This window comes from Rhinoderma darwinii, chromosome 1 (assembly GCF_050947455.1).
Source record: "Rhinoderma darwinii isolate aRhiDar2 chromosome 1, aRhiDar2.hap1, whole genome shotgun sequence".
In the NCBI taxonomy this organism is placed as follows: domain Eukaryota; kingdom Metazoa; phylum Chordata; class Amphibia; order Anura; family Rhinodermatidae; genus Rhinoderma; species Rhinoderma darwinii.
In genome coordinates, this window is record NC_134687.1 from 34,698,206 (window position 1) to 34,842,384 (window position 144,179).

At 41.4% G+C, this 144,179-nt stretch overlaps 1 protein-coding gene across 2 annotated transcripts; it reads left to right on the forward strand.

Annotated features, from left to right (window-relative positions):
* The first annotated feature begins 23,679 nt into the window (after positions 1-23,679).
* On the forward strand, positions 23,680-106,954 carry DOK7 (docking protein 7). Of its 2 annotated transcripts, XM_075848971.1 has the most exons (11): positions 23,680-23,854; positions 23,978-24,023; positions 31,696-31,926; positions 36,085-36,285; positions 68,366-68,485; positions 71,622-71,720; positions 75,976-76,799; positions 86,903-86,948; positions 88,023-88,094; positions 95,268-95,420; positions 106,490-106,954. In XM_075848971.1, the coding sequence occupies exons 1-11, from the start codon at positions 23,801-23,803 to the stop codon at positions 106,624-106,626; spliced, it is 1,983 nt and encodes a 660-aa protein (XP_075705086.1). In that variant the 5' UTR covers positions 23,680-23,800; the 3' UTR covers positions 106,627-106,954. The 2 variants fall into 2 exon arrangements, with proteins under 2 accessions (XP_075705086.1, XP_075705087.1); XM_075848972.1 differs by lacking the exon at positions 95,268-95,420.
* The last annotated feature ends 37,225 nt before the right edge of the window (positions 106,955-144,179 follow it).

A 144,179-nucleotide genomic window follows, 5' to 3' on the forward strand; every position in this document is an offset into this window, starting at 1 on the left:
CAGACATTGATTGCACTCATTAGATTACTTTATGAATATCTCTGTAATTTGGTTGCTGTATATTGGTTTTATTTCAGCACTGTATGGCAGTATTAACTATTTTTTTGCCCATTTGGCAGCACTGTATGGCATTATTATTTAGGTAACTATATGGAAAAGTTATTTGGACAATGTATTGCATACATTTTTGGGCACCACACTGTATGGTGCTTATAATTAGGCACTATATGGTATGGTCACTGGTGAACCATATGACAGTACACCATATGAGGGAAAGGGGCACCAACAGAAGGTACCACACAGGGCAGAATCTAACATAAGACCGGCCCTGATTGCCTAGTGGCTGCACCAGCACTTACTAAAAGGCCCCTTAAAGTATTGGCTGTGGGACCAAAAGGAACTGCTTGCTGTATCTCGCACATAGAGAGCTCACGTGAAGGCTGTCTACTGTCCATAGACTTCTTCAAAGTAAGCAGTGCTTTGATTCAAACTAAGTGGCGTTCTGCCAGCCCTCTCTGGGTGAGAGGTGGAGCAGGTTAGGCTTCGTTCACATCTGCGTTGGGGCTCCGTTCATGGATTCCATCAGCGCTTTCCGTCAGGGGAACCCATGAACGGAATCCAAACTGAAACAAACGGAAACCATAGGTTTCCGATTACAATGGTGACGAATGCGGTGCAAATGGTTTCTATTTGTCACAGTTGTTTAAAAGGAATGTGTTGCGAATGTGTTTTTTTAAAGTAAGCTACTTATTTCTATTATATTTTTTAAGGTTTTTGCTGAATTTTTTTTTTCTTCCACATGGTGGAAAGTATTAAAAATGTAATAATAATTTGACATGTTTTCCTATGTCGGCCACCAGAGGGAGCACTTCCCAGAATTACAGCAAGGTGAATAAGGCAAAGCAACCTGACTCACAGTTGCCGTAAATGTTGGAGGGAATCTCACCACCCCCCTCCTACAAGCCAGAAAAGGTGTCTTCAAATTGCTAAGCAGTGTCCGGCTGCCATTTTGGGAGTGATTGTACAAATGGCAGCTGGCAGAAGCTATAGGACACACCAAAAGGCTAAGGGTATGTTCACACGCTTACTAAAAAAACTTCTGAAAATACAGAGCTGTTTAATCAAACTCGCGTTTTTCGCAGCGTTTTATTAGGCCGTTTTTGGAGCTGTTTTTCTATAGAGTGAATAAAAAACGGCTCCAAAAACGTCCCAAGAAGTGGCATGCAGTTCTTTGTCACGGGCGTTTTTTTCTGTGCCGTTTTTTGAAAATGAGGCGTAAAAAAACGCCCCGTCGGAACAGAACGCCGTATTTCCCATTGAAATCAATGGCCAGATGTTTGTAGGCGTTCTGCTTCCCATTTTTCAGCCGTTTGCAGGGACGTTTACGGTCCGAAAGACAGCTGAAAACACTACGTGTGCACATACTCTAACGGTATGTTCACACGGCTTATTTTCGGCCGTTTTTCGGACCGTAAAAATTGGAAGCAGAACGCCTCCAAACATCTGCCCATTGATTTCAATGGGAAATACGGCGTTCTGTTCCGACGTCCGTTGAAAACAGCTCCATATTTTCAGACGTTTTTGATTTTGTGTGTGCACATGCCCTTAGGGTATGTGCACACACAAACGCAAAAATGGCTGAAAATACAGAGCTGTGTTTAAGGGAACACAGCTCCTGATTTTCAGGCATTTTTTAACAAGCGTTTTTCGCGGCGTTTTCTACATCTGTTTTTGGAGCTGTTTTTCTATAGAGTCAATGAAAAACGGCTCCAAAAACGTCCCAAGGAGTGACATGCACATCTTTACCGCGGTCGTCTTTTTACGTGCCGTTTTTGGAAAATGGCCACTTAAAAAACGCTCCGATTTTTCAGTTGACAGGTTCACACGGCGTGTATTTGACACGTTTTTTTTGTGCATTTTACGTACCAAAAACTGCATTAAAAAATGCTTGATTACGCTTTTTATTTACATAATTTGTAAAGTGCGCTGTTAGTACATACAAAGCGCTTTTTTACACACGTGTTTTTAAAAAACACGTTGTGTAAATAAAGAAATGTCGAGTCAATTTCTTTGCTCGTAAAACACGCCAAATGTTCCCCTAGTCAATGAATAGATAAGCAAAAGGCACGGCGCCACATGGTGCAGGTCAATGAGATAGCGGGAGAGTCATAAACATGGTCAGTTATGCTCACCTGGTGAGTTTATGATAAAGGCAAGGAATAATCGGTCCACTTCGTGCTGCTGCCAGGATCCAAAGCCGGAAAACCAGACCGGTTACCGCTGATAAAACATGTGGACAAAAGAAGGCAAAAGGGAGGATCCTATAGGGCGCTGCTGTGTGGTTGTTTTTAAAGGTGGTCAAGGATGATAGATACGAATGTAAGTAGATATTTATTAAATCATACAGGCTACGCGTTTCGACACTGTACAAGCGTCTTCATGAGGCCATAAAATATACATACAGGGAGGTTATTTATATACTAACAAGGGTCGGACAAACAGGAAGGGAATGGAGGTCATACAGGGAAAAGGTCAAAAGGTGAAAATGACGTCATAGGTAGTATAGGTATCGTGGAATTGGTTAAAAAGTTGTTTAGCAAAAAAATAATGACTAATTTTACCTAAGGGAAAGAAGATTAAGATGATATAGATGTTAGTACCCTGAACAAATTCAGAAAAATCGGCATTCATAATTTGACATACATATAATTACGATTGCAATTGATTACAGTCCATATAGAGTGTCTTAAAAATACCATTCAAAGAATTATTTGGAGATTCATTAGAATAAATTCATTTGTAAATACGTTTAGAAATACATAACTTATGGGAACAGAAGCAGTAATGGTTGATAAAAACTATATAATTAAATGCATAAAACAACATAGATGAATGAAGATAACATAAAACGCATAAAACATTTGGCAATCTTTTTATACATTCATCTATGTTGTTTTATGCATTTAATTATATAGTTTTTATCAACCATTACTGCTTCTGTTCCCATAAGTTATGTATTTCTAAACGTATTTACAAATGAATTTATTCTAATGAATCTCCAAATAATTCTTTGGTATTTTTAAGACGCTCTATATGGACTGTAATCAATTGCAATCGTAATTATATGTATGTCAAATTATGAATGCCGATTTTTCTGAATTTGTTCAGGGTACTAACATCTATATCATCTTAATCTTCTTTCCCTTAGGTAAAATTAGTCATTATTTTTTCGCTAAACAACTTTTTAACCAATTCCACGATACCTATACTACCTATGACGTCATTTTCACCTTTTGACCTTTTCTCTGTATGACCACCATTCCCTTCCTGTTTGTCCGACCCTTGTTAGTATATAAATAACCTCCCTGTATGTATATTTTATGGCCTGATGAAGACGCTGGTACAGTGTCGAAACGCGTAGCCTGTATGATTTAATAAATATCTACTTACATTCGTATCTATCATCCTTGACCACCTTTAAAAACAACCACGCAGCAGCGCCCTATAGGATCCTCCCTTTTGCCTTCTTTTGTCCCCTAGTCAATGGGAGTCCTAATTATGCATCAAAAAGCGCACACAAAATGGGTAAAAAAACACACGCAAAACACTTGATTAAGCTTCCCATTTACATCAATGGGAAAGCGAGCCGTTAGTTTTTTACGCAAGCGTTTTTAAAAAATGTGTTGCATAAAAAAGCACAGTGGGGTGGGGTTGTGTGTGGCGGAGTTGTATGTTTGGGGGGATTTGTGTGTGTGTGTGGGGGGGGGGTGTGCTCGCCGCTGATTCTTCAAAACAGCTGATAAGCGGCTATGAAGGATCAGCGGTGGCAGTCTTACTCTGCTGCACAAAAATAGGACACAGCTCTGCTGCGCAAACTACACACACACACACAGCTCTGCTGTGCGAGCACACCCACACACAGCTCTGCTGCGCGAGCACACACACCGCTCTACTGCGCGATCACACACACATAAAGCTCTGCTGCGCGAGCACACACACACACACACACACACACACACACACACACACACAGCTTTGCTACACACAGACACACACACACATCTCTGCTACACACACACACACAGCTCTGCTACACACAGACACACACACACATCTCTGCTACACACACACACACACACACACACAGCTCTGCTACAAACAGACACACACTCACAGCTCTGCTACACACAGACACACACACAGCTCTGCTACACACAGACACACACACACAGCTCTGTTACACAGACAAACATAGCTCTGCTACAGACACACACAGCTCTGCTACACACAGACACACAGCCCTGCTACACAAAGACACACACAGCTCTGCTACACACAGACACACACACACACACACACACACAGCGCTGCTACACACAGACACACACACAATTACAGCAGTCGTGCGGGCGTCACGAGGGGTGGGTCGTGAGGGGGGGTGGGGTCGTGAGGGGGGCATCTCAAGGGGGGGTCACGAGGGGGGACAGTGGGGGGGGTCGCGAGAGTGGGGGTCTGTGAGAGAGAGAGAGAGAGAGAGAGAGAGACAGACAGAGACACACACACACACACCTTACCTGCAGTAAAAGAAGTAAAAACGCCCCGATGTACACACATAATACACGCCCAGTTGTACTTTTACTGTAAACACGCCCAGTTGTACTTTACCAAGCCTCATTTGCATAAATACAAAAATGGTCATAACTTGGCCAAAAATGCTTGTTTTTTAAAAATAAAAACGTTACTGTAATCTACATTGCAGCGCCGATCTGCTGCAATAGCAGATAGGGGTTGCAAAATCTGGTGACAGAACCTCTTTAACTACCAGAGAAGAAAGCCCAGCAGCACTGTGGCCTATCTTCATTGTGAATGGGGCATTAGAGTTGAGGGACGATTAGAGATGACTACATTATTACTGATGAAAAAGTGGGAAGTACTGGGAGGCCAAAAGAGGGTGGAAAAAATGAGAAGTTCCCAAGTTTACATATGGATGAAGCCTCTAATCTTGGGAGTTGCTCTTATCTGAATTTTTTTAATTTTTGGCTGCAATTTGTCTAATAAATTAACTGTATTTATCACAAGATTGGCAGCTGAGATCTATGAGATCGATCTATCTATTGTGTACTGATGGCAAGGAGTTAGGTCTTTATTCTTCCCCTTTGCTCCCAGTCACTGTCTAAATAACAAAAAACGGGTTTATAGGAGAAAAAAAATGATCTTATAAGACTCTTTTAAAACTGACAAATTAGTAATTTCTGGAATCTACAGGATCTGTAATATGGTTGTGTGCATGGGGCCTCCCTCCATAATTATTTTAACATATACATGGATCTAGATCAGGGGTCTCAAACTCAGCCGGGTAAGTGGGCCATATATAGAAAAAATGTGAAGTTGACGGGCCGCATTACTTTCAAATTTGATACAATACAAAATTATTGTTAATCAATTAGTTATTTGAACTACTATAACAATACTACATTACTATAACAAAGCTACATTACTGTAACAATACTTCATTAACTGGTTCCCGACCGCTGGCTGTATTTTTACAGCCAGCGGTCCGGGTCCTTAAAACCCGCGCCATAGACTATTTACGGCGCAGATTTTAACTTGCTGCCCGCGCGATCGGGCAGCTGAATGTTGGGTCTCCGGCTGTCAGTGACTGCCAGGGACCCTGAGGAGAGGATAGAAGAGGCTGGACGGCAGCACGGAGGGCTTAACGGGAGCCTCCATGACTGCCATAGGAGGGACAGCCAATAGGGGAAGAGAGGGTTAGTTGAGGCAGGGAGAGGGAGGAGATGGAGTGGGGAGGAGCCGGGGGTGTTTCTTTTCTTCCCGCTGTTTTCGGCATTGAGCCGGAAGCAGCGGGAGGAGCAGCAAGTAAAATAATCAGCTCCCCTGCTCCGGCTTACCTGATCGCTGGCCCGGATCTTTCAGGCGGGCCCGTCTTCGCGCCGAGCCCGGCACTCTGTGTCCCGCAGGGATGCGCTCCCCTCCCCCGCCCCTGTCTCAGACGCTGGTCACAGGGCGGTGGGGGGAGAGGTGAGGATCACTGCCCCTGCTCCGATAAAGCAGGGGGTGTCAGGGGAGCGGCGGTAGCTCAGGCTACGTCACCCCGCCGCTCCCGGAGGTCCCGCCACCTGATCGGGGGAGTCCGGATGTGGCCCCCGCGGGCCCGCGTCGCAATGGGAGCCCTTAGGGACGCTGCAGGCCAGGCTGCTGGGACGGGCGCCTCCTCCCAGGGCCTGCGTCCTGGCAGGAATCCCCAGCCGCGACGGAGCTCGGCGGTTAACAGGGAGTCGCAGGCCGGGCTCCCTGTCACACTTCCACAATCAGAGGCAGTTTTTCGGCATGCAGTCCACGGCCGCCCCGCATGGTGATGTTCCGGCCAGGGGGCAGGCTTCCTCAAGAGCATCGGTGAGGACGTCAAGATCGGCGACGACGACGCGGCAACAGGTTCGGTCGGGACTCTGGGTCCCTGAGGTCGGGCGGCAGGTTGTCGGCTCATCTGCTAGCGTGCCTGGATCCCTGTGCGGAGATGTCAGTGCGAGTACCAATCGGCAGCAAGAGATGATCTAGGAGATGGGGGAGCTGGATGAGTCGCAACGCGGTCAGAATTTTCCGGCTGGCGGGAACACAGCGCCTGGGCAGCCTGGTGAGTGTATAACTCTTACTCTACCGTATTCAGCAATTTTCATGTCGGGTGTTGGGGGTGGGGGCAGCGAGCGCGGAAGTATCGGCGCGCAATGCATAACAGTTTTAGTGGGGTGTTTGCGCGAGTTGGTCGGGCGATTGGATAGGGCAGCGGCGCCTGTAGTTCCAGCGGGGTCCCCGGGGGGAGGTCCGTGACCGGATTTGGCGGACAATGTACGTGGTAATTTTATTTTCTGCCGCTTGCTAAAGTCATTTTGGAATGGCAAGCGGGATGAGAGTAAGAAGGGGGAAGAGGAACGTCGGCGGTATAGGCTTATCCCGCAGACGTTCGTCAATTGGTCCCAAGTTTTGCTATTTGGCAAGCGTGATCGGAGGAAAGGTGCCAAAAAATTGCTCGGCGTTGTTTTATTATTGGTATGCCATCGGGTTGGCCTATCGGGCGTACGGGGGGAAAATAGATTGTTCAGGGGCATTGTACGGTGTACGTCGCTACCAAAAAACATGGCAGTCTCCACTTCTCGGTGTTGTCTTTTTGTCCTAGAGGTTGACTGGCCTCTATCCTCTTTTGTTAGGCTTGATTGCGGTCCGGTCGGCGATCAGGGGATCAAAAAGGATATTGCGCGGTGGTTACGAGTTGCGGCCCGGTTAAGCAGTCCTTTCCCGGGAGCGTGGGCAAGGTGGTCAGTCTAGTCAGTCCGGACAGGGCTTTGGGTCAAAGTTGGGGTTCTGATGGCAATTTCACGATGGCCGATGTAAGTTTGGTGCCACGTGTAGCTTTGAGCGTGTCTGGACGGAGCGCAACGGGTCCTTGCAGTGGGCCGGAAAAGGCATGTGAAAGGTAGGCGGCCGGGCCCTCAGTCTTCTGCCGTTGGTCCAGGGGCGGCGCCGGTGAGAGTGAAAAGGATTGCCCGGTATCTAAGTGAGTGTCCGAATAGGGGTGCAGCTAGGATAATTTACGAAGGGTTTTGTGTGGTTTTTGTTATCCCTCCTCCTCCACACGGGGTTCCGGTTACCCGTTACAACCTTGAATCGGCTTATTTGCACTCGGCGGTCGGCTCGGGTAAACTTTGGAAGGAAGTGTCGTTGGGTCGCGGTCCGGGCCGGTTGCCGATAGAGAATCTAGTGGTATTCCCCTTTGGGTTTTGGGCAAAAGCGGGGCCTCATAGATTCCGGCTGATTCAGCATTCGCTTTCCCAGGGGATAGTACGTGAATGAGGGGATAGATAACGACTTATGCTCGGTTGTTTACGGGTCATTCGACACGGCGGTGCATTAGTGCGGTAGGCGGGGCCTGGGTCGGTGGCAAAAACTGACCGTTAGGCAGCGTTCCGGTTGCTGCCTGTACATCCAGAGAGCCAACGGTCGTTGGGTTGGCTTCCGGAACGGGGGGTTTTATGTCGATAGGTGGCTTCCAATGGGATGCTCTCGGTCTGCGCATGCTTTGAAGCAGTTAGTAGTTTCGTGGAATGGGTGACGAAGGGCGTAGCTGGGGTGGATTTATTAATACATTAGCTTGATGAGTTCGTGCGTCGGCCCTAGCGGTTCTCCTGTTTGCGGTAACGCATTGTATTCATTGCAGAAGGTTGCGACGGATTTTGGAATCCCTCTGGCGCCTGGTACAACCGGGGGCCCGGTTTCTACCATTTGTTTTAAGGGATCGAAATGCATTCAGTCGCAATTTAGGGCAGGCTTCCTGAAGGAAAGAAATTACTGCCATGGCGGCAGGAGGTGAGGCGGGCTTGACGATTGAAGAAGATCATTTTGCGCGATCTCCAGTAGCTGCTGGGGAGGTTGAGATTTGCCTGTCAGATTATGCCAAGGGGTAGAATTTTAGTAGGCGATTGGCGGCAGCAACGGCGGGTATCCTGGCATCCCGCTAATTTTTGGGAGGATGGGTTTGGATCACAAGGCTGATCTGCAGGATGCGTTCCTAGGACAATATAATGATAGATCGCTGTGGATGTCACCGGTAAATGATATGGGCAAGTTGGAGCTGTTGACTGATGCGGCGGGGCCGGTGGCTTTGGCGCATAGGCAGGAGGTCAATGGTGTGCGGGGAACTGGCCGGATAGCTGGGTGACCGGGGTCTTACGCGGAATATGGCCCGTCTTGAGCTCTCCCCAGGGTGGTTGTGGTGACCATTTGGGGGGGGGACAGGCCCAGGGATAAAAGGTTCGGTCCCACTGCAATGATATGGTGGTGGGTTAGCAATTAACAACTTATCAGCTTCGTCTCCACCTGTGGTTTCAGTTTTGTGTCATCTAGTTTTGGTGGCTTGTCTTAAACACGCGGGTTGTTGCCGCTGCAGGTACCAGGGGTTTCCAATTGTATTGCTGATGCTCTTTCTCGCTCGCAGGGGGATCGATTTCGCTAATTGGCACCGGCAGTGGAGCTGTTCGGTTTGGTTTGCCCAGAGCATGTCTGGGATCGGGTTTTCGATACCGGGGAACGGTTGATGGGGCGGTCGCTGGCTAGGGTGACTTGTAGCACTTGTTCGGCTTGCTGGCAGCAGCGGGAGGAGCGGGCAAGAGTTGGGGTAACATCAGTACGGAAAAGGACCGGTTGGTATCATGGTTGTACTGGGGGATGTTGGGGAGGTGGTGGGGGGGTCGCATCGGGGGTATGCGTCCCCCAAAAAAGGTACATGGTTTGAAGACTTCATAGGGGTTATCCCTTTGAAGTGGTCTTCTGGTGGTTGTAGCCATCTGTGGAGGTGAGCGGGGCCTCCGAGCTGGTTCACGGCTGGAGGTAAGGTGTTGGTGGTGGTTGCAGATGGCTAACTCGAGGTAAAGCGTATCTAAAAAGTTTTTCCCTGGCAAAAGGGAGTAGTTTGTTGCGGGTGGGGCGTTTTGATTTAAATCACGGGGTTTCCAGGATGTTTCCAGGAGGTGTCCAAGATGTGACCCAGATGTGGGTCTGTGGGGGGATAGACTAGATTTGTTTGCGGCGGTCCAAGACTGATCAAGTGGGTCGGTAGGGTTCTGCCCTTCCGGGGTCGGCGATGTGTCCGGTTGCTTTTATGGTTGGTTTCAGCCATGCGGTGGGGTGCCGGAGGCGCCATTACTCCGTCATGAGAATGGCTCGATTTTGTCCGAGTATCAAGTTGGTGCTAGATGTTAAAAATGCTTACGTGCGCCCTCATTTGTTGGGTGTGGGTAATGGTGTTTTGATTGTTTTCAGATGAGGTGCTTGTTTTCTTTTCAGATCATCGCCCTTGTTTAGGGGGGGGGCTTTTGGGATAATCTTTGGGCACTGGGGGATGGCTGGGGGTGCGCCCGTTTCGGGAGTTGGTGCGGGAAATTAAGTGCAATTTATTGTGTTATGGGCATCTTATCCTCACCTAGTGATTGTGTGGTCGGACATAGTTCCATGGAAGATTTGGCGTTTAGCGAGATCAGCCGAGAAGGTGAACAAAGCCCGCGGTTAGGTAAACCGGGCGGTGTCACGTTTTTGTTGCCAAGAACAGGGGCATTTGTGTTTGTCACATGGACCTGGAGTCAGGAGTCGGGAATTATTGGAGGGGTGAGGGGGTACATTTGACCGAGGTTGGAATTGATCCTGGCTTTAGCAGACGGAATTGAGAGGGCGGTGGTGGTTGGAGGGACTCACAGGCTTAAGGTGGTCAAGGCCTGTTTCGCTGTGGCGGGGGGAGTCCTTGAGGTTGGTCAGTACAAAATGGTGGGGGGGTCGCATCGGGGGTATGCGTCCCCCAAAACGGTAGATCATTTGAAGACTTCATGGGGTGTTATCCCTTTGAAGTGGTCTTCTGGTGGAAGGTATATCACTTGAAGGCTTCATCGGGTGTTATCCCTTTGAAGTGGTCTTCTGGTGGAAGGTATATCATTTGAAGACTTCATCGGGTGTTATCCCTTTGAAGTGGTCTTCTGGTGGTTGGAGCCATCTGCAGAGGTGAGCGGTGCCTCCGAGCTGGTTTACGGCTGGAGGTAAAGAGTTGGTGGTGGTTTGCAGATGGCTAATTTAAAGGAAATCCCGTGTTAAAAGGGCTTCAAGGACTTCCCCTGCTCTGTTAAGTGTTAATAATGTTGATTGTTATTTATGATTCTGACCCATGTTGGGTCATGGAATTATAGGAGGAATTCTCTGGTCGAATTCCTAAGGGAGTTATCCGAATGTTTCGGATTAAATTGCATTAAAAATAATGACTATTAATAAACGGCTGCTGTGGCCATTTCACATCCAACCTCGGTTGTCACGTGTCTTTATGGGAAGGGAAAGGGGAATAAAAGGTTAACAGGATCAATCAGCACAGGACTCTACTTAGGCCAGTCAAGAAGAGGCTGGACGGCAGCACGGAGGGCTTAACGGGAAGCCTCCATGACTGCCATAGGAGGGACAGCCAATAGGGGAAGAGAGGGTTAGTTGAGGCAGGGAGAGGGAGGAGATGGAGTGGGGAGGAGCCGGGGGTGTTTCTGTTCTTCCCGCTGTTTTCGGCATTGAGCCGGAAGCAGCGGGAGGAGCAGCAAGTAAAATAATCAGCTCCCACCCTCCCACCCTGAATTAGGTGGTAATTTTGGGGATCTGGATTGGTTGGTGGGTTTGTCTATTTTATCGTGCTTTTGAGGTATGCTTATGTAACTTGTGTTTTCTTTTATTTCTTTTGAGCAGGTCCGGGTGTCATGGCAGCTGGCGGGGGGAGTCCTTGAGGTTGGTCAGTACAAAATGGTGGGGGGGGTCGCATCGGGGGTATGCGTCCCCCAAAACGGTAGATCATTTGAAGACTTCATGGGGTGTTATCCCTTTGAAGTGGTCTTCTGGTGGAAGGTATATCACTTGAAGGCTTCATCGGGTGTTATCCCTTTGAAGTGGTCTTCTGGTGGAAGGTATATCATTTGAAGACTTCATCGGGTGTTATCCCTTTGAAGTGGTCTTCTGGTGGTTGGAGCCATCTGCAGAGGTGAGCGGTGCCTCCGAGCTGGTTTACGGCTTGAGGTAAAGAGTTGGTGGTGGTTTGCAGATGGCTAATTTAAAGGAAATCCGGTGTTAAAAGGGCTTCAAGGACTTCCCCTGCTCTGTTAAGTGTTAATAATGTTGATTGTTATTTATGATTCTGACCCATGTTGGGTCATGGAATTATAGGAGGAATTCTCTGGTCGAATTCCTAAGGGAGTTATCCGAATGTTTCGGATTAAATTGCATTAAAAATAATGACAATTAATAAACGGCTGCTGTGGCCATTTCACATCCAACCTCGGTTGTCACGTGTCTTTATGGGAAGGGAAAGGGGAATAAAAGGTTAACAGGATCAATCAGCACAGGACTCTACTTAGGCCAGTCAAGAAGCAGCTTTCGCTGCTTCTGTCTTCTCTGATCACTTATACACAGCGCTCAATGAACGCTGTGTATAGGAATAGAGACAGCAGCAGCTGCGCTGTCTCTATTCCTCCTGGTGATCATGTGACTGGTCACATGATCGCCGGGTGCCGTTACTGACAGACTGCTGCTGGGTCTTACAAGACCCAGCATAGCCCAGTTAGTGACAATCGTCACTATGAGAGGGCTGGTTTCCCCTGTAACTGGGGCTGCTATGCAGCCCCAGTTACAGTGGGAAAACATGGTGTAAAAGAAAGAAAAAATATATATAAAGTTCCCCAAAGGTCTTTTTTGACCTTTGAGGGACAGACCATAGTAATAAAAAAATAGTAAAGTAAAGTGCAAAAAAAAAAGTAATAATAAATACACATATAAATACACATATAAATACCCACCCCAAAAAAAAACCGTCCCCCCCGCCAATCATTGTTGTAACGCTAGCGCTGACCCAATTACCCTAATATAGACATGTAATATATTACAATTTACGGTAGACAATGACGATCACAAATAAAAGGTCTATTTTAGGGTAAAACTATTTTATTACCAAAAAACAATAGCTGAAACGTAAAAAAGCTTATTTTTTTTACTATTCTTTTCAAATTTTATGAATAAAAATTCTAAAATAGCAAAAAATGTGTGTATGAAAATGATAAAAAAAGAAACCTGCATGGTCTACGGAAAAAACATCGCAAAAATCACGTAGTTAGCCCAACAAATAAAAAAGTTATAGCCATTTAACTAACACGTGCTAAAAATGGCTAAACGGTGTCTGGTCCTGAAGGCTAAAAATAGCCCGATCCTGAACTGGTTAATATAACAAATCTATATTACTATAATAATTAATACTACATTACTATAATATTACTACAATAATACTACATTACTATAATATTACTACAATAATACTACATTACTATAATAATACTACATTACTATAATTCTACATTACTATAACAATACTACATTACTATAACAAAGCTACATTACTATAATATTACTACAATAATACTACATTGCTATAATAATATTATATTACTATAATTCTACTACATTTCTATAACAATATTACATTACTATAACACTACATTACTATAATAATACTATATTACTATAATACTACATTACTATAATAATACTACCTTACCATAACAATACTACATTACTATAAGGGCATGACCACACGTAGCGTACACGTTTCTCCATTGCCTTCCACAGCTTTTTAGTTGTGTTCGTTTACACGTTGCGGACAATTCCGCTGCATAGCATAGGCTGCGGCGTGGAATTTGGTGTCCGCAGCATACAATGGTTGTTGCGGACGTGTAGCGGACTTGTTGCGGACTCATTGCGGAATTGCGCAGATGTTATGTAGATGTTATGTGTGCTGCGGAGCCTATTGGTTTTACTAACATGACATTTCTTAATTCTGGCTGGACCTATGTATTTCTAGGTCTACAGCCAGACTGAGGAAGTGAATGGGGCTCCCGTAATTACGGGTGACTACGTGTTTGCACCCATAATTACGGGTGACTACGTGTGTGCACCCGTAATTACGGGAGCGTTGCTAGGCGACGTCAGTAAATAGTCACTGTTCAGGGTGCTGAAAGAGTTAAACGATCGGCAGTAAATGTTTCTGCACCCTGGACAGTGACTTCCGATCACAAGATACATCAACCGGTAAAAAAAATAGAAGTTCCTACTTACCGAGAACTCCCTGCTTCTTCCTCCAGTCCGGCCTCCCAGGATGACGTTTCAGTCCAAGTGACGGCTGCAGCCAATCACAGGCTGCAGCGGTCACATGGACTGCCGCGTCATCCAGGGAGGTCGGGCTGGAAGGTGAAAGGGGGACGCGTCACCAAGACAACGGCCGGTAAGTATGAAATTCTTTTTACTTTTACTAGGGAAAGGGCTGTCCCTTCTCTCTATCCTGCACTGATAGAGAGAAGGGAAGCCCTCTTCCCCTCAATTTGCAACGGCTAGTCCGCATCAATTTAATGCCCATTTTAGGCAAAGCCGCAACAGAATCTGCAACGCAGATTTTGTGCGGCATTGATGCGGACAGTGGCGGAAGAAATATGCCACGTCTGGTCATGCCCTAATAATACTACATTAGTATAATTCTACATTACTAGAAAAATACTACCCTTTGCCACTACACATCGTGTGCCGACACGAGGATTCGTGCGATGTCAGCGACACAAAACTTACGTGTCAGGTGAGCTGGAGGATTCCTCCCCCCATTTCTTTTTGTAGAAAAATACTACATTACTATAACAAAGCTACATTACTATAACAATGCTACATTACTATAATAATACTACATTACTATGACAATACTACATTACTATAATAATACTACATTACTATAACAATACTACATTACTATAATAATACTACTTTACTATAATACTACATTACTATAACAATACATTACTATAATACTACAGTACATTACTATAACAGTACTACATTACTATAATAATACTACATTACTATAACAAGACTACATTACTATAACGAAGCTACATTACTATAATAATTGTACATTACTATAACAATAATACATTACTATAATAATACTACATTACTATAATAATTGTACATTACTATAACAATACTACATTACTATAACAGTACTACATTACTATAATAATACTACATTACTATAACAATACTACATTACTAAAATAATACTACATTATTATATTATAATACTACATTACTATAACAATACTACAATACTACATTACTATAACAATACTACATTACTTTAAGGGCATGACCCGATGTGGCGGAATTGCTCTGCAATTCCACTGCGGACAGTCCTCTGCGGAAATCCGCAGCGTACACGTTTCTCCATTGCTTTCCACAGCTTTTTAGTTAGGTTCGTTTACACGTTGCGGACACATTGTGTCCGCAGCATACACTGGTTGTTGAGGACGTGTAGCGGACTTGTTGCGGACTCATTGCGGAATTTCTCCATTGACTTCAATGGAGAGTCAAAATTCCGCAATGAAGTCCGCAGATGTTATGTGTGTTGCGTAGCATATTTGTTTTACGAACATGACATTTCTTCAATCTGGCTGGACCTGTGTATTTCTAGATCTACAGCCAGACTGAGGCCCCATGCACACTAACGTAAAAACACCCGTAATCACGGGCCGTTATTACGGCACGGGCAGGCCCATAGAAGTCAATGGGGCTCCCGTAATTACAGGTGACTACGTGTGTGCACCCGTAATTACGGGAGCGTTGCTAGGCGACGTCAGTAAATAGTCACTGTCCAGGGTGCTGAAAGAGTTAAATGATCAGCAGTAACTCTTTCAGCACCCTGGACAGTGACTTCCGATCACAATATACATCAACCTGTAAAAAAATAGACGTTCCTACTTACCGAGAACTCCCTTCTTCTTCCTCCAGTCCGGCCTCCCGGGATGACGTTTCAGTCCAAGTGACGGTTGCAGCCAATCACAGGCTGCAGCGGTCACATGGACTGTCGCGTCATCCAGGGAGGTCGGGCAGGATGTCAAAAGAGGGACGCGTCACCAAGACAACGGCCGGGTAAGTATGAATTTCTTTTACTTTTACTAGTGAAAGGGCTGTCCCTTCTCTCTATCCTGCACTGATAGAGAGAAGGGAAGTACTTTCACCTCAATACGCAACGGCTAGTCTGCATCAATTTAATGCCCATTTTAGGCAGAGCCGCAACAGAATCTGCAACGCAGATTATGTGGGGCATTGATGCGCACAGTGGCGGAAGAAATACGCCACGTCTGGTCATGCCCTAATAACAATACTACATTACTATAATAATACTACATTACTATACTATAATAATACTACATTACTATAACAATACTACATTACTATAATACTACATTACTATAATAATACATTACTATAACAATACATTACTATAATAATACTACAATACCATAAGAATACTACATTACTATAACAATACTATATTACTATAATAATACTACATTACTATAACAATACTACATTACTATAATAATACTACATTACTATAATACTATAACAATACTATAATAATGCTACATTACTATAACAATACTACATTACTATAATAATACTACTTTACTATACTATAACAATACTACATTACTATAATAATACTACATTACTAACAATACTACATTACTATAATACTACATTACTATAACAATAATACTACAATACCATAAGAATACTACATTACTATAATAATCCTACACTACTATAATAATACTATATTACCATAACAATACTACATTACTACAGTAACAATACTACATTACTAAAATAATACTACATTACTAAAACAATACTACATTCCTATAATAATACTACATTACTATAATAATACTACACTACTATAATACTACATTACTATAACAAAGCTACATTACTATAATAATACTATATTACTATAATAATACTACAGTACTATAATATTACTACAATAATACTACATTACTATAACAATACTATATTACTATAATTCTACATTACTATAACACTACATTACTATAACAATACTACATTACTATAATTCTACATTATTATAACAATACTACATTAATAAAATAATACTACACTAATAACAAAGCTACATTACTATAACAATACTACATTACTATAACAAAGCTACATTACTATAATAATACTACAGTACTGTAATATTACTACAATAATACTACATTACTATAATAATACTATATTACTATAACAATACTACATTACTATAATAATGCTACATTACTATAACAATACTACTTTACTATACTATAATAATACTACATTACTATAACAATACTACATTACTATAATACTACATTACTATAACAATAATACTACAATACTATAATAATACTACATTACTATAATAATCCTACACTACTATAATAATACTATATTACCATAACAATACTACATTACTACAGTAACAATACTACATTACTATAACAATACTACATTACTATAACAATACTACATTACTATAATAATACTACATTACTATAATAATACTACATTAATATAATAATACTACATTGCTATAACAATACAACATTACTATAATACTACATTACTATAATACTACATTACTATAATACTACATTACTACAGTAACAATACTACATTACTAAAATAATACTACATTACTAAAACAATACTACATTCCTATAATAATACTACATTACTATAATAATACTACACTACTATAATACTACATTACTATAACAAAGCTACATTACTATAATAATACTATATTACTATAATAATACTACAGTACTATAATATTACTACAATAATACTACATTACTATAACAATACTATATTACTATAATTCTACATTACTATAACACTACATTACTATAACAATACTACATTACTATAATTCTACATTATTATAACAATACTACATTAATAAAATAATACTACACTAATAACAAAGCTACATTACTATAACAATACTACATTACTATAATAATACTACATTGCTATAATAATACTACACTACTATAATACTACATTACTATAACAAAGCTACATTACTATAATAATACTACAGTACTGTAATATTACTACAATAATACTACATTACTATAATAATACTACATTACTATAACAATACTACATCACTATAATACTATAACAATACTACATTACTATAATAATGCTACATTACTATAACAATACTACATCACTATAATACTATAACAATACTACATTACTATAATAATACTACTTTACTATACTATAATAATACTACATTACTATAACAATACTACATTACTATAATACTACATTACTATAACAATAATACTACAATACTATAATAATACTACATTACTATAAAAATCCTACACTACTATAATAATACTACATTACCATAACAATACTACATTACTACAGTAACAATACTACATTACTAAAATAATACTACATTACTAAAACAATACTACATTACTATAATAATACTACACTACTATAATGCTACATTACTATAATAATACTATATTACTATAATAATACTACAGTACTATAATATTACTACAATAATACTACATTACTATAACAATACTATATTACTATAATTCTACATTACTATAACACTACATTACTATAACAATACTACATTACTATAATTCTACATTATTATAACAATACTACATTAATAAAATAATACTACACTAATATAACAAAGCTACATAACTATAACAATACTACATTACTATAATAATACTATATTACTATAATACTACAGTACTGTAATATTACTAAAATAATACTACATTACTATAATAATACTATATTACTATAATTCTATATTACTATAACAATACTACATTACTATAATAATACTACATTACTATAATTCTACATTACTATAACAAGACTAGATTACTATAATAATACTACATTACTATAATAATAATACATTACTATAATACTACATTACTATAACAATAATACTACAATACTATAATAATACTACATTACTATAATAATACTACACAACTATAATAATACTACATTACTATAACAATACTACATTACTATAACAATACTACATTACTATAATAATACTACATTACTATATTACTATTAAATAGTACATTACTATAATAATACTACATTACTGTGATAATACTACATTACTATAACACTACATTACTATAATAATACTACACTACTATAATAATACTACATTACTATAATACTACATTACTATAATAATACTACAATATTATAACAATACTACATTACTATAACAACACTACATTATTATAATAGTACAGTATTATAATAATACTACATTACTATAACAATACTACGTTACTACAATAACAATACTACATTACTATAATAATACTACATTACTATAACAATACTACATTACTTTAATAATACTACATTACTATAATAATACTACATTACTTTAACAATACTACATTACTATAACTATACTACATTACTATAATAATACCACATTACTATAACAATACTGCACTACTATAACAATACTACATTACTATAATAATACTACATTACTATAACAATACGACATTACTATAATAATACTACACTACTATAACAATACTACATTACTTTAATAATACTACATTACTATAACAGTACTACATTACTATAATAATACTACATTACTTTAACAATACTACATTACTATAACTATACTACATTACTATAATAATACCACATTACTAACAATACTACATTACTATAATAATACTACATTGCTATAACAATAATACATTACTATAATAATACTACATTACTATAATAATATACTACATTGCTATAACAATAATACATTACTATAATAATACTACATTACTATAACAATAATACATTACTATAATAATACTACATTACTATACTATAATAATATTACATTACTATAATACTACATTACTATAACAATAATACTACAATACTATAATAATACTACATTACTATAATAATACTACACTACTATAATAATACTACATTACCATAACAGTACTACATTACTATAACAATACTACAATACTATAATAGTACATTACTATAACAATACTACATTACTACAATAACAATAATACATTACTATAACAATACTACATTACTATAATAGTACATTACTATAATAATACTACGCTACTCCCATAGAAGTAAATAAAAATTACGGAAAAACTGAAGCACTGCGAACTACGCTGTCTCCAGAACTTTTGGAGGGCTACCCTCGCTCTTGAGATAGGTGCAGGTCCCAAAGCTGGGAACCCCATCTATCAGATATTTATGGCGTATCTTGTGAATATGCTATGAATGTCTAAAATGGAAATACTCAATATTAAGGGCCTCTCTTCAGTATAGGCAACAAATATTTAATTGAAAGTGGTCCGACTCCCAGCACACCGCCGATTAGCTGAATGGTGACATGGCGCTTCCTCATTTGCGATTGTGGTTGAGTCTGGTTCTGCAGATCAGTTCCATTTGCTTAGACACAGCCACAACTATATGTAAGGTGGTACAATTTCTGCTAATATGTTCTGCCATAGGAACAGAATAACGAAAATAATGGAAGTGCCGAATCCGTCAAATGATGGACACAACTACACCTGATGGTACCCATTGACTTTCGGGTTTTTAGATTCCGGTCGATGTGCTATTTTGTTCAGCAAATATGACGGAACCTGTGATGGAGGTTCCTAACGGAGTCTCGGTCGTAGATCTGGACACAGTCTAAGGCGCTGTTCTTGGGTAAACACACAATGAAGGATAGGCCATTAATAATAAAGTACTTGAAATCCCCTTTAAACATTAACTAACATTAAAATGAGGGGAGAGAGATCACTGTACATTACAGCTCACAATCTAAAGGATATCTGTAAGTCCAAATATTGTCAAATGCATTCAATTATATAATGGATTAAGTTAGTCTTTGGTGAGCTGGTGAATTATATCCTTATATTAGTGACCGGCATAGAAAATGAATTCTTAAAAGATAATATTGAAATCACTTGCTTTATGATAATAGCTTGAAGGCGCTGTTTAAAATTACAAACATTGCCACTCTTTCCATAGACTGTCAGACTGTCAGCTCAGCCCTATTCACTTCACTGGTGCAGAGTTGCAATACCAGAGACAGCCTATGGACAGGAGGGGTGCTGTTTCTGGGGAAAAAAAGCAGACCCTTTTTCTAATCTCAGATACCTTTAAAGGGAAATACAATTTTAAGTACAGACTGCTGTTTACAGTCCATAAAAAGCCTCTGCATGTTGATCGACTGATGGAAAGGCTGCAAGGAATTAAAATATCTTCGGACTTCCCTGCTCCATTAAAAAGAGGTTCTTCAGCAGCTGCAGTGTGCATTATACAGTTTTGTGTCCTATCTCCACATGATCATATTATACGTCTAAGCGGCCGCAGCACATCATTTCACACACCTCAGATGCTGCAGACCTTCTTTTTTAAAAGGATTAGGGTGTTTAAAGGCTATGTAAAACTTCGAAAGTGATTTTTTTTTTTAATAAGGTCAACTTTATAATTAGTTTTTATTAAAAATTATTTTTTCTTTTTGAGATACAGCTGCTTTGTATCCTATGTACAGATCAGCTGTATTTTAAGCTGAATCCCGTATCATTCAGATCAGCTTGACTGACGGGTTCAGTGTCAGCGGGTCTTGCGTGTCTCTAACACGCAGGATCGAGCTGTTAGGGTATGTGCACACGACCTCTTTTCAGACGTAATGGAGGCGTTTTACGCCTCGAATTAAGCCTGAAATGACGGCTCCAATACTTCGGCAAACATCTGCCCATTACTTGCAATGGGTCTTACGATGTTCTGTGCAGACGGGCTGTCATTTTACGCGTCGCTGTCAAAAGACGTAGCGTAAAATTACGCCCGCGTCAAAGAAGTGCAGGACACTTCTTGGGACGTAATTGGAGCCGTTTTTCATTGACTCCAATGAAAACCAGCTCCAATTACGTCTGTAAAAGACGTCGCGAAAAACGCGTGCACTTGTAAAAACGTCTGAAATTCAGGAGCTGTTTTCTCCTGAAAACAGCTCCGTAATTTCAGACGTATTTGGCGTTGTCGTGTGTACATACCCTTACCGATCACATCTAAGTTCATAACATTATGTACCCCCTACTATAAATGATAAAGACTATTAGGCCCTGTTCACACTGAGTTTTTTTGCAGGCATTTTGAGGCAGATTTTGACCTGCCTGCACTCTCTTTGCCGCATTTTTTGCAGCGTTTTTCGGTTGCAGTCATTGAGCGCCGCAGGCAAAAAATGCAGCGTAAACTGCTTTCTCTACCTCCCATTGATTTCAATGGGAGGTCAGAGTTGGAACCGCCTAAGAAAGGGCACGACGCTTCGTTTTCTTCTACTCGCGTTTTTGTCACGGTTTCCACATCATAAACCACACCACAAAACTCTGTGTGTACTGAGCCTTAGAAGTCACCTCGGAATTATGCGTGCTGTATAAATGTACGCTGTTTGCGCCCTCATACAGTATTTTATATGGTCATGGAACTCTTTGCCGACTTCTGAAAGTATGTTCACACGGCCTATTTTCGGCCGTTTTTCGGGACATAAACGCCCGAAAAATTGCCGAAAAATCGGAAGAAGAACGCCTCCAAACATCTGCCCATTGATTTAAATTGAAAAAACGGCGTCCTGTTCCGATGGGCCATTTTTTTTACGCGGCCGTTTTTAAAAACGGCCGCGTAAAAAAACCGGCCCGAAAAACAAGTACAGGACGTTTTTGGAGCTGTTTTTCATGTTCACACAGAGTGTTTTTGGACGTTTTTCGAGCTGTAAACACCCGAAAAACGGCCTAAAAAATCGGAAGCAGAAGCCTCCAAACGTCTGCCCATTGAAATCAATGGGAAAAATGGCCTTCTGTTCCGATGGGCCATTTTTTTATGTAGCCGTTGAAAAGCAGCCGCTTAAAAAAACGGCCGCGTAAAAGATGTGCAGGTCACTTCTTGGAACGTTTTTGGAGCTGTTTTTCATAGACTCTATTGAAAAAAACTCCAAAAACGGCCGTAAAAAACGCAGCGAAAATCGCGAGTGGCTTAAAAAATGTCTGAAAATCAGGAGCTGTTTTCCCTTGAAAACAGCTCCGTATTTTAAGACGTTTTTGAGTTTGTGTGTGAACATACCCTTATACTGTTGGAATTTACAGTGGGGGGGGGGAGCATTATCCCATATATTGCAGAATTTTTGTTTATGTCTATCCTTATTATGTAGAGTAAATATAAATCCTAGAACCTGCTTAGGTAGTCTATAAACTGCTTAATTTCCAGTAATGGAACCTAGACTACAATCTTTAAAGAGGACCCGTTACCTCTCCTGACATGGCTATTAAAAAAAATAAAAAATACTTGCTAAATTACAATGCTGGAACATATTTTCTTATAATTCTTATAATTCTGCATTGTGCTGTTCCTCTGTTATTCCACCTAGAAATGTATGAATAAATTAACAACAGGGTGTTAGCTTTCCTTTGTGAAAGGGGTGTGACTCTACCTCTCAGCACTGATTGGACATTGTCAGTGTGTGTAGGGACACATTCCTAAGTGGTAACACCCAGTTGTCAATATATACAAACATTTCTAGGAAGAATAATAGAGGACAGAACAGAACAACGTAGAGTTTTAAGAAGCGATGCTCCAGAACTTTTTTGTGGGGAATATAATTATTTACTAAAACAGACATGTCCGGAGAGGTGACCGGTCCTGTTTTATTCCAATGATCCATATTTTACAGGCAGTACACTATCCATGTCTTGGATTATGTAACTGATTCCTTGTTAGGCATGGGTTTTGGGGAATTCTAGAGCCCACATCTCCTCCTCCATTCATAAGCCTCCAGATGAAGAGATAATAAGAAGGATTACTGTTTGCATGTCCAAACAGCCATTCACTCCCACTAATATGTTGTACAGAATACATTTTTCTATTCTGAACACAAACTTCGAAGCATGGAATTCTTGCATAATTTCACGTCCTTAAGGAGACGTGAAAAAAAAAAAAAAAGATTTGGACAGCTGTTGAAACCCTGTGCCCACTGGTGTGGGTGAGAGACTTGGTAAGAGCCGGTGGGAGGCGGCTGGAGAAGTTAGTGGCCATTTGCTCAGCAGTAGGCTGCGTGTGTCACAAAATGCAACTTTCCCTGTCTCTCTGTCTCCTGCCAGGCAGAGCTATTAAAGCTATTTTGAAAGTGACCCTTCAGCTTAAGTACATTCAGAAAGAGAGAGGGGAGAGAGGAGGTAGCAGCTGTTTGGAACCATGACTGAAGATGACGGATTCGATTGTGGTGGAGGGTCAAGTCAGATTGAGAGATGGAAAAAAGGTCAGCGAAATGGACATTTTTTTCCACCGTCGTCTTTGATTTCCAAGAAACTTTTTGTTTTGGAATATTAAATGGACCTTCGTACAATTTCCCTAATCCTTTCCTGTTGTTTTCTGATTTCAGTGGAAGAATAGGTGGGTGCTGCTCCGAAAACCTTCCCCTGTGGCAGGTACGGTACTCATTTTTTTTGTTACCTCTTTTTTTTTTTACTTTTAAGCAAAATTAGTCGATAAGGGAACTTGTATATATCTGTATATTCCAGTATACACACAAAGCTTAGAATCAAGCCAGGCACGAGTCTTAAAAGGATTCTTTATGGAGGCACCAGGCAGGGGTCCATGCTTTTTAAAACACACTGTATGTCCCGGTGGCTCAGTCATTGAAAAAATCTTCTTTGATACAAATAACTAAAAAATAATTACGTACATGCTGCTAGAATTTTTGAATCCAAATAATTTTTACGATTCTGCGTTTCTGTAAGTTCACAGTCTTCTAGATTGTATTCATACAGCTTTGTGTCCTTAAATTGGCTTTTTTCTTTTTTTTATTAAAGAACCCAAAAGATATAGTAAAATGCAAATTTTTGTTTGAATTACTTTTTTTTTTCAAGCTGTTTTAAGTTTCAATGATTGAGAGTAATAATTCAGATTAACATTTAAAAGCCTGTCCTTTCAGATATCTCAATGGGGACAGAGAGGGGTTTGTTACTTCAAAGCACATTGCATTTACAAAAATAGAAAGAGGATACAGAATTCTGCCTAGCGTGTGAGCGAGCTGTAGGAAAGGAGTGAGATGACATTAAACTCCTAAGCAGGTTTTATGTTTCCCAGCAGGCAGAAAAGTTGTCGCAGAGTAGGACTTCCTATGTTTCTTCATATTGAAATATTAAAACGAAAAAGCAAAAAAATAAAATAAAATAAAAAAGAATAAAAAAATACAATAAAATGCTTCAAATATTGGTAAACATTAAAAATGTACTAGAAAAAACTTTTTTTATGAATTATTGTCTTGCTATAGAACACACATTGTTGTAAAGGCAGTATGTGTTTTTTATGTATATCTGAGGGCCACAAAGCTCCCTACCATGACATGCAGTTAATGGGGCCTAGTATTAGACTGCTGTGCTTTGGCCCCACCAGGGGAAAGGAGTCTGAGGGCCTAGCTTATAACCCTACAGAATATGTACATGTCCACTTTTAATTACATCCTTAAGTATGCTGTTATAAATTTGCACATAGGTCATATCATTAATAAAACCAAATAACTCATATGAATTGTCCATAGCAGCAAGCAATGGGCTTAAAGTCAGCTTCAAATGGGGTTGTCTTCTGCAGAACTATTGGGGCCCATTATAGTGTCATAACCTGGGCCTACCATAGAATGCTCTAGTGGCAGTGGACTACATAGAAGAGAAGAAGCCCTGTAGCACACAAAAAAATGAGGCCCCTCATAATGATGTAGGGCTTTGCCAACCAGGACAAAAGAGCCTGGTGTTTGTGTCCCCCTCCACCCCTTTCCATTACCCATGGACCATTCCCCACCCTCTTATTTGCTAACAATGAAGTTCCTCATGAGAGGGGAGGCCTTCATAGGTTAATGTTACCAAATAGCAAAGGGGATGGCGCCAACTAGGACTGGCCACCATCTCTCCAAGGACCCCATAGCAGTTTCACTGTCTGCCTATATGGTACATATGTCCTTGCCAGGTGGGCCAGTGCGACCCTGGGCCACCACTTAAAGTTGCCAGTGGATATCAGTACTTAAATTAGCTATTGAAACGAGGGTCACTTTAAGTGCTAGCTGGATAATATTGTTTGTCCCTGGGTTTTGGTTTGAAGGGCGTATCATTCTTTTGGATGTGAAGCATGGCATTTCCTGTTTATTACCAGTTCACCACAGAGATACTGGGGTGGAAAGGATATAGTAATATCATAGTTACCACCTAAGCCCACATGTATATAAGGGCTTATTCAGACGAACGAGTGTAGGCTAGAGACTTGAGACATGTCCTATTTTTTCACGGGCCTCTCACACGGTCCGTTAAAACAACAGCCATGTGAACAGCTCCTTAGAATAGGGCACCAACAGACTACTATGCGCCCTACTGTACTTCCGTAAGCCTCCGATTTTCTACACAGTATTACTTGTAAGTGAGAATACGGTGCCTCACAGAGACATCATACAGAAGGACACGGAGTGCCTACAGCTCAGTAAGATGCGATACAGGGTCCATGCATACAGTTTTGCCATATATATGAGGCCTTGGTCTGGTTGTTTTTATTTTTACAGTAGTTCAGGTCCTTATTCATTATACTGTATAGTCAAAAAGTTTTTAGGCTTTGGTCATACTGCTTAGGGGAAAATACAAAAACAACATTATTTTAGTTAAATTAATATTTAGCTTTTAAGAACTATTGTATGGTATTATTTATTCTTAGTAACAAATAAATTTTCCCTATGATTGGGTTAATGAAGCATAACATGTTGGGGCACTGCACTTGCCCGGCCTATAATATCACCACTTGTATAAACAGTTCTTTGTTAGGAACCACTAACCCTGGCCGTCAAATCAATAGAAACCTCGACGGGAACCCTATCAGACCCCATTACAAGTTTAAAGGGTCCATCAGAAGTCATTTGGATTCATCCTACGATGGATCCAGCACAACGTCATGGCTTCTGTTATAAATGGAAGCCATGATGCCAGTGTGATCATAGCCTTAGCTATTTTGGTTAACTTTGGGTTAGGTACAAGGAAATGATGTGCCAATTGATAAATAACCCTATAAATTGATAAATCCACACCCATCGATTTTAGTGAAAAATGAGCCTAATTCCGTATCATTCAGAATACAAAATGTCACAGGACCTGTCAGATATATTCCATGTGAATTGTTTATATGGTACTTAAGTTTAAAAATTATAATTTTTTGAATAATGAGTTTTGATGAAGAGGAAAATGTATGTTAATCAGTTTCTCATCAGTTTCTTATCTGTTTTCCTGTAACAATCTATTGTTTAAACAAAGGTGTTCATTATTCATCTGCTTTTTGCTCCATTTTTTTACAAATTGCCCACAATTTCCCTGCCTATTTTGTGAGTCTGGGAGGTTAAAAGGGTTTCCCAATTTTTTATTCATTTTTAAATCTAGTATTCTAATTAATGAAGAATTATGTGTTTTAAAAAAGATGCCCTCCCTCCCTCGGGTGTACCCGCATTGGCCGTGTCACATACTGACAACATGTGACATGGCCGCGTCGGGAATAGACACTTGTGCTTGGGTTTCCCCTACATTGCACAGAGAGTAAATAGCGGGGTTGTGTAAGGAGCTGAACGCAACTGCAATGGTCAGCAGGCAACATAGGGAGGGATGGAGGGCATATTGTTTAAAACATTTAAAGGGTAACTAAACATTCAACATACTTCTGACATGTCATAGTGGCATGTCAGAAGTTTTGATCGCTGGGGGTCTGTAGACTGAGACCCCCACCGATCGCTAAAATTAAGTGGCAGAAGCGCTCGTGTGAGCGCTGAGCCGCTTAGTTTCTGTTTGGCTTTTCTCGGGAAGCCGGTGTAGCGGTATACGGGCCCATAGACTTTCTATTGAGTCCATACACAAACTGCTCGGCTTCCCGAGAAAAGCCAAGCAGAATCAAAGCGGCTCTTCTGGAGGGAGAGATCTTCTTTGTAGCTGTTCTCTGGCTAATAGGTTAGTGTTCTGAATAAGCGAATTCCCTGTGTTACCTGTACCCTAATAGGGTATTTAAAAATGGGTTTTCCAAAATTGAGAACCCCTTTAATGTCCATATGTTTACACCGATAATTACCTTGGCAGAAAGTCAGAGAGCATTGTTATAGGAACAGTGGAGGAGAGGAGTTGGACCCATAACTTTAGTAACTGGTAACAATTATATTTAAGTTACTTAAAAACTAGAGAATATATCTATGGGGTTCAGTATCAGCAGCCAGAACCCCTATATAAGCGTCTGGGACTAAGTAGAGGTGTAGGATTCCCCACAGTTCTGCAGCGATGCAGTGACCTCCTAGATTCTAATGATGTCATCAACCAATGTGAGGAATGGTGGAGGAGTATTATTCTGAGAGGCAATGGAGGATTTAATGTATAAACTAGATATAATGCATATAAAAGTATATATATATATACACACAAATTTATACAGTATATATATATATATATATATATGTATATGTACACACACAAACATTCCAACCTCGGCAGAGCTCTATTAATCATATTTGCCTCTCGTTTGCTCTTTTACTATTTCTTCTACTTTGTGAATACATTGGAGGTGAATATAAATTCCATGTGTCAATCTCTCATAATGACAGTGACAAGTCTTACCGCTAAACCTCTGTAGTAAGAAGCCGCTTTCCTTAACTTTCCTTAATTAAACCCTCTTGACAACAGTTCAAGAAATCGACCTGAAAACCCGACTTCATTTATTTCTCGGGATTTGATGCTCATCTGTAATAATTATTAGAAATCCTTGCTGCTCGTATCATATTCTTGAGGTCTGAACATGATGTAAATACGGTTCCCGGTATTTAATCATTTTCCTGAAATAAAAGGCTGACAGATTTAACGACTTTACTACAGAGGTTTCCATTAGAAATAAGACTTAGTACTGTATTTAGGAAGAATGTGAGGGTCTGATGTCAGTAGCTGCATAGGCTAATAAGACACTTATGAAAACTATAGCTAGAATAGAGCTTGTAAGTATTTATTGCGAATAAAACATGAAGTCATTGTGGTAGGAATAAAAACACAGTAACTGCATGTAGATAGTTTACTTATTATCATTTGCTTTGGCATTTGGTACTTTCGGACGCCTAGCAACAGTGACTTCCTGTTTGCGTGACTACCATTTGAGTACATGTAACTACGTGTATGTCAGTGGTCACAGGAAGTTCTATCCGCTATAAAATAGACTTTCCATCCTGCATAGGCGGTTTTCATATTTTTTCCATAATCACACAAGAAATCATGATACTTCAGGATAAAATCATTGTCAACTATGTTCAGTCTTGAAGGAAACAATATGTAGCAAATGTAGATAGCAAGTAAAGCGTTAATTTTATTCTAAACGCTAGAACTACGAAACATCCTCAATTTTTAGATTGAGTTATTTTTGCATGATACATTTACCTGTTTACATGTACAGAGAAATTCGTTTATACCGACAAAACGTCTGATAATGCAGCACTTGTTTGTAGCACAGAGACAATCAATGTAACTAAAAAAATTATCTTCTTAAAAAAAAAGTATTAAAAACACTTATGGTCACAAATTATTTTGTTATTTAGAGATGAGCGAATCGATTCTATACGAAAAGCAATTTCAGGCCAAATTTCCCAAAAGTTTTGGATTCAGCCTTCGAATCTTTTGGGCTGTACAGTGCACAAAGTGCGGCTAAGTGACGGTTGCTATTTTACAGATTCGAAAAAGGATCACATGACCCCAGATGGGCTTCCCCATAATGGCTTTCAGGCAGTCTTCCTATAATGCACTGCAGTTATCCCTCCCTTTACCTTTATATGTTGCTGTCACTTTGACACTACTAATGCTGGATTGTCATAAAAGACCTTGGAAGGGGTTGAATACAGTCCTAGAAGAAAGACATCAGAGTGTCAGACTCAAGTTTTCAGGGCAATCGGGGCACTTTCAATCAATGGCAAATTTATTCGGCTTGAATCAGGCAATTAAATTGGACCAATTTGACTGAATCAGACCCGAAACGAATGTCGGGGAATTTGCTCATCTCTAGTGTTAACATTTTACTTCCATGTTACATATTTCTTCCTTAGAATATGTTCACACGTGTCGAATTTGCATATTGCAAATCCGACACAAATTCCTATCCATGAATGTCTGTAGAGTCCTGTAGTTAAGGTTGTTATTTTTAGGGACATTAATTTGGAGTGGAGTTGGTGGGGTCCGTTGACCAGGTAATAGAATGAACCACACCATTTTTAGCTGGAAAATATTTTCTTTATTGATAGAGTCCATATTGTGTAGGGAATGTCCACCTTTAAACATCTTCTGACGTGTCACTGAGACATCAGAGAAGATGTCATTAGTGAAGGGAAGTGGGTCTCTGTCCAGTGGTCCCCAACAGTCGCTAGAGCAAAGGGGCCATGGTGAAAGTGTCCCTCCATCTTCTTCTTAATTCTCTCAAAGGACTCTACAATTCACTGCAATGGAACTGTAATTCTTAGCTAGTAACACTGCAGTGAATAAGAAAATATAATGATAAACTCGGTGATCCGATATAAATGGTGAAATTAATTAAAGACAAGAAAAAAACATGACCTATGAAATAGTGACATACATATTTACATTTTCAGAGAAAGTCCACCAGGAACAAAAAACCCTCACCCTCCTTCATTAGCTTTACTTGTCCTAACAGGGTACAAGAACATGTAATCCCTTTTGGACCATATTATTCCTCACTGTTGCTAATAATAAGAGCTTGGTCATGCAACCTCTCATTTTCAGGACACATGAACCTATAGGTCATCAACCTATACAGGTAATGATAGGGAATAGACCTTACAAGCGTCAGGTCGTCTTTAAATTGGTCAACCTACCATCCCCTGGTGCGAATTCACAAGTTAAGAGTCATAGACTGTGTCACCTTCTGGCTGAACTATCTAGAGAGGATAATGTTACTTAATAAATCATTCAAGCAAAGGAGACACCAGAGTGGACAATCATGCTTTATTCTGCCGTGATCTTCTCATAGCCTTCTCCTATAGAGTAGTTTATGACAGTGACGTTTGCTCATAGATAGGAGTGCTTCTTGGAAATTGAATGTAGAGAACAGATATGGGACCCTTGAAATCAGATATGAAGGAATGTATGCTTGGCTTGCTTTGCATGGGAAGGAATACTGTAGCACATCGCATAAATACAAGAAACAGCAAGCAGTTAATCTAGCCTCCAGATCTTTACAAAATCCCTCTGAAGGCCTATGCCGGTGGAAGGGTGGACCATAGACAAATAGGTACAATGTCTAAAGGTCTGACCAGACATTTATAGAATATCTGCATGGTACATCTTAAGATGGGAGATCCTTGACAACATTAGGAAAGCCAACGAAACCATCAGCGGCCACATGTAAGAGGAGAAAAGTGGAGATGTAGCCGCGTGGCCCTCTCCATTGAAGTCTGTAGGTGTTACGGAAACAGCACTGTATGGCCACCTCTCCACTTTGTCTCTTCCTACATGCGACCGCCTTGGTTTGCTGACCAGGGGTCAGTGGACCTCCGCTCTACCGATAGGTGAAGCTCCAAGGGGGGATGCTGAGGATATACCATTAATGTGTGATAGGTGCGGAACTGACCACTGAGACTCTCGCAAATTGCAAAGGCGAAGACATCTTGGAGCTCCATGAAGCCCTACGGCTCCATTGAGTTTTACCAATTCATGCCCTGTGTCTGGTATTGCAGCGGAGCCCCATCCACTACCGTGGGGCTGGGGTGCAATATAAGACACAGTGCACGGGCTTGAATTATATGACTGTACTACAGATTAGAAATAGAGACGTGTCCATGCCAGATGTTTACATTGAATACGTTGGCTGTGAAAGTGGCAATTTGATTTAGATAAGGGATGGACAAAAATAATGAAGATAACGTGATATTGTTTCATGAGATTATTAATGTGCCACATAATGTGAGAAGAGAATTGCCTTTACATAGCTGCATGGACATAAAGACATGATGGAGGAAGTAACACTTCATTATAAGGCTCAACATTTTTCATGTCAGGGCAGATAATGAACGTTCTATACTGATGACTTATGTCTTTTATATTTCAGATTGCTTGCTGATGTTGGTGTATAAAGACAAGTCAGACAGGACAAAAGGGCATAAAGAGAAGAGCAGTGTCACGTTGGAGGACATTTGTGGCTTGGATGCAGGGATCTCGTATGAGGGCATGAACCACTCTTTGGCCATCATCTGTTTCTCCCAAGCTGTTATGTTGGGGTTTGATAATAAAGAAATTATGAATGCCTGGGATGTGCGGATACGTTACAGTTTAGGAGAAGGTAAACATTGTCTTCTTATCATATGAATATTTCCAGAAGCATAGGCTGCAGTTCTAAGACCCCGGTGTAAAAAGTTTACCTGTGCCACTCGTCCCATGGTGACAGCAATTATGGAATATAGGTGCTATATACATATAGAGTAATCATATGTATAGTGTATAGGCTCTGCCTCTCTTGAGAACATCATAAGTGTCATGTAGTCCTCAACAACTTCCCGATCAGTGGATCTATGCTGGGATAGCAGTAATGATCTGCAGGGATATTTAGAATGTGGTCCCTGGTGGTCAATGGTAAATTCAGCATTTAGTGGTCTTTTCTGTGGCTTGATACATGTCGGTCCTTGAATGGGGGGATTTTGGAATCCCTAGCAGTAGCATAATCCTAAATCTTGTAGTCATTTGTGTCTGTGTCATGTTTTGGCATACAGTGGGTTGGGACGGGGAGGCAAATTATATTTCCTGGTGTCCAAAGGCTGATGGAAGGTTGAGGTAAGCTATATTCTTTGGTATCCAGTGTACGGTGGTAGGTTGTGTTCCCTGGCGCCCAGTGGTAAAGGAATACATTGAGTACGTTGAGTAGGGGTTGGTAACATTCCCCGGTGTTCACAATTTTCTTTCTAAGAAACCAGCAGCTTAAATGATTTGAGACATTTTCTTAACATACTCGATAAGACGGTCGTGCTTCACATTTCCCCTGTCCGCCCCCCATACTGGAAAAACTATTTTCTGCCTGTACCCACCACTAGAGGGCAAATCTGCATGAGGTTTCTGTTTAAGTCAATAGCATTTGTATACAACTGTATATAGATCACCCCCTAGTGGTGGCAACAAGCAGCCTAGACCCTTCCAAGTAGGTGTGTGGAGAAAGTATTTTTGGGAGCTGCACCCAAAGATTTATGCTGCTTGTAATGCAATAGTATCACACAGGTCTGTTTTGAACATTTAGGCGTCATGCACACGACTGTAGTTTTGCGGCCGTATACTATCCACAATTGCGGGACTGAAATTGCGGATAGTATAAAACACATGCTAACCTATGGGCCAATGCACACGACCGCAAATAAAAATAGGACATGTCATTATACGGTCCAGGCTCATTGAAATGAATACACATCTTGTATGTGCACGGACCGTGATTGCGGACGGCTCGCGGATGACAGTCTGCGGCCCCTCCATGCCATAATCAACCGAGCACACAGTTACGGCCGTGTGCAGGAGGCCTAAGTGAAATGAGGTTAGATATTTGGGATGAGGAACAAAAATTATTACTGTTTGGTCCAATTATACTAAGTGAATTCAGCTTTAGAAAATATGAGTATTTCCTACCTTTATTGTGTGCTGGATTTCCTGGAATTTTGTGACATTTTAGAAGCAGCCGGAACGTTAATGAACTACAGCAGACGTCACGAATTAGAGAGTAGAAGTTATAATCATTAGGCCGCTTGACTTTGGTTCTTTATTTATAATTTACTTCTAATCTGACGTGTGGTTTTCACATTTGTGTGTTTCCTTGGCATGTGATTTTCATGTCAGCATATATTTGACCATGAAAAATTGAATTAAGAACATTAGGTTAAATCTACATATTTTGAATTAAAGCAAATCATCTTATTAATGAATTCTGGGTTTTGTTTTTTTTTTCCCTCAGGGGATATTTTTAGAATCTTAAACTGGCACAGGACTAGTTTCAATCTAAGAACAAGGATTTTTGAGTCTTTAAGAAAATAAATATCACTATATCATAAAATGGTATTAGGATAATATAATGGATAATTGGCTGTCATCTGCGCACCTTAAATTTCTGTCTTCCTTCACTACAATGTTCTACTGTTAAGGCCTTATTCACACGAACGTGTAATACGACCGTGTGATGACCGTTGAAACAACGGCCGACACAAGGACCTGTGCAATTCAATGGGGCCATTCAGAAATGCAGTGAGTTTCGCGCAGCGTGTTTCCGTTGCGTGAAACTCACTGCATGTCCTATAAAGAAATGTGAACATAAGCAGACATCAACAACTGATGCCACACGGAACACACACGGATGCCACACGGGACTGCAACGCATGACAAACGTGTCAATTTTTTGCGGACGCAAAACGGACACGTTCATGTGAATAAGGCCTTAGTCCTTTGAGCCGCAATCAGATTTGGCGGCATCTTTTTCATTTTTTTAATCCCCACCTTACAAGAGCCAAACCTTTTTTATTCCTGTCGCCGTAGGAGGGTTTGTTTTTTGTGGGACAAGATGTATTTTTTAATGCCACCATTTAGATCATAAAATATATAAAAAAAAATATAGAAGCATTGTTTTTCTAATTTAGACAACGTTCACCAGCAGTACCATTACAGCGATACTACATTTATATAGTTTTTTTTATGTTTTACTACTTATACAAGATAAAAACGATTTCATTAAAAAAAAAAAATCTTTCCATCGATGGAGCTTGTTTTTTACAGGGTAATCTGCAGCTTTTATTGGCTCTATTTTGGGGTACATATGAGTTTTTGATCACTTATTATTGAATTTTTTGGGGAGATGAGGTGACCAAAAAACAGCAATTCTGCCATTCACAATTTTACGGCATTCACCATGGATAAATTACGTGATATTTTAATAGTTTGTGGATGCGACAATACCAATTATGTTTATTCTTTTATTGTGTTTAATTTTTTTTACGTAATAAATGGGGTAAAGGTTTTTTAAAAAAAACTTTCATTATTGTTTTATTATATTTTTTAAGATTCTATTAAACTTTTTTTTTTGTGCTTTTTCTTAGTCCCAAAAAACACCAAAAAACTGCCAAAAAACGGCTGAAAATGCCTCCCATTGATTTCAATGGGAGGCTGAGGCATTTTTTTCCCGCGAGCGGAAAAACCGTCTCGAGGGAAAAAGTAGCGACATGCCCTATCTTCGGGCGTTTATGTCTCTGACCTCCCATTGACATAGGAGGCAGAGAAAGCGTATTTTGGCGCGGCCAAAAACGCAGCGAAAAACGCGGCAATCGGCGTGCAGGCAGATCAAAATCTGCCTCAAAATTCCAAACGCAATTTTGAGGCAGAATTTTCTGCCTGCAAAAAACTCTGTGAACAGGGCCTTAGCAATATCCCTCCCGTGTTTTAACTATGTATTATAGTTGAGAATTAGTTAACAATCCTACAAAGCCGCTTCCCTGTAGGTGCCATCAGCATAGCAAACAGTTTATATGGGTGGAGATCCACTCTCAGAGACTAAAGCTGACCATACACCACCAGATGTCTCACAGACTGTTAAAAATTCCGCTAGTGCGCCAATGCACCTACAGAACAGCTGGGAGCCCATAATTTGCTGTTAAATATCTTTTGATACATCACAAACGTACCAATTTTACAAAGTGTTCTCCAGAGAGCAGGGTATTGGTGGAGTTCAGGTCTACAGAGCTATTTGGTCACATGTCTGACAGCGAGGTGGAGATAAAATGCTGCCTGTTCCCAAGGGCCGACAGCAGAGTTTAGAAAATTGCCATGAATATAAAAGTAGAAAAAGGCAGGAAACTCAAAATCTGTAGAAAATCTCTAAATCAATGTATTTGCAAAGTTTTTCAGATTTATACTATGAATTGCTGTCTAAATAGGACTTGTCACCTCTCCTGACATGTCTGATTTACTAAATAATTGTATTGCCCACAAAATAACAATTCTGGAACATCTTTTCTAATAACTCTGTGTTATGCTGTTCCTCTCTTAATCCTCCTCGAAATGTATAAATAAATTGACAACTGGGTGTTACCAGTTGGGGGTGTGTCCCTACACAGTCTAACCCTGTCCAATCAGTGCTGACAGTGCAAGACTATGTAGGGACACACCCCTTTGACAAAGGGAATGGTAACACCCAGTTGTAAATTTATTGGTACATTTCCCGGAGGAATAACTGAGGAACCACACTAAGAAAAGATGTTCCAGAATTGTCATTTCATGGGGAATACAAATATTTACTAAAGTAGATAGTTTGGGATAGCAGACAGGTCCCTTTTAAGGCAGAATTACATGTTAAATTAGCCCTAATAAAAAGAAGGAACATAACAATTTAGGGTACATATATTATTTTATCTATATATAACCTTCTTTTGAATATCTTAGAACTTGCCGGGTTCCTCACATCTTCCTCTTTTTATCTCAGTTCACAGATTTCATGTTGGAGTTTTGCCTGGCACCAAACTAGAAAGTGGCCCGGCGACTTTGCACCTGTGCAATGACATCTTAGTTCTTGCTAGAGATCTCCCACCAGTTGTTATGGGACAGTGGAAATTGTCAGACTTAAGACGTTATGGAGCCGTGGCCAATGGCTTTGTCTTTGAGGGAGGAACACGGTGCGGATACTGTGAGTACGGTGACACTGTGATAAGCTGATCTATGTATATTATGTTTTCTACTGTATCCATGTGATCCAGTCTTTGCTATGATTACAGTTGCATTTCATTTCCATGTAGGATGACCAGGTTTGGTAAAGTGAATGTGATATATCAAAACTAGTGTGCGGGAAAATTGGAGGAGTTGCCCGTAGCCACCAATCAGATTTTAGCTCTTGTTTTTCAAAGGACCTCTGGCAAATAAAAGACACAACCTGATTGGTCAACTGCTCCAATTTTGCTTTGCACTAATTTTGATAAATCTTCTAGATGCAGTAATTATTCACACAGATATTTGGGGTGCACAGTTACGATTTTACAGTGATCAAAATTCACTGTGGAACTTTAGCCTAACACCTCACTGTAACTTACCGTGAGGGGTTAGGCTAGAGTTCCACAGTGACTTTTGGTTGTGATAAAACCGTGAGAGCTCAATGTTGGCCTATGGGGGAAAAAAGTTGTGCGACAATTATAAAAATACCAACAATACCAAAAATACCAACACCAACCATGCAATTTTCTTTCCTTCCTGAAAAACATTGAGCGTTGGCCAACAGTTGTGGAAGTCAACAATGTTATTGCAGCTGTTGAGTGTAATGCTACCCTCATTTAGATATAGCAGATCTGATTTTGTCATTTGGCACAACCCAAAACTAGACCTGAAACAAACAAAATTCAAATAAAGAGGTAAAACTGCTTCATAGTATAGATAATAAGATCAGAGCTAAGATCAATATTGTTTATTGGAATCTGAGGTAGTATAAAATCATTAGTGACTGAGGCTGCTGATCTGTCCCTTCTCCATGCTTTACACTGCAGCTCAGATTGTCTTCTTTGTATGGGCTCAAACTCACCAAGGTTGTGCATGGGAAGCTGATTTGCATTACAGAATGATTACAAATGAAAACATCAATAAGACGAAGATTCACATGAACTCTCAAATGTCTACTGAGACAAATGAGGGTCTGTAAAGAGGGAGGGCGCTGGAGATTTGATTTTCATCTCCTGCTTTGTTTGCGGTCTAGCAGAACTCAATTTGTTGCTACAGTTATAGTGGTGATACTCCCATCTTCAATTTTATAACCAGGGATTGAACTACCTACAATAAGGAATGTATATTCTAGTTCCAAATGGGTGACAAGTCATTGGCCGTCACATGGGACGTTGGTTTGACACACTGGGAGACATTTACTCTGTGTGAGATGCTGCACCAGGATCTTGTAGAATAGATTTGCTTCTTAATATACACACCTATCCAAAATCTTTTTCTGAAAAGTGACCAGCACATGAGATGGCCCCATGGTTAACATTATCTGCTTTACGGTACTGGGTATCATGGGTTCATATTCAACGAGGCCACTTCACCATGCTATCTATGCTTCCCTGTTTTCACATGGGTTTCCTCTGGCTTCCTTGCAAGCTCCAAAAACATAATTGGCTTTTTATGGAGACATGATCAAAAACACCCTGAGGCCAGAGGCTCAACTCGCCTCAAGGTGGATGCGGCCCTGACCCTAAACCTGTAACAGAGCCCCCATCTGCCATATGCCATTTATAAGTCATGTCTTATGTGCCACCAGGGCCTGGGTAAAACTACTACCTCTGCAACCCATATAGTGGGGTCTTCATGTGTCATTGTTTTTGCCATTCATGGGTAACAGTTTCATTATTTTAGATCCATCACATTGTTCTAGGACAATAACTCGTTTTTTAGCCACATCAGAGGTATACACCGGGAGTATTCCCTGACATATACTCTGACATGCCCATAGCCCCCTACGCACCCAGGGTATGGTAAAAAAAAGTGTCCCTTTGGCATATACGCTGGGCCGGTCTACGATACTTCTCTATGGAGGCAGACACAGTAAAAAAAACAAACGTATACCATGCGGTATATGTTTTTTTTTACAATGAGTGTCAATGGCCGACGTATGCCACTCAGTGGCATATGTTGGAGGCATACGTCAGAGGCATACATCGGGGAATACTACTGACGTATAACTCCAACGTGCCTGAAAAACGAGATGTGAACTGAAACTAAATAACATCATTCTCTCCTCCATAGTGTGGACAAAGGACATTGCTGCGAGTTATGGCCCTGTGGCCCTATGTTATGGCCCAACCCCACTGTACTTTATGTACAAGCAGCAGCAGCAGCGAGTACATGGAGTACAGCGGGGCCGGTCACATGATGAAGAGTCGTGTCGTCATGAAAGAAGACTGTGCCACTAGACTTCCGCCCCCCCACCAACGCTATAAAAATAGATGAAAATATCAGAATCGGTGCGACAGGGGATCAGAATGTATATTAGCGAGTGTATCACATAGTGCAGTGACTACACTGCTAATCATTTTCGGTCCCCACATAACCCCTTTAAGGATGTGTAGGAATTTTGGGTGTTTAGTCCATAAATTTAAGTAAAAGGTGTGCTATTCTATATCCCATTGCCAAGCTATAAATACTGATCAGAATAAGTCTGAATATTTATTTCAGCCTCCATTAACTTCTATAAAATAAAAATCTGTACCAATACTGACATGAGAGAACATTTTATATATATGCTATACGGACGTATGACAAACGACCATGTTAATCGCTGTATTAACCAACATTAGATCTGCCCTCCAAATATGGACATGAAATATGGTAATAGACTGCCCTTAGTTTTAACCATTCTGCATCTTGAAGCTTACCTTAAAGCACATGCTTTCTTCTTCATGACTGCTTATTGACATTGAAGTACAGCAAGCATTGCTTCTTTCTCTGCCCCCTGACAACTCTATACCCTTTCCTCTATAGTACATAATCCTTTCACCTACTTCAAAGAAGAAATTGACACCACCAGACTTTAGATCTCCTTAGAACTCTAAATATTCCACCTCCTCTCTTTACTCCTGACCCTCCATCCTTCATGTGTCTTCCTACATCTGTTTCAAAGTCATTTTACTGAATTCTGCATGATCTAATGCAAGTGGATCACACACAGACAGTTTCCTATTCATGGAGTATATTCTTATTTAATATGATCTCTCTCTCTCTCTCTCTCTCTCTCTCTCTCTTTTATTGGTACCATATTAGGGTACTTTTGACTTTTTGATCACTTTTTATACCACTTTTAGGGGCGAGGTAACACAAAAACAGCAAATTTGGTGTTTTATTAGTTTTTTTTTTTTTTTACGGCGTTCACTCTGCAGGATAAATAACGTTATATTTTAATAGTTGGACTTTTACAAACGCGGTGATATAAATTATGTTGTTTTTGTTATTGTTTTCATTATTTTATTTAAAAAATGGGAATAGTTTTTTGTTCCCAATTTTATGGCATTTTATTTTTTTTCTTTATTTTTGACTTGAATATGCAACGACTTGATTGCTCGTACAATACACTGCAATACTTGGCAGACCTGGGGGCCTTCATTAGGTACTCGACTGCCATAACAATTCATCAAAACCCCTCTAAGTGGTTAACCGGCCAAGATCGGGGTTATCTCCAATTCCAGCCATTAGAGTGAGGTGTCAGCTGTAATATACAGTTGACACCCGCTACGTTTGAAGCCGGCTCAGCTCCTGAGCCCTCTTCATACTTCTCCCCTCCCGCCATGACATACTTGTAAAGGAGTTGCCTCATGAATGGCCAACTATTAAATACATGTGTGGCCCAGGCCCGTTTGAACAGGAGCAACTCTTTGATTCCCCTCTATGAGGTCCCTATGTCTTAATGGGGCATAGGGAAGGGGGTGTCTTCATGAGATAACCCCTTTAAAGGGAATCTGTCAGCTCTCTTGACATATTTATTTAGTAAATACTTGTTCTCCCCATAAAATAACAGTGATGGAGTACCTTTTCTTAGAATTCTCTGTTGTGCCATTCCTATTATTCCGCCTGGAAATGTATGAATACATTGACAACTGGGTGTTACCATTCCCCTTGTCAAAGGGGCGTGTCCCTACACACGCTGACACTGTCCAATCAGTGTTGACAGTGTCAGACTGTGTAGGGACACACCCTATTGATAAGGGGAATGGTAATGCCCAGTTATGAATTTATTTATGCATTTCCAGGAGGAATAACAGAGGAACATAATAATTCAGAATTCTAATAAAAGTTGCCCCAGCATAGCATTTTTTAATACTGAAAAACACATGCTAGAACATTGAGCATTATCGGCAGTACTGTGTTTTGATCAAGTCTATAGTAAAGCGTTCTGTCTCACTCCAGATAGCAGCTCATCTAATCCAGAATAATTCTCTAAATTGCGCTATTCCTAGTCAGTTTACGGCTTTGATGTGCCATTTGTTCCCTTATTTAAAGCTAACCTCATTTGAGACAATTAGCAAAGATTAATGAATGTAACTAGATAGCGTCACAACACAAGACAAGCAAGGCACCATTGTGCTGAACACATAAGCAACAATAATAGTCTGCTGAATGGCGTGCCTAGCTCTACTGTGCTCAATATCAAGCAAAGGAGAGCGAGCCATCTTGTGTGGTAGTGACCGCCATCTCCCACGGGCAGGCAACACACTGTAATGTGCAAGGATAGAATAAAGTCAGGCAATATAAATCCATGAAATTAATGTTGCGGGAGTTCATTTTTTAATTGTGTGCACTCGATGTATAGACCAAATTTTATAGTTAATAAGCATTTCCATGTCATCATGCACAGGGGACTAAGTTGTTATTACATGGATTTAATTTGTAGAACTTGGATTTTCGAGATTAAGGTGGACTACTGCTATTGCTTTTAAGGTGGACTACTGCTATTGCATTTAAGGTGGACTACTGCTAGAGTGATCCATACCCTTGGGCGCTAAAACTCATGAAAAACTTGTTTTTTTGCGTCTTGCAGCTCTCCTGACATGTCTGCGTTAGTAAATACTTGTATTATCAATGAAATAAGTTTTCTTAGAACTCTGTGTTGTGCTGTGCCTCTGTTATTCCTTCTGGAAATTAAAAAATGGACAACTTGGCGTTACTATTCCTTGCCCATAAAAGGTGTCCTAACACAGTCTGACACTATCAGCACTCATTGTAGAGTTTTGTAGTGTGTAGGGACACGACTCTTTAACAAGAGGAATGGTACCACCTAGATGTCAATTTATTCATGCATTTCCAGGAGAAATAACAGAGGAACGCAGAGTTGTAAGAAAAGTTCCAGAATTGTTATTTCATGGGGAATGCAAGTATTTACTATACAGATGTGTCAGGAGAGGTGACAGCTCCTCATTAAAGAATGTTGTAATTCTGTGACTCAGGGGCCCCTTCTGACCATGGGTCCTCGAGCACTGCCCTAATGCCTGAATAGTCAGTCCACCCCTGTTTGTATGAGCATAGAGTGGAGCAACTGAGTATGTAACCAAGGGTTGATATTCTTGTAGGCACAGGAAGTCCATGCTCGGGGTAGTCCTATAGGAAAGTCCGCTTGCTCAGGGTCAGGGACGGATTATACCTCACACAGTGAATCTCAATTAAATTATTTTTTGGATCTGTCGCAGACTGTGGGTCAATGATGATATATGAGGTCATACAGATGTATACTGGGTCAATGGTGGTGTATGAGGTCACATGAATGTATACTAGGTACATAGTGGCTAATAAGTTCATATGGATGTGTACTGGGTAACTGGAGGTATATGAGGTCATATGAATGTATACTGGGTGTATAGTGGCTTATGAGGTTATATAAATGTATACTGGGTCAATGGTGGTATATGAAGTCATGTGGATGTATACCGGGTATATGGTGGGTAATGAGGTCATATGAATGTATACTGGGTCAATGGGGGTATATGGGATAATATGGATGTATACTGGGTCAATGATATATGAGGTCAAATGGATGTATACTGGGTATATAGTGGGTAATAAGATCATATGGATGTATACTTGGTCAATGGTGGTATATGAGGTCATATGAAATTATACTGTCTAATAGGTATGAGATCATATGCAGATATTAGTTACATAGTTACATAGTTAGTACGGCTGAAAAAAGACACATGTCCATCAAGTTCAACCAAGGGACGGGAAAAGGGAAGGGAAAAAAGGCGAGCTCAGGGAGGACAGAAACCTCCCGTTGAGCAGAAGGGGAGAATTGGCTATATATGGTATGCGCAGTTATATACAGTAGGTGGATATATATTGGCTGTATAGTGGTGGGTAAGGTTATAAGTTAGTATATTATTAAGTAGTATATAGTGTTGTTTGAGGTTTTATAGAGGTATTTTATCTATTTCAGATGTCCAAGTTTATAAAAATGTATACTAAGTATATAGTGAGGTCATAATCAATGGGAGTCCTAAATATGCGCCCAAAAACGCGCCGGAAACGCATAAAAGATGCAGCGCAAAACTAGTCAAAAACGCTTGCTTTTAGCTTCCCATTGACATTAATGGGAAAATGCATTGTAGTGCATACAAAGCGTTTTGTTTTTTTACGCTCGCGGGTTTAAAAAACGCGTTGTGTAAAAAAAGAAGTGTCAGGTCAATTCTTGCCCTGTAAAATGCACCAAAAACACACCTAATTCCCATAGTCAATGGGAGTCCTAAATATAAGCCCAAAAACGTGCAGGAAACGCGTCAAAAACGTCTGTACTTTAAAAAGCACTTTGCACTTTGAGTTCACACGTCGTTTCTTTTGAGTGCCATGTAAACAAGGCCTAAAAGCATACATAGATATAATAGATGTATGCCAGTGCGTGACGTTTATTTTTCGGCAACATGCGTGTAACTTTTTTTACATTACCAGTTGTCTTTTCCTTTAAAAGTATCAGTTTCTTGCTTTTGATAGTCAAATAGAAATGCCGCCTCTATCATTGAGTTAGCTGTAAATGTATTAAGAACTCAGGTGACATCTGTAAAAATAGGGGGTTGCCTATACTATGTCTAGCTAAGCTCCAACGGGTTAATAGGGTTGCCTCTGGATGACAACCACTTTTTTAATAATCTGGCCTGGCGATCAGCTGATTGGTGCAAATCCAGCTTTTCTAACCTCAGGCAATCAGCAGTTGTCGCTGGGGGGAAGCCTCATCTAGCTATACGTTTTCCCTGCAGCGGCCACTGCAGGGCAAATATAGTATTACATGTTGGCAATACAAAAGAGTGGTCGAACATGTAATGTATAAACGGGCCGAATCAGCCACAGCGAGATTCTCTCTTACATAGCGGCTCTCCGTTCTGGCTCATAGAGGAGGGTCCCAAACTGGGGAACCACCTCTATGACATCCCTATGCCCTAATTAACTAATTTGCCACTGAAAATAAGTACAATGCCAGAACTGGTGCTGAAATGCACACGTTCAAATAGCAGTCATGTCCAGGACCTGCCTGTAAAAGCTAAAGCCAAAGACTGTAACCAGCAAGGATGTCCGCTCTGGAGCAACACCAGGTCCGTAAAAAACACAAGTTGCTCCCGCTGATTTTAATGGGCATTCCTTAAGTATTTAAAAAGCAATATGTCCACCATTATTAGCTGGTCACCGAGGTTTTCAGTAGCAAAGACCCCAACGGTCAGCTATTGGCAGGGGGACCAAGAATCAGACAAATTGGACAACTCATCTCTTGTATTATGTGGCGCTTCTAATGATAGAGGATTCTTCTTTATTTTTTTTTATAATAGTTGATGCATTTACTTTAAGAAAAAGTTTTCTTACTGTCATTCTGAAGAGCACTACAGAAAAAAAACTGCCTATACAAAAGTTTATAAAGATTTTCATATGATTTTAAGAAATGCTATCATGATTCAATATTTTGCACCACAGAAATCTGCAACCTCATCTTGGTCACAGTCAGTGTCCTTAATAATGAACATCACAGGCAATGATTATATTGTCAATGGATTTAAAGAGGCTCTGTCGCCAGATAATCTGATCGGCGCTGTAATGTACATAACAGCAGTGGTTTTTATTTTGAAAAACAATCAATTTTGAGCAAGTTATACACAAATTTAGATTTATGCTAATTACTTTCTTGATAGGCAACTGGGCGTGTTTTTACTTTTGACCAACTGGGCGTTGTAAAGAGAAGTGTATGATGCTGACCAATCAGTGACCAATCAGCGTCATACACTTCTCTCCATTCATTTTTAGCAGTACTCGCAACACAGCATGATCTCAAGAGATCACGCTGTGCTGTCACATACACCCATTATTAACTTCACCGAAGTGTCTTGAGAGTGAATAGACATTAGCTGCCGCCTGGACGCGATGTCTATTCACACTCCTGACACTTCGGTAAAATTAATGTGGGAGTATGTGACAGTACAGCATGATCTCACGAGATCATGATGTGTTGCGAGTACTGATAAAAACGAATGGAGAGAAGTGTATGACAGTGATTGGTCACTGATTGGTCAGCGTCATACACTTCTCTTTGCAACGCCCAGTTGGTAAAAAGTAAAAACACGCCCAGTTGTCTATCAAGAAAGTAATTAGCATAAATCTAAAATTGTTTATAACTTTTTTGTTTATTGATTTTTCAAAATATAAAACAATGTTATCTACATTACAGCGCCGATCACATTATGTAGGAGACAGGGCACTTATAATGTGGTGACAGAGCCTCTTTAATGACCATAAAGGCACCTTGTATTGTTAGAGATACAGATGTAGCCATCTTTATCTTGACTCTTAATGCATTAAATACACAGTGGCAAGAAACTTTAACTTGACTTTTTCAATTACTTTTCAATGGCTTTTGTTGTGTGATATCACGCTTCAGAAAGTTATCAGAGTCGAGATAAACTTGGCTACATCTGTATAAGGAATGTATACTTTTTTGTATACCAGAGATAAATATCTAAATGCAGTGGCATATACTGTATAGAAAAGAGAGGTCTGGAGACCAATGACAGAAGGGACAATTGTTTTTTTCCCCTTCCACACCCTATACATGCAAATCCACAGAGAAAAAAGGACCAACTGGCGCTGCTCGTGAAGAATGTCAGATGGAATATAATATATAAATAAATAGTAAATTTATTGAGAAGGAGTAGGCTACGCGTTTCGACGCCGGACCGGCGTCTTCAGCAGGCGTCGAAACGCGTAGCCTACTCCTTCTCAATAAATTTACTATTTATTTATATATTATATTCCATCTGACATTCTTCACGAGCAGCGCCGGTTGGTCCTTTTTTCTCTGTGAATTTGCAGTATTTCTTGACAACAAACCTGGTTTGTTTGTGCACGGATCTGGCAGCAGCTCTTATACGTTTGTGACATCTAACCGGTGTCCATAACCGTAGGTGAGCAAATTTCTCTTCTATTGCCCCTTGGTTTTATCGCTCTTATTTTGCACTATGTGGTACCGTGTCTGTTTTATCTGCTTTTAGCTACACCCTATACATGACACTGTGGGCCATTTTACACCCACTTGTTTGTTATTCTGCACAAGTTCTAGAGGACAACTAAGAGTAGGCGAACTCTCTACAAGGGTCCCATAGCAGCTTGTAAGCTTCCTATGAGGATAGAGCTATGAAAATTATTTTTTATCTTAGTTATGACACATGATGTGTCTTTTCCACCGGGGTGGAGCTTAGCTATCACATGACATGAAATTTGTGTAAGGGAAACTTGTGTAAGGAATAAATAAAAGGGGTGGAGTCTGACACATTTGCTAGCATGGGAAATACGTGTCATGGAGACAATAAAAGTCTCATTAAAGATAACAGTGATAAGAATCATGTCAACTAACTAAAAGGTAGTTATACAAAAATAAGTATTGTGATTTGCATATTATAAAAAAATAGAAAACAGGGGAGTACCACTTTCAGAGTTCTTCAGGTATGTACTTAAATGGGTTGTCCCATCATTAAATATCATATTCATCATATAGATAATAAGAAATGACCAAAGCTTGCCATTTACATGTTGTTAAAAAAAATGATATAGTGTAGAGTCATGACATTTACTTACATAGTATAGCGCCACTTGGTGTTCAAAGTGTATAGCAATGTGCACATCCATCTAATAAGCTGAGTGCTGGTGGACACACATGCTTAGCCACTCTCCCCATAGAGAGGTCTCCGCAAAATGATACTCTGTTTACTGCAGAGTAGCCATTAGAAATAGCTTTCTGCCCTGCTTGTCAGGGAAGGAGCAAAGCCTCTGTCTGCAGTAGCATGGCAGTAAATCTGAGGAGACTACTCCTACGGGGGAAATAAAAGGGACTATACCCTCAGCTACTAGAGGGGGAAGGAGACTGATTCTGCTCTGAGCCCCACCTCCAGCAGCTCAGATTAGCAGCAGCACCTAGGATACAAAAAAATAATGCAAAATGTATTTATTTTTTATTCTAGAAAGACTGAAAATTGCATTAGAACAGATTTTAACAGCATTTCAGGACTATTGGTATGAAAATGATTAATGGGACAACCCCTTTAAGATAATGTTTGTAATATTAAGGTACTATGGGTGTATGAAGTCAGAGAAGGTCCAGCATGCTTACCAAATGTGGCCTGCTTCCTCAATAGGCTCTATACATTTGGAAAATGCATTGTATGATAACATTACAGCCAAGCGTTGCTAATGACAGGATTAGGCTTTTAACGTTGTACAGCTCGCTGCAGATTACATTTCACCCCGTCCCTCTCCTCACACAGAATGAGGCCTTCTACCCAGTAAACAGCTGCGTGGTATTACACTGATGCATGCCACATATAACTGAGCTGCCAAATATTTGTGGCATGAACTCAGCTTCAAGACATGACGGAGATGTAGAATAGCTACAGCAGGATTTCTGAATCAGGATTTTAACCTTTTGCAAGGGCGGAATATGTACATTGATAAAACAGTCTTCAGTTGCAGGAGCTTCTCCACTCCGATAAGTAAACTATGAGCGAGAAGAAGGTTTTGGCTTCTAAGTCCTTATATCACTATGGGTTTTAAGTAGTGAAACTATATTAATACCTTAAATGCACTGTTACAGGCCCCTAGACTTGCAATAGTCATTGAGATCACTAGATGACGTACTTTATAAATGGAAAGGATCGCATATTGGAACGTGACTTTATTTAAAGAGCAATCCTGAAGTTAACCATACAAATATGGAAATCAATAGATTGTAATATTATGTCCACCAATGAATTAATCACCACAACATCCTGTGGCAAAGAGTTCCATAGTGGCACTGCTCTTACAGTAAAGAATCCTCTTCTATGATGATGGTGAAACCTTCTTTCCTCTAGAAGTAGTGTATTCCCCTTGTCAAGGTTACAGACCTGGGTTTTAAAAGATTGTTAGAGAGATCTCTGTGCTGTCAATTCATATACTGTATTTTTAATACAGTAGCAATTAGATTATCCTTAGTCTTTTTTGCAAAGTAAATAACCCCAATTTTGATAATCTTTCAAGGTACTGCACTTCACCCACTACATTTATTAATATGGTTGCCCGCTTCTAAACATACTCTAGATCTGATATGTCTTTCTTGTATACTGTTGCCTAGAACTAGTGCTTATTGCCTTGGCAGCAGCTGCCTGACACTGATTGCTGCAGTTCAGTTTTCCATCCACTAATATCCCCAAGTCCTTTTGAATGTCAGTTTTATCCAGTGTTTTCCGATTTGGTGTGTAATGGTGGCATTTGCTTATTCTTCCCAAGTGCATTATACTACCTTGTATTTATATTTGTCGGTGTTAAAGGATAGGCCATCAATAGCTGATGGGTCGGGGTCCGACTGTCGGGACCCCCGCCATCAGCTGTTTTGAAGAGGCCGCAGCGCTGGTACGAGCGCTGCTTCCCCTTCATTTCCCTGAATCATACTGTCTTCTTTTGTGGAAAGTTATCAGCAACAAAAATAAAATTTTTACTCTATAATACCTCTTTAAGGTCATTAATAAATATAGTAAAAAGAACAGGGCCAATTCTGACCCCTGTTGTGCCCCACTAGTAACAATGACCCAATCTGTATGTCTTCGATTAAAGACAACTCTATGTTTTCTTACTTAAAGCTCCATTAGATCTAGCAGCATGTTTCTGATTATCATTTTAATCATCAATAATGTGTTTTAGCAATGGCCCATAAATTCCATTTTTATGGTCATGGGATTTGGCACCATGCAACTCTTCGACAGTGAGAAAAACTTTGGAAGACCTACTCGAAGAGACCCAAAATGGCATGGTGGTCACTTATCTCCACTCATTACCTCGTGGGACTTGACTTCTGAGTTTAATAAAGCTAAATATCTCACACTTCCAGGTCGCACTTACAGGAGTATAGGGAGCTGAGATCTGTAGTGCTGTTTGTTGGATTCTAAAATTGTTATTTTTGTGACAAAGAGGGAAAACTGTTGTCGCCGTTGGATTTTGTTCTATTGCTAAAAAATGGTGAAAATCTGTGGGGTAAAGGAAACAGAAATTGATTTTTGGGACCCAGCAAAGCCAGTATCAGGGACGTAGCTCTATGGGGTGCAGAAGTAGCAGTCCCCCCTCACTCCTGGTGCACTAGAGGGTTAAAGGCCCCTCTGCCCCTATAGGGATATTCCCTGAATTGACATTTATTACCTATTCACAGGAGAGGTGATAAGTGTCTGAAAGATGGTGGGCCCCACTGCTGGAGCCCCTACAGATCACAAGTATAGGGGTCCCGAGCTCCACGTTTCTCCTCACTGCATGACTGCAATGAGGAGAACTTTGAATGGTGCGTGGCCGAGTATATATGCTCAGCTGTTTCCATCAATCCCATAGACATTGAATGGAGCGGCAGTGCGCATGCTCGACCGCTGCCCTATTCAAGCTCCTCCTCACTGCAGGGGTTCAGTGAAGAGTAATGGGGCTCAGGGCCCCTGTTCAAGTGATCGGTGGGGGTTCCAGCGGTGGTGCTCCCAGCAATCAGATACTACCCTGTGGATAGGAGTTAAATATGTAAACTCTGATAATATCCCTTTAATTGATTTTAATTGGTTTAGTTGGCTTTCGGTCGGGGTATTCATGGTTTTACAGGAAACAATGCTGCACTATTGTTTCCGGTAATCTCTGCGGAACTGTGATGGGGGCACCAAACTGAGCCTCCAACGCAGATGAGAACAGCCCCTAAGATTGATTCGTTTTAAAGAGAATTTTTCTCCAAAATTACATAGTTACAAAGGTTGAAAAAAGGAACAGGTCCATCAAGTTCAAACCTTACTTACATCAATTATACATCATTCAATGCTGAATTGTTTATAACCCTCAATACTATTCATCATTAGATAAGCATGTAGCCCTTTTTTTTTAATGCTGTCATTGTATCTGCCATCACTGCCTCTTGGGGGAGGCCATTTCAAAGTTTAACTACTCTAACTGTAAAGAAAACTTTCCTATATTGATGTCTGAAACGCCTTTCCTCCACATATAATGAATGTCCCCATATCCTTTGGAAAGTCCTTGGAAAGAATAAATCATGTCCCGTTTCTTTATTTTGACCACACATATATTTATGCGTGTTAATAAGATCACTTCTAAGGCCTCATTCACACGACAGGGTCCGAGTGTCGGCCGGGAAAATCGGCCGTTTTTGGCCGATTTTCCCGGCCGGTTTGCATCCGATTTGCATCCGTTTCGATTCCGTTCCGGGCCGAGTTGCCGTTTTTTCCGGCCGATTTGGACCCGATTTGCATCCGTTTTTTTCCCTGTCCGTTTTAAAATCGGATGAATTTCATTTAAATTTGTTGCCACACACAGCCCTTTGTAGATAATGCCACAGCCCCCCTGGTAGGTAATGCCACCCAGCCCCCTGTTGGTGATGCCACACAGCCCCCTGTAGGTAATGCCACCCAGCCCCCCTGGTAGGTAATGCCACCCAGCCCCCTGTTGGTGATGCCACACAGCCCCCTGTAGGTAATGCCACCCAGCCCCCTGCAGGTAATGCCACCCAGCCCCCTGCAGGTGATGCCACACAGCCCCCTGTAGGCGATGCCACACAGCCCCCTGTAGGCGATGCCACACAGCCCCCTGTAGGCGATGCCACACAGCCCCCTGTAGGCGATGCCACACAGCCCCCTGTAGGCGATGCCACACAGCCCCCTGTAGGCGATGCCACCCTGCCCCCTGTAGGCGATGCCACCCACCCTGCCCCCTGTAGGCGATGCCACCCACCCAGCCTCCTGTAGGCGATGCCACCCACCCTGCCTCCTGTAGGTGATGCCACCCACCCTGCCCCCTGTAGGCGATGCCACCCACCCAGCCCCCTGTAGGCGATGCCACCCACCCAGCCTCCTGTAGGCGATGCCACCCACCCTGCCTCCTGTAGGTGATGCCACCCACCCTGCCCCCTGTAGGTGATGCCACCCACCCTGCCCCCTGTAGGTGATGCCACCCTGCCCCCTGTAGGTGATGCCACCCTGCCCCCTGTAGGTGATGCCACCCTGCCCCCTGTAGGTGATGCCACACAGTCCCCTGTAGGTTGCACCCATCCCCCCCCCCCTTTCCAGGAGAAGTCACTGACTTCAATGTCCATATATGGACAGTGTAGTCACTGACTTCTCCTGAAGAGGAATTCCCTGCCACAGGTCGGGAATTCCGCTTCAGAAGTGAGTGACGTCACTGTGTCCATATATGGACAGTGTAGTCACTCACTTCTCCTGTAGCGGAATCCCCGGCCATAGAGTCGGGGATTTCGCTGCAGAAGTGAGTGACTTCGCTGTGTCCATATATGGACAGTGTAGTCACTCACTTCTCCTGTAGCGGAATCCCCGGCCATAGAGTCGGGGATTCCGCTGCAGAAGTGAGTCACTTCGCTGTGTCCATATATGGACAGTGTAGTCACTCACTTCTCCTGTAGCGGCATCCCCGGCCAGAGAGTCGGGGATTCCGCTGCAGAAGTGCGTGACTTCGCGGTGTCCATATATGGACAGTGTAGTCACTCACTTCTCCTGTAGCGGCATCCCCGGCCAGAGAGTCGGGGATTCCGCTGCAGAAGTGCGTGACTTCGCTGTGTCCATATATGGACAGTGTAGTCACTCACTTCTCCTGTAGCGGAATCCCCGGCCATAGAGTCGGGGATTCCGCTGCAGAAGTGAGTGACTTCGCTGTGTCCATATATGGACAGTGTAGTCACTCACTTCTCCTGTAGCGGCATCCCCGGCCATAGAGTCGGGGATTCCGCTGCAGAAGTGCGTGACTTCGCTGTGTCCATATATGGACAGTGTAGTCACTCACTTCTCCTGTAGCGGCATCCCCGGCCATAGAGTCGGGGATTCCGCTGCAGAAGTGCGTGACTTCGCTGTGTCCATATATGGACAGTGTAGTCACTCACTTCTCCTGTAGCGGAATCCCCAATCCCCAGCCGGGGATTGGGGATTCCGACTCCTACAGCGAGCAATAAAAGATCCTCCTCCTCACATGCACTCTGCACTGTGAGGAGGAGGAGAGAGAGTGCGCGAGCGACGGTAGACCCGGCCATCACTCGGAACACATTCCGGTGATGGCCGTGTATTACCCGGCCCCATAGACTTCTATGGGAGCCGGGCGGCCGGGCACCCGGCTGAAAATAGAGCATGTCCTATTTTTTGACGGGCGGTTTTCCCGGCCGTCAAAAAATCGGTCGTGTGAATAGCCCCATTAGGGGTCTATTATTCCTAATGCAGCCGGGTGCCGGCCGATTTATGAACGGCCGGCACCCGGCCGGGAAACCCTGTCGTGTGAATCCCGCCTTAGACATCTTTTTGTAATTTTTTCTAGCCTTTTTTTGAAAAAGCGACCTCCCATCTCATTTAATAATCTAGTTACCCACCTTTAAACCCTCTCCAACTCTCCTCTATCCTTTTTACAATGTGGTGCCCAAAGTTTAATATTACATTCAAGATGCGGTCGTAGAAGGGATTTACAGAGGTGAAATATTACGTTTGAATCACAGGTTTTTATCACTCTTTTTATACACCCTAAAGAAAATAATTTTTGCTTTTGCTGCTGCTGCTTGACATTGAGCATTGCTGCTCAGCTTACTTGTAACCAGAAAACCCAGGTCCTTCTCTTGTTTGGTTATCCCCAGCTTAAAGAGGCTCTGTCACCACATTATAAGTGCCCTATCTCCTACATAAGGAGATGGGCGCTATAATGTAGGTGACAGCAGTGGTTTTTATGTAAAAAAAACGATCTATTTTCACCACTTTATTAGCGATTTTAGATTTATGCTAATGAGTGTCTTAATGCCCAAGTGGGCGTTGTACAGAGGAGTGTATGACGCTGACCAATCAGCCTCATGCACTCCTCTCCATTCATTTACTCAGCGCATAGGGATCCTGCTAGATCCTTATGTGCTGTTTTAGGCTGGGTTCACACAACCTATTCTCAGGCGTAATGGAGGCGTTTTACGCCTCGAATTACGCCTGAAAACACGGCTCCAATACGTCGGCAAACATCTGCCCATTAATTTCAATGGGTTTGCCGATGTACTGTGCCGACAACCTGTAATTTTACGCGCCCCTGTCAAAAGACGGCGCGTAAAATAACAGCCTCGTCAAAGAAGTGCAGGACACTTCTTGGGACGTAATTGGAGCCGTTTTTCATTGACTCCAATGAAGAACAGCTCCAAATTACGTCCGTAAAAGACGCCTCGCAAAACGCCAGTACATGCAATTACGTCTGAAATTACGGAGCTGTTTTCTCCTGAAAACAGCTCCGTAATTTCAGACGTAAATGCAGTTATTGTGTGCACATACCCTAATACTAATACATTAACGATACTGAAGTGTTTAGACAGTGAATAGACATTCCACGGGATGTCTATTCACAATCTCTGCACTTTGTTACTCTGTCTGTGGTAGTTACAGCAGAGGACGCGTAATCTCGTTGTAACCTGTCATTTACTGCGTAATCTCGCGAGATTACGCTTCCTCTGCTGTAACTACCACAGACAGAGTAACGAAGTGCAGAGATTGTGAATAGACATCCCGGGGAATGTCTATTCACTGTCTAAACACTTCAGTATCAGTAATGTGTTAGTATAAGACCGCACATAGCGATCTAAAAGGATCCCTATGTGCTGAGTAAATGAATGGAGAGGAGTGCATGACGCTGATTGGTCACTGATTGGTCGGCGTCATACACTCCTCTGTACAACGCCCACTTGGTCGAAAGTAAAAACACGCCCACTTGGGGATTAAGACACTCATTAGCATAAATCTAAAATCGCTAATAAAGTGGTGAAAATAGATTGTTTTTTTAAATAAAAAGCACTGCTGTCACCTACATTATAGCGCCCATCTCCTTATGTAGGAGATAGGGCACTTATAATGTGGTGACAGAGCCTCTTTAATTTCATTTGAAGTATATGCAGTAATACTATTACTACAGCCTAGGTACATGACTTTACATTTATCAACATTGCAATTCATCTACTACCTTCTTGCCTAGGCTGCCAGCTTATCTAAGTCCCTCCTTGTCAAGCTGCTAAATATTCTACTTAGCCCATTTTTAGCTATGTCTACAGTATATTTTTGAAAGCTTGGTGCCAACTGATTTGGTAGCTGTAAGAGCACCCGCGGGAGCAGTGGCGGACACAGACTGCAAAAGGCCCCTGTGCAGATAATGTGCCAGGGCCCCCCCGCCCCCCCCCCCAATACCGACAAAGTTACCTAAACATATATATGCATATAAAAATAAACCTTACTAATAAAAATTATGAAGGAAGATTTATATTGTACATTTTATTACCAGTTTAGAACACAAGTAACACATTTTTTTCCGGGTTAAATTCTTATCTAAACTAAGTCCCTAAATGTGGGCAAAGAAAATGAAAAACCTATACTCACCTCCTCCGGCGCCTCCGTTCCCCCTCCGCAGCCCCTATCCCTTTCTGTGTTTACAAAGCTGCTGTGGTGACGCGCGGTCGATGGCACATGACCGCTGCAGCCAATCAATGCCCTCAACAGCGATTTGCTGTGGAACTACTGTCCTCAGCAGCACACCAATGAGGAGTTATTGGCAGCAGCGGTCACGTGCCATCGGCAGCGCGTCACCAGTGCAGCCTTGTACACTTGTAACACAGACCGAGACAGGAGGATGGGGGCTGCGGCGGGTGAACGGAGGCGAGGGAGGAGGTGAGTATAGTTTTTTTATTTTCTTTGCCCACATTTAGAGACTTAGGTTAAATTGAATCATTGAATATAACACAAAGCACTCATGCAACTGAGATGCAATAATTTAGATGATCTTATCATGCTTAGCTTACTGCACTGTTACCTATCAAGCAGGACTGAATCTCAAGATATCTACAGAGGGGGCTGTATGGCGTTATCTACAGGGGGGACTGTATGGCGCTATCAACAGAGGGGGCTGTATGGCGTTATCTACAGGGGGGACTGTATGGCGCTATCTACAGAGGGGTCTGTATGGCGCTATCTACAGGGGGGTCTGTATGGCGCTATCTACAGGGGGGACTGTATGGCGCTATCTACAGGGGGGACTGTATGGCGCTATCTACAGGGGGGACTGTATGGCGCTATCTACAGAGGGGGCTGTATGGCGTTATCTACAGGGGGGCTGTATGGCGTTATCTACAGGGGGCTGTATGGTGTTATCTACAGGGGGGACTTTATGGCGTTATCTACAGTGGGGTCTGTATGGCGTTATCTACAGGGGTTCTGTATGGCGTTCCCTACAGGGGGGGTCTGTAGGGAAAGTCATACAGCCCCCCCCTGTAGGGAACGCCATACAGACCCCCCTTTAGGGAACGCCATACAGACCCCCCTGTAGGGAACGCTATACAGCCCCCCCTGTAGGGAACGCTATACAGCCCCCCCTGTAGGGAACGCCTTACAGCCCCCCCCTGTAGGGAACGCTATACAGCCCCCCCCCTGTAGGGAACGCCATACACCCCCAATCACTCAAAAAAATGCGACCTACAGTGTGAAAAGACAAAAGACATGTATCCCCTATCCACAGGATAGGGGATACATGTGTGATCGCTGGCATTGATAGGGAGAGCGGGGGACCGAAAGTCCCCCGAAGTTCTCCATCACTCACCTCTGACTTCCGGTGTCTGCGCAGCTCAAGTGTGACCGGCGCTCCATTCATTTCTACGGAGCTGCCGACACAGACCCCGGAAGTCCGAGGTTTGTGATGGAGAACTTCAGGGGACTTTCGGTCCCCCGTTCTCCCTATCAATGCCAGCGATCACACACGTATCCCCTATCCTGTGGATAGGGGATACATGTCTTATGTTTAATGGCAGAGCGGGGAGATACTCCCTGCTCTGCCGTAGTGTTCCGTGGCATCGCGCTGTAGCAGCCATAGCGGCAGCTAGCGGAGATTCCGGCCAAGGTGGGGGCCCGTGCCGGCAGGTGACGCGGGCCCCCTCATGCCGCGGCCCCGTAGCAGCCGCTACGGCTGCTATAGCAGTAGTTACGCCCCTGTGTTAGGGGGAGTTCACACTGAGGTTTTTTTCGCGAAAAACGTCAGAAAGTGCCTCCCATTGAAATCCATGAAATTTTTCCTGCGAGCAGTAAAAACCGCATGCGGGAAAAAGAAGCGCAATGCCCTTTCTTCGGGCGTTTCTGTCTCTGACTTCCCATTGACAACAATGGCAGGCAGAAAATGCGTTTTTTGCTGCGTTTCCCTGCCCACGGCCCGATGGCCGAAAAACGCCACAAAAAAACGCAATGAAAAACGCGGGAAGTGTTCTACCGGCAGGTCAAAATATGCCTCAAAATTCCGGAAGGAATTATGAGGCAGATTTTTCTACATAAAAACTTCTCCCTTCTGACATGAACTTTTTAACTTCATCTACCTGTCCTCTGCAGTCTGCACGTCCTCCACTCGTCCTGTGTCTGTCCTCCGCTCATCCTATGAGTTCTCCGGCAGTCCTGACTGTACTGTCCAGCCGCCCGAAGTCTTACGTCGCACCGCCCCCTGTCCTCTCCCCTGCCTGAGCGCTCCTCCTACCACCAGCATCGCCGTCCTGTCCTATTCATCTGTGCCAGATTGGCAGTGCAGTGTAGCGGCTATCACCGGGCCCGGGCACCCGCCCCCTCCCTCCCGATTGGTAGTGCAGTGTGGCGGCTATCACCGGGCCCCCGCCCCCTCCCTCCCCTCATGCCTAGTGTTGTGATGCTACTAGGCATGAGGGGGCCCGTGCCGCCAGGCCTGGTACATAAAATGTAATGTGCCTGTCAGGGCGACACGGGCCCCCCCATGCCGCGGGCCCCGTAGCAGCTGCTACGGCTGCTACTGTGGTAGTTACGCCACTGAACGGGCCCCCTTCCCACGCGGGGCCCTTGTGCAGCTGCACCGGCTGCACATGCGGTATGTCCGCCCCTGCGCGGGAGTTGTTACCCAAATTTTACAGTCCCGAAGCTTAAACCTGCTTAGTCATAGATCAATACACATGCATGCACACTAAGGCCAATTTCTCAGGAAGCCTATCGGTATGTTTTTGGTGTGTGAATGGTAACCACATAACCTGGAGGAAAACTACACCAACACAGGGAGAAAATAGAAACTCCATGCAAATGTTGTCCTTCGTCGGATTTAAACCCACAATAAGACTCCAGAACCAGTGATTGTTTTTTTATTTAAATTCTTTTTAAGCTACAATTCAAAAAGACAAATCCTTCATTTCTCTGGCCAAGACTCCTGTCCATCTGCAAGTTTCCTTTTAAGACACAAACCCTTTTAACCAAATGCAAGGGTGTTTCTGGGAATTGCTCACTTAGAGATATCATAAATCTTTCTAATGACTGATTTATGAAACCCGATTCACAAATTCCTGGCCTTCCACGTCAGACAAATGTTCTTCGTCACAGCTTGGACTAAGATGTTCTGGGCCTATTTCCAGAGCTCACCACCATGCTGTACGCTAGAGCACAACGAGCCAGCTTCGAATCCTATAACCCGTGAATATCTGTCTAACAACTGGTGTCGTCACTTAACACAAGTGTAAACAAGAAAAATGTTGGGGAATCCCGAAAGAGAACGTCCCCAGTAAGAAATCCTGTGGTTTCTGGAGTCATTGTCCTCTCTACATTGTTTTCTACAGTCCTTCTTCCTCATCTAGTGGAGAAAGAAGCAGCACAACGGCATTGAAAAGTGCTCCAGGTTTTCAGAGTAGCTAGTGAGAGTGGCCACATATGTCCGGATTTTGGCACTGTGCTGCACATAGCCCTGTATTGTTTTGCATCTTCTTGGCAAGTGCTCACTGCCATCACATGATTGGGCACGTGAAATTGTGTTCTATTTTGGACACCATATAGATCTAGCGGTAAAAACAAAAGTCCTGTATCTCAGGGTTTCAGTGCAAGAACAGTATATGGCGGTCTTTGATCTCTAGGCTTGCAAGCTTTGCCTGCACACGTGGCCGATATTAGGGGACGATAGATGTCCCTGTAGTCTGGGTTCCAGGCTGAACATCCTACACCTTTCGAGAGTGACCACGTCAGGTCCTGACCATAACACTTTTATTAAATGAATGGGTTCAATTTAATAAGTAGTAATGTACAACTACGAGGCCTGTTCATTTCACAGGCCCAAGTAAGCTTTTATCCCCATCTCCAGGAACCTATCAAATATATAGAGCTGAAAAGGTGCATAAAGGACATACTATTCCCTCTTCTCTTCAAACCAGGGGGCGGTGCATGGAAAGGGGGAAAACCTGATAGTTATGCTTTATAATAATCATGTCCATGAGAGATACCCACCAAATGTATGAGATAAGGTTCTAAATGGAGTATAGGAGAAGGGAGACAGAGTTCAGAGGCCCCTGGCAATTTGACTATATGGGACTCAGATATTTAGGATGGTGGCCCTGGCTGCTCGATAAACCCCTTAGGGTATGTTCACACGGCCAAATTTCAGACGTATACGAGGCGTATTATGCCTCGTTTTACGTCTGAAAATATGGCTACAATACGTCGGCAAACATCTGCCCATTCATTTGAATGGGTTTGCCGACGTACTGTGCAGACGACCTGTTATTTACGCGTCGTCGTTTGACAGCTGTCAAACGACGACTCGTAAAAATACAGCCTCGTCAAAAGAAGTGCAGGACACTTCTTTCAGACGTTTTTGGAGCTGTTTTCTCATAGACTCCAATGAAAACAGCTCCAAAAACGAGTTGGTAAAAAAATGAGTTGGTAAAAATGCGAGTTGGTAAAAAACGTCTGAAAAGCAGGGTCTGTTTTCCCTTGAAAACAGCTCTGGATTTTCAGACGTTTTGGTTGACTACGTGTGAACATACCCTTATAGTTATATTATTCATTGAGGGGGAATTGGTGCAGAAGTAGCTTCCCATTAATGTTTTTGTAATGATGAACAGTTTCAATAGAGTATATACTGTAGCAAGAATTCGTACTGTTTGAGCTTTAGTACTACTGGTAGCCTCTTATAACCTGTACCTTGACCCTATGAAGAAAAAATTAAAGAGTCGCTCTAAAAAGTTTGCCCATATTGTATCTTCAGGGGAAAATAACAGGTTATTAGAAAGGAAACCGACATATGGGCAGCTATGGCATCTGTGCTGTGTAGCTAGGGACAGGTTCTGGTGTGGTGCCTCATCGAATTTTCAGGGCATATAAGTTAGCAGTAGTACTAAAAACGTAAACAGTTAGAGTTATAGCTAGGCTTTACTTCAACGGGGCAAAAATTGAGTTTGCTATTTGAAACATGTATCTAAATACCTTGGCCATGAAGCTTGTTGCTGCTCCTTATGGCACCCAGCACTGCTCAAAAAAAATAAGCACTTAAAGTGTAGCTAAACGTTAGACAAACTTCTGACATGTCATAGTGACATGTCAGAAGTTTGGATTGGTGGGGGTCCGAGCACTGAGACCCCCACCAATCGCTAGAACGAAGCAGCTGAAGAGTTAGTGTGAGCGCTCAGCTGCTTCGTGTATGTTCGGCTTTTTCCGGAAATAAATGTATCCGTGTACGGACTCAATACAAAGTCTATAAGCCCGTACACCGATACATCGGCTTTCCGGAAAAAGCCGAACAGAAACTAAGCAGCTGAGTGCTCACACGAGCGCTTCAGCTGCTTCGTTCTAGCGATTGGTGGGGGTCTCAGTGTTCGGACCCCCACCAATCCAAACTTCTGACATGTCACTATGACATGTCAGAAGTTTGTCGAATGTTTAGCTACACTTTAAGCATCACAGAATAACCCAAAGTCAATTCAACTTCAGGGCTTTAAATCTGACCAGATAGGAAGCATAAGCGATTGTGAATCCATTTCACCAGCTTTGGGCAAATTAAATTGACAGCAGGTGCACTGGAGAGGCATCAGCAAGACAACCTCCAAAAGAGCAATGGTTTTGCAGGTGGTGGCCACAGACAATTCCTCTCTCCTTATTCTTCCTGAAGGATTCTTCCCTAGTTTTGCATTTTGCTAGTGTCATTGTCACTACTGGTAGTATGAGGCGGTCCCTGGAGCCCATTCAGGTTGCACAGGTCGTCCAGCTCCTCCAAGATGGCACATCCATACATGCCGTCAAAAGAAGTTCTGCTGTGTCTCCCAGAACAGTCTTAAGAGCATGGAAGGGCCGTAGAAGGACATCAACCCATCAGCAGGACTGGCATCTGCTTCTTTGTGCAAAGAGGAGCAGTCGGAGCACTGCCAGAGCCGTACAAAAACACCTCACTAGTGTGCATGTTTCTGACCAAACTATCAGAAACAGACTCCATGAGGGTGGCATGAGGGGCCGACATCCTGTAGTCGGACATGTGTTTGCAGTCCAGCACCGTGCAGCTCGATTGGCATACGCCAGAGAACACCAGAATTGGCAGGGCTGCCATTTTCACCCAGTTCTTTTCACAGATGAGAGTAGATTTACACTGAGCACATTTGACAGATGTGAAACAGTCTGGAGACGCAGTGGTGAAAGTTATGCTGCCTGCAACGTAATTTAGCATTTCCAGTTTGGTGGTGGGTCATTAATGGTCTGGGGAGGCATGTCCTTGGAGGCACGCACAAACCTCCACGTGAAAGTTAATGGTACCCTGACTGTTGGAAATGGAAGAAATTGATCCAGCGCTGTCGGAGTGTTTAAAAAGGAATATATTCCTATGTTTATTCGATATCAGAAAAGGTATAAAATCGGACATACAGGCAGACTTGGTAGTGAGGCAGTAGTAAGTAGGTATTCTGAGCCTACGCGTTTCGAACACCTCAAGTGTTCTTAGTCATGGCTATCATTCATGATACCTTTTCTGATATCGAATAAACATAGGAATATATTCCTTTTTAAACACTCCGACAGTGCTGGATCAATTTCTTCCATTTCCATTTGCTATCCACCGTGGACCGTCGCAGAGATCCGAGCGAAGCTGGAGTGTCAGGCGTTGGACTGGTGAGCTGGAGGTTTCCTCCCCTTGTTTCATTTCTAGTTACCCTGACTGTTGTTAGGAACCGAGGTGAAGTCTTCAGAGCCATTGTCAGACCTTACCCTTGTGCAATGGGCCCTGGGTTTCTCCTGATGAAGGAAATTGCCCGGCCTAATGTGGCCCAAGTGTGTAGGCAGTTCATATATGGCGAAGGCATTGATGCAATTGACTGGCCCTCACATTCCCCAGACCTTAATCCAATTAAGAACCTCTGGGACATTATGAATCAGTGAATCTGATGCCGCCAAGTAGTGTCGCAGACTGTACAAGACGCCCACTTGATGCCCTGATCCATGTCTGGGAGGAGATCTCTTTCCCCAGGACACCATCCGCCGTCAGATCAGGAGAATGCCCAGACATTGTCAGGAGTGCATACGGGCATGTGGGGGCCATACACACTACTAAGTCACATTATGCGTTGCTGTGATGAAATTCACGCAAATTGGATCCACCTGTGATTTAAATTTTTTTACTTCGATTTTCGGGATGATTTGGAGTTCAGCCCTCAATTGGTTGATGATTTAGGTTTCCATTGTCCCTTGATACTTCATTTTGTTCTAAACAAATGACACAATCAATTTATGTCAGTAAAGATTTTAAACTTGAATCTTTCATCTAACGAGATTTGATGTGTGAATTAAGTGTTTTTTTTTAAAGGGGTTATGTGGGGACCGAAAATTATTAGCGGTGTATGTATTCTCTGCAGTATGTAAATATACTTGTTAATATACATCCCAGTCCCCCATCGCGCTGATTATGAGATTTTCATAGATTTGTACGGTGCTGGCGGGGGACCGGAATTCTAGTGGCACGGTCATCCTTCATGAGGACAGGACTTGTCGTCATGTGACCGGCCCCGCTATACGCTGTGTAATCGTTGTACTACTGCTTGTACATAGAGTACAGCGGGGCCGGTCACATGATGAAGAGTCTTGTCATCATGAAGGAAGACTGTGCCACTAGACTAGACCGGAATGTATATTAGCAGTGTACTCACATACTGCAGTGAGAACACTGCTAATCATTTTCAGTCCCTTCATAACCCCTTTGATGTTTTTAAGCAGTGTATATACTCTATTGACATTTTAATCATGATAACAATAAAAGTTATATTTTAGCCATATATTTATGTAAAAATACATATAAAGAAAAAAATGCATTAAAAAATTATTCATTTACAACTCACACAAATAGTCTTAGGTCACAGGCAGTCAATGGTTAACAGCCATAACTCTAACATGATCACTAAAAGCAATGACAACACGTTATAATACCAAAAATAGTGGTTCCAAATCTCAAACTCACCTCTGCTACAGCTGCTATATTTATAACATGTAATTGTGCATCGTGGAAGCGTAGCAGCTATATACTGGGATACCAATAAACTGTACATGTTTATGATCGAGTTATATCATTACTGATTGAAAGCTTGTAAATCGAGTTGACTTAGAGAAAATAATAGATGGGTTCACTTAGATACTAAGTGCGATAGGGGAAACAGTCCATTCTTCATGCGACGAATATAAACAACTAATGGAAGCCAAAATGCAGGGTACAGAAAAAGTTATTACTATGCATTACCCTACTAACAACCTTCTTGTTTTATGTTTATAGAACTACTGTGAACAGTATGTCTTATATAAATTGATTGTTAGCAATTGTAAGAGCATTAGAAGGTCTTATGAAAGAAATATCCGAAATATGAAGGTGCTATTGATGTATAAAATACACGGACAATTTATCAGGTTCATGTCCCTGAATTTATCCAAGATTTGTCTATTGCATTGAGATCTAGTGACTGTGCAATGAACTGAATGAACTGTCACGTCCATGAAACCAGCTTGAGATGACGTGTGCTCATGGGCAGGGGCGCACATGGCAAGACGACCCTCTCAATGGCTGCCCCTACAGAAGTATCAGTAATGTGCTACGTGGCTTTTACGGCAAGTTGGAATGGTTTCTCAATGTGGTATTTGCCTGCACGGCAATATGTATGGAAAACTATGAGCCCCATTAGGACATTTAATAATGCAGAGGTATAACTATAGGGGGTGCAGTAATAGCAGTCACACTCAGGCCCTGGTGCCTTAGGGGGCCCAAAGGCTGCTCTACCACATAAGAAACACCAGTATTTTAAATGGTGCATGATAGGCATGGTCATCATCAAGGCAGTACTAGTGGTATTGCCATTTGGGGTCCTGCTGCTAGTCTCATAAAAAGGGGCCAGCTGCCTGACACTACCTGCCACCATTACAGTCTGAACTATTACAATATATCATTACTAGTATAGAAAACTCGTTACACAGGTTTGCTAGCAAAAGGAATGATAAGTATTTTTTTTAAATATTAGAAAAAAATATGTGTAGCCTCTTCGGGCTTTTATTAAACTCTTTGGGCATTTATTAGCCTCTTCGGGCTTTCCCCTGCCTTCACCACCTCTGGCTTTCCCCCCTCCCGCTCTTATCCACCACTCGACCACTCCCAACACTCCTACTCGAATATCAACCACTCGACCACTCCCACCTGAAAATCCTACGCTCCAACTTGGTTGTCCACCACGTCCAGTAACACTTACCTGTTGTTGTTGCTTCTATCATAGAAATTAAATAATAATAAGGAAATGGAAAGAAGGAGAGAAATTAGGTTTGGCGCGTATCATTGGTTGAATTTGGTAAGAGAGTAAAAAAAAACTCAACTGTGCCTCGGACACCACGTCCTCGCTCAATATATATACGAATTGACCCACACAGCGAACACGGTAAAGAAAATAAATTTGCTAAATTCACTGGTTTTTTTGTCACCTCATCACCCACAAAAAATGGAATAAAAAGTGATCAAAAAGTCTAATGTCTTATGTACCCTAAAATGGTAGCAATAGAAACTACACTTCGTCCTGCACGAAATAAGCCCTCACACCACTCAAAAATTAAAAACCTTTGGCTCTCAGAATGTGGTGACACAAAGCAATATTGTTTAAAAACTATTTTGTTCCTTGTAAAAGTAGTAAAACATAAAAAAAAAAATATACGTTTGGTATCTCCGTAATCATATTGATTAGAACGTCATTTTTATTTATCTAAAAACGAAACCCAAAAACAATGGAGGAATCACTGTTTTTCTCTACACAAAGAATTTATTTTCCATTTCCCCAGTACATTATATAGTACAATAAATATTGCCATGAAAAACGTCAACTTGTCCCGCAAAATACAAGCCCTCCTTCGGCTTCATCAACGAAAAAATAAAAACCGGTACAACTTATGGAAGATGTGGAGGTAAAAGCGAAATTGAAAATCTGAAAAATGGCTGCGACGGGAAGGGGTTAAGTATTCTAGGTGGCATATTTGGTAAGACTATGATAAGTCTTTTTTCGGGGTGGGGTTCAAGACCGTGACGCTCAATCTTCTTGCCTACAGTAGGTATTCAAGTATTGTCACTCAGTATACATTGTGTTCTTTTAACCTTGTTCTCCTGATCTTCTCTCCCCCACATCTTTTTTTTATTGTTCGTATGATTGTTTTTGTTAAAAAATAGGTTTCCCCTGTCTTGTAGTTCAACCTTTTGTTGGCATTATTGTTTTAACATGGTGGCAAAAAGTTGTAATACTTATGTGCACCACTAGAGAAGTCATGAGATATTATGTGTCCACTTTGCACTGTGTTTCGACAGTGATCTTTGCCAGTAGGTTTGCCAACAAAATCTGTGGATTTAAGGTTGATGTCACTACTTGGGTTTTGACATCTCAGCACCATTGGAAAGTCCTTGACTGGCATTTTATGGCCAGCCTGTACATGTCTTTGCAAACCCACCAATTGAGGGTGGTCTAAATGAAAGAGGTAATATAAGCTAATGAGTTTGAAAGTGCAGTGTTATGACTGCTATAAACCATCTCATGACTAACGGAAAATTTGTCCTCTAAAGGATAGGCATGTTTTAAATTTAAACCTCAGAGTAAGGCTCTGTTCACATTGCGTTTAAAGTTTATTTGTTGCATATGCTGGGACTGTAGTCGACTGTATAGGAAAGCAAAGCAAGATATACAGCAGTATACGCTTTCCTATGCAGCAGCAAAAAAAGAAAAGAAAGTGGTCCACCAATGTATACCCACCTTGCAAATGCCAAAAGTGTGCTCTAGGGGGTCTATGGACCCATTTGGCGTATGCCCCATATGCGCTGGGACCATTTACTGGCACATAAGTGAAACGTAAACTGCAAACGTGAAGTTTGTGACGGGTCAAATCCTGTAGACTTAAGGCTCTATTACACGGGCCAATGATCGGGCAAACGAGCGGTCATAAGAACGCTCATTCCCGATCATTGCTCTGTGTAATCAGGTTAACAATCAGCCAAACATCGGATGATCTGCTCTTTTATGCTGAATTAAAAATGATCGTTGTCGGCAGTACATTTCCCTGTGTAAACAGGGAGATGCGCTGCCAACATGATGAAAATGTATGGGGACAAAGAATCTGAGTAACAAGCGCTCGTCCCTATACTTATGCAATCATTGCTCTGACCAGCGCTCGTTTACAAGGCCCATGTCGGGCCTTAGTCTTAAGTTTCAAACTGCGGTTCCTTAAGCCTATCCGAGGAAATGATTCTGAGGGTTCACCCTCCATCTTTACGGAACACTTTTAATTGCATTATAATCATTGTACACACATCTAATAGCTTAGTTGTTAATCAGCCAAGGAGAAATAGACTCTAGAGGCGAGTGATTGGCCCCAAAGTCATCTTCACATGGGGTTGTCTTCTTCTGAACCTTTGGCACTTATAATTGTGTCAGAGCCTGGGCCCACCGGAAGGTCCACTGTACTCTGGTGGGCCAATCCAACCTTGTTAGTGTTATTGACTGTATTCAAAGAATGAAATTCCTGGATCAAGGTGCTTCACGGCAGGAGACAATATGGCAAAATGTCTGCTGCTAGCTTGAGATCATAGCTTTTATACATGGGATAAACCTAGTTCGAACCAGTCCTTACACAGCTTTGTTATCTCTTTACTTGACCTCGATACTTATGTAAATACTTCACTTCTCTCTCTAAGGCTATGTTCACACGGAGTATTTTGGGGGAGGAATATCTGCCTCAAAATTCCGTTTGGAACTTTGAGGCAGATATTCCTCTCCCTGCACGCCGATTTTCGCGGCAATTATCGCGCCGTTTTTCGCCCGCGGCCATTGAGCGCCGCGGGCATAAAACAGCGAGAAATACGCTTTCTCCTGCCTCCCATTGAAGTCAATGGGAGGTCAGAGGCGGAAGCGCCCGAAGATAGGGCATGTAGCTTCTTTTTCCCGCGAGGCAGTTTTACTGCTCGCGGGAAAAAGACGCCGACGCCTCCCATTGAAATCAATGGGAGGCGTTCTCGGGCCGTTTTTGCCGAGTTTTGCGACGCGGTTTCCGCGTCAAAAAACTCGGCAAAATACCCCATGTGAACATAGCCTTAAGGAATTCAACTGCCCACCCCCCTCACACTTGATAACATATTAAACACTTTGTCAGCAAAAAAAAGCTCAATACACACTTTAGTTTCCGATACATAAATGTAAAATAAAACTTTCCTAACAACTACCCTGGGAGAGAAGAAAAGTTCCCGTAATAAGACATGCTGTGTCTTCTAGACCATGAGGCGTCCTGTGTAATCGCTCTGGCGAGCAGATAACGCAACATTAGTTGTTGCTAGTTTATACCTTTACAGCGTTGTTGTTGTTACTACTATTCATATTTAGGTCATATAAAACACAAATAGAAATTGTGAATTATGTGCTGCGGTCATCTAACCTATGTACAACACAGTAACAAACATTGCTAATTATACCCGACTGTCACGCGGGTTGGCAAAGCTTGTTACTTTATTTAAACATGGCAGCTTGAATAGTTGAGATGACTCTTAGAAGGTAAATGAGATGAGCACTTCTAAATATTCATCAAGCCCCTGTCGCAACCAGGGACCATAAGCGATATGCTTGTGCTTACATATTCTGCACTTAAAACCTGAAGGTTCTGGTGGAACGCATTCATTTTTGGTAGACTCTTCATACTGGAGAGCGGGTGGTGAGCCGTTCTTTTTTTAACAAACACATGATTTTGCAGGTTCTAAAAAATCTACATTTGACTTGTTAGTTATGAAAAGCACCACTGGCCACCAACTCAACCAAATGTGAGGACAATAAATGCCCATATTTTAGCTCTCTTGGGTTGGTGTGAGCGGGACCTTAGAGCAAGAGTGGGAAAATCTCTCTTGATGCCCATCAGGGGTTTCAAAACGCACCCCACCACCACCACCACCACCAGTCCTTGAAATTCATTATTATAGGTGTCAGATGGGCAATTATTATTTTCATTGTCCCCTGTCATCCCCCTTCCCCACCAATTCCTAGTGCTCTTATTTACAATACATACAGAGGCATTCCTTATGAATGGTGGCATGCTCCGTTGGATGTCGTATTATGGAATGGAGTATTGAGCCCAAATAATTATCAATATTTTTGACAATAAATAGCATGTGAACCATGACTGATAGGATGAGATTTAATAATTGAGGTCATCTTTGCCGATCTAATTATTCCTTCACCAAGATGTGACCCGTAAACTATGTACATATACTACAGTACAGGGTCATTGCAGCACTATCTACATGTGGTGTTTTCAGGGGGTTTGGACAATAAAACCAACAAACTAAATCCATCAGTTTTTTAACGGCCATGAAAAATGGATGCCAAACGGCCATTAAAAACAGACAGACGGACTGGAAATGGATGAAAATTTGGAGACGCACTGATGCAAAATGGCCATGAAAAACTCACAGTTGTTTGAATGTAGCCTAATGCCTCATGCACACGACAGTGTGCGCCGGCTGAGTCCCGTCAGTGATCCGAGGAAAGATAGAACATGTCCTATCTTTCCTCGGATCGGAGACTCGGATAATTTTTCACGGACCCGATTCCGTGAAGACTATCAGGTGCCACTCAGATACCATCAAAAACGGCCCAAGTGGCACAACGGTCATGTGCATGAGGTATAACAGGATGGATGAACACAAACTACAGTTAGCTGTTAACATGTATGAAGATTCATTTTGTAAAAATCCACTTTTTTATCCACAGCACCACAAAAATCGATTGAATGTAAAAACATGAAAGCATAATATGGGAATAAATAGTGAGATAATATACTAACATACAAGGTGGGATCTAATTTGTTGATTGGAACCAGACAGATCCTTTCTGGAGCCGTATAGTATAGCACGCCAGTGGAAAAATTTGTCTTTAATTCACCTGGCAGGTGATGTGTTGATGAATTAAAGACAAATGTTTCCACTGGATTGCTGCGGTTTCCTTCTCTTTATATTTAATAATGCAGATCTATTGGAAAGAGGGGCATATTAGGAGCAAAGAAAGCCAAAGGGATGTGGGTCAAAAATAGCAACTGTCCCTCCAAAAAAAGTAATTCTAACGCCTCATGCACACGGCAGTGTGTGCCGTCCGAGTCCCGTCAGTGATCCGAGGAAAGATAGGACATGTTCTATCTTTCCTCGGATCGGAGACTCGGACCATTTTTCACGGACCCGATTCACCTGCTAAAGTGAATGGGTCCGTGAAGATTATAGGGTGCCACTCGGATGCCGTCAAAAACGGCCTGAGTGGCACAACGGTCGTGTGCAAGAGGCGTTCGAATGTGTTTTCGTTAAAAATCCTGATCATTTGTAAATCATCTCCAGTTACAGAAATTGTTAATAATTTTTGTATGGAATTTTCTTCACAGGGGCCGGTGTGTTTTTCCTCTCCTGCACAGAAGGAGACCAGATCAGTTTCCTATTTGATTGCATCGTTCGTGGCATCTCTCCGACAAAAGGCCCGTTCGGTCTGCGCCCAGTGCTGCCAGGTTAATATTAGAAATATGTAACAATGAGCATCATTTTGGATTCATTTACACGTTTAGTTTTTGTTACAATGTAACATTGAATGAATGGAATTGCCAATCAAACTGGTTCTAATAGGCGTGAAATGAAAATTGCTTATATCATTCTTAAGTGAACAAATGGGATTTTTCTTTCTACATATTTTGAAAAATTCCCATCTATAAACAGTGAAACGGGTAAATTTCTGTTTTTGCTCATCTGAAACATGTCCCAATTCAGTGATATACATAGAGAAGTTTAGGTTCTATAGAAAAATCCAAAATGGGGCCCCCTGCGGGTCCTATTTCATCACTTACCATCACTCTCCACCACTCTTGGAGAGGAGGGCTAAGAACTTGTTACCTCTCATCCACTTCTTATCCTTTCTAGGAGATGAGGGCAGCATTATCCCTTGGCAGTTTTTCCCTAACTTGTTTGGTAGGAGAACCATGGGCAGTTTAAACACCCCAAAGAAAAGGATAGGCAAAGTTTTCTCTTCCCATGGGCCCCATGACTGCTGCATGAGCTACATCCAGGGGTATAACCAGGAAAGACTGGGCCCCATAGCAAACTTTTGACTAGTAGATAGTGCCACACACAGCCCCCTTCTAGACAGTGCCACACACAGCCCCCCTTCTAGAAAGTACCACACACAGCCCCCCCTTGTAGATCGTGCCACACATAGCCCCTTCTAGACAGTGCCACACATAGCCCCTCTTTTAGATAGTGCCACACACAGCCCTCCCTTGTAGATAATGCCACACACAGCCCCCCTTTGGAGATAGTGCCACACACAGGCCTGTAGATAGTGCCACGGACAGCCCTGTAGATAGTGCCACACACAGCCCTGTAGATAGTGCCACACACATTATTTATATAGTATAGTATTCAATTGTATCTGCGTCCTACGGATGCAGATACAGTTGAATGTAGCAGTAGCTAGCACTGGGTGATCCGGCACCCCGCATATGCCCGGTGCTAGCAGAGCCACCATGCCATGAGGGTGCCCGTGCGACCAGGCCTGGCACATAAATGTTGTGTCGGGCGGCAGAGGCCCCCTCATGCTGCGAACCCCGTAGCAGCCTTAATGGCTGCTGGAATGATAGTTCAGCCACTGGCTACATCTATGATATGAACACCCTTGCCCCACAAGACCCTGCTCATTATTGTAAAATGATGTCCTTAAGGTCTGTCCTGTGGATTTCAGGACTACTAAGAGCCTACATGAATTAAAATTCTTTTTTAACCTGTTTTTCCTATGTGGAATTCATGCCAACTTGCCAACATAAACAACAAAGATAAAAACCACAAATAATCTAGAAAAGAGAGATGAAAGTTATACACCATGGAGCTGAGAGAACATGACGAGCCCCCAGGAGCTGCCACTATGTCCTTTGCAATTGTGTTTTATTTTTTCCATTTCACAAAAAAACACTCAAGTACAAACTATCCTTCCCTTTATTCTAAAAAATACATTTTGCTTTTTTTTTGTTGTTGCTTTGAATGTTTTTAAGTATTCATTTTGTGTCTTCTATGAGAACTATACTCCATGTGTTCCCCAGTAGGCACTGCTAAGCCAATTATAAATATGTATATATATATTTACACCATATACAGGAGTCTCACTATCCTAAAGGGTGTAAGGTTGCACATGGGGCAGACGGGGGGTGTGCAAAGTAAATAAATGAAGAACGGAACATTCAGAAAGAATTACCACCTACTATTTATAGCGCTCAATGCAGAAGCGAGTTTTAATTGCATTTATTTTGTTTCATGTTTAGAATGTCATAGAAATATTGATTGCTTGGATTATTAATTAATATTATAGTAGCAACAACAATAATAATAATAAAAATAATAATGAATTGTAGTCAGAACAGCAACTAGAATAATAATACAAATAATAAAGTTATGAATAATAATAATACAAAATAATAATAATGTAATAACAGTACTTTTTATAATAATAATAATAATAATAATAATAACAATAATAATAATTATAATAATAAATATTAGCTATTACAACTTGAGTAATACTTTTTATTATACTAATAATGTTTAAGTTATGACTTTTGCTTGTGGTGTAAGTCACATGAGTGAAGGATTTTTCATACTAGTGTCAAGTATAGTTTTAAACAGTTATTTTTTGGGTCCTAAACAATATAAGTGTTAGTAGTGAGAGAGGGTGGTTCCGCTTTATGTATTGCATTTGTGATCATCAGGGGGTGAAAAAAAAATAATTAACGTGTAGCTTCAACTTTTAGAGTTTTTTCCTAGTATACTATGAGCAGATTTCCGATTCAGTAATGGAGCTCTGTCCCAGGTAAGCCACCAAATTCAGAAAATAAAAATTTGAAGAGCTGCCCACTTTCGGCAAATTACAGACATTGACAAATGTATAGCTAGGGGTAGACATACCTCCTGTGCGGCCGGATCAGCTGCACAGGGGCCCCAAGGGGGAGGGTGCCCGCTCCACTGTTGCAAATAGTGTCTAACAGTATGTGTCCACAGTGCCCTTATGCACGTGTTCCCTGTTCCCTGTGCACCTTCACCGCTCACTTTTCAATATACAGGGAAGGAAAGGGGCCCACTCCCTCTCCCGCTGAAATCCACTTTCTGCTTCCCCTTCCACAAAGGCTGATCACAATGCCCGACCTGTGTAATTGTTGGCGGGAAGTGTGGCCGGCTTGTGTGGAGGGGGAATGAGAAACTGGCCTATTAGTGGCGACGGAAGATTGAGCAAGCCCCCTCCCTCCTCCTGTGACACGGGGGGGGGGGGGGAGAGCGGGTCCACTCTGTCTGCTGCCATCACCAATAGGATTTTCCAGGTTTTTTTTCCCTTCACAAACGCTGGCCACACTGCCCACCAAAAACAATTACACAGCCCACCTGGAGGGGAGATGGAGGGGAGATAGAGGGGACCCGCTCTGTCTGCCGCCGTCACCAGTAGGCCAGTTTCCTATTCCCGCTCTACACGCCCTCACCGCCAATAGCTGCACATAGCTCCGTCAGTTAATAAATTGAGAAATGTAATTCCAAGGTGGAGCTACACTATAAAAATCCATGTATTACGTAATGCAGTAGAAAATACCTGACTATCTTGTTTTCCTTTTAAAGATCCAAATTTAAACCCCGCTTATATGGAAGAAAGGGTGGCACATGAGACTCTACAGCTGGAGAAACGACTCAGCCTGCTCTCTCATCATAGCCTGGGAGGTAAAGTATAGAATACAAAAAATATTTCATAGAAAAAAGCGCAAAGTCAACCCTTGTGGTTGGCACCAGGAGCTTCATCAAGGATGCGTTTCTTACTTCATTCAGAGGAACCAACGACTAGGTCTACAACACAATATTCGTGGCCTGAAGCCCTGACAGCAGCATTCCAGCAGCGATATTGCAGGATGTTATTAAAGCTATGGGTAGAATTACAATATATTGTGGCAGCGGCCTAGATTAAAGGTCCTGGGCTATGATGGAAATTCGGTTCTGCTCCTGCTATGGGATAATATGGCCTTTAGACTAGGGGCCTGAGTGCAACAGCAACCTCTGCACCCTCTATTGCTGCTTCACTAGTTGCTATATAGCCATCTAGACCGAAGTTACCACCACTAAGGTAATCCTTCTAAGTGACAGTAGAGGTCAATGCAAAACTAAACTAGAGACATGAGAGCATAGCATAAATGTAGGGTCGGTGCATACATAAAAGTCTACAGTGCTGGCCAAAAGTTTTAAGACTGACACAAATTTTGGTTTTCACAAAGTTTGCTGCTTGAGTGTTTTTAGATCTTTTAGTCAGACGTTTCTATGGTATACGGAAGTACAATTATAAGCATTTGATAAATTTTTTACTTTTATTGAAAAATACATTAAGTTTATGCAAAGACTCAATATTTCCAGTGTCAATCTTTCTTTTCCAAGATTGCTCCTGGATCGTTGGGAGAAGTTGCTCTTGAAGGATGTTTAGATACTATCCTTTATTCATGGAAGTGTTTTTAGGCAAAATTGTGAGTGAGCCCACTTCATTGGATGAAAAGCAACCCCACACATGAATGGTCTCAGAATGCTTTACTGTTGGCATGACACCGGACTCATGGTAGCGCTCAACTTTTCTTCTCCGGACAATCATTCTTCCAGATGTCCCAAACAGTCTGAAGGGGCTTCATCAGAGAAAATAACTTTACCCCAGTCCTCTGCAGAATGTCAGTCTGTCCTTGATGTTTTTCTTGGAGAGAAGTTGCTCTTTGCTGCCCTTCTTGACACCAGGTTAGCCTCCAAAAGCCTTCGCCTCACTGTGCATGCAGGTACACTGAGATCTGCCTGCTGCCATTCCTGAGCTAGCTCTGCATTGGTGTTGAACCAATCCCATAGCTGAATCCTCTTTAGACAACGGTCCTGGCACTTGCTGGACATTCTTGGACGACCTGAAGCCTTCTTCACAGCAATTGAACCTCTCTCCTTGAAGTTCTTGATGATCCAATAAATGGTTGCTTTAGAGGCAATCTTACAAGCAGCAATGTCCTTGCCTGTTAAGTCGTTTTGATGGAAAGCAAGAATGACTGCATGTATTTCCTTGGAGGTAACCATGGTTAACAGAAGAAGACACTGATTTCAAGCACCATCCCCCTTTTACAGCAACCAGTCGGCTCTTATAATTCAATCAGCATGACAGAGTGATATCAGCTGCCTTGTCTTCGTTAACACTTTCTCCTGAGCTAACAAGAAGATCACTGATATGATGTCAGCAGGTCATATTGTGTCAGGGTTGAAATGCAGTGGAAATAGGGTTTTTGTGATTAAGTTAATTTTCAAGGCAAGGAATGACTTTGCAATTAATTGCAATACATCTGATCACTCTTCATAACAATCCAGAGTTCATGCAAATTGTCACTATAAAAACTGAAGCAGCAAACTGTGTGAAAACCAAAATTTGTGTCAGTCTCAAAAATTTTGGCCAGGACTGTAGAAATTCAGGGCCAGTGCATGGGTAAGAAGTAGGGGACTCTTATTCATACCCAAATCCATAGGCACAAGTAAAGTCCTAAATGTAATGCAAGTTAGCTATCACATACAGTATATCATTACAGTACATATGTTGCATAGGTAGAAGAATATGGTTCTACCCCCCCCCCCCCAAAAAATGGAAATTAAAGGGTAACTAAACGTTCAACAAACTTCTGACATGTCATAGTGGTCCGAGCACTCAGACCTCAACCAATCGCTAAAACGAAGTGCTCGTGTGAGCGCTCAGCCGCTTCGTTTCTGTTTGGCTTTTTCTAGAAATCAATACTCAATATAAAGTCTATGAGCCTGTATTCCACTACACCAGCTTACCGGAAAAAGCCGAACAGAAACGAATCGGCTGAGCGCTCACACGAGCATTTCTGCCGCTTCGTTTTAGTGATTGGTGGGGCCTCAGTGCTCGGACCCCCACCAATCAAATCAAAAGTTTATTGAACGTTTAGTTGCCCTTTAAAAATAGATTTCTTACAAAAACAGCACCACTCATGTCCGTAGGCTGTGTCTGGTACTGCAGCCTTACCTCATTCTACTAAAAGAGGCTAAGCTGCAATAGCAGACGAATCCCATAGACAACACTGGTGCTATTTCTGAGAAAAAGACAACTTTTAAAAAAAGGCACTCTGTATTTCTGATGGGGAACTTTATATTGCGAAGCTTTCTTATGCCCATTATTACATGTATATAAATAAAATGCTAATATTATAGTTACACATGAAATGAAATTCATGATCCAGCATTACTAGAATAACTTTCCAACATGAACAGAATTACAGCAAGACTTTGAGGAATCAATACCAGAATCCTAGGGATTCAGTTCTTATAATTGGAGATTAAGCGTAGAAGGCACATTCTTCATTTATATGTTTTAGATCATATTCATTAGTGGGAAATAACCAGTGTATCCCTATGGTACAAGAATAAATGAATAATATACCAGTACTCGTAACCTCCTGTTTATGCGGTGAGCTGAGAGTAAATCCCATATTACATTCCCTGGAAGATGTCCTACTTTTATTAGATGTCCCGATGGGCTGCTAACACATATAGATATAAGACTCCATATGGAGCTGTAAATAGAGAAGAGAATAGTAATGCAATATGTACGTGTGATATGACTTCCTATTACTGTCCGTAATGATTGCTTGTACATCATGTTTAGAAAATAAAATTGTCTATTTTACAGTGTAACTCCAAGACAAAAATTGCAAAATCAGCTTCAGGTCACATTTTCCAAAAAGTTTTTGGCTCTGCGTCATGGCCATAGGCGTAACCTGAATCTCTTGCGTCCCAATGCAAAATATATAACAACTGCCCTTCCATGTGCCAATCATATTAAAGGTGGTTTCTTATGTGACAGAATCGCCGTTGAGCCCGCTCAGGCACCAGGGCACGACTTCTAGCTCTACACCCCCTATAACTATGACCCTGGTCAGGGCTTCCATTTATGACCGCTATGCTAGTTGCGTTTGAGAACAGATACAGAGAAATCTCATCAGATGCCATTGATGTCAGATTTCTGTCTCGGTACCAGTATTAATAACCAGTAGCATTGCAGACTGTGCCATTCTTGCCTGCAACAATACCGGAAAGGGTGACAGAAACCCTACGGGGGCCCTAAACGTCAGTGTAAACAGAGCTTTACTTGCCTGAATGTCGTCATTAATGGAGATCTCTCTCTGTCCTATACTAGACCTACAGCTGAAACCTGTGCTGACCATGAAAACAAGACAAGCGAGTAGATCTGACATGAGCCCCTTGGCAGACAGCATAGGACTATAACAACCGCCAACCACCGCAATTGGCAGTCGTATTTCCTATGCTGCCTACCAAGTGGCTTATGTGAGTGCAACTCAGTTGTCATGTTGTCATGGTCAGCACAGGATTCAACGGCAGCTTACTAAATGTGAATACAGACCTCTGAAATGGTGGCATTCGAGTAAGTAGCATTTGGAAGAGATTTAGATCTCCATGGGACTGCCTAAAATCTAAATTTTCGTTTTTTTGCCTGGTTTCAACTAGAATGTGTGTACTTCTTTCTTCCTTTTGAGGTATTTGCTTCGGGGAATGCAAGCTATTTTGGCATTATCATTCCATTTGCCAATTTTTCTTCTGAGTGTCCTAATTTAATGACCCAATAGCTGCTGTCCAGTAGATTATTACAGCAATCTCTGGTGCCCAATAAACTGTCGTCACTTATCTGTCTGCTTGCTTTAGGGCTTGTGCAGGAGGGATAAAATAGAGCAGCTGTCACTGACAGCTGTTTCATTCCTTGATGGCACATTGTAAATGAACACTAGGTGGCCACCTCACATGCCTACCACTATTCCTGACCCGATACAACACAGGTCAGGAATAGCAGTTACATTTAAGGAAAGCAGTTACATTTAAAATTGTGTTGTAACTGTATGTGTTTAGAATTATGGATAAATAAATAGAGTTTCATTTATTGCAGGGGATGACAAAAGTTTGTCCAGTACCTCTTCAGACACCAGCCATTCAGATGCCAGTGCCGGAAGCAGGTTGACCATCTGGGCAGATCCTTCCTCGGCCAGCACTTCTGCTGAAAGTCATGGTATGGCAGCTGCAAAAGGCATTCATCTTGAAGAAGATAAAGCTTATGCTGAAGCTCTTCGGGCATCCAAGCCACCTCCTAAGCCTGCACCATCTAGACACTTGCAGGAAATAGGCCGCCAAAGTTCTTCTGACAGTGGGATAGCTACTGGTAGTCACTCTTCTTATTCTGGAAGCTTTTCTTCCTATGCTGAAAGCCTGGACATATGCCATGGTGAGGAGTTTGGGTCATTGCTTAGCTTACCATTAGCCATGGCTACAGATCAGAATCTATGTACTTGTCAGCATGCGGATCCACAGAGAGGTTCAGAATATCATATTCCTGCCTCCATCAGACATCTATACGACACACCTCGAAGTGTTTTACAGGCAGCTTCTAGAGAACCTCAACACAAGACTTCAGATTCCACATTACCTAAGGACCAGGCACAAGGAACTCAAAGCACTAGTGATACTAAGTTGTTGCTGCCCCATGTTGACTTAAAAACGGCATCATTACTCCAAGAAAGCAAAGACTCAAGTGGTGAGACATACGTGGATTTTGTTCCAAAGTGGACATCTACAAAATTACAACCACAGGGGATGGAAACAAAAGCAAGTGACTTGGCAGCTGCAGGAACAAGTGAGACTTGCGAAATCTGCAGCCCGCAGCCTGGCATTACCAGGGCCCTTTTTTCTGCTTGCCCAGTATGTGGGGGGCTAAAGGTAAATCATTTCTATTATTTTTGCATCTACATAACATATTCACATCATTGAGTACTTACATTATTTGGTCACATTAGGACTTCAGGTACATGAAGGCCTTAATGTAACAACACAAAGGCTATTTGCCTTTCGGAAACAAAAACCCTTATTCCAACCTTCTCCAAATATAACTCTCCTTAGTAATATTCCAGTAATAGTATTGATCTAGATCCAAAAATATTTTATCCAACTATCCTGCAACTGGAATAGGTGGATTAGGGTGGCTGCAGCTCATACCATACAGTAATATTTACCTAGGGTATGAAATTGCTAATTAAAATTAATAATTAAAAAAATTAAGAAGTCCCTTCTTAAGTTTGTATTAGCGATCACATCACCTTAGGCAATCTTTACTGTATGGTGTGAGCTGCAGTTACACCAAGGTGGAATCTTTTCTGACACAGAGCTCCAAAACTATGGCATAGACAATGTTAAATTATACATTTTGGCTGCCTACAGTGGCCACTAGAGGGAGCTTAGGAGCTAACTGCATACTGAATATACATTGAACTCAATAACAAAACAGTATGCAGTAAGCTCCTAAAGTCCCTCTAGTGGCAACTGCAGGTAACAAGAATTTCATCATTTAACCCTATGGCTAGCCAGATAATATGGAGCTCTGTATCAAGAAAAACAAAGCTCCAACTGTTATAATAAAATATTAAGAAATGAACTAGTGCAGAATTTTGAACCTAAACTCACTTCAACATTCTGGATTGTGGTATGGTTCAAAAATCTGTAAAAGATTCTCCTAATTCCTATAAAGATCGTTATGATACCTCATAGTAGACCTGTCAAATTAAAGGATGGCTTTTTTATATGATTTTGCTTATATAAATGTCAATAATTTGTCAAAAAAATAACCAGTGAGATAACATTTTACTTTACATCTGTATATAGCATGGGTAAATGGGTCAGTTGCCCAGTGGCCTCACCTTCCCCATTCCACCTACCACCATATACTGTATGACCTTGTCTGAACTTCCTCTCTGGTGGTCATCTTGAACTTACTTCAGCTGTGGTATTAGTTAGGCGCTGTATAACGGTAGTATTTGGGTACTGTATGGCCTTATTATGCCAGCACTGTATTGCAGAATTATGTTTACACTGTAGCAGTATTATATGGGCACTATATGCTACTGTTATTTACCACTGTAAGGTGTTATCACATAGGCCCTGTTCACACGGCATGTATTTGACGTGTTTTTCAGCGCGTAGAACATCCCGAAAAACGTGTAAAAAAATGATTTAGCTTCCCATTGACATCAATAAGAAAGCGTGCCGTTAGTGCATACAACACGCTTTTTTACGTGCGCCTAATTCCCATAGTCAATGGGAGTCCTAATTATGCGCCAAAAAAAGCATCGAAAGCGCACACAAAACGTGTCAAACAACACGACTAAAACGTGTCAAAAACGCCTGTAGTTTAAAAAGCGCTTCACAGAAAGTCCTCACCGCTGAAAACTTAACTTTTCGCCCTGGAGCCTCTGCAGACCTTGATCCAGCACTGTATGAACATGAGGGGCACAACTTTGGAAAAATAATGTTTTGTTGATTGAAAGTGTTTTCTGACTCTCACACCTGAATCTTCTTTCTGCACATACTGCGTATGTTATGTGTGAGCACAGATACTGTATATCCATAGTCTCTAAAAAGCTTTCGATTTACTTTTGAAAATCTGCCCAACTCATAGAGGTCTGTGAAAGAGTTAACGTGGGCTGTAGAAATTGCTAAAATAAAGCTAATGAGTATGGCCAGCATTAGGCTGGGTTCACATGTCACTGTCTAACCACTGCATTTTGCGGCAATTTCATGAAATCACATCAAAATTACGCGGTTTTGCCGTGGTTCGCGTAAGAAAAACCTTTTTGGAGCGCAACGTGTGAAACCAGCCTTAGATTATGGTGTCCAGCAGTTTAGCGTGTCTTGTGGTGTATTGTCTCAGTCCCTGGTGTCTAATGGTTAAATGCCTCCCTCATGGGGAAACTGTGCACAGGGGCCCAGCAGGTAAGGAGCCCACTGGATTTCATAATTCACAATTACTGGTGGATTTTTGGAGAGATATAAGGCTATATTCACACGAACATGGCCAACCTCGGACAAGAAAAACTGCCATTTTTCATGTCCGAGGTGCACCCATGCTGGACGCGTTATCACGCGTCCCCAATAGACTACTAGAGTCTATGGAGGGATGCATGAAAATGTAAGAAAATAGGACATGTCCTATTTTTTTCACGGACCCATAACACGCTTCGTTAAAACAACGGTCGTATGAACGGCCTCATTGAAATACATGAGTCCGTGTGACGGCTGTTGTTTTAACGGCCGTCACGTGGACGAGACACACGCTTATCTCAGTGAGCCCGAAGAAGGATTCTCTATGATAAGAAGGATTCTCTATGATAAGGATTCTCTATGTTAAGAAGGATTCTCTATGATAAGGAGGATTCTCTATGATAAGAAGGATTTTCTATGATAAGGATTCTCTATGTTAAGAAGGATTCTCTATGATAAGGAGAATTCTCTATGATAAGAAGGATTCTCTATGATAAGAAGGATTCTCTATGATAAGAAGTATTCTCTATGATAAGAAGGATTCTCTATGATAAGAAGGATTCTCTATGATAAGAAGGATTCTCTATGATAAGAAGGATTCTCTATGATAAGGATTCTCTATGATAAGAAGGATTCTCTATGTTAAGAAGGATTCTCTATGATAAGGAGGATTCTCTATGATAAGAAGGATTCTCTATGATAAGGAGGATTCTCAATGATAAGGAGGATTCTCAATGATAAGAAGGATTCTCTATGAATTGAGAATAAGAGGCTCATCTACTTTTTTGGATGGGGGTACTCTGCTGCCTACGTCCGCCCCTTTCCCTCACTTTTTGATATAGACAGTTTTCCCAGTCCCTATTGACGATTGGCCACTTTTCTGCCTGCTTTTATTAGCGGTGCTTTTTTTTCTCCTCAGCCAATGAGAAAATTCCTGCTCTTGCAAGTATTCCTATACCAGAGATCAGTGCAGGTAGAGGGGAATAAACAGGTTGCCCTCTGAGGACAAGCACCTCCTGGGTGACCATCTAGAATGCTTCCAGCAGTTACACTAGATGGCTTCACAGTTCACCCCACCTGTTCAGAGATGCAATAAAAGCCACTTCTTCCCTTTATCTGAACAGACCTGCATCCACCCGTCTTTGGAATGGGAATGGTCATACGTAACAATTTATTTTTTACTTTTTAGACTTCTGATCTGCATCCCTGCTCCAGCCTTTAACGTCATAGCAAAAAAATTATTCTATTTATACTTGCAAAGTTAAGGTGTCCATACACATAAGGTGAACCTGACAATTTTGAAGGGATCGGCTGAGCATCCAATGTGTATGGGGGTGTCCCTTCTCTCCTCCAACGACAGATGTCGGGGAAAAGAAGGATCAGGCACATTGAACATGCCCGATCCTTTTTTCACACTAGAGATAAGATGCTGCCAGATGTGTCTGACAATGGCTTATTTCCCTCTCCGCATTGAGTACACATGTACGCTTGGATGAGCATGCATGTATATGTGGGGTGTCAGGAGGAATAGCTGTTGGCTGAATGTATTAGATAGATGATAGATAAAAGATCAATAGACAGCAATGGGACCGATAGATTTTAGATAGACAGATATTAGATAGATTGATCAACCGACAGATAGAAATGAGACAGAAAGATATTAGATAGATAGATAGAAATATGAGGAGAGATAGATAGATAGATAGATAGACACACACACACATGTAACCATTAATAGTGATGTTGTTGCTGATCAGACAGCGGTCACATTTCTCTCATTTGTTGAATGACGCATTTGTTCTTTGGTACACTCTCTGAGCTCTTCTTTACCTGTGATGAAGCTGCGAAGACCAAACGCGTCCATATAATCTTATAAGCTCCGGGCTCTGTGTCATCATTATACCTGGATACATCTGTTGTGCTGCACAGCCTCCGTTTTGTCTGGGTTTTCAGTGTGAGACATTAGTATAAAGGACACAATGAGCAGAGACGTCTGTATGAATTAGAAACATCCTGGACTATGTGATGGACTTTTATTTTTGATCTCCAGAGGAATGTTCTCTCTGCTTATTAAAGTTCACATGATCGTATGACTCAACACCAACGCCCAGGAATAGCTGTCATCTTTACAGTACATACATGGCATTTGCGCAGTTTGGGATCGGGCTGTGAATAATTTAATGGCACCAATTTGCGCATTGAAAAGAATCATAGTAACAATCTTTCATCACCTCGTAGAGTTCTCTCCATATATTATATTGAACATAGTGTGAAGCTGCTGTGATCAGATGAGATTCCATAACATAAAGTACATAGAAATGTTATAGTATTACATAAACAGTAACAGAACCGAGTTTGCTCCAGGAAAATCTAGAATCAGAAATTCTGTATGACAAATACTGATACTGATGTTCAGAGGTGTAGCTAGGGGTTTAGCACAGGGGAGGCAAAATATATCTGAGTGGGCCCCCCCTAATGCATGTTTACAACTGAAGAGGTGCATTCTAATTATATACCAGCCATCATCTCTGTATATAACCCCCATAATCCCTGAATATACCAGCCATCATCCCTGTATATAATGGCCATCATCCCTGTATACACCAGCCATCATCCCTGTATATAACCCCTATCATCTCTGTATATATCAGCCTGGCTAGTATATACAGGTAAGATGTGAGTTATAAACCGGGATGATGGCTGGTATATACAGGGATGATGGGGGTTATATACTGGGATGATGGTTGGTATACACAGGGATGATGGGGGTTAATGCAGGGATGATGGCTGGACTGCCCATCATCCCTGTATATAACAACCATCATCCCTGTATATAACAACCATCATTCCTTTATTAAGTGAAGGAAATAAGTATTTGATCCCTTGCTGATTTTGTAAATTTGCCCACTATCAAAGACGTGAACAGTCTAGAATTTTTAGGCTAGGTTAATTTTACCAGTGAGAGATAGATTATATATATATATATAAAAAAAAAAGAAAATCACATTGTCAAAATGATATATATTTATTTGCATTGTGCACAGAGAAATAAGTATTTGATCCCTTTGGCAAACAAGACTTAATACTTGGTGGCAAAACCCTTGTTGGCAAGCACAGCAGTCAGACGTTTTTTGTAGTTGATGATGAGGTTTGCACACATGTTAGATGGAATTTTGGCCCACTCCTCTTTGCAGATCATCTGTAAATCATTAAGATTTCGAGGCTGTGGCTTGGCAACTCGGATCTTCAGCTCCCTCCATAAGTTTTCGATGGGATTAAGGTCTGGAGACTGGCTAGGCCACTCCATGACCTTAATGTTGATTCTTTTTGAGCCACTCCTTTGTTGCCTTGGCTGTATGTTTCGGGTCATTGTCGTGCTGGAAGACCCAGCCACGAGCCATTTTTAATGTCCTGGTGGAGGGAAGGAGGTTGTCACTCAGGATTTGACGGTATATGGCTCCATCCATTCTCCCATTGATGCGATGAAGTAGTCTTGTGGCCTTAGCAGAGAAACACCCCCAAAACATAATGTTTCCACCTCCATGCTTGACAGTGGGGACGGTGTTCTTTTGGTCATAGGCAGCATTTCTCTTCCTCCAAACACGGCGAGTTGAGTTAATGCCAAAGAGCTCAATTTTAGTCTCATCTGACCACAGCACCTTCTCCCAATCACTCTCAGAATCATCCAGATGTTCATTTGCAAACTTCAGACGGGCCTGTACATGTGCCTTCTTGAGCAGGGGGACCTTGCGGGCACTGCAGGATTTTAATCCATTACGGCGTAATGTGTTACCAATGGTTTTCTTGGTGACTGTGGTCCCAGCTGCCTTGAGATCATTAACAAGTTCCCCCCGTGTAGTTTTCGGCTGAGCTCTCACCTTCGTCAGGATAAGGATACCCCACGAGGTGAGATTTTGCATGGAGCCCCAGATCGATGTCGATTGACAGTCATTTTGTATGTCTTCCATTTTCTTACTATTGCACCAACAGTTGTCTCCTTCTCACCCAGCGTCTTACTTATGGTTTTGTAGCCCATTCCAGCCTTGTGCAGGTCTATGATCTTGTCCCTGACATCCTTAGAAAGCTCTTTAGTCTTGCCCATGTTGTAGAGGTTAGAGTCAGACTGATTAATTGAGTCTGTGGACAGGAGTCTTTTATACATGTGACCATATAAGACAGCTGTCTTTAATGCAGGCACTAAGTTGATTTGGAACGTGTAACTGGTCTGGAGGAGGCTGAACTCTTAATGGTTGGTAGGGGATACTTATTTCTCTGTGCACAATGCAAATAAATAGATATCATTTTGACAATGTGATTTTCTTATTTTTTTTAAATATAATCTATCTCTCACTGGTAAAATTAACCTAGCCTAAAAATTCTAGACTGTTCATGTCTTTGACAGTGGGCAAACTTACAAAATCAGCAAGGCATCAAATACTTATTTCCTTCACTGTATAAACCCCATGATCCCTGTATATACCAGCCAGGCTACCCCTGCCGTAAAGGTTTGTACGACATAAAACTACTGCTCCCAGCATGACCCAAACAATAGTAAGGATATGCTGGAAATTGCTGTTTTAAAAAAAAAAAAAAAAAAATAATACCACCATCATATTGCTGCAGATCACACAGTAACTACAGTACTGATTAGAGGCAGAGTAAACATTTACATTAAGTGACTCACCGGTGACGTCTCAGATTATAGTTGTTCTTTTTCTCTTTTCTTCTCCACCCGGTCCAGACCTCTATGATGATTTCTCCCGGCCACAGCCCATTTCTGCAGTTTGCCGCTCGGATGTCTTCAGCTTCTCACTTTCAAACATTTCTGCACCTATAAACAAAGATAAAATTCTCATGGTGCCACACACAACGACACTAAATATAATAGCGCCATACACTGCACCAATAATTATAATAGCACCATACACTGTGTCCCTGATTATAATAGCACCATATACTGTGTCCCTGATTATAATAGAACAGTACACTGTGTCCCTAATTATAATAGAACCGTACACTGTGTCCCTGATTATAATAGCACCATACACTGTGTCCCTGATTATAATAGAACCGTACACTATTTTCCTGATTATAATAGCACCATACACTGTGTCCCACACACCCAGTGCTCCCTGTAGATAGTGCCCCCCATAGATCCCCCTGTAATTAGTACCCACATACAGTCCCCTGTAGATAGTGCCCCACATATAGTCCCCTGTAGATAATGCCCCACATATAGTCCCCCTGTAGATAGCGCTCTACATATAGCTTCCCTTGTAGATAGCTCTCTACATGTAACCCCCGTAGATAGTGTCCCACATATAGCCCCCCCTGTATATACACCGCGTTCCAAATTATTATGCAAATGTTATTTTTTGCTGATTTTCCTAAATAGTCGATGCAAATGACAGTCAGTATAATCTTCAAGCCATCAACCGTTGGAGTATAATGCAAATTTTATTGAACAAATCTCCCAATGATAAGAAATTATTTTTTTAGAAGTAAAAAACTCAAAATGCACTGTTTCAAATTATTATGCACAATATTAATTGTGCACAATAGAGATCAAAACATTAATTATGCACAATAGAGATCAAAACATTTTAAAGGTTGTAAAGAGAACTAAAATGATAATTTGTTGAATTTGCAGCATCAGGAGGTCATATTTACAGAAATCAAAAGCTCTTTCAATCAAAAAAATCAGAGAAATCCCGGACTGTGCTTTTTTCTGCTGGACACTGCGGACTGCAGAAAAAAACACCCATTTTTGCGGACTGTCTATAAATTTACGGATGGTTGGCTACCCTGGTGATGACGGTTGTCATGGCAGCCAAGGGGCTTAATGAAGGCCCCCAGGGCTGCCTTCACTCTGCCTCTGCTCTGCCAAGCCCTCGCTGTTCAAGTCCCCTATGGGGGCTAATAAAGTGTGTGGGAAAAAAAGTTTTTAGTAGTGAAAAAAAATAAAAATCTTAAAACTTTAAAAAAAAACTCTTTTCCCATTTTTCCCCTAAAGTAATGTAAAAAATAAAAAAAGTAAACAAGATTTGTATCACTGCATCCGTAAAAGTCGGAACTATTACAATATAGCATTATTTAACGTGCATGATAAACTCCGTGAAAAATAAAAACATGTAAAACACCAAAATCAATGTTTTTTGGTCAACTTAGCTCATAAAAATAATGTCATAAAAAGGGATCAAAAAGTTCTGTGTACCAAAATATGGTACCGATAAAATCTACAGCTCGTTCTGCAAAAATAAGCCCTCACACCGCTCAATCGGTAACAAAAATAAAAAATTCATGGCTCTCAGAATGTGGCGACACAAAACATTTGTTTTTTAACAAAAAGTTTTTTTATCAATAAAAGTAGTAAAATATAAAAAAAACCCTATATACATTTTGTATCACCATAATCGTATTGAGCCAAATAAAGATAAGTTGTCGTTTTTACCGCACGTTCAACGTCGTAAAAACGAAACCCAAAAAACTATTGAGGAATCAACGTTTTTTCCAACTTCAGCCCGCAAATTTTTTTGCAGTTTCCCAGTACATTATACGGAACTATAAATGGTACCAAAAGAAACTAGAACTCCTCCCGCAAAACATAAGCTCCCATACTACTCTATTAACGGAAAAATAAAAAAAATGATGGCTCTTGGAATGCGGGGAGTGAAAAACTAAAATGAAAAATAACAAAATGTCCCGAAGGGGTTAAATGATGCCAATAGAAACTACAACTCCTCCCACCCTCACACCGCTCTATTGACAGAAAAATAAAAAATGGCTCAGTCCTGAAGGGTTATAATGTGTGAATGGTGATGGCATTAGGATTTGTGATTACATTGGGGCTTAATATAAGTTTTGCCTTGGAACACATTTAAAGAGGCTCTGTCACCAGATTATAAGTGCCCTATCTCCTACATAATCTGATCGGCACTGTAATGTAGATAACAACAATGGTTTTTATTTTGAAAAACGCTAATTTTTAAGCAAGTTATGAGCAATTTTATATTTATGCTAATTAGTTTCTTAATGCCCAACCGGGCGTTTTTTAACTTTTGTCCAAGTGGGTGTTGTAAAGAGAAGTGTATGACGACCAATCATGCCATACACTTCTCTCCATTCATGTCCATCTGTACTCACAGCACAGCGTGATCTCGCCAGATCACTCTGTGCTGACACATACAAACACATTAACTTTACTGAAGTGTCTTGAGAGTGAATAGACATCACCTCTAGCCAGGACGCGATGTCTATTCACACTCCGGACAATTCGTAAAGTTTGTGTGGGACTTAATCACAGCACAGTGTGATCTCGCGAGATCATGCTGTGAGTGACAGCACAGCGTGATCTCGTGAGATCACGCTGTGTGAGATAGTCCCACAAAAACTTTACCGAAGTGTCGGGAGTGTGAATAGACATCACATCCTGGCTGGAGGCAATGTCTATTCACTCTCAAGACACTTCAGTAAAGTTAATGTGGGTGTATGTGACAGCACAACATGATCTCGCGAGATCACGCTGTGCTGAGTACAAATGGACATGAATGGAGAGAAGTGTATGGCGCTGATTGGTCAGCGTCATACACTTTTCTGTACAACGCCCACTTGGTAAAAAGGTTAAAAAAAGCCCAGTCGTCTATTAAGAAACTAATTAGCAAAAATCTAAAATTGCTCATAACTTGCTCAAAAATGAACGTATTTCAAAATAAAAACCACTGTTATCTACATTACAGCGCCGATCAGATTATGTAGGAGAGAGGGCACTTATAATCTGGTGACAGAGTCTCTTTAAGCTGGTCATACATACTGATTTTGATGAGCCGAATGAACTTCTTGTTCGTAGTATTAATGAAAGTACATTTTTATAAGTAAGACCCCCTTTTTTGCTCCCCCTTCCCATGATACTTTACTCTTTATTAGCTCCGTTGCCGTGTACTGTAACATGTACTTTCAATAAGTGGATGTCTTTTGGACTTACCAAACTCATTTCTATATTTCTGCTTCAGGGAGCTGCAGTCCTTCACCCAGGAGTTGTAACAACACCCCTACAAGGTAAGCAACATTTTGGGCATAATTCATTACTTTTTGTATATAGCCTTTTCCATAACATCTAAATAAGTAGTTGGTGGCGAGTACATGTTTATAGGTCAAGTATTGGTAAAGTCACATATGTGGTTTGTCCTATTTTACTTCTCTAGTAGCTACTATGGGGTCCAGCGGCTGAGGGGTCCAAATTCCACTATTACAGGTGCCTCAGATGTGAGAGGCGGGACAGTAAATGTAGAGCACTAAGAGGCCAAGGAATAGCAATAACCATAATTATTATAATCTTTCCATTTCTTGAGAACTTTCACTGTTGATGGTGGTCATATTGGTGTGGGGCCCCCTTTCAAGTTTTGATATAGGGCCCAATGGTATTTGTTATGCCCCGTTTCCTGTATTTTTAAATAGGCATTACTGCATCCATGTGCCAGAATAAATTTGGGAACTGGGAGTAAAAATAAAAAGGGGTTAAAGCAGATCTGTCACCTCAATATGCTGCCTTAGATAAGGCAGCACATTAAAGGGTCAGGTCCATTTTTCTAATAGCCAACATGGCACAAAAAATATTGGGCTATTTGTCTAATAGGAGTTATTAAATAATACATCAAATTCATAATTATGAGTCCAGCATATACCCCCACCTCTCCCTGCCCCCACACAGCGATTGACGGGCTGCTGTTTATGCAGATAGATAAGGAGGCGGGAGAGGCGGGGGTAGTGCTCTCCTCTTTAATACAACGGAGACATAAGTATGAGTCCGGTGTATTTTTGCATGGCACCTATTAGCCAAATTGCAGAACATTTTTTTGTGCCACTTTGGCCAAGAGGAGAACAGCCCTGTAGCTTTAATATGCTGTCCTTGCCTAGAGAAGAATATTCAGCCGACATATCTACCGGGTAATAAGCTATTCTAGCTTCTATAATAAATTGGGGTTGGATAATATAGGAAGATTCCACAAAATAGAAATCAATGCAATTTCAGTATTCAGCAGTTAAGGAGGCAAGTTTACAATATGTGTCGAAATGCAAGGTAAAGAAATGTGACTTTTATGAAGGTTTGTGTTCTATTCACTGATTTTATAGGTGCCACTTCAGCACTGGCATCGACAGGAGCACATAAACCTCACAAAGTCCCACCCATGTTACTTGTTACTGGTAAGTATCATAAAATACTGTACATAATATACTTTGAAAATACTGTACATAATATACTTTGAAAATACTGTACATAATATACTTTGTGGCACAAAATCTATTTTGTAACCACAAAATATGTACAGGCAAAAAAAAAAAAGAATAAGCCAAGAAAACGATATAAAAAACTATCATTTATGTAAAAAAAAAAAAAATATATTTTACAGAATTAGTATATTGTGTCACGAAATATTGTTATATGTCAGAAATGGTATTTTGTGACATTCTGTCTCAAAAATATTAGAAATATGATATTCTGTGGCACAAAGAGGTGCTTTATGTGTTGTAAAATGGTATTGATTTTACAAAATTATTTCTGTGATATGTATTATGGATACTTTTGCCATGGAATGATAAGTCTTGTCTGATTTAATAAGCATTGCATTGCTCCTACTCAGTACTTGCTTTTTAAAGGTACACAAAATGTATAAAATAATTTAAAAAAAAATACCAGTACCAATTACTACAATATCCTACACATACTTGTGTCTCATATCAAAATATCACAATGAATTAAAAAAAATAATAATTAGCGGTCGACGTGTCCTGGGTGGCACCCATTTCGTCTCCCACTCCTTGTCTCCCCTCCAGTGCTAGTTATGTGAAACAATATTTTTTGTGAAAAATTTGCTTCAGGAACTTGCAGAATTACTTGCAGGCTGATGAATCTTCAAACATCTCCATTTATTTCTAGATTTAGTGTTTACTTGAAGGGAATTTATATTCAGAAAATGACATATTATTAAAATCAGTTTTTTGTTGTATTTTATGCTACAAAATAATTCTTTATTATAGAAAATGCTTAATAATGTTTTACAAAATAGTGTTTGAGCCTACGAAATACTTCTTACAATTTTTTTGTATTATTTTCTAACCACAGAACTTGGAAATTGTATGATGGACAAACAGTGAATTATAGTATTGTGTCTAAAATCCCCATTCTACTACTAATTTAATATGTTGTTTTTTTTGTTACAAAGGAGCATAGAGAAGAGCTTGATAAAAAAAAATACACAATTTATGAATTAAGGAAATTAAAAGTATATGAGAAAACTGAGGGAAAAATAATAATAATAATAATAATAATAATAATAATAATAATTTAAAAAAAAATAAGAGATTTTGGACAGTCTACATCTACAGGGTGGGCCATTTATATGGATACACCTAAATAAAATGGGAATGGTTGGTGATATTAACTTCCTGTTTGTGGCACATTAGTATATGGGAGGGGGGAAACTTTTCAAGCTGAGTGTTGACCATGGTGGCCATTTTGAAGTCGGCCATTTTGTATCCAACTTTAGTTTTTTCAATGGGAAGAGGGTCATGTGACACATCAAACTTATCAATAATTTCACAAGAAAAACAATTGTGTGCTTGGTTTTAACGTTACTTTATTCTTTCATGAGTTATTTACAATTTTCTGACCACTTATAAAATGTGTTCAAAGTGCTGCCCATTGTGTTGGATTTTCAATGCAACCCTCTTCTCGCACTCTTCACACACTGATAGCAACACCGCAGAAGAAATGCTAGCACAGGCTTCCAGTATCCGTAGTTTCAGTTGCTGCACATCTCGTATCTTCACAGCATAGAAAATTGCCTTCAGATGACCCCAAAGATAAAAGTCTAAGGGGGTCAGATCGGGAGGCATTTCTTCTGCGGTGTTGCTATCAGTGTGTGAAGAGTGGGAGAAGAGGGTTGCATTGACAATCCAACACAATGGGCAGCACTTTGAACACATTTTATAAGTGGTCAGAAACGTGTAAATAACTCATGAAAGAATAAAGTAACGTTAAAACCAAGCACACCATTGTTTTTCTTGTGAAATTATCGATAAGTGTGATGTGTCACATGACCCTCTTCCCATTGAAAAAACTAAAGTTGGATACAAAATGGCCGACTTCAAAATGGCCGCCATGGTCAACACCCAGCTTGAAAAGTTTCCCCCCTCCCATATACTAATGTGCCACAAACAGGAAGTTAATATCACCAACCATTCCCATTTTATTTAGGTGTATCCATATAAATGGCCCACCCTGTAGATCTACATATAAAGTGGAGTACCTTGGCAAATACATTACATTACTTAGGCTACTTTCAGACGAGTGTTAGGGCATAACGGCCGTAAAATTGGAAGCAGAACGCCTCCAAACATCTGCCCATTGATTTCAATGGGGAAAACAGCGTTCCATTCCGACAGGGCGTTTTTTTACGCGGCCGTTTTGAAAAACGCCCGCGTAAAAAAAACACCCGCGAAAAAGAAGTGCATATCACTTCTTGAGCCGTTTTTTGAGCCGTGTTTCATTGACTCTATAGAAAAACAGCTCCAAAAACGGCCATAAAAAAACGCTGCGAAATACGCGAGTGGCTTAAAAAACGGCTGAAAATTAGGAGCTATTTTCCCTGACTCCATCCAGGGTCGGGATGTTGTGCGCAGCATACAGCGTTGTGACGTCAGCACTCCGGAACGAGGAGGGTAAGTATATAACTTTTTATATGTGAGACTCTTCTTGCTATTTGATGTGGATGATTCTGTATGTAGCCCATATACAGTTATTGATTTGAGTCCTCTGTATACAGTTTTTTACAATTCTTGTGATTTAATAAAATTTAGACTATTTCTACTTTTTCAATATTGGTAATAGTATATGGCTCCATTTTTCGGTAACTATATATGATATTGCGGAGTTTCTATTTGTTATTTGGGAGGTGTTAACTTGGATATTTGGATCGCCTAGCCCATTAATTAACTGTCCTGTGAGATTGTGTTTAGAATTTAGAAGCAGTTCAGGTCTTGAAATTTTTGACAGTCTGCGTGAACATAAAAACATTTTTTGCTTTATATTTGTGATTGAAATTTGGATTTATCCATGTGAGAGATTTGGAGAGCATAAAATATTGTTGCATTTATATTCTGGATGGAAGACCTGCCGCCATTAGATGAAACGGGAGCCAGGAAATTTATATTCATCTTGGAAGAACTCAGCTTAAGCGTTACCTCTCCCAGAGGCTACTGTATGGAGCCGACACTGAGATGATGCTTTGGAGAGTTTTAGGGTTAATGTAATTACTATTCATCACACTATGAAAACCTGGCCGTATATGAGAGCAGTACCGGTTCTATATACAAAAGAAATAATGTTAAATTCATAGAGGGTGAGATAAGTAATGTAGAGTGTCCCACTGCAGAAATGTTCAGAGACAGGCCGAGAGCATTATGTCTGATTAATGAGTATTGGGAACAAAAACTTTCTTTTGCCCTTTTCTGCTTAAGGCCAGTTCATTACAGAGTAGTCAAAAAAAATATTTGTCTTGGAGAATCATAAATACTTCTCTAAACTATCTCTGTAATTCAGTTTGTTTCTGAAATAATTTAGTATTGTACTGTAACAGCAATTAATAGAAAGATATCGTTTAGGTATTTTATATTTTTACAGTGTTTTTATGCCTATTTTTTATATGGTTAATCCTTAAAGGGGTTGTACATTTTTATGGAAAGACTCTAATAGTGAGACTAAAAGTTCCCTGACACCCCGAGACCTCTTTTAAAGGGGTCAGCCACTAACATGATGTTCATCGAAAGAGCTGCTGGAGGCTCTCAGAACTTGAGATATGTGAGATAAAGTATCGTGGGGGGCGGAAATTTTTCTGAACTTCCTGTCACTACTCCTAGCCTGAAATGGTTGCCCCTAGGCACTAATAGAAAATTGAATTGCATAGTAAATTGAGATGAGATAGACTGCAGGACTATACACATTTTGAGATGTTTGGAGGTTGTGATTGGTGGGAACGTCAAGATTGCAATAGCTATACCGTGTAAGGTTCAGTTCCTCTGTACTAAAAAAATGGAATACTGTAACGAATGGCCATTGCAATCTTTGCTTTTTCATACCGCACAACAGACAGGTGGGTGCAACTATTAATATGATGATGCCACCACCCATCTACTATTCCTCTGTTCCTCTCGCTGCTGGTTCAACCGTAGTCATGCGAGTTATAAGGCTTTAGTTCGTTCAGGTTTCTATTGCCCTCTGACAGTCTGTATAGTTCAGTCTCTTGTGCTATTCTTTCCAGTAATAAATAGGAGGTTCATCAGGATCCATTCCACAACGGATCCATCATAAATGTCATAGCTCCTGTAAAAGACGCCAGTGTGAACACATTGTAAGGCTCTGGTCACATCTGTGCTAAGTTTTTTTGTTGTTCTGTTCCGTCATAGGAACAAAAGAATGAATAAGGGAAATGCCAGAGCTATTGCATCACGGGCACAAATGCCGCCCGATGGAACTCCTGGACTTTAATGGGTTCCACCAGGTTTCCATGAGGGTGTCCATCATTTTACATGCTGCGCTTTTTCTTCCAGCATTTTTCCAGGACTGCAACAGAGGCTGACAGCAACGCCTCTGACGTAGATGTGAACAGAGCCTAAGACACGTGTGTCAGGGACAAGGGTTTTGGACTCCCTTCCAGGTTCACATTTACTGGCACGTGTTCATGAGTACATTGGAATCTGGATTGAGGAGTGACTTAGGATTGTAGGGTATGATTAGAGGAACAATTAGGCACGTATAGATGAATGACTGATGGCGTCCATGAGTTCCTCGAGTTTCTTCTTAGTGCTACAGCATTGTATTTTAGACTTGTCATGGATATTGAAACAATTGAATTTGCAGAACTCTCATAGCGGAAAACACTAGAACTTCAAACAATAATTTACATAAAAAAACGATTAGAACGTACATGGTGACTCAGTGATTAGCAATATTGTTTAGCAGCACTGGGGGTGCTGAGTTTAACCCCTTAAAGACCAGGCCTAAAAAGGCCTTAAAAGCTATGTACACCTTTGCAAGTATTAAAGTAATGCATTTAGTGTTTTTGAGCAACTTTTTAAGATATAGCTTCTATGTATCTTCTAATCATCCAGTATCGTTCTGTAGTAGCCAGTTCCTTCAGTTCACCTGAACTGACGGCTCGGCTGAGATCTGATTCTGTGTGTTTCTGACACACAGGTTACAGTTAACAATGATCACATCTAAGTTTATAACTAAGATGTGATCAATATTAGCTGGATTATGTGTGTCAGAGACAAGAAGGACCCGCTTTCAGCCGAGCCATCAGTTCAGCTGAACTGACTAAATTGGCTTAAACATAACGATACAGGTGCCCTAACAGCAGGTTTACAGAACAGACAGCCCTGGAGTCCTTTATAGGGCCCCAGGACTGACTGCAGAGGGTTCCCTCAGTCTATGATTGCGTCACCAGATTTCTGGTAACGCAATTGAAGACAGAAGTGCTTTTTGATCATGCTGATGTCACTGCATCGATCAAATGATTACGTCACCAAAAGACGTAGCTGTAGATTCGGGACCTACACCACCCACCATCAAAAGACAGTGGGCGATTGGGAATAGGTTAAATCTGACCAAGGATAACTACTGCATGGTGTTTGTATGTCTACCCCGCGTGTGTGTGTTCTTCCACACTCCAAAAACATACTGAGAGTTTAGTTGGCTTCCTATATAATTGGCACTTGTCAAATAGGAAATTACATTGTGAGCCCCATTGGGTACAGGGACTGATTTCAATGGTGACAATCTCTGCTGAATATGTTGGCGCCATATCAGCAATAAAAAGCATAACATCATTTGGTAAAAAAACAAAAAAAGTATTCTGTCAAAAGGAAAAGGGCATATATACTATAGTTGGTATTCTGTGGGACCTGTGGAGAGAGGTCCCCTGTTTAGGTCGGCATTATGCCCCTTTTTAGGGTGCAGTTATGCAGGGCTTCACCTCTCAAAAAGTATTGCTATGTTAACTAGAGCAGAAGGTTGTAATTCAAAGGTCATTCTGGCCCTCTATTCCATAGTGGCAATTCAAACAGTGACCTTCTGTCCAGGGATGGAGTTTGTGATGTGTGAACCGGAAAAATACACCATTTTGATTCTTATATGGACCACCCTTTTTATGGTTCATCACCATGTATGTAGGGTTGTTATCTTGCAAATGTATTAAGGCCATATTGAAGAGCCTTTTGCCCTCATGCATTTCATCACTGGTTCATCTCTCACCTCATCTTATTCCTTTTTTCTTCTATTGTACTAGTTATAATTTTATTGACTACAACCTTTGTGCTGATATTGGCAATCGATAATTATATGCCGTATGTAAAATATCATGTTTGCACCGTAAGTATGAATATATATTTTATCGGCCTAGGCCTAGTAATAGCATATGGATTGTGTGGGTTAGTTATATCTATTCATAGAAAATTGTCATTTGACTGTGAAATTAGTAACTGGAATCCACTTGCTTTCCCATATATTAGTAAAAGACTTCAGAAACATGTGGTCACTTATAATACAATTTTAAATTAATATACATTTCTTAACATAATATTTTACAATCCAATCCATATTGTTTTCTTGTCTTATTAATAACGGTTTATATTGAATTACAAATGGAACCTCCCTTGGAAAAATATAGCTGACACATGGTCTCCGATAAAAATATTTCCATTATATTAGTTTTGATGGAAGCAATCGTAAAAAGGAATGGACTGGCCCACTAGAGTACCAGAGGATCCTCTGATTGGCCCATGTTCATACACAATAATGGGCCAGCAGAGACAATCCCATTGGAGTTGACTTTGGAGCCAATCTCTTGCCCCTAGGGTCCATTTCTTATGGGATAATTCAGAAACACCCTTTTAGACTTTATTGTAGATATGTTCTGTGTGTGTAATGATAACTACAAAGGCTACGATGCAATTATAAGAGAACGTGCACATGTTCTGTATAGATAGAGGTAGGTCCCTCAAAATGATCTCCTCTGTTGGGCCCAAGAAATTCCACACAGACTATCTACTCCAATGGTCTTGCCCATAGGTACTTGCCAACCTTTTGATCATTTATGGGCAGACGAAAAAAGAAAATACTTGGAGAAATATGACTTTTAACAAAAAATTCACTGTTTATTGTAACATGGTGCTATGGAAATTGTTTTACTCTGTGTACATGTAAACCCACCACAGTGGTCTACAGCATTTTACATTATCGTCATCACTATTCAGTGATGTGAGCTACACGTGCCACAAGCATGAATTAATGAGAATATGTCTGCTTCATCTGGTCAGCAGGGGCAGGAGGTTATCCAGCCGAGCCACTGGTTTCTGACCGACCTCGCAGTGAGACAGCAACTTATGTAAATATTCCTATCAGCCCTACATCAAAGAAACAGCTCCATTACTTGGCATTAGAACTTCAAGGTCCTAGTACAGGAATAAGAGGTAACATCCATCAATCTCATCCAAGCAGATCCTGTACATGACTTCATGGCAATGACTAATTGTTAACCTTCTTCATTATCAGGGTTCACCATTACAAGGGACGAAACAGAATACTGGAGGTTAACCTGTTAACTTAGCCACGGCCAAACGTGGTGTTCTCAAGCCATTTCTGCAATAACCAATGACCTGCTCTTTTCTATATCAAATACATTAACAGGGTATTCGCATCATAATCATTTATGGTATATCCACAGAATATGGCAAAAATGCCTGATAATCACTTATATAGAGAACGATAAGATTCTAGACAGTCGCTCTCCCCATAGGAGTCAATGGAGAGGTGGCCACATTTGAATGCAGCCTTCTCTAATTAAGTCTCTATAGATATTCCATAAATGTCCGACATGGGAATATCCCTTTAAGTTAAAGAGAACCTTTCACCTGCCCATACATGTGCTGCTGAGTGCAGCATGTATTAGGCAGGGCTGCACAAACACTGTCTGACTTGAAATTATTTTCCTATCTTCCTCCATTATTTACATATCGGTGCCGTAATATTTGGGGCCCGATATGTAAATAAGCCCCTGAACTGTCAATGGGGCATTTCTGTCTAACTAAATGGCAAGGGGGTGTGAGGTCTTCGCTCTGACACTGTCCAATCCGCTACGGACAGTGTCAGGGCGGGTTGCGCTGTCTTCCCTCCCGCGAGAACAAACACAGACTGGTGGTTCTGCAGCACTCCCTCAGTCTGTGTATGTTCTCGCGGGAGGGAACACAGCGCAAGCCTCTCTGACACTGTCTGTAGCTGATTGGACAGTGTCAGAGCCTAGACATCATGCCCCCTTGCCATTTAGTTAGCTAGAAACGCCCCGTTGACAGTTCAGGGGCTTATTTACATATCGGGTGACAAATATAACGGCACCGATATGTAAATAACGGAGGAAGTTGGAAAAATGATTTCAAGTGAGACAGTGTTTGTGAAGCCCTGACTATTACATGCTGCACTCAGCTGCACATGTATGGGCAGGCGAAAGGTTCTCTTTAAGTAGTAGGAATATTTTTTTTCCCCTAAATTTTTTGTTTTTTTTTACCACAGATGATACCATGCATAGACATTTACTGCTTACCCTATTTATTTTTGGCAAAGTTATAGAACAAACCGTTCTCAGTTCTATCAGACATAATGCAAAAATGCTGGCACTGCCTGATTATTGCCCAGCTTTAGCACACCCTATTACCTCTTTACTGGGTTCATAGTCTCAGCTCTATTGTATACAACACCAAACATCAGTACAATGCCAAAATAAGGCAGGTAGGCGCTCTACAAGGCAGTAGAAAACCCTATATTCCAAACATTGGAGTACAGCAGCAACATTTCAATCCAATCGATTTTCTGAGAAGGGGCCTGATGTAGTATGGGTTGGTCTGAAACAACATTGCTGTTCTATTCTTGTTCACTCCTGTATGTTAAAGGGATTTTTGCATTTTAGACATTTATGGCATGTCTACAGAATATGCCACAGATGTCTTATAAGTGGGACCCACCTATTGCCAGAAAAAGGATCCCCCTGTAGCTGGAAAAAGCCATGCATATGTGTTATCAGCTCTCCACTGTCTCCTCCTGTACATGGTTTAGGAGACCCTGACCTATCAGACATTTATGGCATATCCACATGTTTGTGGAAATTTCCATATATGAACGTTAACTTTTCAAACAAGGAAGAGTGAGCAGGGGCAGAGAGCGAGACACACATGCACACACAGACATGCTGCCCATAGGCGTCTATGGAGAGGGGAGGATGGAGCAGGAGCAGAAAGAAAGACACAAATTTGCCCATAGAAGACTATGGAGAGGGGATGGGCAGCTGGAGCAGAGAGCAGGAGCACAGTGAGAGACACAGAGATGTTGCTGATGGAAGTCTTTGGAGAGTGGTGGGGGAGCAGGGGTAGAGAGAGATACAGAAACACTGACCATAGAAGTTTATGGAGATAGGAGGGGGAGCAGGAGCAGAGATACAGATATGCTTCCAATAGAAGCCTATGGAGAAAAGAAGGGGAGCAGAGAGAAAAGAAAATCAGACACACTGCCCATAAAAGTTTATGGAGAGGGGAATAGGAGCTGGCGGAGGGAGAAATAGCAGAGAGAGAGACACACACAAACACGCTGTCCATACAAGTCTATAGACATGCTGACACACTGCCCATAGAAGTCTATGGAGAGGGGAGGAGGTGGAGGTAACAGGAGAGAGACACAGACACGTTGCTTATAAAAGTCTAAAGAGAGGAGCAGAGTGAGAAACACACACAGTTTGCAGTGGGGAATACTGCTACAAAAAAATGCAGAATCCACATTATATAATAGTACTGTAGAACAAGACATAGACCGCACCTCCAGAATATATACTTTGCTAGGCTAAAATTTATAAACGTAAACATGAGGTCTTTGTTAATATTTTGATCAATTTGTATAAGCCCACTTGCCACTTCACGGTGACCTCTTTAAAATAGGTCCCTACTCTATTATTTGTAGCACCGCATGTCCGCCACTGCCCCCGCAAGACCGCTCTTGCAGAGGAAGCAACCCAAAGGCCCAAAAGCACCCCTGATGCCAGGCCAAGCTAAGCCACGTCCCGCCACAAGTGCATCACCATAGCAACAGATACCACCACATAGCACCACAACATGTGAACAGATTGAATAAGCACACCTTTCATTTACATTCTATAATGGCCAAAAGTAGAATTCTTCCTCATATACACACATTTGACAGCTGGCATTTCAGTTAGATTGCCGGCGCCTGAGAGATTCTGGTGCTTGGAAATTTCTTCTAGCCTCCACTGTTCCTGAGAAATCTGTGCTGTTAGTTTTTGAACCCGATATGAGGCATTTGACTGTCTAATGGGCGGTTAGCAACGATCACTTGGCAAGGGGGAGTGTTACCTTGCCACTCTGCCGCCATCCAATCAGAGCAGACAGCGTTAGAGCTGCTACAATCATCAACACTTGTGGAGGTGAGTACACGAGACGCTCTGATGATGTCCCCTCTGATTGGATGGCGTAGGAGTGCAATGTTCACTCGCCTTTGTCAAGAAAGTGGCGTTTACCACCCACTTGACAGTTATAGGTCTCATCTGCATATCTTGTGCCAAACCTTATAAGCATTGATATCTCAGGAATGGGACTAGAGGAAAAAAAAAATAGGTTGCAATTGGGACTTTTCTACAACAGTTTGCCAATAAGGAGGTCCTCTGTGTGAAATATTGTGTACCCCCAGCTCTTAAAAGTGCTCGCTTTCTCCCTACACCACTAGAGAAAAGTTTTTTCCTGGACTATGAAATTGATGGCCTATCCTTAGATCAGTAGGGAACTGGACAGCTTGGACAGCTCATTAGAAGGATGTTGGGTCAGTTCTCCAATCTTCGACATTATGTAACTAGACAAGGTCTAAAAACATTGAAATTAACCTTTCGAATTTCAAATGAATAATTCTAGATAAAACAGATACAAGAAGTATATGGGGTAAAAGACAATCCACACGTCAGTCGTGACTCGTGATCCGTTACACAACACAATGAAAAACTCTATTACCAGGATTCCAGCAGTGTTTGTTACTGGAGCCATTAAAATTGACAGGCTATGCAGATGAAGAAGTATATGTTAATCAAATGGTTTGTTATATTGACCTTGACCTTAGAAGAGAGCTATAAAGTCAGCGGAGATTAGGAGTTACACCTAAAGTCAATTACATACAGAATGGCTAAGCTCATTAAAATATGATTTACAGACATAAATATTCATGTTCTATCGTATTCATGTAATAAACATATTTGCATGCCACTGCGGAACTAACTGATTTTAACCTGTGCATTACCCTTTGACTCCAATGCTCTTATCTCATATGGTTTGTTTCAGGCTCAATGCTTGGTCAAGCGATATGCTATACATTATATACAGGGAAATCCACATGTTGGAGCCCTTGGAGAGAGAGCGAGGGGGCCCAACTCTGGTGGGTCCCATTCTATTTGCTATTAGGTGGTGAGAACCTGTGAGGGACTCCCCTCTCTCTAGAGGAACTACATGTATAGAAAAAGAGGTGGTGGGGAGTCGGCCCAAGGGTCATGGAAACGGTGTGGAGCGGGAAACAAACAGTAGGCTCTTAATTTCTGTGTGGCAAAACTTGGCACCATAATGAGGGTCTATTTTAATCTTTGCTATGGGGAAATGTTTAAGTCTAGTGTCACCTTTCATGCTGCTAAAAATATTAGCAAAGTATTAACAGATTTAATGAGCTTCTATACAAATAAACTTTCTAGAACGCAAATCACAAGACCAAACTTTGTGCATTGAACCAGCAAGGAATGGAAGGACATTTAAGCTCTGAGCACTGCAAAATTGTGAATATAGCTGGACTGGAGATCATGCGGTACTGTCTATAACTATAGTCAGGGGTGGGACAAGCTCTGTTGGTGTCCAAGGTGATGGTTTCAGAATGCGTCCGACCACCTTCGATCCTTGTTGCACATGATAGTTATCGGATGAAGAATCCTTAATTTAATTGTAATTTAATTGTCCCCATCTCTCCCCACCAATTCCTAGTGCTATTGGTTTTGGCAAAGAAAACATAGCTTCAAAACAAAATCCCTAAACTGCTCCCCCTTCGACAATGTCTCCCTAGGCGACTGCCTATTCCACCTACCCCTCATCCTGTCCCTGTCTACAGTAGCAGGAAAGTCAAAAAGATGATCACTACTAGGTAATAAGCAGCAATGACAGAGATCATGTGATAGTGCTCTCTTTTCAGAACCCTGTTTTGGACTTGTAAGGGCTGTTTAGTAGGACAAAAGCGAACATAAAGACTGTGCAGCTTGTTTAGCTGCACAGGGTCCCAGGGGGGGGGGGGCGCGACTTTGATCAAAAGGGGTTTTAAAACAAATATCCTGCTACTCTCGCTCCCTCGATCTGATCACACTTTCGATCAGTCTTTTATAGATTACACAGACATTGCATCATACCAATCAGCCAATCACAGAGCCTCCATGATGATCTGAGATTCTCTGTGATTGGCTGAGGATGCAGTATCTGTGTGTTTGAGTAGTCTACAGCCACAAATGGAGGAGCAAGAGGAAGGAGTCCTGTAGCCTTCATTACAGAGAGTTAACCCATTCACTACACTACTCTAGGCCACCAGGACTTATTTGTATAGGTCTAGTATAGCGACAGGTTCTCATTAAAAGCTTAGGCTAAAAAGTGATTTTTTAATATTAAAAAAAAATCAGCACACCTCTGCTGGGATACATGTAACACATACATTGAAGGGGTTGTCCAGGCACAGACACCAATGGGTCCATTCCTACAGAATGCCTATCCTACACCTTTTTATTTTTTGTTCTTGGTCCCATAGACCTGGAGATGTTGTTTCCTACTTAAAGGGGTTGTCCAGGCACGGACAACTGATGACCTTATCCATAGGATAGGTCATCCGTATATGATCGGTCGGGGTTCGACACCCGGACCCCGCACTGATCAGCTTCTCCGACTGCCTTCGGGCACCGAATGTTATGCACGGTATGCAGTATTCGGAGCTGGAAGCAGTTGCCTTTGTACACTGCATAGCGGCCGTGCTGCAGAACAGCAACTCTGCTCCTATTCACATGAATAGGAGCAGAGCTGCAGTACTGCAGCTCGGCCACTATTCTGTGACCGGAGCCATCTGCTTCCGGCATGGATATCCGGTGCCCGGGGCAGCCGGAGCAGTTGATTGGTGTGGTGTCTAGGTGTTGGACCCCCACCGATCATATACTGATGACCTATCCTGTGGATAGGTCATTAGATTAGTTGTCCGTGCCTGGACAACCCCTCTAAGTAGGAAACAACATCTCCAGGTCTATGGGAGGCAAAATAAGAACAAAAAATAAGAAGGAGTAGGATAGACATTATTTAGGAATGGATTCACCCACTGGTGGTAGGATATTAGCACAGAACAATATCACCACACTAAAGGCCTAGAAGCACACATCAACTCCATAATATATATCCTCAAATTAGGCAATTGCTCAATCCTTTAACAGAACGTTAGCAAGGTATGTTCTTCAAGTCTAGGATTATATATTTTTACTGCATGGTATATTGACCTCTAGGCTAGAGATATCCGGGCTGGATCTCCTGGGGGCACCTTTAGTACAGGGGCTGTTCCATCTAGGCAATTAAAAAATAATAATTAGAACCTGATGGCATTAAACTGACTGCTGTGGGTCTGGCAGGGAATCCCTGGTGATCAGATGTCATTGCCATGGAAGAAGCATTTCTCCTGTATCGACCCCTGTAGTAGAAATGTGGTATTATATAGCGCCCATTGTGGAGGACCCCCTTAATCATGTCCATATGTCCTAATAGGGTCTATAGACAGAGGTTTACTTAATGGGCAATCCCTTTTAGGCAGCTCAAAAACATAACCTGCTGTGACACTTTCCTGCCAGGAGAGAAGGCAGTATGGATATCCAAGTATGGTATCCATACCTCTCCATAGAAGTCGAAGGCAACCTTGAAACTAACGGTTCCTGCCTACTAGTGTGTGCATAGCCATGTCCTGTTTAGATGGCAGACCATACGGTAACTCTACTCTTGGCCTAGTCTTATTATTGTAGTCACATTTTGATATAAATCTACAAATCAACAATTAGGCGTGTATCTATTGTGATGGATCGGCTGACTGCAAACATTAAACATTCTTGGGCACTATCCACCCATCTGAAAGAAACAGATATTTATAATTAGTCAGCTAGGGCACATTACCGCTCACCTTTCATTTCCTATCCATCCACGTTTTTGCAAACTTCGATTTATCTAACTAAGATTGATGACATGTTATCACCAACATAATGAATGCTAATGCTTGGCATGGGGAAGAGAAATAGTGTTTATATATTCTATAATCATTATAATTAAGACCTGGAAATTAATAAAGATTGAGTGTCTTTTCATCCGGCCAAGCTGTCCATTTTCCCAAGCTGCATATATCTCCTTCCAAGTTCTAATGAATATTTTTCATAGTTGGAGCTCTTTATAATTGACGCCTTTTAACCGTCATTAGAAGAACAAGGCACAAGTGTACTTATAAGTGAAGGAAATTACCCAAGATATTTAGGAAAAGCTGAGAACTCGTCTTGTACTGTAGCTACTCTTATATAAGGGGAATTAAAGCTTTTTCAAGACTAGTGCTTGAAATTTCTACTAAAGTTAAACTTTTTGAAAATCCATTTTCAAATACCCCGTTAATGAATTATGAGTTAAAGAGAACCTGGCATCTCTCCTGACATGTCTGTTTTCACAAATACACATATTATCATTAAAAAAATAATCCTGGAGCACCTTTTCTTATAACTCTGCTTTGTGCCATTCTTCTGTTATTCCTCCTGGAAATGTATGAATAAATTGACAACTGGGTGTTACCATTTGCCTTGTTAAAGGGGCGTGTTTCTATGACGTTTCACTGTCAGCACTGATTGGACATTGCCAGTCTGTGTAGGGACACGCCCACAACTAGTAACACCCAGTTGTCAATTTATTCATAGATTTATAGGAGAAATAACATAGAAACGGCACAACGTAGAGAAAAGATGCTCCAGAATTTCATGGGGAATACAAGTATTTACTAAAACAGACATGTACAGAGTGCAGACAGGTCCTCTTTAATAGAGGTGGGTCCTCTGTTCAGAATCCTCCTCTATAAGCCAGAGCCGAGCTACAAAGAGCATCTAGCTGTGGAGGACTCAACATGTCCAAGCATTACACAGACAGCCCATTGATTTTATTGAGCACTGTGTAATTCTTCATTTCCCCTGTGGTGGTGCTGTAAGATATTTGCACACTTGCTGCAGGATCCTCTGCAGATTAAAACTTTTGTGTGGTGGTCCCAGCAGCGGGAAACCCTTTGAAAACTCATTATTGAGAGCAATTTAAAGGCAGTTCCTTTTGAGGAGGGCACCCCTGTTCAATTAACGTAAGATACACTTTGGCATGATGCTGTAGGCATTTAAGATTCAAGTAATTCATTTTAAACAATGAGGCTAAGCCTTACTCCGGCTTTTGGTCACTGTAAAATTGTGCGTTACCATGACCATCAAGCAACCTCAATCTTTCCCTATAAGGGAAAATATTGTGGTTAGTTTGTCATGTTGGATTGCCATGAAATGTTTTCCCCCATAGGGAAACATTGAAGTTGTGAATTGACAGCCACCACCATGTGACCAAATGTTGGCAAGGCTACTTATTGCATCACAGGACTGCAAATTAGCTAAGTACCTATTGGTGAAAGACAGTGGTTGCTTCCGTTGACTACACTAAGATGGACAGTCCCTTTAAGGCACTCATGGAGAAGTGTAACATATATTATATAGGTATTTTTCACTGTTACTAGTTACAGCACAGGTTTTTTTTCCAGGTTTTATATTACATTATTTATTTTGTATTATTTTAGCAGAATATCTTGAAATCGGGGTTTACTTAAAGTAGCCGTAAAGTTATAAGCAACTCTGTTTCATATTGTAATATTATATTATATATATTATAGTGCTCCATTTCTTTCGTATAAAACACTGTTCTCCTGTGACACCACAAGAAAAAAAAAAATTTTTAGCTGCATGTTGTCACCACTAGGGGGAGGACTTATCTCTTTGTATTCAGGTCAATAGAGTCATATATAGTTATACATATATATATATATATATATATATATATATATATATAGATCACTCCCTAGTAGTGGCAAAATACAACTTCAATTTTTCCAAGTATGTTTCTGGAGAATGGTGATCTTCACTAAAAAACAGGACTGCAGCTTTATCATTTCAAACAGAAATCTATCCACTCTATAGCTAGAGGGCAACTCTACTAAAACAAACAAAATACAATTTCTCTTGAAGTAGATTTTAAGGATTGTAAAATACTGCTATTGATTTTTTTTGTAACTTTCTGGTACAAAATAAGGATTTATTAAAGTTTTTTTCCCAAAAGGATTGGTCTGTAACCAAGATAATTAAAGTTATAAAAACTAGGAGCTCTTAATTCTCTTACTGCACCTCCCTTTACTTTTTCACAACTTGCAGGCAGCAAAAATTTGGTGCTATTTTTAAATTGTCACAAATTCTGCTGCTTATTTGATAACTTTTGTCTTTGCGCAACAGCTGATGATTTTTGGTTAAAAGCATCAATATTAGAATATATACAATTAATATTTATTTTACTGTAAACCTTATCATTCAAAATCCTTCTAAGTCCTCATACACACGACCATGCTTTTGCGGCCGCAATCTATCCGCATTTTTGCGGACCCATTCATTACTTTGGCCCCATGTACACGACCGGGGTTTACACAGATCTGTCTAGGAGCCGCAAATCCAGACCGCAAAAGCTCAGGACAAGTTATTTTACTGTACAGATTTGCGGATTCATTAATACTGGTGAATTGTTGTGGAGCCGTAAGTCTGGATGACACACGGATACACAACAAAGGTTTTTTGCGGTCGGGAGGACTGCAACGGAACCCTGGGTTTTGCAGACCACAAAACCAATGTGGTCGTGTGCATGAGGCCTAAAAGGAACCCGTCACCTTTCCTGATGGGTATTTTACTACATACTTGTATTCCTAATGAAATAACAATTCTGAAACATATTTTCTTAGAGATCTGCATTATGCCATTACTCAATAACTTTTATGTGGACCGGTCACCTCTCCACACATGTCTGTTTTAGTATATAATATTATTCCCCATAAAATAACAATTCTGGAACATCTTTTCTTAGAACTCTACATTGTGCCGCTTCTTTATTATTCCTCCTAGAAATGCATTAATAAATTGACAACTGGGCGTTACCATTCCCCTTGTCAAAGGGGCGTGTCCCTACACAGTCTCACTCTGTCAGCACTGATTGGACATTGTCAGTCTGTGTAGGGACACACCCCCAACTGCTAACACCCAGCTGTCAATTTATCCATACATTTATAGGAGGTATAAGAAAAAATAAGAAAAAATGCTCCAGAATTGTTATTTCATATGGAATAAAATTATTTACTAACGCAGACATGCCAGGAGAGGTGAGAGTTCCACTTTAAAGTTATTGTCTGCCTTTTAACACCACCATTTTAAGTCCAACGTTCTGTGCAAATGACATCGTATAATTTTCAGTGGTCAAAGCTCCAAATCTCCTGCCTAGACATATTGTGAAATGATTAAATTCTGTCAGCCTGCAGCCACCACCAAGGGGAACTTAGGGGTTTACTGCATACTATTTTATTAGTAAGTTCAATGTATTACATATGTATAAATGTATGCAGTAAGCTCCTAAGCTCCCTCTAGTGGTGACTACCAAGAGCCCTATGCCTATGCAGGGGATTTGGCGCTCTGCATCAGAAAAACAAAGCTCTATTTGTTATAAAGATTTATTAAGAAATTAATTGGCACAGAATAAGGGACATATTTCGAATTTTTTTAAAAATGGTGTTCACTCTGACATCACAACCAAAGACCTTGCATGGAGCATTGTCATGATCTACCCCATCCTCTTTATAAATATCAGCTATGAATTTTTGTATTTATACCAAGCATGTGGTGGATCATAATACCACCATGTGCAGTACTCTAGATGTCAGGGGAAAAGTAGACCAAGGGAATCCCAGGATCTCCAGGTATGTATATTAAGCGAGTGGGAAATCAACCTTAAAGGGGATGTCTGAGATTAGAAAGAACGGGTGTGATTCGCAGAAACAGCACCACCCATGCCCATGGGCTGTGTTTGGTATTGCAGCCCAACCCCATAAAAGTAAAGATAGCCGAGTTTTAATACTAGAAACGGCAGATAGACAAGGGCGGCACTGTTTCTCAGGAAATTTTTTTTCCATTTTTTCTAATCTCAGAAACTTGATTTTACATTTTTGCCGCTTTCCCTCCTAACAGCTCCAGTTAAAAGTCATCTGCTGTATTTCCATAAGAACATATCACATATCTGCATCACATATTATAATAAAGAAATACCTACAGACTAGCAAAAATTCTAAATTTGTATTTTTCCAGGAGGAGGCTCCACCAGATACGCTCAGATAGACATTGCCGCTACAGAAACAGCACATAAAGTGGGGTCCCAGCACGCTCAGTCCAGAGAAGATCGTTTACAAGAGCTGGAGCAGAAAAGGAAAGGAAATCAACAATGATCGATCTACGGCTGCGGCTTTGGTTCGGTGCTACTGGGCTTAATGAACTACTGGAACTTTTTTAGTCGGATCATTGGCCCAGTGTGACTTTTTGAAAGGACGGAATTACATGTTGCTTGATGGCACAGGGGTCATTCCAAAACTGATATTCCCTCTCGGAGACATATGAGTCTGAAGTGTCTGGTCATAGTAAATGCCCTTGATATCTTGAGGTGGGATAAACAATAATAATCTATAAATACTTGTATATTCACATTGGGATTTTTCTTCTTTGAAAATGTCAATATAGTTTTGTATGCGTAGGAAATATAAGTATTTATTTGTTACTATCACCATGTATTACTATTATTTAAATTTATTTGCATATCATTTTGTACATGAAGGTTTTCTGCAACATACCTCCTCAGTTTTATGGTCTTACACATAGGACTTTTTTTTTTAATTTAATTTTTTTAAGCTAAAACACAAATGATTTCAATTTTGCTGTTTTCAATAAAGGAAATATCCAGTCAAAATGGAAATGAGTTATTACATAGGGTTTGGATGTGTTACTTACCTTTGCATTGTAAAGGCTTTGTATTCACTGTTACAGTATGGTTTCTACATTGTAGTAGCCTGTAGCTGTTAGGCCTCATGGACGCAGCTGTAGTACGGTGCCCATAGAATTCTATGGGCCCATACTGGGGACCCATGGAGGTGTAATGTTAAGCTCCTGGGCCCCAATGGGATAGGAAATGTACGTTACCGCTGGGATGGATTACTCCTTTATAGGCAGTCCAAGAAGGCTCCACCAGACTCCGCTTTTAAAGGTAAATTTACCACATGTGAACACGCAACGTTTCGGCTTGCTATGGAGTCTTCCTCCAACCTACAGCTCCGTAATATGTGCATATAGTCACTCCCTTTGGAGCGGTCCAGGATTCGTGCACAGGGCATTGAGGTGTGCATAAGCCTTTACACCTTTTTTTCCACGGCACCCTTTATGTTATTACTTTTTTTACTCCAGGGCATAGCTATAAGGGGTGCAGAATTAGCAGTCGTACCCAGGTCCTTGGACCTGAGACCAAATAAGAAGACACTAGTATTATAAACGGCACATTGTAGGTGTGGGGAGGGCTCTGCTATAGATTTTGCATTGGAGCCCAAAAGCTACAAGTTACGTTTGTTTTCACCTACATAGACATGAGTTTGTAGGGGCACAAAGTCTAGTGACAACTAAGCTCTGCCTAGGAAAGATTTGATGCATTGTGGGAGATAAAATAAAAAAAATCTCCCATTGAGGTATCCCCAATGTAACATAACATGATGACTGGAGTTTTCCTTTAATATCATATGTCCTGGGGCATTTATGTACAATATTGGTATTTGGTGCACTTTTTTCAGTTCTTTTTGAGTATACATGCACTTATATTGTTAAACACAGGAGAATGGGGGTTTCCTATTGGGTTACGGTCATGCATGTATTAAAATAATATTCAAATAAGATATTATTTTACTGTCATATAGGGAATGTGAAATTACTACATATATATATAAAAAATAAAAAAATTGACTTTGTGTAAATAATATTCTAAACTGGAATATGTATGAAACTTGTGTAATATTCTAAATACTTTTTTTTGTTTTCTATTTTCATTTGCACATTTACAACTTAATATATTTGTTTTCTTGTCATTTACATGCAATTTGGTTGAACAACTTTTGCCACATATTGTAACAAATGTCATAATTTTGTAAAACAGCACCGTGGAATCTGTAGCAGAAAATGTAGGATGACAGGAGATTGACACATTTCCCTTTACAGCGCATCTTCTATTCAATAGCAGTTGCTGACTATTAGCTAAATTAACAAAAATGTCACACTGGCATTGATTTACATAATTCATTATCACTGACATGTCCAATAAAACTTTACTCACAAAATTCGAATTGTTGATCATTTTTAGCTATAATAATATCAAATGTTATAAAAATGGTAATTATACATATTGATAAATGCCCTTCCATTCACTGAAAACATAGATAATGGAGAGTTAGAGATATAACCCCACAACCCTAATTCTTCCCTTGTGAGTAGAGATGAGCAAATAGATTCTACGCAAAGCGTATTTGATACAAATTTCCCCTAAAGTTTTTAACTTTAGCAAATTCAAAACATTGGGATTCGACCCATACAAATAGCTAAAAATAGGGAGAAAATTAAGTAGAATAGAAATAGAAAGGTTACATGACCTCGGGCGGTCGCCTGGCAGGCTTATCCATAATGCCTTGCAGGTAGCCCTTCCTCTAGCATGGGTAATCATAGGGGGGTAAAGGGTGTGAGTCACTGATGACTGGCAGTCATATGAGCCATAGCCACTATAAACAGCCCAACCAAGAAATGCTGCTGCTTTGTGTCTGGGGATAGAGATAGGAGAGAGAGAGGACACCAGCCAGAGAGTGAGAGATAGTAAAATACAGATAGATAGTGGATTAGGGTGGGTTAGTGTGTTTCATAGTGAGAATAAGAGAATACATAGTTAGATTTACAATAATTTGAGAGAAAGATAGATTTTAGAGAGGGATACAACTCAGTGTCAGTGTGTTAGTTAGACAGGCAGCCATTGCTGTGAGTAAGTGCTGCTGCAGCTATACAATTCTTACATTGATTTGTGAATCACCAATCTTCATCATATCATTCACAAATCTTCTACAATAATAATATTCCTGGTGCTGATAGTATGATTTAATAGGCCCCCAGTCTGCCATGACAACCATCAGCGCCCCCCAATCACGCAGCAAGGGGGCCGTTGTGCTGACGGTAAAGGCCGACCCCTCACTTTCACTGCTTTGATGACACGGTCCTATTGAATGCAGCATCTAAGTGGTTGAACGGTCAAGATCTAAGTTATCTCTCATCCCGGCCATTGCAGTGTGGTGTCGGCTGTAACATACCGCTGACACCCGATGAGCAAAAACCATGTCAAATGCATTATATGTGAGCATACCCTTAATACCACTGGAACAGGAGAACACAGGCATGAAACAGGGAAAGGGGATGTCCATGGAACAGAAGCTTACAGAAATTGTACAAGGATGCCATTTTGAACAGAATATCAGGAACAGAATTTGTATAAAAACAACATTGATAATGGGGTATAAGATCTGCCATAATGCACCTCCTGTGCTAATAACCACTTTATATAGACAAGTAAAACTATTAAGTGCTGCAAGAAGAAAGGGCAAGGATATGAGGGGATCTAAAAGACTTTACTGCCCTCCTGAAGTACTACACCTGAAGGAGGGATTCTTACTTCACCTTCAACCTTCCTAGATTACCGTTATACTTCAAGTGGACCCCCTTGTTTCAGCAGGGACTGTAACATTTCAGGGGTTAAATCTTTCAAACTGGCAAAAAGATAGAACAGACCGCTAATTTGGTTGACCGTTTTCCCCCCAAACCTCCACATAAACCTATGAACTCGGCCTTGGAAGTGTCTGGCAGCGGTTTATCTCAAGGTCTGGAAGCAGATTCAGAGTCCAGTAGCTAAAACAATCAGGCAACAGGGTGATAATAACAGCAGCAGGACATCAGAATCGATTAAAAAAGTTGTTTTAATCACCTTCATCCTCTGTTGAGTAAGGTGATTGGTAGAGGGCTTTGACCATTTCCTCCTCTCAATTACATGATTTTTTTCCTGTCATAAATCGGCACAGGAGAAGCTACTGGACTCATTACTGAGCTATAAAAACTCTTGCAGCAAGTGCAGAGAGGGTCAGAGCCTGGGAATCCACACAAGGATAGCGTGGAAAGCCTGATCCAAGGAACATTACTAGGTGATATATATTTATTATAGGCGATTATAGGTGCTATTTATTTAGTGCCCAGACAGGCCAGGTGTTTGATTTGTCTACATGCTTTCTCTTGTATGCTGGACAACACTGGTTTGTTCTTGGACTGCAGTGAAGCCAAGGGTGAACTTTAAAGTTGAACGGCAGCAACATTTTCATTGCCAACCGCAACTCCCCCATAAGCACAGATCCAGACTATACACACACACATATATATATATATATATATATATATATATATATATATTATATATATATATATATATATATACATACTGTATATAAACATGCACCTACACGCATTGGCATGAGATCAGTGAGGTTATTAACCCCTTCCCACTTTGGCCACTTTTGACCTTCCTGAGAGAGCCTCATTTTTCAAATCTGACGTGTTTCACTTCATGTAATAACTTCGGAATGCTTTCACCTATCCAAGCAATTCTGAGATTGTTTTCTCGTGACACATTGGACTTTATGTTACTGTTAAAATTTTCCCGGTACATTTAGTATTTCATTGTGAAAAACACCAACATTTAGTGAAAAATGTCAGAAATTAACATATTTCTAAATTTAAATGTATCTCCTTGTAAGATAGGCTGTTAAAACCACACAAAATTTTTCCTAATTAACATCCCCCATATTTCTACTTCAGATTGCCATAGTTTTTTTGAACATCCTTTTTTTACTCACGTTTTTAAGAAAATTTCAAAAAGCCATTTTTTCAGGGGCCAGTTCAGTTGTGAAGTGGCTTTGAGGGCCATATATATTAGAAACCCTCAATAAGTCACCCCATTTTAAAAACTGCACCCCTCAAAGTATTCAAAACAGCATTTAGAAAGTTTCTAAACCCTTTAGACGTTTCACAGGAATTAAAGCAAAGTAGATTTGAAATTTACAAATTTCATTTTTTTTTTTTGCATGAATTCATTTTTAATCCATTTTTTTTGTAACACAGAAAGTTTTACCAGAGAAATGCAACGCAAAAATTTTTGGCCAGGTTCTGCAGTTTTAGGAAGTATCCCACATGTGGCCGTAGTGTGCTAATGGACTGAAGTACAGGCCTCAGAAGCAAAGCAGCCCCTAGTGGATTTTGGGCCTTCTTTTTATTAGAATATATATTAGGCACCATGTCAGGTTTGAAGGGCTCTTGCGATGCCAAAACAGTGGAAATCCCCCCAAAGTGACCCAATTTGGGAAACTACACCCCACAAGGAAATTATCTAGGGGTATAGTGAGCATTTTGACCCCACAGATTTATTGCAGAAATTATTGGAAGTAGGCTGTGAAAATGAAAATCTACATTCATTCAAAGAAAATGTAGGTTTAGCTAATTTTTTCTCATTTCCACTAGGACTAAAGCAGAGAAAGCACCGCCACATTTGTAAAGCAATTTCTCCCGAGTGGACACACGGCACGGCTTAGGAGGGAAAGAGCGCCATTTGGCTTTTGGAGCTCAAATTTAGCAGGAATGGTTTGCGGAGGCCATGTCACATTTGCAAAGCCCCTGAGGGGACAAAACAATGAAAACGCCCAAAAAGTGACTCCATTTAGGAAACTGCACTCATTGAGGAATTCATCTAGGGCTGTAGTGAGCATTTTGACCCCACCGGTGTTTCATAGATTTTATTAGAATTGGGCAATGAAAATAAAAACAATCTGTAAAGGATCTGCCAGGTACAGCTTCTGTGTACCCTTGTCTGTTTGTCTGTCGTGCACTTATTGAGCGTAGGGACCGTCGCCCAGTTGTACCCTGTCGCCTAGGGCGGGTCGTTGCAAGTAGGCAGGGACTGAGTGGCGGGTAGATTAGGGCTCACTTGTCTGTTTCCCTACCCCCATCATTACATAATCACAAGCCCATATACCTAGTCTACCCTGGTCCCTCACACTACTATGGACCCCCTTGAGACCCTGGCTCAGCAAATGCAGGGTCTCTCCCTACAGGTCCAGGCCCTGGCTCATAGGGTCAACCAGCCTGATTCTACCATGGTAGTGCCCCTCACCTCACCTCTTGAACCCCACCTCAAGTTGCCTGACCGGTTCTCAGGGGACCGGAAGACTTTTCTCTCCTTTCGGGAGAGTTGTAGGCTCTATTTTCGCTTAAAGCCCCACTCCTCAGGTTCTGAGAGCCAGCGGGTGGGTATAATTATGTCCCAGCTCCAGGAAGGGCCCCAAGAATGGGCCTTCTCCTTGGCTCCTGACGCCCCTGAACTTTCCTCCGTTGATCTTTTCTTTTCTGCTCTCGGACTCATTTATGACGAGACTGACAGGACTGCCTTTGCCAAGAGTCAGCTGGTGACCTTACGTCAGGGTAAGAGACCTGTTGAGGAGTATTGTTCTGACTTTAGGTAGTGGTGCGTAGCTTCTCGGTGGAATGACCCTGCCTTAAGGTGCCAGTTTAGGTTGGGTCTGTCAAACGCCCTGAAAGACCTGCTAGTTAGCTATCCCTCTTCTGACTCCCTAGACCAGGTTATGGCTTTAGCGGTACGACTTGACCGACATCTCAGGGAACGACAACTTGAATGTTTTTGTGTTTTCCCCTCTGACTCCCCCATGATGCCTCCCGAGGTTCCGTTGCTTCCCTCTTCCACGGAAGACTCGGAGGTACCTATGCAACTCGGGGCCTCCGTGTCCCCCCGACAACGTAGAGAGTTCCGCAGGAAGAATGGTCTCTGCTTCTATTGTGGGGATGACAAGCATCAAGTGAACACCTGTCCTAGGCGTAAGAATAAGCAGCCGGAAAACTTCCGCGCCTAAGTGATCATCGGGGAGGTCACTTGGGCGCACAGGTATTTCCCGTAAATATGAAGCGTAATAAAATCTTGCTTCCCTTTCAGGTCTCTTTTGGTGGTAGGTCTGCTACCGGCAGTGCCTTCGTGGATTCAGGGTCTTCTGCTAATATCATGTCTGTGGAATTTGCTATGTCTCTAGCTATGCCTTTGATTGATTTGCCTAAACTTGTCCCGGTAGTGGGTATCGACTCCACTTCTCTTGCTAATGGTTATTTTACACAGCATACCCCTGTTTTTTAACTCCTTGTTGGCTCCATGCATTTGGAGCAGTGCTCTGTACTGTTGATGCAGGGATTATCGTCCGATTTGGTTTTAGGCCTTCCCTGGTTGCAGTTGCATAATCCCACGTTTGACTGGAATACTGGGGATCTTACCAAATGGGGTAATGAATGCTTGACATCATGTTTTTCTGTTAAAGAGGCTCTGTCACCAGATTTTGCAACCCCTATCTGCTATTGCAGCAGATAGGCGCTGCAATGTAGATTACAGTAACGTTTTTATTTTTAAAAAAGGAGCATTTTTGGCCAAGTTATGACCATTTTTGTAGTTATGCAAATGAGGCCTGCAAAAGTCCAAGTGGGTGTGTTTAAAAGTAAAAGTCCAAGTGGGCGCGTATTAGGTGCGTACATCGGGGCGTTTTTAATACTTTTACTAGCTGGGCGCTCTGATGAGAAGTATCATCCACTTCTCTTCAGAACGCCCAGCTTCTGGCAGTGCAGACACAGCGTGTTCTCGAGAGATCACGCTGTGTCGTCACTCACAGGTCCTGCATCGTGTCAGACGAGCGAGGACACCGGCACCAGAGGCTACAGTTGATTCTGCAGCAGCATCAGCGTTTGCAGGTAAGTAGCTACATCGACTTACCTGCTAACGCCGATGCTGCTGCAGAATCAACTGAAGCCTCTGGTGCCGGTGTCCTCGCTCGTCTGACACGATGCAGGACCTGTGAGTGACGTCACAGCGTGATCTCTCGAGAACACGCTGTGTCTGAACTGCCATAAGCTGGGCGTTCTGAAGAGAAGTGGATGATACTTCTCATCAGAGCGCCCAGCTAGTAAAAGTATTAAAACCGCCCCGATGTACGCACCTAATACACGCCCACTTGGACTTTTACTTTTAAAAACACCCACTTGGACTTTTGCAAGCCTCATTTGCAGAACTACAAAAATGGTCATAACTTGGCCAAAAATGCTCCTTTTTTAAAAATAAAAACGTTACTGTAATCTACATTGCAGCGCCTATCTGCTGCAATAGCAGATAGGGGTTGCAAAATCTGGTGACAGAGCCTCTTTAATTCTATTTCTCCCCCTGAGGAGGTGAACACGCTACCTGAGTTTGTTCAGGACTTCGCTGATGTTTTCTCTAAGGAGGCCTCCGAAGTGTTACCTCCTCATAGAGAATACGATTGCGCTATCGATTTGGTACCAGGAGCTAAGCTCCCTAAGGGTAGGATATTTAATCTCTCTTGTCCCGAACGTGAAGCCATGAGAGAGTATATCCAGGAATGCTTGGCCAAAGGTTACATTCGACCCTCTACTTCTCCAGTAGGTGCTGGCTTCTTCTTCGTAGGGAAGAAGGTTGGTGGTCTTAGGCCATGCATTGACTACCGTAACTTGAATAAGGTCACTGTAAGGAACCAGTATCCCCTTCCTTTGATTCCTGATCTCTTTAATCAGGTTCAGGGGGCCCAATTGTTCTCTAAGTTTGATCAACGGGGGGCGTATAACCTTATCCGCATCAAAGAGGGGGATGAGTGGAAGACTGCGTTTAACACGCCCGAAGGTCATTTCGAATACCTCGTCAAGCCCTTTGGGTTGTGTAATGCTCCCACGGTCTTCCAGAATTTCATAAATGAGGTTTTAAGAGATTACCTGGGCGTATTTCTTGCAGTGTACCTTGATGACATACTTGTGTTTTCCAAGGACTGGTCCTCCCACATTGAGCATGTCAGGAAGGTGCTCCAGGTTCTTCGGGAAAACAAACTGTTTGCGAAGACCGAAAAATGTGTGTTTGGGGTGCAGGAGATACCATTTTTGGGTCAAATCCTCACTCCTCATGAATTCCGCATGGACCCCGCAAAGGTCCAGGCTGTGGCGGAATGGGTCCAATCTGCCTCCCTGAAGGCGTTACAGTGCTTCTTGGGGTTCGCTAATTATTACAGGAGATTTATTGCTAACTTCTCGGTCATCGCTAAGCCTCTTACGGACCTCACTCGCAAAGGTGCTGATCTCCTCCACTGGCCTCCTGAGGCTGTCCAGGCTTTTGAGGTCCTTAAGAAGTGCTTTATCTCGGCCCCGGTGCTGGTTCAGCCCAACCAAATGGAGCCATTTATCGTGGAGGTTGACTCATCCGAGGTGGGAGTGGGGGCTGTCTTGTCCCAGGGTACCAGGTCCCTCACCCATCTCCGTCCCTGTGCCTACTTCTCCAGGAAGTTTTTGCCCACTGAGAGTAACTATGATATTGGCAACCGCGAACTCTTAGCCATTAAATGGGCATTTGAAGAGTGGCGCCACTTCCTGGAGGGGGCTAGGCACCAGGTAACGGTCCTTACCGACCACAAGAATCTGGTTTTACTAGAATCTGCCCGGAGGCTAAACCCGAGACAAGCTCGATGGGCGTTATTTTTTACCAGATTCAACTTTTTGGTTACCTATAGGGCTGGGTCTAAAAATATTAAGGCTGATGCACTATCGCGTAGCTTCATGGCCAGCCCTCCTTTGGAGGAAGTTCCTGCTTGTATTTTGCCTCCAGGTATAATCATTTCCTCTATTGATTCTGATTTAGTTTCTGAAATTGCGGTTGATCAAGGTTCAGATCCCGGGAACCTTCCTGAGAACAAGCTGTTTGTTCCCCTGCAATTCCGGCTAAGGGTACTTAGGTAAAATCATGACTCCGCTCTATCTGGTCATCCAGGCATCCTGGGTACCAAGCACCTCATTGCCAGAAACTATTGGTGGCCTGGGTTGCCTAAAGACGTTAAGGCCTACGTCGCCGCTTGTGAGGTTTGTGCTAGGTCCAAGACTCCCAGGTCCCGACCAGTGGGCTTACTACGTTCTTTGCCCATTCCCCAGAGACCTTGGACCCATATCTCCATGGATTTTATCACCGATTTGCCTCCATCTCAAGGCAAGTCGGTGGTGTGGGTTGTAGTAGACCGCTTCAGTAAGATGTGCCACTTTGTGCCCCTCAAGAAACTACCCAATGCTAAGACGTTAGCTACCTTGTTTGTCAAACACATCCTGCGTCTCCATGGGGTCCCTGTCAATATTGTTTCTGACAGAGGGGTACAATATGTTTCATTGTTTTGGAGAGCCTTCTGTAAAAAGTTGGAGATTGATCTGTCCTTCTCCTCTGCCTTCCACCCTGAAACTAATGGCCAAACTGAGAGGACTAATCAGTCTCTAGAACAATATTTAAGGTGTTTTATCTCTGACTGTCAATATGATTGGGTCTCATTCATTCCCCTCACCAAATTTTCCCTTAATAACCGGGTCAGTAACTAGTCAGGGGTCTCCCCCTTTTTCTGTAATTTTGGGTTTATTCCACGGTTCTCCACCGTTTCACCTGGTAGTTCCAACAATCCCGAGGTAGAGGTCGTTCATTGGGAACTGTGCACAGTCTGGGCCCAAATTCAGAAGAACCTAGAGGCGTCCCAGAGCATACAAAAAACTCAGGCAGATAGAAGACTTTCTGCTAACCCCTTGTTTATGGTCGGGGATCTGGTGTGGCTATCGTCAAAGAACTTGCGCCTTAATGTTCCGTCCAAGAAGTTTGCTCCCCGGTTTATAGGGCCGTACAAGGTCATTGAAGTCCTCAATCCTGTCTCCTTCCGACTGGAGTTGCCGCCATCTTTTCGAGTACACGACGTGTTTCATGCCTCCCTCCTTAAACGCTGCTTCTCGTCCTTGGCTCCCTCGAGGAAACCTCCTGTCCGCGTTCTCACCCCTGAGGGGGTGGAATTCGAGGTGGCCAAGATTGTGGACAGCAAGATGGTTAAAGGCTCCCTCCAGTACCTGGTCCATTGGAGAGGATACGGGCCTGAGGAGAGGACTTGGGTACCCGCCCGGGATGTTCACTCTGGGGTATTGGTCAGGAGGTTCCACCTTCGTTTCCCCAATAAACCAGGTCCACCTAGAAAGGGTCCGGTGGCCCCTCATAAAAGGGGGGGGGGGCGTACTGTAAATGTCACTTATTCCTGCTACTCCTACTCACTACCTCTTGTCTTAGACTGGAGATCATCTCCCCAGCTCAGTGCAGGAATTTTCAATCTATACTTTAAACACACTTTTCTATAGGCCTCCCAAATGAGGTTCCATCTATCTATCTATCTATCTATCTATCTATCTATCTATCTATCTATCTATCTATCTATCTATCTATCTATCTATCTATCTATCTATCTATCTATCCATTCTATCGCTAACTAGGGCTCTGTTCACATCTGTGTCATGGCTTCGGTTTATAAAAGGAAGCCACAATGCAGTCACAGATCGATTATACAACGAAGTCTATCTATCTATTGATCGATCTCCATGCTGTGAAAGATGCCTCATACGACATTAACTTCTGATGGGTTCCGTCATAAGTTTTCATAATTTTGATGACCAGTACATCCCTGCATGCAGCCATGGATTAGATGTGAACATCCTATCTTAGTCTGAATATTCTAACATAGACTTTGTTGTTATTATTCTTGTATTTTTTATGAATACAGTGATAATCTATGCAATGTGTTCTGTACCTTTGCTGCCCTTTTATTCACAATTTAAAACAATTATTTGCAACTGAGGATAATTTGCAGCTAAGCACCAGCTGGAGAGCAAAAGGTTGAATCATCTTAATAACTAGTACGTGAAAAAAAAGACTGCATACAAATTATTCCAAATTAAAAGTCTCTAACAAGCCTATTACTTACATGAAACACAGCTATAAATATTGAGAAAGAATTAACCCCTTCAGGACTGAGCCATTTTTTGATTTTTGATTTTCGTTTTTTAACTTTTTCCATCAATAGAATGGTGTGAGGGCTTATTTTTTTGCGGGAGGAGTTGTAGTTGCTATTGGTACCATATAACGTACTGGGAAGCTGAAAAAACATTATTTGGAAGATTCCTCAATTGTTTTTTGGGGTTCGTTTTAACGGCTTTCACTGTGCGGTAAAAAACGACAACTTATCTTTATTCTGTAGCTCAATACGATTACGGTGATACCAAATTTATATAGTTTTTTTTTTTTGGGTAATTTTATTGATAAAAAACTTTTTGTTAAAAAAAAAAAATAGTTTGTATCGCCACATTCTGAGAGCCAGAACTGTAACATTTTTTTCACCGATAGAGTGGTGTGAGGGCTTATGTTTTGCGGGATGAGCTGTAGTTTTTATCGGTAGAATTTTTTGATACATAGAACTTTTTGATCACTTTTAATTAAAATATTTTTTAGAGCGAAGTTGTCTAAAAACTGCGATTTTGGCATTATACATTTTTATTTTTTACTGTGTTCATCGTGCGTGTTAAATAACGCTATATTGTAATATTTCAGACTTTTACGGACGCAGCAATACCAATTTTGTATACTTTTTAATTTTTTTTACATTACTTTGGGAAAAGGCAGGTTTTTTGAACTTTTAATATTTTTTTTTTCACTACTAAAAACTTTATTCCCACACATTATTAGCCGTCATAGGGGACTTGAACCAGTGATCATTAGATCGCTGGTACAATACACTGCAATACTAACGTATAACGTAGACAGGGCTTAACAGAGGCAGAGTGAAGAGTGGCAGAGGCAGAGTGAAGGAAGTCCAAGGGGCCTTCATTAGGCCCCTTGGCTGCCATGACAACTGTCGTCACCCCCCCCAATCTCATTGCAGGGGAGGCGATGAGCTTTCGGAGGGGGCCACCCCCCTCCTTTCGACACATCAGATGCTGCGGTCGCGATTGACCGCAGCATTTGAGGGGTTAAACAGCAAGGCACAGCGCGATCGCTGCTCCTGGCTGTTAGTCCCAGGTGTCCGCTGTAAAATACAGCCGACGCCAGCAGCATATCGAGCGCACTCAGCGTGTGAGTGCGCTCCAGACATCACCCCCGTACCCGGACGTAATAGCCCGTCTGGGTGCGCGAGGCGGTTTAAAGAGGTTGTCTGGTTTAGAAAACCCATTTTCAAATACTCTGTTACTATATACTACTAATACTATTGTAAATTAATAGAGGAGGTACAGTCTGTGTATTACATGGACAGTCGATTAATTTCAATGAGCACTGTGTAATGCTATATGTCCCCTGTGGTGGCGCTGCAGGGAAATCACACTCTTGCTAATACGTTAGGTTCTCCCACAGATTATAGTTGGCGGCTGGGCGTCCCAGTAGCGTGACACCCTGTGATCAGCTTATCGTTTGAGGATAACTGCTGACAAAAAGGGATTGTCCAAAGTGGACAAGCCTTTTAATAAAAAAAAAAGGTACTTTGTCTCTATTAAATGGACTTTACATATATGGCATTATGCTGATGGAAAGAGTAGCACTTGCTCTGTCGCATTCGGCAGGACCGTGTGTTACAATTTTGCAGTTGTTAACCATTCAAATTTTTGTCCCTACGTAGCCTAAATATAAACACAAAATGATAATGTGAAGCTCCTGCTATAAGACCTCCATTAAAGTGACAGCCATGGGACCCACATTAGGGCATGACCACACGTGGCGGATTTCCTCCGCAACTGTCCGCATCAATGCCGCACAGAATCTGCGTTGCAGATTCTGCTGCGGATCTGCACAAAATGTGCAGAAAATTGATGCGGACTAGCTGCTGCGGACTGCGGGAAAAGTGCTTCCCTTCTCCCTATCAGTGCAGGATAGAGAGAAGGGACAGCACTTTCCCTAGTGAAAGTAAACGATTTTCATACTTACCGGCCGTTGTCTTGGTGACGCGTCCCTCTTTCGGCATCCAGCCCGACCTCCCTGGATGACGCGCCAGTCCATGTGACCGCTGCAGCCTGTGCTTGGCCTGTGATTGGCTGCAGCCGTCACTTATACTGAAACGTCATCCTGGGAAGCCAGACTGGAGACAGAAGCAGGGAGTTCTCGGTAAGTATGAACTTATATTTTTTTGACAGGTTGCTCTATATTGTGATCGGTAGTCACTGTCCAGGGGGCAGAAACAGTTACTGCCGATCGCTTAACTCTTTCAGCACCCTGGACAGTGACTATTTACAGACGTCTCCTAGCAACGCTCCCGTCATTACGGGAGCCCCATTGACTTCCTCAGTCTGGCTGTAGACCTAGAAATACATAGGTCCAGCCAGAATGAAGAAATGTCAAGTTAAAAAAGCAAGACGCATCCGCAGCACACATAACATGTGCATGACAGCTGCGGACTTCATTGCGGAAATTAGAATCTCCATTGAAGTCAATGGAGAAATTCCGCCATGAGTCCGCCACTGCTCCGCAACAGACAGAGCATGCTGCGGACACCAAATTCCGCTCCGCAGCCTATGCTCCGCAGCGGAATTGTACGCATCGTCTAAACGAACACTGCTAAATTAAAGTGAAAGTCAATGGACAAACGGCTCCGCTGCGGATTAACGCTGCGGAGTATCCGCAGCGGAATTTAAGTGAAATTCCGCCACGTGTGAACCCAGCCTAACAGTGATCAAGAACAGAATATCTTGAAAAGTGCTATCCGTGGTAGGAAGAATGTAACCACTGTGTCTATGGTCTGGTGGAAGCCGTCAGAAAAGTGAAGTTGCTCTTAGGATGTCCCTCAGAGGCACAAGCACTGCACAACCCCCCTTCGGCACCACCCTCCAGGAGTCCTGGCTACCCTACATTATGATGCATGCCAGGGCATACCTATAGCATACCACCCAGCCGTTTGTTTTTCCCCATGAGACCGCCCCGTAAAATGGGGCAGTGCTTTGGCAAATGTACCCCAAGGTATCAGTGATGTTTTGTGGGCATACCTGGGTGGATTAGGGAGTAAAGATTCATATGTCCTGCGATGAAGATAAAATGTTGAAAGGTATGCCTATAGGGGGGTGCAGAGATAGCAGTTGTACCCAGGTCCTGATGCCACAGGGGGCACAAAGGTACTTCTACTACAGAAGAAAACATCAGTATTAAAAATGACACACGGTGGGTCGGGACCCTGTTACAGATTTTGCATTGGGGCCCAGGAGCTTTAAGTTACATCTCTGTTCTTGATTGTGCCACATCCAGCACGCATGTCATGGGCTCACCGCCCATAATCTATAAAGTACGGACAGCAGACTGCACCTAAAAGGTTAATTTTGTCCAGGGTCCATATACTTTTCTCTATATTTAGATGAAGTTCCACGCAAAGGTAGGAGGAAGAAATTGATTTGGGATGTTTTCATGGGTTCCATCCAGATGAATGTGATATAGTATCTGTCGTGTCAGGATGATTTGATTATATGACCCAATCTGCTGGAATCATGAATATTAGACAGTATTATACAGAATAAAGACGTGCTCTGTGGTAAGAAGCAATTTGTGCCGGTGCGATGGCAGAAACTGCTTTCCTTACAAATACAAAAATCAGTCTGGAATGAATAAGAAAATGTGAACAATGGCCCTTTGTATAGGAAAACCAAACATTCCTCCAAAGTATGATAAACGCTTGGTAACAAATAAATGATATTCTGCTTCACAAACATCCTCATATATTCCTCAGTGAGGTGCGGATGAGGAAAATATGTTTCACAAATGACAACATAAAATATTCATGTATTATAATACAGACATTATACCCCAAATACATCTAGTAGTAATAAACATAATCGTCTTGTTGTTGCCTTGAGTAGTTTTTTCACCTCATTTTGAGAGTCCTAATTTTTTTTACTGCTGTGTAAGATTTTGTCTTTTGTGTTCAGATGTTTTTTTTTTTAAGTGGGAATGTACAAAAAAAAAAAAAATGTGGGCATTTTACTTTTGTCATTTTTTGAACACCCTAAATTATGTTAGAGATGTTATTTTACGGGTTGTAAAAATTAAAGGGATACCTATAATGTATATATTTTTTATGCTTTATGATATTTATTCAAAGTGTAGCTAAACGTTTGAAATCTTCTGTCAGAAGTTTTGATTAGTGGGGGTCCGAACACTGAGACCCCCACCGATCGCTAGAACGAAGCAGCTGAAGCATTCGTGTGAGTGCTGAGCCACTTTGTGTCTGTTCGGCTTCTTCCAAAATTGAATGTATCTGTGTACGGACTCAATAGAAAGTCGATGAGCCCGTACTCCGATACATTGGCTTTCCGGAAAAAGCCGAACAGACTCAGCTGCTTCATTCAATCGATTAGTGGGGGTCTCAGTGCTCAGACCCCCACCCATCCAAACTTCTGACATGTCATTATGATATGTCAGAAGTTTGACAAACGTTTAGCTACACTTTCATTAAAAATCATTTTTTATTAAAAATAAATGTTGATTTTTTTTGTGTCAAGATTTTTTTATTTTTTTGTACCAAGGTCCTTTTTTCTCACTGCATTTTGCAGTGTCAGTTGGAGGTAGATTCTGGAACGTATAGCTCCAACAGATGCCATTGTATAGCATGCAGTGGCATCGGTAGCCCATAGGTTTCCATGTTAATAAAGAAAATATACTATGCAGAAAACATTTTTTTTTACTGTATAAAATTAGTATTTAGTTTGTCTATTTTTTTTTGTGGAAATGTGCAAAAAATTTATTTTCCCCATTTTATTTTTGACATTCTCTGAACATCATAAATTACAATTTAAATGGTTAATAACTGTTAAACAAACTTTGTATAAATCAATAGTTTAAGCTAACACAAGAAACTTTGTAATATATCTAAAAATGCCTCTCTAAACTTATCAGGCTCTTCTCCCCATCCTCCCAACTGATCACTCACTATGAATCCATTGCGTTTTCCGTCTCCTGAAGAAAAGACGGACCGTTAGCTCTCTGATGGATCAGGTTACTGCTGCCTCTCTATGGAGAGGAGTGATGGAGAGAAGCAGCATCCTAGTAGATGTTATATCTCACCTCCGTGCTGGATTCACAGCTACACTGTTCATTACTGCTGTATAATATTCTCTATGCTGCTGTAGCTTCCTAGTAAGTATTACATCTCACCCCAGTGCTATAGTCACAGCTACAAAGCTCATTTCCACTGTATGATATCCTTCATGCTGTTTTTGTTGCTATATATAAATGTGTGTGTGTGATAGAGAGATATCTGTGTGTGCAGTGTATAGAAGACATGCTAGTCGTTGTACCCTACCGACTAGCTTAGAGAAAACAGAATGAGGGCTTATTCAGACAAACGGGATATACATCCGTGCAACGCGCGTGATTTTCACGCACGTCGCACGGACCTATATTAGTCTATTGGGCCGTGCAGACAGTTGAGTGATTTTTACGCAGCGTGAGTCCGCTGCTTAAAACTCACGACATGTCCGTTCTTTGTGCGTATTTCGCGCATCACGCACCCATTGAAGTCAATGGATGCGTGAAAATCACGCGCACCACACGCAAGCACTTCCGTGGGACGCGTGTGATTCACGCAACAGCTGTGAAAAGGATGAATGAAAACAGAAAAGCACCACGTGCTTTTCGATTTACAAACATCCAAACGGAGTGTCATAATGATGGCGGCTGCGCGAAAATCACGCAGCCGCGCATCATACGCAGCTGACACACGGAGCTGTTAAGTGCCTTTTGCGCACGCAAAACGCCACATTTTTTGTGTGCGCAAAACGCACGCGCTCGTGTGAATCCCCCCTTAGAGATAGAACCTCCAGAAGGGAAAACTGTTAAAAAAAAATGCTGAATCCAAGTCACATAAGGGCCAGAAATAGTGTTATTCCTCATGTACACACATATGACACAAAGTTTTTTTTATCGGTTGTAACAATTAAAAATATACGGATAATGTATATATTTTTATGTTTTATGACTTATTTAATAAACCTAATTCTTTATTAAAAAAACCCAATTGTTTTCTGTTTTAGTGCACATTTTTAATAAACTAGGCCCTTTTCACACTGCATTGTGCTTTGGAGGTACATGTCAGGAGGATTCCCCGAAGATAACCTCCAACAGATGCTCCTGTAGAGGCAAGCAGTGGCATACTTCGCCCATAGGCTGCCATGTTAAAAAAAATTTTTTTTAAAAAAAATGCCATGCAGTATACTTTTTTTACTGGATGAAATTCTATTTTAGTGTGAATGTGCAAAAAAATTATTTAACAATTTTATTTTTGTCGTTCTCTTAACACTGTAAATTATGTTTTGCGTTTATTTTACGGGTTGTAACAATTAAGGGGATATGGAATATGTATATATTTTTTATGCTTTATGACTTTTATTTCATAAAAATATCAACATTTTTCGGTGACCCTTTTTCTCTTCATAAATCAATGGGGATAATCCTGTCACGCATACAGGCACCGGGACATCAAGTCCAATGTCATCACATGGACTGTTCCACACTACCCACATGGGGACGAGGACACAAACTTCTATCGCAGTTGCTGATGATTCAGTCACACAGCTATACTGAAGAAGATCACAGTTCAGCTTCCCTGGATATATTCTTGTAACTAATTATATTAAGGCGAATATTGAGGGACGGATAATCCACTATACCAGGCAGAGATGGTATTGGCTCCATCTGCACATATGCTACTGTACTGAGGCATCACGGGATTGATAGCATAGCACAGAGGAAAAGAAAGGAGGATAAAATCTAAAAATTAAAGACTATGTACAGCTTTAAAAGTCATTTAAAAAAAAAAAAAAAAAAGTCAGTCCGTGTGATTGGTGCAACTTTTAAATTAGTTTTCATTAAAAATAATTTCTACTTTTTGAGATACAGCTGCTTTGTATCCTGTATACAGAGCGGCTGTATCTAGCGCTGAGACCTGAATCCGTCAGTCCCGCGGACCTGACGTGTTCTGTGTCAGCGGGCTATAATCAATCACATCTAAGCTTTGAACTTAGATGTGATGGATAACAGGTGGATCCTGCGTGTCAGAGACACGCAGCACCCGCGGACACGAATAGTACAGGATTCAGCAAACGATACAGCTGCTCTGTGTATAGATTACAAAGCAGCTGTATCACAAAAAGTATAAATAATTTTTAATAAAAACTAATTTGAACGTTGCACCAAATCACACGGACTGACATTTTTTTTAATATAAATCACTTTCGAAGGTGTATATAGCCTTTAAGATGGTGTCTGATCAAAAGACAGGTAGTTGGATCGCAGAGACGTAAGTATAATATACATAAAAGTAGTCCGGAATTTGACAGATAATCAGGTGGGGGCGACATGATTAAAAGTTTTGTTTCTCTAAAGAGGATCTTCTTTAAAGGGGTAGGATTTATTTCGGAAAAATAGAAAAAAAAAATACAAAAGTGGAGTCAAAAACTAAAGGTTCCCTTCTATTGTATCGTAATATAATCTTTCAATAACTTGAACATGATGAGCTCATATGGATGGATGCCTACCATTACACTTACCCGGCCATCACTAAATTCACACCATCATTTCCACATTTGTTGTCATAGAATAAGGACCATATACGGATACAAATTGAAGATGAATTTCAATTAGAACCATGCCTTCAAAAACAAATTGAAGAAATCACTTATTTTTTTCACTCAGGATACCAGACATTGCTAAACTGGCTGTGTCAACAACACATGGCCTGTACATTAAGATGTTCCTGCCATGTAGTGGAACTAAATATTCAACTGCAATAAGCAAAGTATACTGTATATGAGAGAGTACCCTCCCAGCCGACCACAAAAAGAAACACAAACAATCAACATAGATTTATGTCCATTCTTTTGCTGGTGATTGGGGCCCCCCCTTCCCAGCAGCACCAACACCTGGATCGGGCTGTTACTAACAAATCTGTGATCCTGGTGACATCATTAAAACCTGATTGGTTTAGTTGTTACACAATAAAGGTATGTTCACTTTTTTAACTATTTTTTGTACTTCTCCAATGTAAGTAAAGAAAAACCTGAAGCAATTTTTCAAATAGTTTTGATTATAAATGTCCTACAGTTTTGTGTATCCAGCTGCTATGCAGATCTATACATTTCCATGGTTACAGACTACAAACAAACCCCGTGTAGTCTGATCCTCAGCCACTCTGCTACTATTTGTAGGTTAGTGAGAAGAGGGAATAGAGTAAACCATGACTGCAGGATCAGATTATAGAGGGTTTGTTTGTAGTCTACAACCACTGAGACACAATGGTCTGCATAGGAGCTGTAAGGGTATGTGCACACACACTAATTACGTCCGTAAGTTACGGACGTATTTCGGCCGCAAGTACCGGACCGAACACAGTGCAGGGAGCCGGGCTCCTAGCATCATAGTTATATACGATGCTAGGAGTCCCTGCCTCTCTGCAGGACAACTGTCCCGTACTGTAATCATGTTTTCAGTACGGGACAGTAGTTCCACGGAGAGGCAGGGACTCCTAGCATCGTACATATGTATGATGCTAGGAGCCCGGCTCCCTGCACTGAGTTCGGTCCACTACTTGCGGCCGAAATACGTCCGTCAATTACGGACGTAATTAGTGTGTGTGCACATACCCTAAGGGTATGTGCACACGTGAACTGTCTTTTACGTCTGAAAAGACAGACTGTTTTCAGGAGAAAACGGCTGCGTCGTTTCAGACGTAAAAGCTCCTCCCCGCATTATGCGAGGCGTCTGTGACGCTCGTAAATCTTGAGCTGCTCTTCATTGACTTCAATGAAGAACGGCTCAAATTACGTTGCAAAGAAGTGTCCTGCACTTCTTTGACGAGGCAGTCATTTTACGCGTCATCGTTTGACAGCTGTCAAACGACGACGCGTAAATGACAGGTTGTCGGCACAGCACGTCGGCAAAACCATTCAAATGAATGGGCAGATGTTTGCCGACGTATTGTAGCCTTATTTTCAGACGTAAATCGAGGCATAATACGCTTCGTTTACGCCTGAAAATAGGTCATGTGAACCCAGCCTAAACAGTAAAAGATTTTTCAATCAAGATTTTTTGCAAAGTTGCTATTCCTTTTGTTTAGACGTCTTGGAGCAAAACAAAATGATTGCAAAAGTATACATACCTTTTTAATATTATGAAATTTCATACGTAATCTAAAATTATATGTTCCACATATTTTATAGGCCTACATGAAATGTTCTTTACAGGATTGTGTAATCCACTAATACCACTTTAAGTAATTGCTAAAATCCGTTAGGGTATGTTCACACGAGGGCGTCCGTTATGGCTGAAATTACGGGGATGTTTCAGCCTGAAAACATCCCCGTAATTTCAGCCGTACCGGCATGTGCAGGCGCTTGAACGCCGCGTCCATTACGGCAGTAATTAGCGCTGCTATTCATTGGAGTCAATGAATAACGGCTCCAATTACGGCCAAAGAAGTGACAGGTCACTTCTCTGACGCGGGCGTCTATTTACGCGCCGTCATTTGACAGCGGCGCGTAAATATACGCCTCGTGTGAACAGACAAACGTCTGCCCATTGCTTTCAATGGGCAGATGTTTGTCAGCGCTATTGAGGCGCTATTTTCAGACGTAATTCGGGGCAAAAACGCCCGAATTACGTCCGTAAATAGGCCGTGTGAACATACCCTTAGTGTGCAGGATGGTATCAGCGGGGAGCAGGACGATTTGACTTTTCTTCCTGACACAAACTGTATCACACTATGAGAACATTTCAGAGCTGCAGGCAATTCCAGGATATGAAATGAATGAATCAATCTAATAGCTAGGAGTACGATTTATAGAACTCCATTCTGTTCTGTTTTTTTTTTTAATATTATAAATAAGCCTTAACCCCTTCCTGCCGCAGCCCTTTTTCAGATTTTAATTTTCGTTTTTTCCTCCCCACATTCCAAAAGCCATAACTTTTTTATTTCTTCGTCGATATAATCCTATGAGGGCTTTATTTTTGCAGGACGAGTTGTAGTTTTTCGTAGCACCATTTATTGTGCCATATAATGTACTAGGAAATGGGGAAAAAAATATTTTTGGGGTAGAAAATGAAAAAAAAGGCGATTCCACCATTGTTTTTTGTGCATCGTTTTTACGGAATTCACGGTGAAATTAAAACAACATGTTAACTTTATTCCATGGGTCAATACGATTACAGCGATACCAAATATATATAGTTTTTTCTATATTTTACTACTTTTACAAGGAAAAAAGTAAGTGTAAACAATAAAATGTATTTTGTCACCAAATTCTGAAAGCCATAATTTTTTATTTTTCTGTTGATTAAGCGGTATGAGGGCTTATTTTTTGCAGGATAAGCTGTAGTTTTTAATGATAAAAATTTTGGGGTACATTCGGAATTTTGATCACTTTTTATGAAATTTTTTGTGGGAGATGAAGTGACCAAAAAATAAAGATTCTGGCGCTTACAATTTTATTTTTTAGGCGTTCACCGTGCGAGTTAAATAATGACGTATTGTGATAGTTCAGACTTTTACGGACGCGGCGATACCAATTATGTTTATTTATTTTATTTTTTTACTATGCTCTAGGGGGAAAATGGGAAAAGTTTTTTTTTTTTACTTTTAATTAAATTATTTTTTTTACATAAATAAACCCACTTTATTTTACTAATTTCTACTTTTTTTATTAGTCCCCCTAGGGGACTTTAACCAGCGATCGTTGGATCGCTTGCACGATATACTGCAATACTAATGTATTGCAGTATATCGTGATTCTGACGGAGCTTAATAGGAGCACAAAGATGGCAGACCTGGGGGCCTTCATTAGGCCCCCAGGCAGCCATAGCAACCATTACCCCCCCCCATCCCACGATTACGTTGCGGGGTCGCGATGAGCTGTTAGAGGGGGTCCCCCCCCTCTTTCTAACGATTTAAATACTGCGGTCTCTATTGATCGCGGCATTTAAAGAGTTAAACGAGCTGAAGTGTTACCATGAAGCTGTAACATACAGCCGACACCGGCATCGTATGGAGCGGGTTCACTCCGTGAGCCCGTTCCAAACTTCCCCTACCTGACTTTGGCGTATGGATACATAAAATGTCGGGAAGGGGTTAATGGGGTATTAGGTTTTCAGCAAATTAAGGTTATTCATTGCAAAATAAAAAGTTACACAATATTCTATTACACTTTTTGTATGAATTTTTCATGGTTTACTAGCTCTCTGCTTGCAGTGAATTTCATGAAATTTGTTTCGGGTCCAATTCGGTCGAATCGGCCATTCGGTTCAATCCAAATAAATTTACTATGAATCACAAGTGCCCTGATTGCCTTAAAAACTCCTGTTTGACTCTCTGATGTCTTCTAGGACTGTATCCAACCCCTTTTAAAGCTCTTAAACGCCAAGCCAGAATTAGTAATGTTAAAGTGACAACAGCATATATGGCTATAAGGACGCATAACCCCAGTGCATTATGGGGAACCCTGCCCGAGGTCATGTGATCCTTTTTCTGATCTGTAATTTTCCATTTTCCTGCAATTCGAAACTTTGGGCAAATTTAGACCGAATTCAATTAGTGTAGAATCGATTTGCTCATCTCTTGATTGTTTACTTCCAGTGGCTGAGAATCCATGTCCTGGTCATGTGAAAGGTGCACGGCTCATTACAAGAAATAGCTCTAATAACTGTGGTGTAATTGTAACGAGTCATGCAGCTGTCACATGACCAGCACATATTTTCACCCTCTGTACCGGATTCTTTATTGTTTACTTTCAATGACAGGATATGTTAAATATTGACACTATAAATCCATATGAGAGGTATAAAAAGGTATACAGCTCATTCAATAAAGTAATGAATCTTATAATGCACCAATCAATAAATATGGAAAAAATCACCTACAGTGCATAGGGGAATGTCACTGTTCATGACTAGGACGCAATGTTATTCTGTAGGATTACAGTACCCACTGCAGATTCCTGAGCTTTTACTTCTTACTTTTTGAATTCAATCCTGCTGGTGAAATGATTGAGCAAGTAATATAGTCCCCAAGCCTTCAAATGAAGTGCCGTGGGTACAGATGTAGAGAGCCGAGTCTGTCATTGTAACAGAGCCGAGTTTGTAATTTAACGTGATATTTCAATTTCCAAACTCCCAATCTTGGCCGCAATAGAAAAGTAAAAATGTTTTATACATACTTCCAATATTAAATGTATCCTGTCTCACTGCCGTGGTCCTGAAGTCTCCCACAGTTAGTTGTGACATGATGTCCATGATGACATCACATTACATGACCAAGATGGCCAATCACAACATGTTGTCATATTACATCCACCGCAATGTGTCCATTTATGTTAAGAGGTGAGGTAGCCAATCATGGCTCATTATAGTGACGCTATATCTTGCATGGCATATTATAATTCGATGCCACCATGAATGGCACATCAGTCTAAGGAAACAGGGCCGACAGTGTGAAGCTGCAGCAGCTAAAATTAGGAGTTAGAAAACCTCTTTAACTCAGCCCCCAAAGTTTCTCAGATAGGAAAGAGGGACAGCAATGTGATGTGAAATTATCATTATTTTCCCACATACAGCCATATAGCGCCCACAAAATACCTACTAGTGGTATGTAGCACTTACATAGTGCCAAACAGTGCTCACAAACAGCCTTGGAATATCCACCTGTTCATGCAGTACTCGCATAATGCCATACCTTGCCAAGATAAATAGCGCATCCAGGAAACAGTTGATCAAAGGGATTTCCCACCATAGACTGTTCTGGCATCTCATCTAGATCCCCTATTGACTGAATGTTCATTACATTTTTCTGCAGCGGTATTTTGAACTTGGCATGTACTAACATGTAGATCATGCAATGAATTTGGATGAAATCCACAGTAAAATCTGCAAGAGATTATTTGCGTGCTGCCGATTTTATAAGCAACAGCATGCCTTCAAAACCGCGCTATTTTACTTGCGGTTTTATGAAAATTGGGTTTTATAAAACCCTCTTCACTTGCATTTTATTGTACTGTGAATGGAATCAAGTCCTCCACATGTAAAAGCTGCCTAAAGAAGAGTGACCAGGTATATGCAGCAAGTTCACCGCTGGGAGACCAGGCAGGATTGACGGTGGTCCAAGTGGTTCAGCCCTAGGAAAATCAGCTGTTGATTTTGAAGATAATCCGCGGCAGAAATCCGCAGCTGAAACTTGGATTTCTGCGGCGGATTGGCATGCGGATCCACACGTGGATTAGCTCCATTGAAGTTTAATCTAGCTAATCCACTGCTTTTCAGCATGGAGTCTGCGCCAATAATCAATTTATAGCAGATTTTAAAATCCATGGTGCGCTCATTATTCGGCGTTGATTTTTCTGGACCATGCGTATTACATGCAGATTTGCTGTGCAGATTTTTCTGTGGCAAATCCTCAGCGTAATACAGGACCAGCAAAATAAATGAGATTTCAATGAATCTCATCTACAGGTTGCAAAGTTTTTCCGTACGTAAATTGACCACGCCGGAAGCAGTTGGCTCCGGCCACGGAATAGCGGCCGAGCTGCAGTACTGTATTCAAGTGAATAGGAGCAGACCTGCAGTTCTGCAGCACGGCCGCTATGCTATGTATGGAGCCAACTGCTTCCGGGCTCCGTACATAGCATTATGTGCCACAACATCCAGTGCCCGCAGGCCACCAGAGCGGCTTATCGGTGCGGGGTCTGGGTGTCGGACCCACACCGATGACATACTGAGGACCTATCCAGTGGATAGGTCATTAATTGTCACAAGGTGGACAACCCCTTTACGGCCAGTTTCACATAGGCATGCTAGGTGTATGTCGGCAGCATTTCCCGGACCGAACACAGTGCAGGGAGACGGGCTCCTATTGAAGTATTAATAAAAATAGGCTTGTAGAATTTTGAATCCCTGACAATCATATGGTTCCTTATCAAAGACTGGATTTAGAGAAGCTCCTAAATGTTTGCTAAAACCTACAGATTTGCATCAAAATGTTACATCAACCTCATACAAGTCCCACTTCAAATTTTCTAACACAGGTATTCTTGTCAGATGGATATAATGGAAAACCCTATTATCCTCTCGAATCCTATAAATAACTTATGGCCATAACCCACTATGGTTTTGTAAGATATTGGCCTTCTAATCATTGAATACTCAGGCTAGATAAGCAGCGGTTACTATGGTGTCATAGTGAATGTGCGGAAACTTAATTTAAGAAAACACAGTCAAGCAGAACTAGCGCTTTTTATCAGGGGCAGAGGAGAAAATTGATTGCTACTTGTCCTTGACATTCACAATAAGAGTTTTATATTGAGACACTTTCTGCTTTTAAAGAGCAACTCCAGTCAGATATGAAAATCCTCTTGCCTGGTCAGGTCCATAAACTTTTTCATAGGGGGCAGCACTATAGTAGTTGGTGCTGGTGTAGTATTTTTTTTATGGACAAAAGTCATAACTTTTGCCAATACAAATACACAACATGGCTGCTCATAACGCTCAGGTGAAAAGAAAGCTGGTGAAAAAACAACACTCAAGACAGTTATATTATTTGGGTGTAAAACCATACAAAATTATTTGTAAAATGCAAAAAAAAGTATTGTGTTCCTGCTAGAGAATGTAGCAGGAGAAATCTGATAAGGCATGGGTTAATATCTTAAAGTTCACGTAGTGTAGTAGCGTCAGATCATAAGAATTTTTCAGTAACTTAGAACTAGCAAAATTCTGACCTTCAGAGGAGGCCTCGTGACCCTTCAGGTGTGACTAGTTTAAAATGACTCTCCAGGCCGCTTTTTACAAAGGCCGATTTACCTCAATCTATATGTCACCTGATAATCTTTTTCTTACTAGTGGTTTAGTAGTCCATATTTTATAATCGATCTGCCCTTGGTGTAATAGAAATCAGCTCTATATGCTAGTCACCTGGTTAGCCTGTGATGGGCTTGTGTTTATACACAGCAGCCAATCTGAAGAGACAGAGCTGCAGTGGGGAGGGGCAGAGCAGCAGCCTAAACCAATGAGGAGACAGGAGGTGTGTTTCAGACTCCCTATAGTCACTTTAGATAAGCTGCAGTCACAGATCACAGCTCTGCCCTAATGGAGCGAAGCTAAAAAAGCAACCAGGTAGCAAGCACTGAAGTTAATAAATTGCAGGTAAGCAGCACCTATAGATACTGACATATGAGTTTTAAGATCACAAGTGGACATTTATTTTAAGCATTGACCTTTGACTTTAAATTTGTGACACTGATCAGGGAGACAACTGACATCATATTTAGTGTGTATAACTAGAAAAAAAACAAAAACCATGGAACTCCGAAAGGTTAAAAATACATTTTGTATATAGACACACTGAAGTAAAAAAAAAAGAAAAAGAAATCAGAGGGTCAGGGTTGGTGGGCTTCATTCAACACGATTAGGGCTTATTTAGACAAACGTGTAATACGTCCGTGCAACGCGCGTGATTTTCAAGCGCCTCGCACGGACCTATGTTAGTCTATGGGGCCGTGCAGACTGTCTGCGAGTTTCACGCAGCTTGTGTCCCCTGCGTAAAAACCACGACATGTCCGCTATGTGTGCGTTGTTCATTGAAGTCAATGGGTGCGTGAAAATCGCGCAACAGCAGTGCTTTTCTGTTTACAGAGTGTCATAATGATGGCGGCTGCGCGAAAATCACGCAGCCACGCATCATATGGTGATGACACACGGAGCTGTTGAGTACCTTTTGCGCGCGCAAAACACAGTGTTTATTGCGCGCGCAAAACAGTGTTTATTGCGCGCGCAAAACGCACACGCTCGTGTAAATCCGGCCTTAGACAGATACAGGGCAGGGCGGGCATCGATCCTAAGTCAGAGTCAGGAGACAGTCAGGGTCAAATCCTCACAAATAGACAGGGTCCAAAAAAACTTTGTTGCTCATGCAAGGTGTGGCACTTCTGAGCAGGTTTACGCAATATAACCAAAGGTGATCAGCCACAGCCACCAGCTGACATAGGCATAACCCTTTAAGATTCAGCAGAGATTGAGCGCGTACCGCTATGGGTAGGCCAGTGGTGATGGAGAGAAAAAGAAAGAGGTCGTCCGCACAGGTTCGCACAATAGCTGTGTCACGTTATAGTATCCACCCCCTTATGACCACTCTTTGGCATTTTAGGGAAGCACACATGAAATCTGTGGATAAGTGTGAAGCGTCAATGTTCTGTAAAGGTTCACAAGTTTGTTACTCTGGGCCGAAGCCATTTCTCTGACCTTTTTAGCATTATTTCTTTTACATCAATTACTGTATGCTTGATCTTGGGAGGAGATCATAAGTTCAGACTGCTTTGTGTTGCAGGAATACCGATTCAGCACCAGAGGTTTCAACAGTGACACAAGGAATGAGTTATGCCATTTTTCCCGGTGTGCATTCGTTTTGCATCCGTTCCGGGCCGGGCAAATCTGGACAGTGACATCAGGGGCAACTTCTGAAGGGGAATCCCCATGTGTTCGGGGATTCCACTTCAGGAGTTTCCCCTGATGTCACTGCCCAGATATGGACAGAGACATCAAGCGCTCTGTCCAGGAGCGGAATCCCCGAACACACGGGGATTCCGCTCCTTCAGTGAGCTAAAGTGGGGCTAGCATATAGCAAAGCAGGGAGATACCTCTCTGCTCTGCTATAGTGGCGTCGCTACAGCAGTAGCAGCCGCAGCTGCTAGCGGCGCCATCGAAGGTGTCGCCGGGCCAGGGCGCTTTTAAAACAAGCTGGGGAAGGGAGCCAGCGCAGTGCTCCCTTCCACCTGCTGTACACCCCGGCCCTGCACACAGTGTATCTCCAGCGTACAGCCATTCGTCCGAATGGCATCAACTCCTCCTCCTCACATGCACTCTGAGCTGTGAGGGAGCGAGCGACGGAATACATGGCCATCACTCGGGAAACATTCCGGTGATGGCCGTGTATTACCCGGCCCCATAGACTTCTATGGGAGCCGGGCGGCCGGGTAAACGGCCGAAAATAGGACATGTCCCATTTTTTGACGGCCAGGTTTCCCGGGCCGTCAAAAAATCGGTCGTGTGAATAGCCCCATTAGGGGTCTATTGTTCCTACAGCAGCCGGGTGACGGCCGTTTTATGAACGGCCATCACCCGGCCCGGAAACCCTGTCGTGTGAATAAGGGCTTAGGGATGTGCAGGGAAGCAGTTATCCACAGGTTATAAGTCATTATCTATCGTAGGACAAAAAAGGAACGGAGGTAACGAGGAGCAAACTTGTATGAAGGTGCCTTTAGACTGAATTATCTGCACGACAGCCACACTTTGTCTAATTGGTACTGGGGAGGGAGGAGCAACAAAGATGAATAAGGACCTTCCTCTTCTTCCTACGGAACCAGAATGATGACTCCCATATGCAAAAGCTTGCAGATACCGTTTAATTTATTTTTTATTTGGACTTGCTGACCCGTACCTACCCTGAGATGGTCCTTCTGTCTGCTGTTTTGGTACCTTGTTGTGTCTTCATGTGACGTCAGCTCTGTTTGCCAATTTATCACTCATATTTAGACCATTCTATGATGCCTGTTGCTGCTCTCCAGCACAAAATTACTTATTCCTCATTTTCTGCTATGCCACTTGTCGGACTAGGACTTGTTTTTCATACTCCCCTGTGTTCAGGAACAAAAGGTTTACGTTTTGAGACTATAGAAGTACCTGCATACGCAGAGTTCTATGGGGGAAAAACACAATCCCTGTTTGCATCTGTAGAAATAACTAATTATAAAAGTCTCCACAGCTGCGTTGTATTGTAGGCCATTCGTTAAAATGCACCATAATAATTCCGATATTGTACAAAAACCATGGATAAAGGCACCACTAATGCACAGAAAAAGTCTCCATAGGCCGAAACAGTAATTCAAAAGAAACAAAAAAAAAAAAAAGTATCAAAAGCTACTGCTGCTTGCATTCAATCATCATTTTATTGTGCAGCACGGACTATATCTGGAGCGGCAGAGCTCTAATCTGCAAACCAATTAACAAAAAACATTAAGAATTAAAAGGAAAAAAAACTTTAAATAAACTTATGAACTCATATTTTTCACAATAATACGATATCGGGAAAGTTTTGTGAACATTAACACGATTTAGATTAATATTAAAAAGTCTGAAAGTATTTAATTGGATTAACAAAAAACAGAAAATGAATATTCAAATAGTAGGCACACATTTGGTGAACCCAGGTTTACATTGTATGGAGCTGTATAAGTAGCAATCCCCTAATACACGGCTATGATTGGAATAACTCTGTCACAAGCAGGAACATACTGATAATAGAGCCGCAAACCCAGTATAAAGTTCCTATGGCTTTACCACCAGCAGACAGAGGCTATTTCACAACACAGTCACGCTATGAAGCTTTAGCATAAAGCACCCTAGTCAATAGCTTAACTCCTTAATGACCGGGCATGTTTGTACCTTAATGACCAAGCCAGATTTGTCAAATGTGGTATGTCTGAATTTATCAGAGAATAACTCTGTGAAAGTTTTGAATATCCAAGTAATTCTGACATTGTTTTTTCGTCACATGTTGTACTTTATTTTAGTGGTAAAAGTAGACTGATACAATTTGCGTAAATTAATGAAAAAATAGAAAAATGGAAGAAATTTTGTAAAAATTACCATTTTCTCCTATTTTTAACTGCAATATGTCACATATGTACACACACACTGTACAATTTTTTTTAATTAAATATATATTTCTATCTCTTTACTCTATTTTGGCAGCACTTTTGAAAAAATAAAATAAATTTTCAGCAATTTAGAGGACTCACAAATTGAATAATCATTTTATAAATTTTGAAGTACATTTTGTTTTCCTGCACCAAGCCAGGTTTTCAGAGGCTCATAGGTCTCAGAGTGATGGAAACCCCCACAAATGACCCCATTTAGAAAACTAAACCCCGTAAGGTATTTATCTAGGGGTATAGTAAGTATTTTGACCCCACAGTTTTTTGCAAAATTGAATACATAGCAGGTGGAAAAAATAATAATTTCACTTTTTTTCATAAAAGTATCACTTTGAAGACCAATTTCTTTGTAAAGCGACCATGAGAATGAAGAAACACACCACAAAATCTATCACCCTGTTTCTCCTGTTTTCAAAAATACCCACATTGTGGCCCTAATGCGCTGGCTGGACACACGGCAGGGCCCAAAAGGAAGGGAACACCCGGAGGCTTTCAGGACTCATATTTTGCTTGAAAATGTTTTAGGCCCCACTGTACATTTGGAGAGGCTTTGAGCTGCCAGAACGATAGAAACTCCCCATAAACGACACCATTTAGAAAACTAGACCCCTTAAGGTATTTATCTAGCGGTATAGTTAGCATTTTGACCACACAGGTTTTTCGCTAAATATATTGGAATTAGTCTGTAAAAATTAAAATGTACTTTTTTTCTGAAACAACATACATTTTTATTATTTACAAGGAATAACGAAGAAAATGCACCCCAACATTTGTAAAGCAATGTCTCCCGATTACGACAATACCCCATATGTCGTAATAAACTGCTGTTTGGACCCACAGCAGGGCTCAGAATGGAAGGAGCGCCATTTGGATTTATGATTTTGCTGGAATGGTTTTCGGTGCCATGTCGCATTTGCAATGCACTGGAGGGACCAAAACAGTGGAAACCCCCCAAAAGTGACCCCATTTTGGAAAAACCTTCAAGGAATTTTTCTAGGGGTATAGTGAGCATTTACACCCCACGGGTCTTTTGCAAAGTTTATTAGAATTAGGGCGCGAAAATTAATATCAAACTTTTTTCCACTAAAATGTTGAATTTTCTCATTTTCACAAGGGATAAAGGAGGTAAAAAAAAGAACTATTTTTTATAAAGCAATTTCTCCCGAGTACGGAAATACCCCACATGTGGTCATACGTTTTTTCATTAGAAATGAATTAACCCTTTCAGGACTGATCCAGTTTTTGCTTTCAGATTTTAGATTTTCACTCCCCGCTTTCCAAGAGCCATAACTTTTTTATTTTTCCATCAATAGAGTGGTGTGAGGGCTTATTTCTTGCGGGAGGAGCTGCAGTTTTTATTGGTACATAAAAAGTGATTCAAAAGTTGTATTACATTTTTTTTTTAGAGCGAAGGTGACAAAAAAAAAACAAACAGCGATTTTGGCGGTTTCAATTATAAATTTTTTTTAAGGTGTGCACTGTGCAAATTAAGTAATGGTATATTGTAATAGTTCGGACTTTTACGGTCGTAGCGATACCAATTTTGTTCACTTTTTTACATTACTTTAGAAGAAAAATGCGAAAAGGTGTTTTGTTTTTTAACTTTAAAAAAAAAAATTCTCACTACTAATAACTATAATTCTTCTACAGATTTTATTAATCCCCTTAGGGGACTTGATCCAGCGATCATTGGATCGCTGGTACAATACATTGCAATACTAATGTATTGCAGTATATTGTTATTCTTACAGGCTTCTGTAACAGAGCGATCGCTGTACCTGTCCGTTAGTACCGAGGGGGCCTGCTGTAATACACAGCCGACACCCGCAGCGTATGGAGCGGGCTCAGCACGTGAGCCGGCTCCATACATCAACCGCCGCACCATGACGGGCAATTAAGTCATAGTGCGCAAAGGGGTTAATGCACAGCGGATGGTTCAAAGTGAAAATTGCAATTTTCCACCGATATGCCATTTTAGTGCATAATATGTTGTGCCCAGTTTGTGCCACAGAAGACAAATACCTCATAAAACGTTAAGCGGGTTCTCTCGGGTATAGCGACGCCATATATGTGGGCGCAAACTGCTGCTTGGGCACGCTGCAGGGCTCAGAAGGGAGGGACGCCATTTTGCTTTTGGAGCGCAGATTTTGCTTGGTAGTTTTTCTGTTTTGGGTTTCGCTGGTATTTCAGTTTATAATGTGGGGGTATGTGTAATCTGTGCGGAGAACATCAGGGTATATGTGAGCTGGGCGGAGTACATCAGGGTATATGTAAGCTGTGTGGAGTACATCAGGGTATATGTAATATGTGCGGGTACATCAGGGTATATGTAAGCTGTGCGGGGTACATCAGGGTATATGTAATCTGTGCGGGGTACATCAGGGTATATGTAATCTGTGCGTGGTACATCAGGGTATATGTAATCTGTGCGGGGTACATCAGGGTATATGTAATCCGTGCGGAGAACATCAGGGCATAATAAGAGGGTATAATAATGGGGTAAATAAATAATATTTCATAGATATGTGGCCGGTGTCGCACTGATAAATGGCACCCGATCTTATCCGCTTTTGGAACACTCTGCACATTTTGCATCGCCATATTCTGGGAGCCAGAATTTCTTTATTTTTTCTCCACCGGAGCTGTGTGAGGGCTTATTTGTTGCGGGACAATCTGTAGTTTTCATTGGTACCATTTTTGGGTACGTGAGATTTTTTTTTTCTCACTTTTTGTTAATTTTTTTTGCAATCCTGAGCAAAAAACAGGAATTCTGACACCGTTTTTTAGGTTTTCTTTTTGCGGCGCTCACCGTACGCTATAAATTACATTTTTACTTTATTCTGCGGGTCGGTACGATTACGGCGATACCAGATGTATACAGGTTTGGTCCTTTTTTTTAGCGTTTGCACAATAAAATCACTTATTTATAAAAAAAAAAAATTTCTGTCACCATATTCTGAGAGCCATAATTTTTTTATTTTTTAGTCAAAAAAGCTGTGTAAGGGCTTGTTTTTTGCGGGACGGATAGAAGTTTTTATTGGTACTATTTTCGGGTACATGCGACTTTTTGATCAATTTTTATTCTTTATTTAGGGTGCGGTGGTGACCAAAAAAATTGTGATTCTGTCGTAGTTTTTTATTGATTTTTTTTGGGGTGTTCATCGTGCGGGGAAAATAACATTACAGTTTTATAGTTGGGGTCGTTACGAACGCGGTGATACAAAATATGTGTATAATAAAAGTCTTATTATAGGAAAAAAAAGCATTTTGTGTTTATAGAACTTAGAACTTTTATTTTTACACTTTTTTTAAAACCTTTTTATTACTTTTTTTACTTGTCCCACTAGGGGACACTTAGACTTGCAGCTTTGATCGCTGCTAGAGTACATTACACTACACACGTAGTGTGATGTACTCTAAGGGTATGTGCACACACACTAATTACTTCCGTAATTGACGGACGTATTTCGGCCGCAAGTACCGGACAGAACATGTAATCATGTTTTCAGTACGGGACAGTTGTCCTGCAGAGAGGCAGGGACTCCTAGCGTCGTACATAACTATGATGCTAGGAGCCCGGCTCCCTGCACTGTGTTCGGTCCGGGACTTGCGGCCGAAATACGTCCGTCAATTACGGTCGTAATTAGTGTGTGTGCACATACCCTAACTGTCATTGTGACGTGACTGTCACACTGACAGGAAGCAGAGGAGGAATGGCCGGAGGCTGTTCCTCCGAGGCTTCCGTACATGGCAACCCGGAGGTCATTATCTGACCTCCGATTGCCGTGACAAGCATCGGTAGCCCCCACGATCACTTCGTGGGGGCTGCCGATGTGCTTCAAACCACTTAAATTCGGCGACGGCAATCCGTCGCCGCACTTAAGGGGTTAACTGCCGAAAGCAGCGGCGATGGTCCGCTGTCCGGCGAGACTGATGTCTCAGCTGTCTAGGACAGCTGTCAGCGCGCGTCTGTCACTCTGTGTTTACACAGAGTGACAGTTTGAAATGCGGACGAAAATTAACGTCATGGTGCGGGAACTAGCAGCCGACCAGGAAGTGCATTTTCGTCCTTGGTCGTGAAAGGGTTAAATCAGTGTTTCCCAAACTAGTTTCCAGAGAACCCCAACGGGGACTCCATTCTCCACACTCATTAATGAATAAGTTTGCCAAAATGATGCAGTCCACATGAGCTCCAGTGTTACATAATGCAAAACTCCATAAAACCTGTTTATCCGAAAATGCAGTACACAAATGATTGGTGTCCATCTAAAGTTTAGGATGTTTGCCTTCATGGTCAAACAGGTTCCTTGTGTTTTCATCCTTAGCAACTTCCAGAGAACTTTGGTGTACTGTCCAAACTTGGCATACAGCATCAGAGGCTTAGAGAGTCCACCTCTGCAACACACCATACGTTACTAGACCTGGAGTAGGCAGCCAGATGGGGTCCCAAGAGTGTGGCCTCTTTCCAACTTCCATGTAACTCCTACACAGAAGGACTTTCATCTCCAGCTACAGTGCTAAGAACATACATTCCAGAGCTTCTCTGCGCTCATGAGGAACCGAAATGTTCTACTAAATGAACCACCAAAGTGACCAACCTGCAGGCAGAATTACATGTCAAGTTCTAAAGCTTGATCTTAGAGGGATGCCCCATGGCACATGTTGCCACTAATACCATGCCTAACACAATTGATATATGACTTCAAATACCATTTCTGCTCTGCTGTGCCAGCTAGCTATAATAATTTTTGCTGAGGTATGGAGCTCTATGAAACCTGCCACTTAGATAAGGGTTCTTTGCCAAGTTCCAAAGCTAACCATAGTGTCACATATGAATAATAATTAAGATTATAAAGTATTTGTAGTGTATGCCATGGATAGAAAAAGAAAAAGAAAATATCAGGCAAATCAATTGATATTATTGCATTATCTTTACATAGAGGAGTAATCGGAAACATAAGTATAGGGAGCCTCTAACCATAAACATTAAGTCAATGTGAAAGGGTACTTAAAGGGGTTTTGCCATAATCAATATTTACAAATTTTTCATTATTATGTATATTCGCTTCTCTTGGACACAGCCGGGTCTTTGATGCTGGGAGAGCATGGTGTGTTGTTGTTTGGCATAGCAAGCAGGGTAGCCCGCTCTATGAATTATCAAGGCGTCACAAATAGGCTTCTACCTGGCTATACACGTTGTGCCTCATGACGTACACACTATCCCTCCATGTTTCACTCACTTGCACCCCATTATCCATTTATTTCTATTGAGGCACTTCATTTATTACTGCCCCCTATATTTCACTTATAGTATTACACTTGCACACACACTATTCATTCATTATTTCTTAGTACACTTCCCATGCACCACACACCACTCCCCTCAAGACTAGTGGGAGTGGCTATTATTATTTAAAGCACCTGCTCGCCCTTTCATCAGCATTTCTGGCCTGGCTGTGTCCATTTGTAAGTATGGCCTTTGTCGGTGTTTTTGTATATGTCCCTGTGTTTTTATCGGTTCTGTTTGTGCATCAGGAACGTTCTGTTCCAGTTTAGGAGTTAGGGACTCGCAAGTCTGGGGATCCTTGTCGTGGATTGCGAGCTTGCGTCCTTTTGGCCAAAATGATTACCAATACCCCAGGTATTTTTCATTATTATGTATATTCGCTTCTCTTGGACACAGCCGGGTCTTTGATGCTGGGAGAGCATGGTGTGTTGTTGTTTGGCATAGCAAGCAGGGTAGCCCGCTCTATGAATTATCAAGGCGTCACAAATAGGCTTCTACCTGGCTATACACGTTGTGCCTCATGACGTACACACTATCCCTCCATGTTTCACTCACTTGCACCCCATTATCCATTTATTTCTATTGAGGCACTTCATTTATTACTGCCCCCTATATTTCACTTATAGTATTACACTTGCACACACACTATTCATTCATTATTTCTTAGTACACTTCCCATGCACCACACACCACTCCCCTCAAGACTAGTGGGAGTGGCTATTATTATTTAAAGCACCTGCTCGCCCTTTCATCAGCATTTCTGGCCTGGCTGTGTCCATTTGTAAGTATGGCCTTTGTCGGTGTTTTTGTATATGTCCCTGTGTTTTTATCGGTTCTGTTTGTGCATCAGGAACGTTCTGTTCCAGTTTAGGAGTTAGGGACTCGCAAGTCTGGGGATCCTTGTCGTGGATTGCGAGCTTGCGTCCTTTTGGCCAAAATGATTACCAATACCCCAGGTATTTTTCATTATTATGTATATTCGCTTCTCTTGGACACAGCCGGGTCTTTGATGCTGGGAGAGCATGGTGTGTTGTTGTTTGGCATAGCAAGCAGGGTAGCCCGCTCTATGAATTATCAAGGCGTCACAAATAGGCTTCTACCTGGCTATACACGTTGTGCCTCATGACGTACACACTATCCCTCCATGTTTCACTCACTTGCACCCCATTATCCATTTATTTCTATTGAGGCACTTCATTTATTACTGCCCCCTATATTTCACTTATAGTATTACACTTGCACACACACTATTCATTCATTATTTCTTAGTACACTTCCCATGCACCACACACCACTCCCCTCAAGACTAGTGGGAGTGGCTATTATTATTTAAAGCACCTGCTCGCCCTTTCATCAGCATTTCTGGCCTGGCTGTGTCCATTTGTAAGTATGGCCTTTGTCGGTGTTTTTGTATATGTCCCTGTGTTTTTATCGGTTCTGTTTGTGCATCAGGAACGTTCTGTTCCAGTTTAGGAGTTAGGGACTCGCAAGTCTGGGGATCCTTGTCGTGGATTGCGAGCTTGCGTCCTTTTGGCCAAAATGATTACCAATACCCCAGGTATTTTTCATTATTATGTATATTCGCTTCTCTTGGACACAGCCGGGTCTTTGATGCTGGGAGAGCATGGTGTGTTGTTGTTTGGCATAGCAAGCAGGGTAGCCCGCTCTATGAATTATCAAGGCGTCACAAATAGGCTTCTACCTGGCTATACACGTTGTGCCTCATGACGTACACACTATCCCTCCATGTTTCACTCACTTGCACCCCATTATCCATTTATTTCTATTGAGGCACTTCATTTATTACTGCCCCCTATATTTCACTTATAGTATTACACTTGCAGACACACCATTCATTATTTCTTAGTACACTTCCCATGCACCACACACCACTCCCCTCAAGACTAGTGGGAGTGGCTATTATTATTTAAAGCACCTGCTCGCCCT

Bases quoted from the DNA above. Each gene is read 5' to 3' on its own strand.
- DOK7 (XM_075848971.1), top strand. From the start codon at position 23,801: ATGACGGATTCGATTGTGGTGGAGGGTCAAGTCAGATTGAGAGATGGA. The intron at 86,949-88,022 runs GTAAGCAACATT...CTGATTTTATAG, and splicing joins TGTAACAACACCCCTACAAG to GTGCCACTTCAGCACTGGCA. The intron at 88,095-95,267 runs GTAAGTATCATA...TCATCTGGTCAG, and splicing joins ACCCATGTTACTTGTTACTG to CAGGGGCAGGAGGTTATCCA.